Source organism: Trachypithecus francoisi, unplaced genomic scaffold (genome assembly GCF_009764315.1).
Source record: "Trachypithecus francoisi isolate TF-2019V2 unplaced genomic scaffold, Tfra_2.0 Lachesis_group12, whole genome shotgun sequence".
In the NCBI taxonomy this organism is placed as follows: domain Eukaryota; kingdom Metazoa; phylum Chordata; class Mammalia; order Primates; family Cercopithecidae; genus Trachypithecus; species Trachypithecus francoisi.
In genome coordinates, this window is record NW_022681457.1 from 20,155,696 (window position 1) to 20,299,874 (window position 144,179).

The 144,179-nt window shown below is 40.1% G+C and overlaps 1 protein-coding gene across 6 annotated transcripts; it reads right to left on the reverse strand.

Moving 5' to 3' along the window:
* Positions 1-46,584: 46,584 nt before the first annotated feature.
* Positions 46,585-90,057, reverse strand: MYSM1 (Myb like, SWIRM and MPN domains 1). Of its 6 annotated transcripts, none has more exons than XM_033225059.1 (20): positions 89,950-90,057; positions 85,689-85,767; positions 83,729-83,799; positions 81,513-81,590; positions 81,399-81,422; positions 80,188-80,266; positions 76,379-76,477; positions 73,638-74,398; positions 69,039-69,169; positions 67,572-67,675; positions 65,944-66,021; positions 64,253-64,341; positions 61,072-61,126; positions 60,728-60,778; positions 59,944-60,018; positions 59,131-59,319; positions 57,600-57,732; positions 53,566-53,671; positions 53,330-53,384; positions 46,585-49,357 (listed from the first exon to the last, which is right to left on the reverse strand). In XM_033225059.1, the coding sequence occupies exons 1-20, from the start codon at positions 90,015-90,017 to the stop codon at positions 49,310-49,312; spliced, it is 2,373 nt and encodes a 790-aa protein (XP_033080950.1). In that variant the 5' UTR covers positions 90,018-90,057; the 3' UTR covers positions 46,585-49,309. The 6 variants fall into 6 exon arrangements, 5 of the variants coding, with proteins under 5 accessions (XP_033080950.1, XP_033080949.1, XP_033080947.1 ...); XM_033225058.1 differs by having other exon boundaries at positions 53,330-53,387; XM_033225056.1 differs by lacking the exon at positions 46,585-49,357 and adding an exon at positions 51,345-52,319.
* Between the last annotated feature and the right edge of the window lie 54,122 nt (positions 90,058-144,179).

The window sequence follows — 144,179 nt, forward strand, 5'->3', positions numbered from 1 at the left end:
AAGCTCCTAAAAGTGTCTATGTTTTGTGTTTGGCTACCAAGGTGAGTAGGGAAATACCATCAGGTGGGGACAGGGTTAGACAGGTCTGCGCTCAGATTCTCCTTGGGTAAGGTTTGCTACTACCCAATGCCACTGTGGTGGGTGGGTGGTGGTTCTCAGGCCAATGGGACTATGTTCCAGAGGGGATTATGGCTGCCTGTACTGTGTCCAAGGAAGTGGTGGATAGCTGGTAGTGATAGGCTTCCTCCAGCCCCCATGCACTTGGAGATGTTGATTTTCCACTACAGTGCCCTGCTCAGACCTTGCCCCAGGCCATGAGCTACCCTGCTGAGAATAAGCACAGCTTCCAGACCTCACTCCTCCCCATCTGCCCAATCCCTTGGTGGCAGCTCCTGTGCTCACTTATACCCACAGCAGCACCTGATCATCCCCCAGACCCCAATCAAGAAAATCTGTGCCTAATTGAAACCACTACCAATTTCAGTTGGCACGTTTCTTCATCCCATGACACCTTCCCAATTCCACTGACTGCCTTCCCCAAGGGCCCCAGTGAGATATAGTCAGGGATGGCTTCCCTGGGCTCAAGGTGGAGACTGGGAATACATGCAAAGTACTTCCCACTGCCACTTCCACTTTTATATTTCATGCAACCCCCTAAATCTGTTTCATCTCTAGGTAAGGTTAAATCCTCGTCCTGTGATCTGGATTTTCAGATTCCCCAGTGGGGATATGTGTTTGGAGGTAGATTTTCATCCTCTCACACTTTGGGAACCACAGTTTTTTGCCTGTTTCATGGAATTTGCTACAGTGTGCAACTTCTTTCAAAAAATTCTGTGAATTCTTTTGGTTTTCCCAGTATGTTCCTGTGGTAGTTGTTGAAGCAAAAGATCCTGGTGTGAGTTTGCACACACTGTTCTGTCCATCCATGTGGGAGCTGCACATTATCCCTGTCTCCTCTTCACCATTTTCCCCTGGTCTTGTCCTGATTATCCAATTTTGAGTGCTGTTGAGGTTGATCTGTGGGTTCAGGTGTTTCGGCCTTACTGATGCATTATAAAGTTTCTCATCAATTTTTCACCTAATGATTTTTTTGCAGTCACTGATGATTGCTGGCTAGATCCACTATTTCATTAAAGATTTGCAAAATAGTGATTTTCTAATTCTACCCTTCATTCTGCACCTGTTAGCTGGGTTTCTTCAATAAAGAAGAACTTTCCCTCATCAACCAAAAAGCTTCTTTCAAGGTTTTCTTTTCATTTTACTGTGGGTTCATTAAGATGTGACAGATACGACTAGATGCAGGGACTTCAGAATGCTTTCCACTGTTGCTCCCTCACATATATACTGTTGTCATAATGTACTTTTATTCTACATATTATTGTTGTTGTTTTCATTTCAATGTTTCACTCCAATGTTCATTTATACAATCAGTGAAAAATATTCCTCATAAATTAATCTTTCTTTCTTTCTTTCTTTCTTTCTTTCTTCCTTCCTTCCTTCCTTTTCTTTTTTCTTTTTTCTTTTTCTTTTTTTTTTTTTTTTTGAGACAGGGTCTCACTCTGCCATCCAGGCTGGAGTGCAGTGGCACACTCATGACTCAACGCAGCCTTGATCTTCTGGGTTCAAGCGATCTTCCCACTTCTCACCTCAGCCTCCACAATTATCTTGGACCAGAGGTGCATGCTACCATGTTTGGCTAATTTTTTTTATTTTCTGCAGAAATGGTGTCTCCCTGTATTGCCCATGCCCTGTATTACCTCAGACTCTTGGGCTCAAGTGATACTCCCACCTAGGCCTCCCAAAGTGCTGGGATTACAGGCATGAGTCACTGTGCCTGGCCAAATCAATCTTTTTCTTTTCCGTGTCTCTTCATTCTTCTCTGCATTTCTGACTTCCAATCTGGAATCTGGTTTCCAGCCCTAAATTTCCTGGCTTTAGCATTGGCAAATTCTATTTTCCCAGAGAGGGCAAAATAAGTACCTGACTAGGCCCAAAGGCTTCATTTATTTTCTTCATTATTTTATTTGACTCTGTAGGGGCTTTTCCCAAGTCACCCTCAATGGGATTTCCTTTACTCTATCTTTTGTAATAGCCAGAGCACATCAAAAACATAGAAGCTGGCATTCTAGGCCATAGTAGTTGTTCAGTAGATACTTTATCTTATTTACTTTGTTTGAATAGATTTTCTTATCAAACTTTCTCTGATATCTCAGTCTCAGATACAAGTCTCCATGCCTTTAACCATTGTATCAGTTAGGACTTGCATTAACTGCAAACAAGTAAAAACTCAACCACATTTTACAGTTAGGCATTACACATATGCACACATGTATGTATACACACACAGGGAGAAGGGGAGAGAGAGAGAGAGAGAGTGAGAGAGAGAAGTCTAGAACTTCTAGTCTCATGGGTTAAAAGTGTCAGGACCATTGACTCCACAATTTTCCAGGCACCTTCCTAATGCCTGTGAGTCAGCTAGTATTGCTCCAGCCATGACATCTGTATTCCAGACAAGAAGTAGAAGGAAGAAGAAGAGAGGAAATGTTTCTACCTGTATCATGTGTATCAATCAGACTGAGAAATCTCCACTAGTCCTTTGCTTACATCTCACTGGTCACAACTCAGTCAAATGGCTATCTCAATCTGAATGGGAGGCTAGAAAATGTGTATATAGTTGTGTCTTAAAAAAATAAAATGTGTCTTAGTTGTGCACTTTGCTACCCTAAATAAAACTGCAGTTCTGGTAAGGAAACATTTACTTTGGGTTGACAATCAACAATCAACAGTTTGCCCTCTCCCTACTCTTCCCTTGGCATGGGATGGACTTCCCTCCTCCCCACCTACTGAAATCATATTAGAATGTCACCTCTTCCAGGAAGTCTTTTCAGGTTATCTCAGTAGGAATTTTCTTTTAATTCTTCAGTTTAATAAGCAATATCTTGTTTGCCTAGTAACGACAAGGCACTACTAAGATACTATAGATGGAGATAAGTAAAATAGCGTTGCTGTCCTGATGGAGCTCAGTTTACTTTTAGTGTCTAAAAATCAGACTCCAATTATTAATTAATGATTACAGAGTTTCTATTTGAGGTGATGAAAAGGTTTTGGAAGCAGATCATGAGGATGGTAGCTCAACAGTGTGAATGTACAACTGACCTTTGAGCAACATGGGTTTGAATTCCATGGGTCCATTTATAGAAAGATTTTTTTCCCAACCAAATGCAGATTGAAAACACAGTATTTGCAGGATGTGAACCCCAGTGTAAAGAGGGCCAACTTTTCATGTAAATAGGTTCCACAGGGCTGACTACAGGACTTGAGTATACAGGATTTGGATATATGTCAGGGGCAGAGGAGTTCTAGAATTAATCCCACTTGTATATTGAGGGATGTCTATAATTAACACCACTGAATTGTACACTTCAAAATGATTACAATAGCAAATTCTGTGTTATATATATTTTATCACAGACATGCAAATTGAACTCTGAATCCAAAAATGTCAGCATGATGTGAAAATACAGAGGGATGGGTTAATACTTTCAGTATTAATCACTAGGCCAGTTTGCTCTCTGACCTGCTTCCTCATAGTTGTTTAGTGCCTATTGCCTCAGAATCACGTAGACCCTGTTACAGGTTATAGTTCCCCTTAACTGCTCTATACATAACAACTTGAACATTATACAATGTTACATTTTCTATATGAGATCATCTTTTAAGTCCTGCATGCCAGTGAAACTATGGACATCAGCTAGTCTGAAGGACTCCACAAGAAGCTGACTCAGTGCAATTTCTACATCCTTATGATTTTATACCCCTTATTCCAACCACTCCCCAATTTTCCAGTCTCCCACCCTCCATGATCCCCTTGTGGATCCAGAACTCCTTGTGGAGATATATTTGAGAGTCTCCTTCCATCTCCTTGCTCAGCTTCCTGAGATCATTAAACTCTTTCTCTGCTGCAAACCTTGCTGTCACAGTGTATTGGACTATTACTGTGCCATGGCACTACAAACCTGTTGGTCCAGTAAAAAATTTTGGTGAGTCAAGCTTGGAGCCCCTTGTGGGCATTTGTCCATGGCTCAGTGCCCCCGCACCATTAGGACAGGACCAGAGACAAGCCCACATAGCTACTAGGTTCTATCGTACTAGGGGCTGTTGACAGGGCAGTACCAACATTCAGCATATAAATTGCTTGCACCAAAGAAACAGTTTCCAGTTTTGAAAGGCATCTTTAGTGAGTTTTCTCTGTGCAATTGGCACATTTAATTGGCTGAAAGTCTTTTGGCTCTAAGTCCCTTGGCCATAGGGTCCTACTGAGGGACAAGATGGACCCAAGGCAGGTAGCCATACCACTTTGGCAACGACATGGGACAGAATAAGAGCTTGGCCATCAATGCAGCTTGTGGCATATCTTGACCCAAAAAAGGGAATGTAAAGTAAAAATAAAATTCTAAGCCCCTACCAACTGGACAGACTCTGCTTGTAGCCAACATAAACCCAGAAAGACCTTAAACCTGAGTTCCTAGCCATGATGGGATGGGTTGTCAGACATGTCTCATTATACTGTCTCCCTCTTAGCATCTAGACACAGCAACTGACCAGCATTAATGTTAAAATAGAGATCATAACACTGACAGAACAGACTTGTTGTATCAGTAAGATCTCGTGGGTATTCCAGGGTTTTCAGTCTTATTTTGCAAGGACTTTTGAAATTTGAGCTCACAGCTCTGATAATAATTTAATTGCACACCAGATTATAACATAATAATTTATAGATAAATATAAGTTTATCTATAAATATACATTTATCTAAAACTTATAGATAATTGAATTATCTATAATTTATATGCATTGAACTATCAGCTGTTTAGGCTTCTGTATACCTGTCTTTGATTTAAAGGTCTGAATTAATTTTATCCCTTGAAACTGGCCCTTACAATTTTATGTACCCACATCTTTTGTCATGGTCCCTGGGCCTAGAGAGAGGATGCTTGATATTGCATAACTTTAGCAGCAGTGCATTGGCAATGGAAAACAGATTGACCCAGTGAGATTGAATAGTTTCAAATTCTGTCCCTGTGTTTCATGAAATATTATCAGAGACTATAAGATAAATTATTATCTTATAGTTTTATAGTCTGGTGTGCAATTAAATACTGTGCTAAGACAGTGGATTAGAGCACTAATGTGTTTGTACTGCACCCCTGAGTTCCCCACCTGAGCACTTGTAAATACCTGCAGGTTACTCCAATGCAGTTTCATTCCTCTAATCCTGACTCTTACCTCAACTGTGCCCCTTGCCAATAGGAAGAAGCTAGGGTCATCTTCCCCCAAATCCCACCATATTAGCTCTCACTTCAGGATTGAGGTATGACCAAGCCCACAGAGGGACAGAAACCATCCTTATAAATAGTATAAAATTAATCAAGGAAGAAGGGAGGAGGTGAAATAAAAATAAGCCAATCTTGCAGAACATTCAGCATTAATCACTAGGTCAGCTTGCTCTCTGACCTGCTTTCTCATGGCTGTTTGGTGCCTGTTGCCTCACAATCACGTAGACGCTGTTACAGGTTATAGTTCCCCTTAACTTCTCCTTAACAACTTAACTTCTCCCCTTAACAACTTGAATATTATACAATGTTACATTTTCTATTTGAGATCATCTTTCAAGTGCTGCATGCCAATGAAACTATGGACATCAGTTGGTCTGAAGGACCCCATGAGAGGTGACTTACAAAAGAATACAATTTCAACATCTTTATGATTTTATACCCCTCACTCTAAGCAATCAATGACCCCAATTTTCCAGCCCGTCACCCTCCACAATCCCCTTAAAAACCCCAGCCAAGAGCTTCCTGGGGAGAATTTGAGGGTTTCTTTCCATCTCATTGTGGTTGCCCTGTGATCATTAAGCTCTTTACTGCAAACCCTGCTATCTCAGTGCATTGGACTATTACTGTGCAGCGGGCATTCGGACCTGTCCATTCTGTAACAGTCACCTGGATGAGTACACCATCTTGCCTGATTGGTTTCCCATGGCCTTATTTTGCTTCCTCTCTCATATCCTATTTCCTTATTCTTCTAATCCATCTTCCAAAATGGCCACAAATCATTTTTCCAGAACCCCAATCTGTTCATGTCAATTGAATACTTGTTTCTTTAAAATCTTTCGGTTGCTTCCATTGCACTCAGAATAAATCCTAACTTTCTCAGCTTAGAGCTCTTTCTTGGCTAGGCTTTTCAGGTTCAGCCTCCAGCTTGCCTTTCTACAGATTTTTCTATGATCTCTAGTGTGAACTTCACAGGAAAATCATATCGGACTATTTGTATGTTTCTCAATGCTTCCAGTTCTCTCGTGCCTTGCCACCGCAATGGCTTCAAGGAATCCTCAGACTCAGAATAAAATCCAGACTCCTAATGTCATGGCCTGCAAGGCTCTGTCTAAACTGGATACCACTTCAACCTCATTCCCTACCTCTCTTTCCCTCCCTCCCTGCTGCAGTCATTGACTTCCTAGATATTCCTTCTCTTTTCTTTTTCTTTTCTTTCTTTCTCTTTTCCCTTTCTTTCTTCTTCTTTTCTTTCCTTCCTCCCTCCCTCCCTCCCTTCCTCCCTTCTTTCTTTCTTTCTTTCTTCTTCTTTCTTTCTTTCTCTCTCTCTCTCTCTCTTCTTTCTTTCTTCTTCTTTCTTTCTTTCTTTCTCTCTCTCTCTCTCTCTCCTCTCTCTCTCTCTCTCTCTCTTCTCTTTTACAGAGTCTCACTCTGTCACCCAGGCTGGAGTGCAGTGGCATGATCTCAGCTAACTGCAACCTCTGCCTCCTGGGTTCAAGCAGTTCTCCTGCCTCAGTCTCCCGAGTAGCTGGGACCACAGGTGCGCACCACCACGCCCGGCTAAATTTTTTGTATTTTTAGTAGAGATGGGGTTTTTCATGTTGGTCAGGCTGGTCTCAAACTCCTCATATCAAGTGATTCGCCTACTTGGGCCTCCCAAACTGCTGGAATTGTAGGCACGAGCCACCACACCTGGCCTTCTTTTTTCTTTTGACTTAATTTTTTTAGGGCAGTTTTAGGTTCACAGTAAAATTGGAAAGAAAGTATCAAAATTGCCCATATACTCCCTGCCTAACACCTGCGCAACCTCCCGTATTACCAATATCTCCTGTCAGAGTGGTATATTTGTTACAACTGATGAACCTATATTGACACATCTATCACCCAAAGTCCATATTTTACATTAGGGTTTACTCTTGGTGTTGTATTTTCTATGGGCTTGGACAAATGTAAAATGACATGTATCCACCATTACAGTATCATACAGATTATTGTAAGAATAATCCTAAAAATTATCTATGCTCCATCCTAGCTGTTTCTTGAACTTGCCAAAAAAATTCCAGACTCAGAGATTTTACACTTGAGGTTCCCTTTATCTTGAATGCTGTTCCTCTAGATGGTCAAGTGTGTTAGTCTATCATTTCAAATGAATTTCCACTTAAATCTTGCCTCATCAGCACCTCCCCTCTCCACTCTATGCACAATCAACCCTGGCCCCTTTCCTACCTCCCCCTATTGTCTCCTGTATCTCCTTCGTCAACTTCATTGCGCTTTTCCCTATCTGATGTTTTATTACATATTTCTTCTGTTGTTTGCTTACTCTCTCTCTCCTCATTCTAGAATATAAAATGCACAAAGGCAGAGATTTTTGTTTTGTTCACTGCTGTATCCCCATTGCTTATATCAATTTCTGTATTTATTTATAGGTTATTTATTTATTTATGTATTTATAGTAGGTATCCAACAAATATTAGTTAAATGAATTAATGAATGAATAAATGCAGGAATAAATGCCACCACTTCTGTCTTTTTCCACTTGGTTAAGTGGTTAACTCCTACTCATCCTAAAGACTCAGGGTAGACACCAACTCCTCCAGCAAGTCTTCCCTGACTGTCTACCCAGGCTGGGATGAGGACCCTTTGTTTTTCCTCTGGCCTCTCTCAGCCACCTGGGATGGCAACTCTATTGCAACACTTCTTGTGCCTCCTAACCCAATCTCTAAGCTTCTCTAGGGCAGACAAATCTTATGTATCTCCCCCTCTCTCCAGTGCCTGGAAGAAAGTAAGCGCTCTGTAAATGTTTGTGAAATGAATGGAAGAGTGAATAAGTGAAAGAAGTATAGCAGAATTTAAAATGTGCAAACTCTAATGTGCAAAATAACACAATTTTCTTTGTCATTAACTTATCTACTTTGCTCTTGCATCTCCGTTCCTACTGATGGTGAAAAATAATTCTTAAATTTACCAATTAAAGACAATTCAGTTTGCTTCGCATTTATGCAGTCTGCAACTAATTTAGTCATGTTGGAGTTGATCATTGAAAAAATATCAATACCGTTTCTACCCTCATTCAAAAGACTCCCCTTTTTCTTCTTTCCCAAGATTGTATCTGGGTACAAATGTGTATTTCTGCATCTCCATGGTTAAGAAGGTGGCAGGGAAGAGAGTACAGGTGAAGGTGGAACCCCTGGTCTGAGTTCCCTTAGTTCTCAGTGAATTCCAGAGGGTTGGCAGGTTTAACATGGTCCCTGGGCACTCTGAGTGGATGTCTACCGAGAGATTCATAATACCTGTGGTATTCTGGGTGTCATCCATCTATCCATAACCCCTGATGCTGAAGATTTCTCCCTACTTTACCCTCTAGTTGTGAGGTTCCTGCTGTCTGTGGCTTCTAGCTCCTGTTCCTAGGCCTGGAGCTTGCAGGAATGTTCTGTTTCTCTGCCCAAACTAGTGTGCAGCCTTTGCGCTATTGCCTCTAAGCACCTCCTTACTATGTCTGTGCTGTGTTGGATATGGTGCCATGTTGAACCTGGGAGTTGGAATTTTTTCAGAGCTTGACCCTAAGAAACAAGAAACAGATGATTCTGCCCTGTTATCCCCACATCTCTCTCATAAAACCTTCTGCTTCAGAGAGTTCAGCCCTCAGGTTGGGCTTACTTCTCCCTCTGTCTCCACTGCCCTAAACCCCAGTATATGTGTCTTTGTAGTAGAGTAATTTAGACTTGGAATCAACACAAATGTCCATCTGTGACAGACTGGATTAAGAAAATGTGGCACATATACACCATGGAATACTATGCAGCCATCAAAAAGGATGAGTTTGCGTCCTTTGTAGGGACATGGATGCAGCTGGAAACCATCATTCTTAGCAAACTATCACAAGAAGAGAAAACCAAACACCGCATGTTCTCACTCATAGGTGGGAACTGAACAATGAGATCACTTGGACTCGGGAAGGGGAACATTACACACTGGGGCCTATCAGGGGGAGGGGGGAGGAGGGAGGGATTGCATTGGGGAGTTATACATGATATAAACGTTATGCACATGTACCCTAGAACTTAAAGTATAATAAAAAAATAAATAAATACAAAAAAAAACCCAGTATAAAAGGAGCTTTCTGTTACCCATTTCTGTCTGATAGAAGCCCCTTTATTTCTTTTTTTTTTTTTTTTTTTTTTGAGGCGGAGTCTTGCTTTGTCACCCGGACTGGAGTGCAGTGGCCGGATCTCAGCTCACTGCAAGCTCCACCTCCCGGGTTTACGCCATTCTCCTGCCTCAGCCTCCCAAGTAGCTGGGACTACAGGCGCCCGCCACCTCGCCCGGCTAGTTTTTGTATTTTTAGTAGCGACGGGGTTTCACCATGCTAGCCAGGATGGTCTCGATCTCCTGACCTCGTGATCCGCCCGTCTCGGCCTCCCAAAGTGCTGGGATTACAGGCTTGAGCCACCGCGCCCGGCCGCCCCTTTATTTCTTACCTTCCTTCTTTTGTGCTCTATAGATTTCTGTGTTCCAGGTAGTTTCCTCTGCTATCACACTTGGGCAATAAATACCATATGGTGTAGAGATGCTAGAGATTCAAGAAAAAGGAAACTACCCTGGAGATAGTCTATTCAGATGAGAAGCAGGTGGATGGATGGATGGATGGTTATTAGATGACTTGTCCCATATCTTCAGGTCCTTATGTAAAGAGCCCAGGACTCCCAGCCAGATCTTCTGATCATTCTTTCCATCGTATCTTTTGGATTGAAAATCCAGTTCTCCAACTTCCCAACTTTCCCAAATGCCATTCATCCTGGAAAGTTTTCTCAGAGGGTAATTATGTGCTTGAGGACTCTGAGCTGTTCAGATGTGAGGACATGCGTCCCAAGGTACACAGAGCAGTAATTTGCCTTGTGGGTTTCCCAGTGCCTGGTGCTCTGCAGAGCCAGCTAATTAAAGGCCATATCACAATTATGGAAAATCACAAGGCAGCAGTGTAATCAGATTTTCATATGGAACTCCATTTCGTTCCCCTCATTTTTGCCCAAGATGTCTGGAAGCAGAATTGAGTTTAATGGCCATTAAAGTAGGGTTTGTTTTTATATTTCATTTCCTCTCCCCTGAAATCTTGATGCCTGAACCCTAAATGCCCAAGCAACGCTTAGATGTCTACTCAGCATTTCAAACTTAGTGTCCAAAATGAACTGATTTCAACCCTGTCTCTGTTCCTTCCCTATATTCCCCATCTGGCAACACATTCTACTAAATCTTGGAATTAACTCTCCTCTTTTTCTCATTCCTCACATTCATTCCATCAGACTTCATCACTTGTCTCTTTGCAATATTTTCAGAGCCTGAGTTTCTCATCACCTCCAAAGCTACTACCTTTTTCCAAGCCACCATCATCTTTGCCTGCACTATTTCAAAAACTTCTGACTGGTTCCTCTGCTGCCACTTTTGTCCACAGAATTAATGAGTCTGTGTGTGCCTGTGAGTGCACACATACAGCTTAGTCACTCTAACAGGGACCCAAATAAACAGTGGCTTAAAGAAGACAGGAATTTGTTTCTCACTCATGTAGCAACCTGCGTGGAAGCAGTCCAGGTCTTGTGTGTCAGGCACCCTGTTTTCATGGTTCCACCCTCCTTAGGGTATTTCCCTTGCTCATATGATCCAGTATTACTCACCTCCATGTCTGCTTTCTGTCCAGTAGGGAGGAAGCCCTGGGAAAGAGGAAGGTATGCCCACTTCCTTTAACTGCCTGGCTCACAAATTGTGCCCACCACTTCCATTTGTCTGCCAGTGGTCAGAATTTTGGCTAATAGCCACATCTAGCTATCTGGGAGGCTGGAAAATGCAGGCTATTTCTGGGCATCTAGGAGTCCAGCTAAGAAACACAGCTCTGTTGCTACAGAAAATGTGTTCAATGGATATTGAGGTTTCTGCCCTACTCATTCCCCCTGGTCTGTTTTCCTTACAGTGGCCAAAGAGAATAGCATAGAGATGAGGACATGTCACTCAGTAAATGACAGGATGGCACTCAACAAATATTTTTCTAGTGCCCCGTTTAATAAATTCCAAGTCACGAGAATCAGGCCTCAATTCTAGTCTGCACTAACTGGAAGAGACCCGGGAGAATATTTAGTGCATGGTTTTCAAAATTATTTTAGGCTATACATGTATATGTATTTAGAGAAACTTTAATAAGGAAGCCTACTATGTTAAATGGGGAACAAGCTGGCTGCTGTTTTTGAAATCAAGGGCAACATGGATTCATTTGCTTTTTCTTTTCTTCTTTAACTCAAAGCTGGTTTAGATTCAAAGTCCCATTCCCAGCGGTCTTTGGACCACAAATTGAAACAATGAGCTCCAGCAGAACATCTTCATTTTCCCAATGGGGAAACTGATGCCCAGGGAACAACAGGAGTTGCAGCTTACTGAGCTCAGTGCCTCACATGCTTGAGCTAACTTTCCCAAAGCGGGGATCCTGGCCATGGAAGAAAGCCTGCCTCATGACTGGCCACTCTCCCAGAAGCACCAGGCTATGTGCCCACCAGAGGGAATCCCAGCAGATTGATTCCTGCAATAACTTCATGCTCTCTGGGAAAAAAAAAAAAAAAAAAAAGTACATACTCATGTTTCAGTACCTCCAAACTGGCAGTGGGGTTGCCTTTGTGGGGGAGGGGCAAGGAAGGAAACACTGGGAGGAGCCCTTCACTTGAACTAAACCAGCTCCGAAAACTTGGCCAAGTCTCTCATTTACTTTGATAATGATATCTGCTTGGAAGTGTTGCTGTAAAGATCAGAAAGAGATGAGGTCTGCAGGCAGCAATAGAGAGATGTAAGGGATTATTTTTTCTGTGTGGGCCGCACACTATCCCACACTCTCATACCCTTGAGGGGCTCACCAGCTGGAGTGGGGACAAGACAAGAAGGGAAGCCAAGAATCTCAGGTGCCTGGCACAGAATCAGAGGAGCAGTGGGAATTGTGCGTGCTGCAGGAGGGACCAGGGCTGAAGTGGCGAGGACAGGGACACGCCCTCCAGTGCTGGGTGGAAGAGAACCTGAGGGATAACACAGAGGTGGTGAAGGACAGGGCTCCCTACCTGGGGATCTTGTTAAAATGAAGGTTCTGGCCAAGAGGACTGGGGAGAGGCCTGAGATTACTCATTTTTAACAAACTTTCTGGGGATGCTGAAGCCGCTGCTCCTGGTAACACCTTAAGTAACAACATAGAAAAAGAGACCCCACTGGTGCAGGGATCAGGCCAGCCCGAATTCCAGCCTCTTCTCTACCACCCACCAGTTGTGGACCTCAGGCAGCCTCGGGTCTTTTACCTTATAAGTGGGCACACTATTAGCAACTTTACACCGGAACCGCCAACTTTCAGAATCCACTTCTCCCCTGTGCAGACAGAGGTGCGGACACATCTAGTGTAGAATGGGGCCACCTGCAGAGTGGAAGGGGGTGACTCCCTCACTCTGTTTCTAGTCTTCCGCCAGCCCTCAATCCTACACACTTCCTCCCACCACCTGTTTGTTTTGTTTTGTTTGATTTCATTATCTTCGCTTCTCTGAGACACAGAGATAATACTGGCCTTTCAGGTTTGTTGGGAGGATTAGGTGAGCACTTGTGTTCTGAGAAACAAATAGACCCGCCCCCAACCGCTCCCATTGCCCTGCCCCTCCCCAGCCTAAGGTTTGCCCTTCACTTTCTATCACAGGACCCCAGTGTCATCCCTAAGGCAGGGACCCTCTGCATCCTTTCCAGTCTTAGACATGGACAAGACACTGGGGAGCAGCCTTGCTGGACCAAAACTAACACCCCGAGAGGAACCCACTCTCCAAGGGAACAAGAGGATCTCTTGCTTCCTGCCTGAGACTCTGAGACCTGAGAGGTCACCTCACCAAATCCTTTAACCTCTTCAAGTGGTGTTTGTGTTTGTTTGTTTTTTGAAGCGGAGTCTCACTCTGTCACCCAGGCTGGAGTGCAGTGGCACGATCACAGCTCACTGCAATCTCCACCTCCTGAGTAGTTGGGATTACAGGCATGTGCCACCACGCCCGGCTAATTTTTGTATTTTTAGTAGAGACGGGGTCTCACCATGTTGGCCAGGCTGGTCTCAAACTCCTGACCTCAGGTGACCTACCTACCTCAGCCTCCCAAAGTGTTGGGATTACAGGCATGAGCCACCACGCCCAGCTTCGTCAAGAGGTTTTTAGTGAAGAAGCACATTCGCTGGTCTTCCTGTCAGTCATTCTCTGTGAGGGAATCATTATTTCCCCTTGGTAGGTGAGTAAACAGAGGACTCACTTTTCTGAATTCCACAGCTGACAAGTGGCAAGATTCAAGCCTAGGCTTTGGAGATTTTATCTCTGTTCTAGAAATGAGCTTTTTGTCTTAGAGGATCCAAAGATGTCCAGTAGTTGGGCGTAGTTTGTTCATTTGCTGACACTTTAGCCAAGGCAGGGGATTAAGAGAGTCAGGAGGCAAGGGGTAGGTGTTTGAAAATCAAGGCTGTGGAGAGGATAGATCCTGGGTTGAGTCTCAGCCCTGAGCTGTGTGAGCTTGGCCTAAATTGCCCCATCTCCAAAATGAAATAATAATAACCACGACCTACCTCATAGGGTTGCTGTGAGGATGAAATGTGGTAATGTTATCCCCATGTCTAGCACATAGTAAGCACCTAAATACATCTCAACCGTAGTTATTTCCCCCACCCCCCACACTACAATCCTTGGCTTAGGATTAGCTTTAATTATTAATAACACAACTGAACCAGGCTCTACCACTTCCTCAATTTGTAATCTCAGAAAAGTTCCTTACTGGCTTCCTCTTCTGTAGAATGGGAATGATACCCACCTTTCTCTCTGCTTTGGGAAAGATAAAGCAATCTGATACGGAGTCTAGCACAGTGCTTGGCACAATACAGTCAATAATAGGGAACATTTCTTGCTGATGCCTGATGTTTCTGTTCCGTGAAGGAAACATCTTGCTCTTGGGAGTAAGCCTGCCCGTGGGGAGCGTACGCTCTGCTGATTCTCCCTCCCAGTGTCGCCTCACCTGGGTGGGCATCTGCCTAATGCCCTGATTCCCTGGCAGACCCATTTGGCCTTCAAACTAAGCTACATCCTCCGACATAGCATCTATCAGTAGTAAAAGTGCTATCTGGCTTGCGTCTTCATAGACTTATTTCTCAAACTATTCAGAAGTGTTATTCATGGGGACCCTCCTTGGAAGGACTTAATAAAGAAAATGTATTCAAATGGTCTTTTATTTAGCTTTTATTTAATCCACTGTGTACTAGGAACCAAGCTAGGGATTAAGGCATAAATAAGACAATCCTGCCCCTCAGGGGCCCACCATTTACTGCGGGGAAGACAGGCATGTAAACAGGTGGTAATGCAGTATGCAGGGTGTTCTGGGAGAGACATGTCAAGATGTGAATGGAATACACAGGAGGATATGTAGCCCAGCCTGGAGAATCTGGAGAGACGTACTGGAGGGAGGTGACATGTAAATTGAATTTAAAAAATGATTATTCAAGTCTGTAAAATGTATAATGCAGCATCACAGTTTAGTGTCATGTCCACCTGTTCCCTGCTTTGAGCCAAGTGCCTGATCCATAGTAGGCACTTAATAAATCATGAGATTACAAATAGGAGAGGGTATGGAGTAAAAGGCGCAAGAAGAGAGAGCTGGAGAGTAATTGCAGGGAATGGGCGCTGCCATGGGGTCAGAGTCTGGGACTGCTGCTCCCACCCCTGCTGCAAGTTCCCAAGAGATATGGAAGGTGGATTAAGAGATATATGGCAAGGGGGTGTTGTGATCTTTCCAGGCCCAGGACAGAATAGAGGTTGAAGAGAGAGCTGCAGGTATCAGAGGAATTCATGACATTGGTATGGTGAGAGGGCGGAAGACATGATGGAATCTCCAAAGGGAGCACAAATCGTTGAGGAGGCAGCTGAGGATGAGCCCCTTGACAGCAGGGCATGATGGGTCTCCTCCTCACCCTTATCCAGCCTCTACAAGAGGAGAGCTTTGCACTTGATATGACATCAAAGTTGAACATCAATAGGATTTCTCTCATTTTGTTCATGTTTGAAAATTCCATTAAATTTTCTTAACAAAAAGTTAAAACTCTTTTGGAAAAAAGATTTTTTTTTTCTTTTTTTTTGAGACAGAGTCTCGCTCTGTCACCCAGTCTAGAGTGCAGTGGCCGATCTCGGCTCACTGCAACCTCTGCCTCCCAAGTTCAAGTAATTCTCCTGCCTCAGCCTCCAGAGTAGCTGGGATTACAGGTGCTTGCCACCATGCCTGGCTAATTTTCGTGTTTTTAGTAGAGGTGGGGTTTCACCATGTTGGCCAGGCTGGTCTTGAACTCCTGACCTCAGGTGATCTGCCTTCCTTGGCCTCCCAAAGTGTTGGGATTACAGGCGTGAGCCACTGTGCCCAGCAGGAAAAGTATTCTTTTAAATAAACAAAATTGAGGTTTTAAAAATAATTAGATTATACTATAAACTAAAAATTGTTGAAAATTAAGTATTCTAGCCAAGATGCCATTAAGGGAGCACTACCCAGTGGGAGAAGAGCATCAAAACAGCATAGTTTGGAAGCAACTCCTAGGGGAAAAAATCATGTTATACCCAAGGAATGGGACTCCCCCTAAAACAGTTACACATTGAGTTTCTATGAGATGAGAAATAAAGAAGCAAAGAAAAAAGATTGGTAAATAGAAATATAAAATAAGATGTTAGAAAGAAGTCCAAATACCTCAGTATTCACAAGAAATGTAATAGATTTAAATACTCTGTTAAAAGGAGTAGCACTTGGCACAGTATTATAAAATGCTTTCTTTTCTTGGCTCTCGGCTCCCTACCCTCTCCTGGTTTTCTCCCACCTCACTGGCCGCTCCTCCTCAATCTCCTTCTCTGGTTGTGTCTCCTCTTCCAGGAGGAACTACAATCATTAGAAGAGGATGCATCTCTTCTTCCAGGAGGAACTACAGTCATTAGAAGAAGAAGACGCACAACCCCTCCTAATGATTGTAGCTCCCCTGTGTCTCAATCCTCTCATGTCTTCTCACCATACCCTCTCCAGCCCTATGGGTTTAAATAACATTTGATAACTCCAAATGCACATCTTCAGCCTGCAGCTTCTTCCTTGAGCTTCGGGCTACGTCTTACTTGATGTCTGCACTAGCTTATCTAATAAGCCCATCAAAATCGGTGGAAACAGAACTCTTAAAACTGTGCATCCTGTTCCCATTCTTCCGGAACCTTCTCCACCCAATAGACGGCACCACCATTTTGTTAATTGTTCAGTCCAAAATGCATGTCATCCTTAGTATCTTCTTTTTCTCATATAATCTTGTCACAGGCCTACATTTTAAACTCCTCTCCTCGGATTCTTCGCCTTGCTCAACCTGTTTTAGTCACATTGGTCTTTGTTTATTATTCCTAGAACACACCAAGGTTGTCAGGACCTTGGCATCTGCATTTCCCTCTGTTAAAATGTTATTCTGCCTGGTCTTCCCCCTTGTTTCATCAATTCCTACTAGAATAGTTCCCCTCAAAGGCTTCTTGCCTGACCCCCTGACCCCCACCTTAAAAAAATAGAGCTCTCCCTCCAGGCCACCCTCTATTCCTTTACCCAATTTCATTTCTCTGAATAGCACTTTCTACTGCCTCAGATTATATTTCCTATGTGTTTGTTAGCCAGTTTTTTAGTCATCTCCCCCAAATACAACATAAGTTTTATAAAAGCAGGGATGTTGTCTTGTTCACCACCACATCCCCCATCACTAGAAGTATACCTGGTGCAGAGGATATTTTATTAAATGATTTTCAGACTGACAAATGAATGAATGCATGAACATATTAATGAATAAGAGGAGGTAGACCTCTTAGGGTCTGAAGAAATAGTCCAGGTGATAAATAATGAAAGACTGAACTAGATGTCATGGTTAATTTAATGTGTCAACTTGGCTAGGCCACAGTGCCCAGACATTTGGTTAAACATTATTCTAGATGTTTCTGTAACAGGACTGTTGGATGAGATTTACATTTACATTGGTAGACTTTGAATAAAGCAGATTGACCTCCATAATTTGGGTGAGCCTCATTTGATCAGTTGAAGTCCTGAGTAGAACCAAAGACTGACCTTCCCCGAGCAAGGGAGAATTCTCCAGCATGTAGCCTTTGAACTTGAACTGATATATTAGCTTTCCTCTGTGTCTCCAGCATACCGGCCCACTCTGCAGATTTTGAGCTTGCCAGCCACTGTAATCATGAATCAATTCCTTAAATAAATCTCTCTGTGTATATACATCCTATTGGTTTTGTTTCTCTAGAGAACCCCAACTGGTACACTAGGCCAGGTAGAAGGGATGGAAAAGTGAAAGAAGATATGGGAAAATAAGAAGACCTGGGAGGAATCATCAAATTAAGGCATTTGGCTTGGGAGACTGGGAACCTGTGGATGCCATGCACCAACACAGAAAAGGCAAAAAACAGGTATCCCCAGCAATGATCTTGCAAAGCAGGTGGATTAATTCATTTGTTTGTTTGGAGGAATCATCAGATTAAGGTATCTTAATTATCTTAGTCTCTCCTATGCTTGAGAGACTAAGAACTTGTGGGTGCCATGCCCCAAGACAAAAAACAAGTGTACCCAGCAATGGTCTTGCAAGCAATTGTGTTCATTCACTTACTTGTTTATATATTCATCCAGTCCAAGTACCTGTTCCACATGTAAGGTTCCTAAAAGCCAGGGAGATTACAGGATTTTCACAGATTGCACAAGTTTCTTTGGTTTGAGAGTTCTTTTTATTATTATTATTACATCTCTGATAGGGAGTCCTCTTTTCTTGATTTTGTGATTGCCCATAATAATTGAGGGAGTTTTATAATGATCCAGCATGGGAAAATCAGAGTTAAGAAACTACCCAGAGGTTCCCTGCAATTCCTGGTTGTGGCCTTTCATTGTTACTGTTCAGAGATTCAATCCTTGTCATCCTGCTGGAAGTGGGGCCACCCCTTCTCCCTCAGTGTTTGCTGCTGCTGCCTGAGCTGTTTCCTCCCCAGCAGCCAAATGGGCTAGTGAGGCTGTGGGTATGGTATGACGCAGATCTAAGTAATGATGGCCCAGAACTTTAAAAAAGCAAAGAGCTTAGTGAATTATTATTATTAGTCCTTCTTCAGAAGTACAGGGAAAGGGATCCTATCTCATTGGAGAAGTGTGGGCTGTAGCAGTTAGATGATCAGAAATGATGAGGCAAGCCCTATATGGAAGAGATCATTAACGAATAAAAATTCTAACATTTCTTTAATATGAAGTTTATGAAGTGTTTTAAGATGTATTGTGCATTGGAGCTTCACAGCAGTACTTTGAAGCAGATATTTTTATTATTCCAAATTTCCAAAAATAGAAATGGGTATCAGAGATATTAAATGACTTTCCAAAATTCCACACTTAGTAATTTACAAAGTAGAATTCAAGCCCATGTCTTTTGATTTCCAATCTTGGGAATTTTTCTGGAAATTAGCTGGTTTTAGGCATCAGAGGTGAGCTAACTAAATAGGAATGAATCACTTGTGCAGTTTGTTAAAAATGCAGATTTCTGGGCTCCACCCCCAACAGGTTCTGATTCAATAAGTTTTGAAGCCCCTAAATCTATATATTTATAAAATGCACTATAAAAATCTCCTGTGCAGCCAGGATGTTAACTAAGCTCCTGCTATGCTTAGTAAAATATGCTCAATATAAAAGCTCTAACAAAGGACAAAATAATAGTTTTTATCTTATCAGTCAACAAAATGACATAGTTTCTATCCTTATAGAAATTTTAGTTTCTTAGGTGAGATAAACCTATACAATGATCATACAAATAAATAGATATTTTAAAATAGATAAACAGAGAAGGAGTAAGAGGGGATGATTTGAAATTTAAAGTATCTGATTTAGATAGGGGCAACAGGGAAACTTAAGCAGAGACCTGAAAGAATGAGATGGGTTAGCAAGACCAAGGAGGAGGCTGGGGTTGTTCAAGGCAGAGAGAAGAGCATGCACCCGTGGCCTGAGGTAGGAAGAACTTAGTGTGTTCCAGAAATTGAGGAAGGTGCATGTCACTGAAGGCTGATGAGCAAAGAGGATGAAACAAGGCAATTATGATGGGTGGAGGCCTGGTGATCCGGGGCCTATGGACCATGGCAGGAGATTTAGATTTTAAGTATAACAGGTATCCTCTTTCATGAAAGAGGATTTCATGGGGGAAAAAAAAAAAAGTCAATGAGATTTGCATTTTTTAAAAGATTTAGATGAAGAACCAGAAAGGGATGAAGAGTGATAGGGGATTCAGGGAGACTTGTCAGGTGGTTATAGCACAAATTGAGATGAGAGATGGTGGTTTAGACCAGTGTGGTTAAAGTGGAGGTAGAAGGAAGTGGATAAAATTAAGAAGTATTTTGATGGGAGAATGAATGTGGTTTGGGCAAGAAATTAGGAGGAATTCTCAAAAATAGCCCTGAGTTTCTGTCATAAATAATCGCAGTACCTGAGTGAAATAAGAGACATTTGTTGAGCTGAGTCAGTGTGGAGAAAGAATTTATTTAGGGACATAAAAAGATTAAGAGTTTAGTTGCTGACATACTAACTTTGAGATGTCCATTAGACATTCAAGTAATGTGTCAGGTCTCGGCTGGAGATAAAATTTTTGGAATTTTCAGCATAGCTACAGAAGTGGATGAGATTCCTTGAGAAGAGAGTACATGTTGATAACAGGAGCACTATGAGAAAGCCCTGAGGAATGGGACTGATGCATGAGGTCAGTAAGTGGCTCCTCAGATTGGGGTGCATTACTTCTTGATCTATAAGAGGTCACTGTAAAGAGAAGAGCAGTTGTCACCCTGTAGGTAGGTATTTGCTTATTTGTCTTAATTGCTCAATGGGTTGTAAGTCCTTCAAAGGTGAAGGATAAGAGTGTAGCTCAATCATCCTGAAAACCACAACACCTAACACACTGGACATCTAAATGAATCATGCACACTGTTAAAAGTTTTACATTTATCACATAATGTAATGCTCCAAAATTATATTATTCTCATTTTACAGAAGAGGAAACTTAAATTCAGAGATGTTAAATTATTTGACCAAGGTCACATATTTAGTAAATGGCAAGGTTACATTTAGAATCAAAGTCTATCAGATTGACAAATATGGCTTTCAAATTCCAGTGGATAAGAAATTTTTGACAATATCCTATGATAGATAAGTGTTGCTATGGTTTGTATGTGTTCCCTTGAAAGTTCATCTGTTGGAAACTTAATCCTTAAAGCAATAGTGGTGTGTGTGTGTGTGTGTGCTGGGGGGAGGGAGGGGCACTACTAAAAGGTGATTGGGTCATGAGGGCAGAGCCTTCTTGAGTGGATTGATTTTGTTACTGTGGGAGTGGCTTAGTTATCATGAGCAAGTTGTTATAAAGCAAGTCCTAATCCTTGTGCCTCCCTTTCAGTCTTGTGTTCTCACTTCCACCTTTGTTCTTCTCACCATGGGATGACTCTTGCCAAATGTTGGTGCTATGCTCTTGGACTTGCCAGCCTCCAGAACCATGAGCTAAATAAATTTCTGTTCATTATAAATTACTCAATCTCAGTTATCCTTTTGTAGCAACACGCAATGAATCAAGAGAGGCAATGTGTACCACGAAGGGGGGTTGTTGCTATAAAAATATCTGAAATTGTGAAAGCAGCTTGGTACTGGGTAATTGGTAGAGATTGAAAGAATTTGGAAGAGCAGGTTAGTAAAAGATTGTATTGCTATAAACAGAGCATTGAGGGTGATTCTGGTGAGGGCTCAGAAGAGCTGATTTGGGAAAGTCTGACTCTTCCTAGAAATTACTTAAGCAGGCCAGGTGCAATGGCTCACGCCTGTAATTCCAGGACTTTGGGAGGCCGAAGTGGGCAGATCATGAAGTCAGGAGATCGAGACCATCCTGGCTAACACGGGGAAACCCTGTCTCTACTAAAAACACAAAAAATTAGCCGGGCGTAGTGGCGGGCACCTGTAGTTGTAGCTACTTGGGAGGCTGAGGCAGGAGAATGGCGTGAACCCGGAAGGCGGAACTTGCAGTGAGCCGAGATCACACCACTGCACTCCAGCCTGGGCAACAAAACGAGACTCCGTCTCAAAAAAAAAAAAAAAGAAATCACTTAAGCAGTTGTGACCAAAATGTTGATGCAACTGTGGATAGTAAAGACCATTCTGATGAGGTCTCCAATGGAACTGAGGAACAAGGTATTGGAAACTAGATCAAAGGCCATCCTTGTTATACAGTAGCAAAGACCTTGCCTGAACTGTGTCTATGCCCAAGGGCTTTATGGAAGGTGACATTTAAGAATGATGAATTAGATCATTTGGCAGAAGAAATATCTAAACAGCAAAGCACTCAGGCTACTGCCCAGCTACTTTTAACCACTTACAGTAAGATACTACAAGAAATGAATGGTTTAAAGACAGAATTTATCATTAAAAGGGAAGCAGAGCAGAAAGATTTGGAAAATTTACAGCCTGGTCATGTAAAGAACAAAAAAAGTGTGCAAGGGTGAAATCAAACAACCTTTTGCTAAAGAGAATTAGCATGGATAGAAGGAAGACAGGTCTGTTCATCAAGACAATGGTAGAAAAACCCAGAAGGCATTTTAGAAATCTTCAAGGGTTCCTCTCCCATCACAAGCCAAGAGCTCTAGGAAGGCAGAATGGTTCTAGGGGATGGGCCCAGGGTTCCCTTCATGGGCTCACCGCCCATGGCTGCCGTGGGTCTCTGTTTCCTGCATCTTGCTTGGGCAGTGCTCGTGGCTGCCCCAGCTATGGCTCAAACAACTACAGGTGTGGCTTGACCCATAGCTCTGGAAGGTAGAAGTGACAAATCCTGGCAAGATCCACATAGTGCTAGGTCTGGAGGCATGCAGAACGCAAGAGTGGTGGGGGCATGTCTTCCTACACCAAGATGTTAAAGTATATCACAGAGAACGGGGGCCCAGAGAAGGACTTGTCACAGTGATGGAGCTACTATAGAAGAGCCCCCACTAGGACAAGCTGAATGGAGCCATGGAAGCAAAGCCACCACAGAGTCGCCACTAGGGTAATGCCTCGTGAAGCCATGGGTGCAGGACTACCTGAGAATTGTAGAGCTACCAGTGTAAGCCCAGAAATGCCATGGGGCAGGGGCTGCCATAGGTTTTGGGGGTTTAACCCCTACGCTAGTGTGCCTAAGATGCAGGACCTGAAGTCAAAGGATATTATTCTCCATCTTTAAGCCTTAATGTTATTTCAGGTTGGGTTTTGGACTTACTTGGGGACTTTTGCTTTTTTGTTCTTGCCTATTTTACCCTTTTAGAATGGGAATATCTGTTCTATGCCTGTCCCGTCATTATAGTTTGGAAACAGATAATTTGTTTAATTGCACAGGCAAACAGCTGGAAGGAATTAACCTCAAGGTGAATCGTGCCTTGAGTTTCACCCATATCTAATTCAGATGAGACTTTGGACTTTTGAGTTGATGATGGAATGAGTTAAGGCTTTTGAGATCATGGGGATGGAATGAATGTATTTTTCATTCTGAGAATATAAATGTGTGTGGGGGGAGGGGTGGAATGCTCTGGTGTGATGTATCCCCTAAAAGTTCATATGTTGGAAAAAATCCATAATGCCACAGTGCTGGGAGGTGGGAACTTATAAGAGGTGGTGGGGTCATAAATGGTTTAATGTTGTCATCGTGGGAGCAGGTTAATTATCATGAGACTGGGTTGTTATAAAGCGAGTCTGGCCCCTGGTGCCTCTCTCTCAGTCCTTTGTGCTCACTTGTACCTTCTGCCCTTCCACCATGGGATGACCCTTGCCAGAGGCTGGCACTATGCTCTTGAACTTCCCAGCCTCCCAAACTGTGAGCTAAATAAATTTTTATTAAAAATTACGCAGTGTCAAGTATTCTGTTATAGTAACAGAAAATGGACTAAAACAAGTATCTTTGATGTCTTGTACCAAATTTTGCATTTGATAGTTTCATTTTATCAATCTTTATGATTTATGCATTATGTCCTATTTTAGTAATATTTTCCTAATCATAAATATATTGTCTTCAAAAAGTTTTAAAGGTTATTTTCTTTACTCTATTTTGAATTTATTTTTACAAATGAGGTAAACTAGAGAATTAATTTTGTTTATTTACTTGTATGTGTATGAATAATACACTGTCCTAGGACCATTTATTAATGTTTTTCCCCCACTGATCTATAATACCACGTCTGACCTTCATTCATTCAATAACTATGTATTAAAGAGTCAACTGTATGCCAAGCTCTGTTCGAGTCACTGGAGAAAGTATTGATACTCAGAAGGCTGGGAAGATCTAGGCACAGTTGCTGGCCCTGAAAAGACTTTCTTATGTGATAAGCATTTTGCAACATCTTAGATTCATGTTGTAACAAGATAATACATAAATAAATAAATAAGCAGTCTCATTCTTTGGGCCCAACTTAGGCAGTCACAATTCTAGGAAGTCTTCTAAGAGCTCCTCAAGCTAAATCCTTTTTTCTGGGGCTCTTTCATTATCTTATAAAGTTTTCACTATAATATTGACCACATTATATCATTGCCTGTTTACATATTTTTTCCCGGCAACAACAAATATCTTGAGAACAGAGACTCTCCCTTATTTATTTCAGATTCTTGTACAGGGCCTTGGTTCCAGTCATATTTGATAAATAAATAAATTAGTATGTAACACTTTGGTTATAACTGTTTGACTTCAGGAGTGTGAAGTATATTACCAAGAAGAAAGCAATCTTGCTGTTGGCCAATTGCAAACATATATGAAATCCAGAAGATAATGTGAACAGAAAACACACACACACACACACACACACACACACACAATGATATGGTTTGACTCTGTGTCCCCACCCAAATCTCATCTGAAATTGGACTCCCATAATTCCCATGTGTTGTGTGAAGGACCTGGTGGGAGATAATTTGAATCATGGGGGCAGTTTCCCCCATACTGTTCTCCTAGTAGTGAATAATTCTCCCAAGATCTGATGGTTTTATCAGGGGTTTCTGCTTTTGCATCCTTCTCATTTCCTCTTGCCTTCACCATGTAAGAAGTGCCTTTTGCCTCCCGCCATGATTCTGAGGCCTCCCCAGCCATGTGGAGCTGTAAGTCCAATTAAACCTCTTTATCTTCCCAGTCTCGGGCGTGTCTTTATCAGCAGCATGAAAATGGACTAATATAGTAAATTGGTACCGGTAGAGTGGGGCATTGCTGAAAAGATACCTAAAAATGTGGAAGTGACTTTGGAACTGGGTAACAGGCAGAGATTAGAACAGTTTGAAGGGCTCAGAAGAAGGCAGGAAAAGGTGGGAAAATTTGGAACTTCCTAGAGACTTGCTGAGTTGACTTTACCTAAAATGCTGATAGCAATATGAATAAGGTCCAGGCTGAGGTGGTCTCAAATGGAGATGAGGAACTTGTTGGGAACTGGAACAAAGGTGACATTTGTTATGTTTTAGCAAAAAGACTGACTGGCGGCATTTTGTACCTGACTTAGAGATTTGTGGAACTTCGAACTTGAGAGAGATGATTTAGGGTATTTGGTGGAAGAAATTTCTAAGCATCAAAGCATTCAAGAGGTGACTTGGGTGCTGTTAAAGGCATTTAGTTTTATAAGGGAAGCAGGGCATAAAAGTTTGGAAAATTTGCAAGCTGACTATGCAATAGAAAAGAAAACCCGATTCTCTGGGGAGAAATACAAGTCGGCTACAGAAACTTCCATAAGTAGCAAGAAGCCTAATGTTAATCCCCAAGACCATGGGGAAAATGTCTCCAGGCCATGTCAGAGACCTTCATGGCAGCCCCTCCCATCACAGGTCTGGAGGCCCAGGAGGGAAAATGTGGTTTTGTGGGACAGGCCCAGGGTCCCCATGCTGTGCGCAGTCTAAGAGCTTGGTGCCCTGTGTCCCAGATGCTCCAGCCATGGTTGAAAGGGGCCAATGTACAGCTCGGGCTATGACTTCAGAGGGTGCAAGCTGCAAACCTTGGCGGCTTCCACATGGTGTTGAGCCTGAGAGTGCACAGAAGTCGACAATTGAGGTTTGGGAACCTCTGCCTAGATTTCAGAAGATGTATGAAAATGCCTGGATGCCCAGGCAAAAGTTTGCTGCAGGGGTGGGGCCCTCATAGAGAACATCTGCTAGGGCAGTGCTGAAGGGAAATATGGGGTCAGAGCCCCCACACAGAGTCCCTACTGGGGCACTGCCTAGTAGAGTTGTGAGAAGAGGACTACTGTCCTCTAGACCCCAGAAAGGTAGATCCACTGACAGCTTTCACCATGCACCTGGAAAAGCCACAGACACTCCAATGCCAGCCCATGAAAGCAGCCAGCAGGGGGCTATACCCTGCAAAGCCACAGGGGTGGAACTGCCCCAAGACTATGGGAACCTACCTCTTGCATCAGCATGACTCCAATGTGAAACATGGAGTCAAAGGAGATCATTTTGGAGCTTTAAAATTTGACTGCCCCTCTGGATTTTGGACTTGCATGGGCCCTATAACCCCTTTGTTTTGGACAATTTCTCCCCTTTGGAATGGCTGTGTTTACCCAATACCTGTACCCCTATTATATCTAGAAAGTAACTAGCTTGATTTTGATTTTACAGGCTCATAGGCAGAAAGGACTTGCCTTGTTTCAGATGAGACTTTGGACTGTGGACTTTTGGGTTAATGCTAAAATGAATTAAGACTTTGGGGGACTGTTTGGAAGGTATGATTGGTTTTGAAATGTGAGGACATAAATTTGGAGGGGCCGGGGTGGAGTGATATGGTTTGGCTCTGTGTCCCCACCCAAATCTCATCTTGAGTTGTACTCCCATAATTCTCATGTGTTGTGGGAGGGAACCAGTGAGAGATAATTTGAATCCTGATAGCAGTTTCCCTCCATACCGTTCTCGTGGTAGTGAAAAAGTCTCATGAGATCTGATGGTTTTTAGCAGGGGTTTCCACTTTTGCATTCTTCTCATGTTCTCTTGCCACCACCATGTAAGAAGTGCCTTTTGCCTCCTGCCATGATTCTGAGGTCTCCCCAGCCATGTGGAGCTGTAAGTCCAATTAAACCTCTTTATCTTCCCAGTCTCGGGCGTGTCTTTATCAGCAGCATGAAAATGGACTAATATAGTAAATTGGTACCGGTAGAGTGGGGCATTGCTGAAAAGATACCTAAAAATGTGGAAGTGACTTTGGAACTGGGTAACAGGCAGAGATTAGAACAGTTTGAAGGGCTCAGAAGAAGGCAGGAAAAGGTGGGAAAATTTGGAACTTCCTAGAGACTTGCTGAGTTGACTTTACCTAAAATGCTGATAGCAATATGAATAAGGTCCAGGCTGAGGTGGTCTCAAATGGAGATGAGGAACTTGTTGGGAACTGGAACAAAGGTGACATTTGTTATGTTTTAGCAAAAAGACTGACTGGCGGCATTTTGTACCTGACTTAGAGATTTGTGGAACTTCGAACTTGAGAGAGATGATTTAGGGTATTTGGTGGAAGAAATTTCTAAGCATCAAAGCATTCAAGAGGTGACTTGGGTGCTGTTAAAGGCATTTAGTTTTATAAGGGAAGCAGGGCATAAAAGTTTGGAAAATTTGCAAGCTGACTATGCAATAGAAAAGAAAACCCGATTCTCTGGGGAGAAATACAAGTCGGCTACAGAAACTTCCATAAGTAGCAAGAAGCCTAATGTTAATCCCCAAGACCATGGGGAAAATGTCTCCAGGCCATGTCAGAGACCTTCATGGCAGCCCCTCCCATCACAGGTCTGGAGGCCCAGGAGGGAAAATGTGGTTTTGTGGGACAGGCCCAGGGTCCCCATGCTGTGCGCAGTCTAAGAGCTTGGTGCCCTGTGTCCCAGATGCTCCAGCCATGGTTGAAAGGGGCCAATGTACAGCTCGGGCTATGACTTCAGAGGGTGCAAGCTGCAAACCTTGGCGGCTTCCACATGGTGTTGAGCCTGAGAGTACACAGAAGTCGACAATTGAGGTTTGGGAACCTCTGCCTAGATTTCAGAAGATGTATGAAAATGCCTGGATGCCCAGGCAAAAGTTTGCTGCAGGGGTGGGGCCCTCATAGAGAACATCTGCTAGGGCAGTGCTGAAGGGAAATATGGGGTCAGAGCCCCCACACAGAGTCCCTACTGGGGCACTGCCTAGTAGAGTTGTGAGAAGAGGACCACTGTCCTCTAGACCCCAGAAAGGTAGATCCACTGACAGCTTTCACCATGCACCTGGAAAAGCCACAGACACTCCAATGCCAGCCCATGAAAGCAGCCAGCAAGGGGCTATACCCTGCAAAGCCACAGGGGTGGAACTGCCCCAAGACTATGGGAACCTACCTCTTGCATCAGCATGACTCCAATGTGAAACATGGAGTCAAAGGAGATCATTTTGGAGCTTTAAAATTTGACTGCCCCTCTGGATTTTGGACTTGCATGGGCCCTATAACCCCTTTGTTTTGGACAATTTCTCCCCTTTGGAATGGCTGTGTTTACCCAATACCTGTACCCCTATTATATCTAGAAAGTAACTAGCTTGATTTTGATTTTACAGGCTCATAGGCAGAAAGGACTTGCCTTGTTTCAGATGAGACTTTGGACTGTGGACTTTTGGGTTAATGCTAAAATGAATTAAGACTTTGGGGGACTGTTTGGAAGGTATGATTGGTTTTGAAATGTGAGGACATAAATTTGGAGGGGCCGGGGTGGAGTGATATGGTTTGGCTCTGTGTCCCCACCCAAATCTCATCTTGAGTTGTACTCCCATAATTCTCATGTGTTGTGGGAGGGAACCAGTGAGAGATAATTTGAATCCTGATAGCAGTTCCCTCCATACCGTTCTCGTGGTAGTGAAAAAGTCTCATGAGATCTGATGGTTTTTAGCAGGGGTTTCCACTTTTGCATTCTTCTCATGTTCTCTTGCCACCACCATGTAAGAAGTGCCTTTTGCCTCCTGCCATGATTCTGAGGTCTCCCCAGCCATGTGGAACTGTAAGTCCAATTAAACCTCTTTGTCTTCCCAGCCTTGGGGATGTATTTATCAGCAGCATGAAAATGGACTAACACATACTCCAATCTTCTTTTTAAAGGGTATACTCCAGCAAAACTAGGGACAGAAAAAGACATGAGATCCAGGCAATAGAGGATCCTACCCAGGAGGGTAACAAAGAGAATTTCCCAGATGGCAGCTGTGCAATAGGCATAGAGAGCAGCCTGTCTAGTCTACAGCAGGAGGACAGAGCTCCTGGAGAGATGTCTCCATGTTGAAACAAAAAGAGAAGGTAATGAGATAAATAAAGAGTCTGATATGAGAGTTTTGGAAAACAATAATCAAAGCATAGTAGATGGCAGATCTGATGAGCTGTCTCAGCAAAATTAAAGAACTATATTTACATAGTCAGTATAATATAAACTAATTTCCAATTAAATTTTAAAACTGATATGGGACAGGTGGGGGTAGGAGATTGTATAAGAATGCTAAAGGCATGGATCATCATAGAAGTATAATAGATGACATCTAATTTTGACAGACTAGGAAATATTAAAAGAAGCACATTTGTTTAGAAATATGAGATAACTGGTGAGAAAGCTCAAGGAGTGAACTGAGGTTTCCTTTAGAGTGTGGAACTGGGTTTCATTATAAGTATCATGACTTTTTTTTAACTATGTGCATGTATCAGCTGATGAAAAAACTGTTTTAAGTTCAGCGGTACTAATGCAGGTTTGTTACACAGGTAAACTTGTGTCATGGAGGTTTGTTGTAAAGAATATTTCATCACCCAGGTATTAAGCCTTGTACCCATTGGTTATTTTTCCTGATCCTTGCCCTTTTCCCACTCTCTGAAAGGCCCCAATGTGTGTTTTTCCCCTCTGTGTGTCCATGTGTTCTCATCATTTAGCTTCTACTTATAAGTAAGAACATGTGGTATTTGGTTTTCTGTTCCTGTGTTAATTTGCTAAGGATAATGGCCTCCAGCACCATCCATGTCCTTGCAAAGGATATGATCTCATTCTTTTTTATGGCTGCATAGTATTCCATCATGTATATGTACATTTTCTTTATCCACTCTATCACTGATGGGCATTTAGGTTGATTCTATATCTTTGCTGTTGTGAATAGTGCTACAATGAACATATGTGTGCATGTGTCTGTAAAACAGAATGATTTATATTCCTTTGAATATATCTCCAGTAATGGGATTGCTTGGTGGAATGGTTCTGTCTTTAGGTGTTTGAGTAATTACCACACTGTCTTCCATAATGGCTGAACTAATTTATACTCTCACCAACACTGTTCTTTTTCCCTACAACCTTGCCAGTATCTGTTATTTTTTGACTTTGTATAATGAAAAATGTTAAAAAAACTAAGTGAACCACTGTTTTGCCAGGAGTTCTAGGTGAATTGACTGCTCCTCTATCTATGTGGAAGCATACAGAAATCTTGCTCATTTGGAGAGTTGATTCATCCTGGAGTGTTCGTGTTGAGCCAGGGAAGCTGTTCTTCTGACTCCTTGCTCCTTGTTGGGAAGGGGAAGAAATGCCGAGTGGCCTCCTAGGGTTAATGACGGTATCCCCTGTGAACATGTGTCAGAAGCAATCATATCTAATCTTGACAGCAGTCTTTAAAGTGATTATCATGCCCCATTTAAAAGATAAAGAAACTGAGATTCAGAGACATTGACTTGCCCAAGCTGCTCCACTAAATGGAGCTATTATATATTTAGTGCTGGAGCAGGGATCTGAACTCAGATATGCTGACACCAGAACACAAGTGAGCCTGGATAGCAAATTATCTCTAAAGTCCTGCCCAGACTTGTTTTCTGTACTGCCATGCACTGCTCACATCTGCTGCAACCCCTTCTATGCCCATCTTCTCCCATCTGACAAGCCTAGTTCCAGCCCTACCTCTACTCCAGCTCTGCCTGCCTCTCCAGCCCCCCAGCTAACTCCTGCACCCATAGTCAACACTCTGGTTTATGTCTTTCCATTTATCTTTTTATATAGATACAAATAGATCTCTTTTAAAGATAAATGGCATCATAGGATACATAGTGTTGTATTCCTCATTTTTGTCATATGTCTTGTCTTTCCACATCAGTTCAGGTTGTTCAAGATCTTTTTTTTTCCATACATGATCTGTACTATTCTGCAGTATATATTTTCTTAATTCATTTTATCTCCTTTATTTTTCTCTAGGGTCATTCGTCAATATTTTATCATTCTGACCCTCCTAGCAACCCTTTTGACAGAGGTATTATTATTCTAGCATATAAAGATGGAGAGTGGAGGCTTAGACAGTTAATTCTTTGGCACTAACTAACAACGCTACAAGAAAGGCTTGACAGGGACTATCCACCATCCAGAAACAACTCTAAAGACTTCAAAACGTGCTCCTTACCAGGCACTGCCTTTGGTCAGAGGGAGCTGTCTCACTCTCTCCCAGCAACTGCGAGGGATCACCACCTGGCTGATGCCTGGATATAAAGTGCCTGCTGTTTCTGCCTCAATTTGGATAGCTTTGAAGGATCCTTTCAACTGCAGGGCCCACTGTAGGATGGGTTGAGGGCTCAGTTGCAATTATATTGCAGTTCAGCTTCTCCCTCTGTCCAATCCTGCTGTCTTCACTTCCTTAGAATTAAATATCCTGAGAGCACCTCCCAACAAACGTGCATGCAATCTCAGGCTCACAGCGTGTCTCAAGGAATGTAGTCTAAGATATTTAGTTATATAACTATATATCTATTCTTTTTTTTTTTTTTTTTTTTTTGAGCCTGAGTCTCGCTCTGTCACCCAGGCTGGAGTTCAGTGGCATGATCTTGGCTCACCGCAACCTCTGCCTCCCAGATTTAGGCAATTCTCCTGCCTCAGCCTCCAGAGTAGCTGGGATTACAGGCATGCACCACCATGCCCGGCTAATCTTTGTATTTTTAGTAGACACAGGGTTTCACCATGTTGACCAGGCTGGTCTCAAACTGACCTCAGGTGATCCGCCTGCCTCGACCTCCCAAAATGCTGGGATTACAGGCATGAGCCACCGCACCCGGCCTACATATCTATTCTTTAAATAGTGCTGTCATACTTTCTACCTTTGTTCATAGCACTTTCCAGTACCTGATACATGATAAGTTTATTGGTTTATTTATTATTCATTTTCCTGTCTTCAGAATGTATGCTCCGTGCAAACAGGGACTTTATTTTATTCTCTATTGTATCCCCAGCACCTAAAATAGTGCCTGACACTAATTAACAATAAGAACATTGTTAAACTGATTGGATAAATGAACCCTTTGAAAATTGTGGTGGCAGCATAGACAAGTGGATAAAATCATGCTCGTTGATAGCAGACAGGCCTGAGATGGAGTTCTAGTTCAGCCCTATTCCCAGGGGTGAGCAAGTTTCTTAATCAGTTTGAGCCTCAGTATCCTCACCTATAGAATAAAGTAAATAATAGGACCTACCTCATGGGGGTTTTGTGATAACTAAAGGAGGTAATGCATACAAAACCTTCAGAATAGCGCATAACCATTGTAAGCTCTCAAAACTGTTAAATGATGATGATGTAATTCTGAACAGATTCCTTGAAAAAGGTAATTATAAAAATTACAATTTGAAATTATTTTTCTAAACCATTGGGTTAAAATACTGGGGAAAATACAATTAGACAGTGATTATCTCTTCAACCTGCTGCAGGAATATTTTCTCTAATTGCAATGAAGATTTCATTAGCTGGGTCTGCAACATGCAGTCCAGGACACAAAAAGCCTGCTCGACAAATTACCTCCTGTACTCACTGGGCACGAGCCTTCCATCTGAGCAACTGGGGCTCTAGGGCATGTCGCTATTACCTGTAGCAGCCTGCAATGGCAGGTGTAATTTGGTAAACTAGGGAGGTTGGAGAACTGATTTTATAAACTGGGGAGGTTGGAGAACTGATTTTACAGCTAGATGATACAGAATTAAGAATATGTAAAGAAGGCTTGCCTCTGGGTCCTTGTCTCTCCATCTGCTGGCCATGGCATCCTAAACAGATCACCCATCAATCCATCCATGTATCCATCCATCTATCCATATATCCATTTATTCATCCATCCATCCATCCATCCATCCATCCATCCATCCATCCATCCAACATTTACTATGCACTTACTATATGTCAGATGCTGTGCCAGATCCTGGAGATAGAGATGAGTCATTTCAGCCCTCAAGGAGCACCCCCTCTTGTGAAAAAGAGAGGAAACAATTTCATATTTAAGAAGTAAGCAGTGGCGACAAGTCCAGTGTTGTTGGGGCTCAGTCTGTGTTGGGAAATGAGAAGTCAGAGGAAACTTGTTGGAGAAGTTGGTGCTAAGTCAGTCAGAGCAGGGAAGACAGAGCAGGGATAAAATTCCAGGCAGAGCCAACAACACATAAATAGTGCCATGCTTTTCATATTTCTATGATTTCAGTTGAGTTTGCAGTTTAAAGTGACCCCTGAACAGAGGCTGAAGTGCTGTCTAGTATTCCTAAATACAAGAAGGCTGTGATGTGCCTTATGGAAAAAATAGGCGTGTTAAATACGTTTTGTGAAAGCATGAGTTATATTACTGTTGACCATGAGTTTAATGTTAATGAATTAACAATATATATTAAATAACGTGCCTTTAAACAAAAGCACACATAAGATTAGGTTATGTATTGATAGATTGAGGAAAAAGTTGTGACTACAGGCTCACAGGAGCCTAATTCTGTACATCCTGTAGGAGCAAATGTTCATAATTCTGTGTTCATAGTGATTTTATAGAATGGAAGTACTGTGAATAATGAGAATCACCTATATCTGTTATCTTCCACAAGACATAAACCAAGTCCCGTTCCTCAATTTCTTTCCCTGGAGAGAAGCTCTCACATGTGAGGCAGTGTATGTTTTCCCAGATTCCCTGAAGGTCTAGGTGAACCAAAATACACACAGATTTCTTGCCTTTTAAATAGGGGCCTCATCCGTATTTCCCTAAACCTCCCTCTGTGTTGCCCCCTTGTCTACTTCACACTAGACAAAGTTTATAGTGTTTTGCACAAGTATTGAGACTCTATGACACCAGGGAGTTTTGCCTCCTAAGATTGCCACCTCCACATCTCTACTCTCCATTCCTGATCTACTTTGCTCCATGCTCCAAGTAAGATAGAATGAGAGGTTCTCACCATATGCGTGGGAGCACATGCCTGTCCTCTGCCCCACAAAGCCCATCTACATTAGAGTATGTACTTGAATTTCCTCCTATGGACATTAGGCTCATTTTATAAATCACCTCCATTCCCTTTGCCCCATTCCCCTTAGGGGATGCCTAGCTGCTTCTTCCTGATGTCTAGATGCTTCTCTCTCCTGGCTGAGTCTGGTGTCTTTATAGGTACAGGATGGGAGCAGGGCAGTCTGTAGTTAGTTTTGGAAAAGGCACCGTTTGATTGGTAAGAAGACGTTATTCAGAAAGAACAAATCGGGAGAGGGTGGGCACATAGGGATGGAAGTTCTCACTTTGGGCTGTAGGTTTCAGGTGAAACTTTAGTCCCTAAAGTTTTCCCTAAAGTTGTGATTCTAAAATTAACATGATTTATTAGAAGGCCAAGGTTAGCAAAGACAATTTTGAAAAAAAAAAAAAAAAAAAAGAGGAGGACTTGCTGCCTCATCTATCAGGACTTAGCATAAAGCTCTAGAAACTAAAGTGGTGATGAATTGTCATAGAAATTGACAGACTAAGGGAACAGAATAGTGAGCCCCAAACAGTCAGGTATTTATTGGAATCTAACACTTGCTAGAGGTGGTATTAAAAATCAGTAAAAAAAAGGATAGGCTATTCAACAAATGAAATGAGACAATTAGTACACACATGCAGAAAAAATAAATAAAAATAACATTATGGCCCTTAGTATAGGAAATTAGACCTTCCCACCCAAAATCCCGTATGTCATAATGTAGATAATAAAAATATTTTCAGCTCTCTCAAAATTTAAAAGTTATATATGTGAAATGAAGTCTAAGAAAATTAACAGAGAAGCTGCAGACAGGGAGATAATTTTGCAATGCATAGGAACAACCAAAGATCTCTAACTCAAATATAAAAAACTGCTGCAAATCAATGAGAAAAGCCCAACAACCTAATATAATGAGCAAAAAAAAAAAAAAAAGAAAAGAAAAATGAACAAGGAACAAGTAATTCCCAGGAGAAGAATACACCATTATCCTCCACAAAAATGAAAGATGCCCAAGCTCCCTAATCACCAAAGAAGTTAGAATTAAAACAATAATCGAATATCACTTCCCTCCTATCAGTCTGGCAAGCATTTAAAAGTCCGATGATACCAAGTGACACTCTGATGCAAGGGTAACAGGAGTGTCTATGGATAATACAACTTCAAAGAGAAATTTGGCAATCTCTGTAAACTTGAAGTTGCAGATACCTTTTGACTCTGCAGTTCCATCTCTAGGTATACATCTCAGAGAAACTCTCACACATGCTCACAGAGAGATGCAAAAAGCTATTAACAGCAGCACTGTTTGTGACATCACACATACTGGAAATGACCTACATTTTCATCAAAAGGGAATAATAACTAAACTCTAGTATGTTTATACAATGGGATGCCATTAAGATGAATGAAACAAATTGACACATATCGCTATGGAAAAATCTATAAACCATCAACAGTAGAGTTTCATAGTTCAGGTTCCCAGACATACGCTGATACTCTGGTGGGATCTGCATGCAAGAGTTTGATTGGGAAGTACTCTTGGCAACAACACTTGTACGGGGTGAGGGAAGCAGGATTGTTTGGACACAGGAAATGCTGAACAGAGGCCACAGCCCATCCCATGAGCATCTTTGGAGCTGGTGTGTCTCTACTGAGTTGTCCTATTGAGGCAAGGACTCCAGGTATTTGTACTTCTATAGTTACCAGTCATTGGATACAGGCTGCCTCCAGGGAAGTGGTGTAACCTTGGGCAAAGTGGCTTCTTTCTGCAGAGGTACAAGACTCAGCTGTCTCAGCAGCTGGAGAGACCAGCCCCCCAACCCTGAAGGGCAATCTGGCCATGCACCTCAGTATCCACCACAGACAGAAAATCAGGCAATGTATCAAGAAGAGACATTACTAAGAGGGTTAAGATATTAATAGAGGTGAAATGCTCTTTTGACAGAAGATACAGCATGTACAACACACCAGTCTATGGAAAAGCATGTAGGTGACCTGCTGCCGTTGAATGTTTCAAACGTGTTGTCTTTAAGGGGCTCTTTATATATTACAGATTTTAATTGTTTAACTGCAAATATATTTTTTCAACCTGTTGTTTGTATTTTTATCATATAAAAGTTTAGCTTTATATATGGTTAAATGTGTCAATATTTTTTCCTTTGTAGCTTGTGATTTTTGTGCATTGGTTGAAAAGCAAGCATTATAAGAATATTCTCCAGCATATTCTTAAGTGATATATTTCTACTCACGACATAGGCCCAACTCCATAGTGAAGGCCAAGACAGCTATTAGAGTCCCCTCTATGTTGTTATCTAGATCTAAGAGACCCTTGCCTTCCCCCAGAGAACCTAAATCTTGGAACGATTCCTCCTTCAGGCACTCCACTGTCCTGTCTACAGAGGGTATGCCTTCCACCTAGCAGGACCTTCGCGTGCAGCTGCCTCCTTTGGGTTGTGTGGATCGACTCTCCACCTGTATTCCAGTTCCTTCCTCTAGCTGGAATGGTTAGAAAACAAACAATTTCAAGTCCCAGAATATCAGAGTTCTGCATGCTGATTGGGTTCTGCCATTTAGATGTTCAGGGGATGTAAAAGGGGAGCGAGGGGGATGCTAGCAAGTGGGACCACGGAGATGTGAGTTTTCTGGAGAACTGCTTTGTAGGGCTCCTTCACTCACTGGTGGTAAGGGCTGCTAGCTTGGCTTCCTGATCCCTGGGTGGTCTTAGCCACAGCTTCCCCGTGTTCCGAGGCAGCAGAAACAGTAGTGGTCACTGCAGCAGTGGTAAATTCTTCATTCCAGCAGGCCCTAGTGGTGGCCTCAGAGGTTCTAGTTCCCTCAGTTGGACAGTAAGAATCATCTGGTGGTCATTTCGGGCAGCCTTGAGTAGAACCCAGAGCTGCACCCCTTTCCAATGGTTTTTTAAGCATCCAATTTCCTGTATTAAATCCTCTCTTGCATAAAATATTTACATGGTTTCTATTTACCACACTGAAACTTTGCTGATATGATATCCAAATAAGAAGAGTGGCTGAGCGCGGTGGCTCATGTCTGTAATCCCAGCACTTTGGAAGGCCAAAGCAGGCAGATCATTTGAGGTCAGGAGTTCGAGAGCAGCCTGGCCAACATGGCAAAAACCCTGAATCTACTAAAAATACAAAAATTAGCCAAGCATGGTAGCACGGGTCTGTAATTCCAGCTACTTGGGAGGCTGAGGCATGAGAATTGCTTGAGCCCAGGAGGCAGAGGTTGCAATGAACTGAAATCATGCCACTGCACTTACTCCAGCCTGGGTGACAGAATAAGACTCTATCTCTAAAAAATAATAATAAATAAATAAATAAGAACACAAACAACACCACTAGTAATAATAATAATAAACGCAACACTAATAATAGCTAACATTTGTTGAGTACTTGCTCCTTTCCAGGCACTGTTCTATATATTTGCATGTATGAACTCATTTAATCCTTACAACAACATTGCAAGTTAGGTACTATTAGTAACCCCGTATACAGATGAGGAAACTGAGAAACAAAAAGATTTCCCATGGTCACACACCTAGCAGTTGCAGAAGTGGATTAAACCCGGGCAATTCTGACATAAATACCATAAGAATAACAATGGCCAGGAAGGTGTCTTTCTTACATGTCTTCTATGTTTCTCCCAGTAGACTCAGGACTCCCTAGCCCCTCATAGCTTTAACATTATAAAAGTGCTTTATTAAGTACTCATACAGAACCAATATAGGCGGGGTGCAGTGTCTCACACCTGTAATATCAGCACTCTGAGAGGCCGAGGCCGGAAGATCCCTTCAGCCCAGGAGTTCGAGACCAGCCTGGGCAACATGACAAAACCCTGTCTTTACAGAAAGTGCAAAAATTAGCCGGGCATGGTGGCATATGCCTGTAGTCCCAGCTACTTTGGGGTGCTAAGGCAGGAGGATCACTTGAGCCCAGGAGGTCGAGGCTGCAGTGAGCCATGATTGTGCCATTGTACTCCAGCCTGAGGGACAGAGGGACAACCTGTCTCAAAAACAAAACAAAACAAAGAAAATCTGATTAGAGAAAATGCAATCTTATTTATTATGACTGATATTCAATCTCTTCTCAGCATCTACATTGCAAAACCAGCTCGGCAAGCTCTAGACAATGCCTTCCCTAAATCAGATCTAAATTGGTGACAGAAAACTGTATCTATTGATATAAGGAAGAAATCATCAGGCTTTTATGTGCTCCAGAGAGCTCCAGAAAGACAGGTCAGATCTGGGCTTACCCTTGGGGCTGAAATTCATTTGGGGGTAATTCTGGAACAGTCATCTCCAGTAAGAAATGTTTCCTTCTCTTACCCCTGAGTCATCAGCCCAGGTCTTCCGGGGTGAAGCGAAGATGATGTTGGCTATTCTAACTGCCTTTGTTGATCATGAATGTGCCTGGATAAAGCAGGACTTGGCTCTGGATGCGCAGGGCTCTGGAGAAACTTGACAAGGCCTGTTAGAGAGGATTGGCAACAGGTCACAGGGAAGAGCTTGGGTTCTGGCTTAGATTTTAGGTCCTGGTGGGAGGCCCCGGGGGCAGGAAACACCATGTGGACTTAGAGGTGTGTCGGGTAGACAGGTGCTAGAATTGGTGTTTAAGGTGGGGCCTTATCCACCAGATGGTTATTAGGATTGGGGTGGGAGTTCTAGAACAGTGGTCCCCAACCCTTTTGGCACTAGGGACTGGTTTTATGGAAGATAATTTTTCTGTGGACCGGGGATTAGGGGACAGTTTTCGGTTGAAACTGTTCTACCTTAGATCATCAGGCGTTAGATTCTCACAAGGAGCACACAACCTTGCATGCACACTTCACAATAGTGTTTGCGCTCCTTTGAGAATCTGATGCCAGCACTGATGTGAGAGGAGGTGGAACTCAGGCAGTAATGCTCACTGCTGCTCACTTCCCGCTGTGTGGCCCAGCTCCTAACAGGCCACGGACTGGTACTAGTCCACAGCCTGGCGTTTGGGAAAACTCCTGTTCTAGAGGAATCTGTGGCTGGGGTGACTAGATACTAAAGACTCCAGAACCCAAGATGTTCTGTGTCTCACTCCTTTCCTACTAAAGTCAAAACGGATCCCAGAATATCCAGAAGGGCTGAGTCTGAGTAGGAGGGTGAAAGGTGCCAAGCAGTTCCAGTTTTCAAGGCCGGTGGGCATTTGGTTATTGGGTTAGGCCCTCACTTATACTGCATGCCCACTTGGACGCTCTGGAAAGTTGGTCTTTCCCCACATGCCCTGTGGTCATGGCTTGAAGACAAATCCCTTCTCCAAAGAGCAGAGCAGAGCAACTTCCACTCTGGCTGATCACTCTCTGGCCTGTTTCTGGAATCTGACTCTACATCTCTTCCAACAGCACCTCATCTGCCATCTTTCTGAGTCTTGTCAATTCCTGCCTGGCCCTTGCTCCGGCTTGCAGGCAGCCTCCAGGGTCCTTCCAATCCACCTCCAAAATCTCCATCTGTCTCCCTCTCATTGCTTTTTCTTTTCTGATTATAAAAATAATGTGGCCAGCCACAGTGGCTGATGCCTATAATCTCAACACTTTGGGAGGCTGAGGGGAGACAATCACTTTAGGAATTCAAGACCAGTCTGGGCCAAATAATGACACCCTGTCCTATAAAAAATTTAAAAATTAGCCAGGAATGGTGGTGCACACCTTTAGTCGCTGCTACTTGGGAGGCTGAGGTGGGAGGACTGCTTGAGCCCAGGACTTCAAGGCTATGGTGAACTATGGTAACACCATTGCACTGCAGCCTGGGCAAGAGAGTGAGACCCTGTCTCTTAAAAAAAAAACAACAATATATGCTAATCAAAGGGAATGTAGAAAATATAGAAAAGCATGCTGGATTTGGGTTAGAGATAAAGGATTGGTCATGCACAATGAAATTCCATGCCCTCCTGAAACATCACTCAAGCACAGCAGGGTAGTAGTGGGGCTTTGTTTTAAGAGACGTGACAATAACGAATCAATGCATGGGGTCTGACTTAGCAGGTCTGGAGAGTGGGAGAAGCAGACCCCCAAGAAGTGACCTGATTTACCTTGTGGAACCCTCAAAGCTCAAGAATTTGTATCACCAGGGACCTCTGGAATTCAGGATGCCAGTGGGGATAGAATGATGACAGCTGGTAGACAGTGGGTTTAAGGCTAGGCATGGTGGCTCACTCCTGTAATCCCACCACTTTCGGAGGCTGAGGGGGGCGGATCACTTGAAGTCAGGAGTTCGAGACCAGCCTGGCCAACATGGTGAAATCCCATCTCTACTAAAAATACAAAAATTAGCCAGGCATGGTGGTGCATGCCTGTAATTCCAGCTACTCAGGAGGCTGAGGCAGGAGAATCGCTTGAACCCAGGAGGCGGAGGCTGCGGTGAGCCAAGATCACACCACTGCACACCAGCCTGGGTGGCACAGTGAGACTCTGTCTCAAACACACATGCACACACACACAAACACACACACACAGAGAGAGAGAGAGAGAGAGAGAAACAGAGAGAGAGAGAGAGAGAAAGTGGGTGTAAGATGTAGTTATCCCTTAGTGGCTTCCTGCTTCCTTAGCAGGCTACTGACCCTCCCACCCCCAAGATGGCAGTCGCTGCCTGGTCAGTCTCTAGAGAAAGTGAAGCAGAACCTTTCTGGAGTGGGGGAAAATGAGAGGATTAGGTAAAAGTTTACATGCTCAATTTTGAGGTGTCTGTATCTTTTCTCCTACTTGGCTCCCCAGGGATCTGGAAGCCAAGCTTAAAACTTGGGTGAGAGATTGGACAGACATTGGAAATAAACAGGGCCAGCCATAAGGGCCACTGTACTTCCCAGTGCCTCCTCCTTTCAGTCAAATCGGCTCTGCTTTGTTCCTTCCTTCCTTCCCTCTCTTCCTCCCTCTGTCTGTTTCTCTCTCTCTCTCTTTCTAGATGTAATTTATAGACCATCAAGTTCACCATTTTTAAGTGTGGTTTTTAGTGTCTGGAGTGGTTTTTAGTATATTCACAAGGTTGTACAACTGACACTGTCACCACTAATTCCAGAACATGTCATCACCCCAAATAGACATCCTGTATCCATTAGCAGTCACTCCCCAATCCCTCCTTCCCACCTGAGACTCTGGCAACTTCGAATCTACTTTTACTATCTATGATTTGCTTATTCTGGATGTTTTCTAGAAATGGAATAATACAATATGTGGTCATTTATGTCTGGCTTCTTCACTAAGCATAATGTTTTCAAGGCTCATTAATGTTGTAAAATATGTCAGTGCTTTATTTCTCCTTGCGGCTGAATATTCCATTGTATGGATAGACCGCATTTAATTTATCCATTTATCAGTTGATATCCAATTGGGTTTTTTCTATTTTTTGGTTATTACTTGTTTTGTACGCTTGGTTTTAATGCAAGATTTGTTTTCAACAGTGATTTCTAGCTAAATAAAAGTCTGAATACTACTGGCTTAGAGAAACTTTTTCATTTTAGGATTTGAAGATGTTGGCTGTTGACTGCCTGAATCTCTTTTCATGAGGAATATGAATACACCCCTCTCTAAAATAGCATCGGACACCCTGGGGGACCTGACCCCATGTCCACATCCCATTCTGTGACCCCTGACTCCTAGCCACACACAATACACACCAGCCCCATGGAAATCTACACTTCTTGGCACTGTGCCACTGCTTGCGGGGTACCTTCTGCCTTAAGTGCCTCTTCTCTCTTATCTTCCTGTCCAGATCTGGCTATTTCACCAAGAAAGCTTTTGACCAGAAATCCAGGGCTCCTATTGTACAGCCCTGCCTCTCTGCAAAACCAGAAGGAACTTCATGCCACATGGAGCCCTGCAGGCCCCACAGCTTGTCCCGGGTCCCTGGATCAGGAGTGAGGGCTGTTGAACGCATAAACCCCAGGGGCATGGCAAAATCCTTTCCTTCTCCTTTTGCAGCAACAACAGCAAAAGGCCCCCAGGCGCTCCAAAGGTCTGCTTTTTGGCGTTGCTATTTTGGTTCTATTGTTGTTCTCCCTCCTAAGGAGGTGGGGGTAACTAACTGCATTCTGGGTCTGCTCAGAGTATGACATATTGTCCTCCACTAGGCCCTGGGCCGAGAAGCTGGGCTGCATTGGTTTCCTGGGTGAAAAGAAGTGTAATTCACAGGCATCTTTCAAAGTGGAGAAAGGGCTTGAGTATAGGCTGGAGCTGGACCAGTCTCTCCTGGCTCCCCTCAGCCAGGACTGCGGATGGTGCACCTAGTCCTGTTTGTCTGACAGAAAAATCGCTTGCCCAGAGAATGCAGAACCCATCCCACTGCTGGACCTCAAATCCAGCATGACTAAGCCACCTTAGTCATCTTTAAATGAATTCTACCCCTTTGCCTGTTTTGTTTTTGTTTTTTGTTTTCCGTTTTCATTTTGTTTTCTCCATGTATAAACCCCACAGAAGAGAACACAAGGTGATGGATGAAAATGTTTGAGCAGTTACTACTCCCCCCAACCCAGCTCATAGGGATAAAAATACTCAGGAAATAAAGTGGTAACACCGCTGACGCCTCATAATTACCCAAGTTTTGTTGCACTTTTGATTAGAAAATGCAATTATGTTTATAGTGTTATAACCTCACCTGTTTTTGAGAAAATTGCAAGAGAATACATCTCCTGGAGTAGGCTGCCCTTGCTAATCAGTTGATTCACGTCTCTTGAAGTGCTCATTGCACTTAAGCTAATGAAGAGATGTGGTTCCTCCAGGGCTCTCAGCTCCCACCTAGACTTTGGGGCTTGTTTTTCAGAACAGGCAGCTTTGTCTCAGTTATTTTCTACTCCTCACAGGAAATCGAGCATCTGATTGTCATAGAACTAATTTTTCCCCAAGAATCTGCCTTCCATTCTTTCTTTTTGCTTTCTTTCACTTATTCAATTATTTATCCATTCATCAAGCTGCCATCAGTTGAATGCCTTCCTAATCTATGCTAGGTATTCACTAGGCACTGGGGATATGAAGTGTGAGAAGGCAGGGTCCAAGCCCTTCAGAAGCTCTGTCTCATAGAAGTAGTAGGAAAGAAAACAAACAAGCAGAAGGCAGTGTGACTGGGGCTGAGAGAGATGAGAACAGGGTGTGAGAGAGGCCCAGTCAACTCCATCTGGAGTGAATGAAGACCCAAGGCAAGCAGGTTTCCAGGTGGAAGTGATGTTTAAGCTGAATTTTGAAGAAGGTTGGGACCAGGAAGGTGTGTTGTCCAAGCATGGGGAAAGGGGTGAGCCTGCAGGGGTGAAGCTGCTCATCTTGGATTTGTCTAATCCAAGATGGGCAGCTGAAATGGGCTGAGTGGCTGGGGTGAAAAGCACAGGCAGGAGGAGTGTGTATTTGAAGGCAGGAGTGGCAGGTTAGACTAGAGAGGGGTATATCGTAAGGGTCTTCTGTGCTTCCGTGTCGGGAGTGGTGCAGAAAGCTTGCCAAGTCATTAAAAAGCTTTAAGCAGCTGGGCACGGTGGCTCACGCCTATAATCCCAGCACTTTGGAAGTCCAAGGCGGGTGGATCAAGAGGTCAGGGGTTCAAGACCAGCCTGGCCAACACGGTAAAACCCAATCTCTACTCAAAATACAAAAATTAGCTGGGCATGGTGGCACATGGCTGTAATCCCTGCTACTCAGGAGGCTGAAGCAGGAGAATGGCTTGAACCCGGGAGGCGGAGGTTGTGGTGAGCCGAGATCACACTACTGCACTCCAGCCTGGGCAATAGAGTGAGACTCAATCTCAAGAAAAAAAGAAAAAAAGCTTTAAGCACAGACGTGATGTGCTCAGATTTATGCTTCATAAAGAAAATAAAATCCCTCTGGCTTCAGTGTAGAGGATGGAGTGGGGCCTGTTGGAAGAAGGAAGATTAATTCCCTTTGACAATGCAAGAGGTTCTTATGAATAGAGAATAGAGAACCATGTCAGAGCAAAATTTCTATCCATAAGGTCCATTTCTTCTGTTGTCTGGGTAACAGACAATCCCTTGGTATCATCTACCATGTTTGGGTAAGGCGTGACACAGGACCTATGCGCGCAGGGTTTCTTTTGTTGCTCAGAGAAGGCGAGGATTGCCATGAGGCGTGGGCCAAGACCACAGAAGAAATGCACACACTTTGGCTTCCCAATTTGGCTTTGACTGGGTCTGTGACTTGGACTTGGGTATCAGTTCTCCCATCTCAAGGTGAGGAGACTGAACTAAATTGTTCCTTAAGTTTCTTCCAGCTCTGAAATCAATAACATAATAGCTTAATGAGCTGGCTTTAGAATTATATATGAATCTGAATTCTCTCTGCCACTGCTGGCTGCATGACGTTGGGCAAGTTACTTAAACACTCTCTATGGCTAAGTTTAAAATGGGGGTGGTAAGATTCTTCCTGCAAGGTTGTGGTGGAAACTAAATGTGACACTGTATGTAAAGCATTTTCAGCACTGTATCTACGTATAATATATGGATGTTACATGTATCAATGGATGGCTGTTACTATTATAAACAAAAGTGAAGATAGTTAACCTGGAGATACCATGAAACAAGGAAACTCATCCCTAGATCATACAACGTCAAGGAACTAGAAAAGTGAATGCCTTAGTGCTTACAAATTCCGCTACACGTGCGGTCTTTTCTGTCTCTTAGGCTAGACACAGTACTGGGCTGAGATGGTAGTGCTGATACACTGTGACAGAGCACCCTCTAGTGGCCACAGACATTAACATTTTCATTAAGATTATTGAAGAACATGGCTTTGTGGACATGCATGTAAACGTTGAGGATTTGGGTTTGTTACTCTTAGATAATGCCAATAGAGCTAATCTTTGATAAAGCTACTAAAGTCTCACTAATTATATCACTTCTAATAGTAATTCCTTAGTCAACTGTTCCACAAAAGTCATGTTCTGGGCATTGATAAGATCTTGCAGTTCTAGAAGAGACCATTACATTTTAAATTAAAACATATATTAATATTTGAATCTCACATAAAATACTGAGTAGTTCTTTATGAGACTGAAAAATAATGTGAAATCACTCAAAAGGATGGTGCAAGAGCACTTGGGTTAGGTGGCAGAGCTGGGGTCTTTCTAGGGGTGATCTTGATAGGAACTTGGCTATCACTCTGGGCAACTTCCTTCATTTTTGGGAACCTGTTTCCTATAGAACTGTAAGCCTGAACAATACTTTTTCCAGCTTTAAAATTCTCTGAATTAAGGGGGATAAGTTATCCATTTTAATATTAGAGCTCTGGTTTCAAAGAAATTTGATGTCGGCCGGGCGCGGTGGCTCAAGCCTGTAATCCCAGCACTGTGGGAGGCCGAGACGGGCGAATCACGAGGTCAGGAGATCGAGACCATCCTGGCTAACACGGTGAAACCCCGTCTCTACTAAAAAATACAAAAAACTAGCCGGGCGAGGTGGCGGGCGCCTATAGTCCCAGCTACTCGGGAGGCTGAGGCAGGAGAATGGCGGAGAAGCTCAGGAGGCGGAGCTTGCAGTGAGCCGAGATCCGGCCACTGCACTCCAGCCCGGGCGACAGAGCAAGACTCCGTCTCAAAAAAAAAAAAAAAAAAAGAAATTTGATGTCAACTTTTCTTTATGAACATGGGGTCTCAAGTACAGTAGTTTAAAGGCCATGTAAAGATGAGTTTATAATATTTTAGAAAATCAACCCAAGCCATCTGTAGCAGACATAGCTAGTCACTAACAAAGATTCATATTTCCTTTCCATTTAGCGGCTCCCTTTGCATTCAGGTGGCACTGTATGTTTAGTTCTTGCCAAAGGAACAGCAAAAACCATGTGTATTTCCAATCCAAAGTATTTCCAAAGTAGTTAAGTAGCAGGTGCGTGACCTTCCACTCTTCCTCGTTCCCCTTGTCCTCCAATGGATAACACTAATGTGAAAGGAACCTACTGAAGACAAGCAGCCCGGGAGGGCGACCCAATCAGAAATACCTGCATTGGATTTACTATTTCTTGTACTTTGCCACCTAAATTATTATCATTTAGGTGCCTGAGTTCAAACTGGTTCTATAACAAGATGGAATATGCCTGTACTACTGCAAGGAAAATTAGCTTATAGGAATTAAAAATTTTTCTGCAGATACTAACAAAATTTAAAGGGTACATATTTGATCTAGGAACTAAGGTTCTAGGACTCTTCTGAGAAGTATTAACTGTGTAAAAGAAAAAAATCAACCTGAAGTTCAACTGAAAACAGATCAAATAAATTAAGATAAATATATACTGCAGGATACTATGTACTTACTGTAAAGGATGAATAGACTTTAGGCACCAACATGGAAAGATGTCCTCAATGAGAATTACAGAAGTTAAAGATACACAGTATGGTTCTGTTGGGTTTTTTAAAAAATTTATAGGTTTTGCACAGACTGGAAAATTGAAGATCAATAAATGAGTGAATACTGCTTTTAAGGTAGATTTTCACTTCCTTTACACCTTCTATAGCCTTTAGTTGACAGAATGTGTGTTGCTTTCATAACAAACATCTTCATATACTCTACCGTTTAACCAAAACTCTCACCATTTTCATTCCTTACCTCCACACCTATGCTAAACACTTCTCTCTGGAGCATCCTCCCACAAATGCTATTTAACCAAATCTGATTAGGCGGTTTCTCTTCCTCAGAAATTGATCTCACTGCTCATATTCCAGAGAATTTTCTCATTTGTTTAACCATCCATTACCCTGGAAGTCTTTTTGCATCCTAGTGTCTTAGCTATTCATGTTGGGCTTTATCTGTTTTCCCACTTACTAGATAAGGCTTCTTGTGGGAAGAAACCAAGATTTCCTCATCTTTGCTTCCCCTACAGTGTTCTGTATAATAGATGCTCATCTCCGATAAATTAAAATGTGGCATTTTTTTGCAATTCAATGTGTATACTGCTAATAATTTAGAAAGAATCTAAATGATCACTTTATTTTCAAAATTTTATTTTTCTGGAATCTTCAGCATGTTTAAACTTAATCTTTAGAACAAGATAAAATCCAAAAGCTTAAAATCAGATATTTTATAATGTGTTACAATTAAGTATGGAGAGTTGTCATTTTTGAAGAAAATCTTTCATAATTCTAAAAATGCAGATATTTACAATATTTTTAAATACAGACATATACAACATGGCATATTTAAATGTACAAATTGTTGAAATTACATTTTATTACAGAACATTCCAAAATTCAAACTAATTTTAAAAAGTCCACAAACACTGATAGCATTTGGAAAAAACAAGCAACAAGTTTATCAATAACCATGCAGTATGTTTAGTAACTTATACACAACACATAATTTACATGTCAAATCCACAAACCTAAAGATATATGATTGATCTATTTAACTCATGCTAGAATCTAAATACTATTTTATAATTCGTAGGTTTAAACACGTTTTACAGTAATCTATGAAATAGGAATATAAACTATGAAAAATATTTAACTGACTTCTTAAGAGACGAGGAAACATCAAAAAGAGCAAATCAGGCATTTTTTCCCTGAAATTGAAGTTCTTATGGATGCCTTCATAAACATCAAAGGAAGAAAATAAAAACAACTCAGATATTATAACTTAATTTTACCTTCTCAAACTTCTGTTTAGAGCTCTTGGCATAATCACAGCTTCCCTGGGATATTTTTATTTTCTCCTGATTTAGTGGAGACAACATATTTATTCCCTCTCTTGTTCCAGGAAAAATGTAAGGTGGCTTAGAAGATAGATTCAGAATATACTAGAAAGTATAATTATAGGTTAAATAAAAAAGAAAATAGAGAAAGCAGAATTTGGGGGAATAGCACATAAAGCCATTTAAGAAAAGGTCAGGAAATATATCCTAAATTACATTATTCTCCCACACTGATTTTCTGAAAATATTGCAAAATATATTAATGTGTAAGAAAACTAATATTAAAGTACTGGTAAACTAGAGCTGCTGATCAAAATTCTTTTTAAATTATTTACCCTGATGAAGCAGATGATCATAAAAATGTATGTGCTTTTCTTTGTGCTTAGATAAAATAAGGTTTCCTAAATACCATATAAGTGACTCTATATTTAGACCAATCTAGCTATTGGTAGAGTATAGGTGGAAAAAAAAAAAAAATGTGGGCACCCTTACTGAATTTCTACTGAGAATTCCATCAACTGCTGTCTGTTGACTTGCGACTGGATGGCTTCAACTCAGGTGGTCACGTGTTACATGGCTCTTTTGTGAGCACAAAACAGAGCAGCATCAATTCCAGGGCACCCTGACTATTAGTTCCTCCAGCTCAACTCATCAGAACCCAGCAAGAGAAATGGGAGGAAGGTCATGCAGAGGAGGAGACCTGCTCAGGTTGGCATGTTGGGGCCACAGTCTCCTCTGCTGTGTTTAGAGCCGCAGATTCTGACTGTGCTTACAGTCTGCATGTCACAGACCTCAACCCCACTCCTGAGGCAGGGAAGGAATGGTACGGACAGAAGACTGGGAGCAGCATTAAATAGCTTCAGGGAAACACGAATGGTCTGTTCATCTCTATTCTACAGGCCTAGCTCTCAACAAATAATAGAAAGAAGGGTCTTGTATCTATATGCTGAGAAGAATGGAGGGAGTGACAATGAAGGAAAGGGTTTGTGGGAAATGCAGAGAAAAAGGTAGTAGGATGTTTCCCTTTCAAGTGTGGCACGAGTTTCAAAACTACAGATTAGGGACCGACCAGAAAAAAATATCTGAAGACTAAAAGAAACCACTGCCTCCTATCTTTTCTGAAGATGAATGGTCCCAAGTAACCCTCGTGAGTTTTGGTTAGGTTGGGAAGGAAGGAAGTTCAAGTCTATAGATCTATAACCGTGGAAACTATAGTGCTCTTGGATGGGATGGCAAAGGCTTCCCCAAGAACTGTGCTGGTGGGAGAAGGGGACAGAATAATGCCTGCTATTTTTCCAGTGATGCCCTTCAGATTATAGGCAGCGCCAACTTATCCATTAGGCACAGTACCTAAGGCCCACAGTTTTTTAGAAGCCCACAAAAATATTTTAATTTTTTTTAGCCTCATAAGAAAACACTGAACTTCTAGACTAAACAAAACGTTTTAATCTAAAATATTAATACATTCATTTCATACAAACACAATTGTAAAATATCACTTTAAATTTTGTATGGAAGAAGGGGTCTAAGAAGGCAAAACTACCTAGGGCCCACAACAATCATATTGCAGCTCTGAATACAGGGTCAAACAAATTGTAACTGAAGCCATGCAATTTGAACAAGCAACTGAAGATAATTTAAAAGGATTAGAGAAGAATGGTCAAGGCTAAAATAATGGAGATGGAGAGTCTGAGCTTACTGATCCTGTTCCACTGGTTTTTCTTTCCTTGAATGTTACTTTGGAATTAGGTAAGTCTAATATTGGGGAAGTGCTAGCGTCAATTTCCATTAGCCAACCCAGAAAAAAAAAAAATTAAGCTCATTATTTTATAGCCATTGTGCAATAATAAAGACAGAATCAGGATGAAGACACCTGCATGTCTTTAAGTCCCTTAGTCCTTTCTCCACTTCTGTAAACATTAGAGGCAGGTGTTCCTTTGAGACCCTGCGTCCTGAACTTCCTGTGTCATAGGCCCCCTCAGTTCTAGACTTCCTCTGTGCTTCTCCAAGGCCCTGGCTCCATTATCCTCGGTAGCAGCCCAAGGCTGGCAGTGACAGCAATGTGGGTACCTGTGGTTGCAAAATTGTTTTAAGAATATGACAAAAGAAAAAGGAAGCAGGGAAAATGATGGAAGAAGAGATAAAAAAGTAACCAATTTTAACATACTAAAATTATACTGTTAAAAAGATGGGGAAGGATTTATACACTAATTGCGTTTTCTAAATAGTAGCACTGAGATATTTGTACTTCACACTTCTCTGTAATTTTAAAACATATTTTACAAGACAAATGAACTCTATAGTCAGAAAATGCTAAATATTATTTTGAAAATTGTGCTCTCAAGGCCCCAAACTCTTGACAAGTATCATCCTTGAGATCCTCACAATATGGCTTAGATTAGCAAATACAGTTAAACATTGGCACACAGGACAGGGAAACTCAGATTTGAGAGCAGTACTTTTAACAACTTCCATTACTTTCCATCACCCAAATTCATCAGTATTATAGGGAAATGTCAATCAAGAAAGCTAATATAAAACACTTTTTGTATTTGTTCACCAATATATCACAAGGAAACAGGTCAAAAGGAAGATGAATACAAAGGAATCAAGAACTGCCTTTCACAGAATCATGCAACTTCTGAGCTTGGAAGGGAATACTAAGCCATCAAATTCAGGCCCTTGATTGACTGGTGAGCATGGGGTCCAGGTTATGTGTTTTGATTAAGGTCACACAGCAAAGTTGGTCACAGAGTTAGGGTAAGAGCTCAGGTTTCCTGACTTTTGGTATAGTTACTCTTACACTCTCAGCCCTCAAACGAATTGTTTTATAAGCTATACTTCATTGTTTATCCTAAGTGCACACAGAGAAATGGAAAAATTTCTCTGTTTTTTTTAATGTATGTTAATTTGGAAACTGTATTAACTGAAACTGTTTTTTTAAATGTATGTGAATTTGGAAACTGTATTAACTGAAAATATAAACTTCACATGAGTAGTCCAACAATTACAATGAACAAATACAATTTTGGTTCTGGAAGGACATTAAGAAGTTAAGTTAGACTTCAGTTACACAAGAATTAAGGCTCAGGGAAAGTAAACTGTGTCGACATCCCCAAATCACAAAGTTGAGACAAGAACCAGGTCACCTAAACCTGGCTCACTGCTTCTTCCAATACTCCTTATTCTTCATTGGCTATCGATTACAAACAAAGCAAAAATATAGAATCAATCTGGTTTAGATATAAGGAAACATTAGTAAGAATGCTTGGTGAATAGGTATAAATCAATTCTCTGACTACTAAGAAATAAACTAAAATCTATTGAATTTCAATAAATGAGGCAGCATGACTGCTTATTTTATTTTAAAATGGGCTTAAATGCAGATCATAATTCTGAGTTTTGGTGTCATTTAAAGATGATGTAAGGCTTAACAAATGTAAAACAAAATTCTAATGTTTAAAATTTTCTAAATCAGGAGTTGGAGAATAATAGCCAGCAACCTATGTTTTATGAGGCCTGTGAGTTAACAATGGTTATAGTTTTAAAGGGCTGAAAAAAAAAGACAAAGAAGAATGTCTTATAGAGAGCACATGCAGCCTGAAAAGCCAAAATGATTTACAAACTGGCCCTTTACATTAAAAAAGTTCACTGACCTCCATTATAGATTCAGAAAGCATATGAAACTGGGCTGAATATGTAGTACGTCCTGAAAGGTTTGTTTTAAGAATTAAATCTCTGCCGGGCGCGGTGGCTCAAGCCTGTAATCCCAGCACTTTGGGAGGCCGAGGCGGGTGGATCACGAGGTCAGGAGATCGAGACCCTCCTGGCTAACACGGTGAAACCCCGTCTCTACTAAAAATACAAAAAACTAGCCGGGCGCGGTGGCGGGCGCCTGTAGTCCCAGCTACTCGGAGGCTGAGGCGGGAGAATGGCGGGAACCCGGGAGGCGGAGCTTGCAGTGAGCCGAGATTGTGCCACTGCACTCCAGCCTGGGCGACAGAGCGAAACTCCGTCTCAAAAAAAAAAAAAAAAAAAAAAAAAGAATTAAATCTCTGATTTATTCCAGCTTTATTATCATTTGCCTCTTTCTCCTAATAGTAGGCAGTAGAAAAAAACAGTTTGAGAGTTATGATTACCTATGTTTCAGTTAAATGAGGTTTTATCACACCTACTAATGTAAGTGGACACACAATTGAAGCTAATTATTTTATGCGTGTAAAATTAGTTAAAATTTTTCAGATAGCTGAGAAAATGGCATTTGCTATACAATGAAATGGAAGCAAGTATCTGTGATTAAAAACTGGTAATTTCTCCTTTGGGTTTTTCCTGTTTTTAAGATTTTCTTGTCATGCCTCTCCTGGCCTCCTCTTGTTAGATTTATTAATCAGTAGTTCTAAACCATATTAATTATCTCAGTGACTACCCATCCATATCTCATTTATAACCATCAACAAATCTCACCAGAACATATGGAAAGAATCGAAGTGCTTCTAAATGAAATATGAAATACTACAATAGAACATAAATGACTAGTTCAGGGAAGAAATGACTTAGAGACATAGTCCAAATCGCAAGCTGAACACAACAGTAAAGCCGACCAGGCGCCTAAGTTTCACAGCCTACAGCATCGCTCAGTAAAGGACTAGAACACCGTGGTGGACCCTGGTTTGCAGAACACTCTGATCATCACTGTATAAGAACAAATCTGTATCTCTTCCTTTTCACATGATTTATGTGGCAAAGTTTGAATTTTGTGAAATAGAGAAAAAATACCAAAGCTGTGCCAATGTTAACCACAATCATTTCAAGGTTATAACTTTGAAAGTAAGATCTACTGTGTCAAGATTAAAATGTCTTAACTTTAAAATAATCACATTAACAATTCCTTTGTACAGTTCTCTTCGGTTACTCCATTCTCTTGGTTGCTTTTATAATTGGAAAGGAACAAATTTTCTATTTCAGTCAAGAATTCTTCAGCCATAAAGCAATTGGTCACTTTGCTCAGAGTCTTCCTCATACACTCCAAAAGCTAGTTGAAAAGAAAAGTTTTATATTTAAATATAGAAAAAGTATGAGGGTTTGCATTACTATCACTATTTTTTCCCTTTCCAGACCTCACATTTCCTAATGCTCAAATGAGAAACACTCTCCTTAAAAATGGCTGAAGATTAATTTGTGTTTAATAGTCATAGAGCTGGAATGTAGGAAATTGCTGCTGAGGAACACCTTTATGATTTTACATAAGGAGACAAACCTGAGATTGTTTATGTGACACTTTCTACTTTGGACATATTTGTGACTTTTCTCCATTTGTAGTTACACTTACAAAGCAAAATAATCCTGAGCATACACACACACAAAACTCTATGAACATAAAAACATAGGATTCTACCATTTCAAAATGAGGATGCTAGTTAGAGTCTATTTCCTTGGAAATGTGCATATACTTTTTCAACAACACAGAAAAAAGTGGATATAACAGAGGAGAAAAAAATATTAAAAAGAAACTTAATGTTTAAATTTTCTATCCCCAAATGCTATTAAAAAAAAAAAAGACAAATGTTACAAATCTACTAGCCTTCAGTCATTACAGAAGCAAAACCTAGAAGTGAACTGATAGAATTCAAAACTCTTATTTCCTACTAGAAAGTTAAATAAAATGACTATTTAAATGTAATTGTTAGAGTTATACCATCAGTCTTAAAAATGATCAATTGTTAAGGCTAAAATGGAAACACAGCACTTTCAAATTTAATAAAATGAGAAAAATGTTCTCCATTGTGTACAATAATAATCTGCTAAGAAATTTATCAGCCGACACTGACAAATTTATTCTAAAATAGTATTTTTTTCTATGTGCAAGCTTGGGCAACAAAACACTTTACTAATTATCTCCTAGAAATTAATTTTCCAAAGGAAAAAGTAATAAAATATACAGAAAATTATCCACAAAGTATCAGGCATCATGGGAAAACACATTGAGATGAATAGCTTTAGAATCTGTGAACAATGGAACCAATTAAAATGAAGGCAGCTTACTTTCTGCAAACAAGTCAGGTCAGAATCCCGGCGAAAGATTTTATCCATGGGGACACTGCTGTAGGAAGAAATATGAAAACAAACTGATGAAACGAATACTATAAACTAATCAGTTTCATAATAAACTATCACGGATGCCATACATCACAATTTTATATTTAACTTGGGTTTTCTCTGAAACATAATTTAATGAGCAACACTGCAGATGTGCAACCATCTCAAATCACAGTACATACCTATGGGAGAGCCTGTATTTTTCTATTATCCACCTTGTCTTTTCAAATACTAATCCCCACTGAGGTTCTTCTAACATCTGCTGTACTTCAAATTTGTAAGGTAAGCCTAGAAAAGCATAAAGAAGCACATTTTCATCAACTATTTCTTAACTCGCCAATCTCCTTTTAATTATAATTAAAATTCCCTTCAGTGTTTTTACAACCACAGCTTCGTAGATCAGCTAAACAGCACTTTAAACATAGTGGGCATTCATTAAATATTTATTGCCTGACTGTACTTGGTCCACTAAGCATATGAATGCCAAGCTATTAATAATAATAAAGAAGAGTAGAAGTGCCATTTACATGACAGTTCTATGCATGGCACTATGATAGGATGATCATGTAATTTATCACCTAAACCGAGAGACTTTTTGAATGAAAGAAGGTACTATGAATAATTATACCTGAACCACAGGTTTAAATTGGGATTATCCTAGACAAACTAAGACACATTGCCATCCAAGTGATAATTTAAAAAATACATATATACAGGTTATTAAGCTTACAACAATGCCGTATCTTTTTTTTTTTTTTTTTACAAGTGAGAAAACTAAAGCTGAGATACATTAAAAAACATATTTAGGCTAGCAAAGTGGCAGGACATAGATGTTAAAACCCAGCAGGTTCGCCTCACTTCTGAGCCCAAACTCATTCCACCTCCCTAGAAGAGCTAATCTAAGACAAGACAAGAGGATAGGATGAACTCTAGGGAGGCGGCAACTGCTTTGAGTCAAAGTTGTTACACTAAACTCTGGAGGAAAGAAAGAAGCCCAAGGGGTGGACATCATATATTCAGCTAGAAAGGAAAAAATATGAAAAATGAGCTATCTTAGCAATTTTTCACATATCCTTTAAGAGCCCCATGCAAATGTATCTGTAGCATTTTTTTTTAAAGCTCCGCTTACAATGTGTACTATGTGCCACCTAAAACTTTATGTGAAATCACTTAAATGAAGTAGCTGCCATTATTCCTGCCCACTCCCCCCCGCCTTTTTTTTGGATGAGGATACTACATCATAGAAAGGTTAGCCTGCTCATGATCAGATATAAAAGGCATAGGCAGGATTTGAACCCAGGCAGTAAGACTCGAGAGTTCTGCTTTTAACTTTTACATAATACTGCCTCTCAACTGGGTTTCTACCATGATAAGGCTTTTTAAATAAATAAAATGCCAGCAAATCAGAAGTCATGGGAAAAAAAAAAAGGGAAAAATACAACTGTTTCCTCACAATGAAAGAAAGCATAGCTTAACTGTCAATATGCTCTAAAAAGGTATTTTTTCAGGTGTTTGGAAGAAGAACAGGGGACAGGAAGCCTGATGATGATGACTGATCTTTTTTATTTAATTGCTCAATTTTCCTCTTCTCCAAAAACTTAAGAGTGACACATTATAGTACACGGAGTATTAAGCAAACTCCTTTTGGTGGTAACAATCATTTACTTGACATGCTTTGATTACTTACTAAACACGGACACCAGCTATATAATCCTAACTATCCATTGAAAACCTATTATTTCTAAGCACTTTACATATATTACTGACACACCTTACAACCATATACCTACTGTAAGCAAGGTAGTAATTTTTTCTCATTTTACAGATGTGGCAAAGGAGAATGAGAGAGTAAACTGCCCAAGGTAAAATAAGCAATAAATGTCAGAGCTGGGATCTGATTCCAGTAGAGTGACTCCTGCTCTCAGTGAAAGTTGAAAATGAAAATAAAGAAAGGTAAATAATGCATTTTCAATCTATGCTGATGCAAAAACATGAAAACACATACACAAATCATATACAGGTCTATCTGGTATTTTTAGAATATTTTTTAAGTTAAAAAAAGGTACTTTTGAAGTCAATAAAAGTTTCCTTTTATAGAGAATATTTTTATCCACTAAAATATCAGAAGAAAACTAATCACTACATGTATTTCCTCCCTGTCACAAGTAAAGAAAACATTAAACCATTAGAGATATTATAAAGATATGACCTGAGTTAAAAGTACTGTAGCACAAGGTATCCCATGGCTTCTAGAAAACCTTAATTCTTGCACCAGAGGATTTCTAAGGGCAAAGCAAAAGACCCAGGATTAAGATCTAATATGCAGTGTTAAGCATGGACAAGTCATTTACAAGACAGCTGTGTCCAATGGTAGCTCATGGGAGCATCATGGATAGTTCCCTCTAATGCTTTCAAGTGGTTCTTTCCCATCTGGGCTAGTTTCTTCACATGCATGTGCTGATCTGTATTTTGCTAAATACTCCAGGGATACCCTTCTACAAATCTTCAGAGTTCACTCTCCATTCTGTTTTCTGTTCTCTTGGGGCTCTGTCTCACAAACTCAGCTGTCTTGGTCTCCTTATCTCCATCACCTTAACTGAGTCTGCCTGACTCTGGGTGGGTTTCTCCTTCTTGTGCCATATCTGAAAACCCTCTTGAACAGTAAGCTAGGGTAATTTCGGGCTCTTTTCATTTGTTTCCCATATCTTAGCAACTGTATTCCTTTGCTGCTCAACGTTGTGTTTAAATACCATTATTTTACATACTTTGTCCAGTTTTTTGGTAGTTTCAGACAAGTTCTTGTTACTTCATTTGGCCAGAGTAGAATTCCATGAACTAAATTTTAAGTTTCATGTAATTCTAATCAACATACATTTAAAGTCACATGTACTGCTATTGTATTGGACAGCACCAGAATTGAGGTTCATTACCAAAACCTAGCAGTCTGTGAGATTATAAAATGATTTAGAGAGAACAACTGCCGATTCTTTTTATAAAACTGTACTGAGCTTAAGAATAATATGTATTATGTGCTATGCTCAAAATGGACATTCCAGACTAAAGCTAATACCAATATTATTAACTCAATAAAAACCCACATAGTGTTGACCACCTCCTAGATGTAAAGCAATTTATTAGGTGCTACTGGAGAAAAAGACAAATAAGACATAGTCCCTGCTCTTTGGGCATACAATTTATTAGGACTTGCTAAATAGATAAATTGCATTAAAAGACAAAGTGACCATGAAGGCAGGAATAAAGTGTTGCAGATACATAAAAAATAGAGCAACTAATACTAAATAACATGGGGGCAGTGCTGGTAAGTCTTTATAAAATATAGGGTATCCAAGTAAGATCATTAAGAATGAAGAGAACTTAATTATTAAACAAATATTCATTTAGTATCTACTTTATGCCAGGCCTTGTGCTAGAAACTGGATAGAAAAATGGGTACAATACAGTATTTATTCTCAAAGAGCTCATGATCTAATGGGAAAGAGTACAATGTGGGGTAACTGTAGTGGCAGTCTCCAGGGGACCTGACCTAGAGCAGTGGTAGTAATGACAGAATAAATATCCTAGAGTTATTTAGCCTATTGTTTCCTCCGATTATTTGCTTTCTAGCCACACTCCCTTCCTTTTCCTAGTCTGCTATACTAATTCCCTATCCACCCAGAAATGATTGGACTACAAGTGGATATAAACTTCGGAGGAATCAAGTCAAATGATGGTCTATGCCAATCAAATTCTTTCCTGAGATACAACGGGAACAAAGAAATATACAAATTGAGTTAGTCATTGTTAACCCCTAAACTGGGAGGTGACAGAATTGGTGGTCATTTTATTTTTCATTTGCATACCATCACAGAGAAAGCCAGTCTGCATTTATAAAAAAATTTTCTTGAGAACAGAGACTGTTTTGTTTACTGCAGCATCTCCAGTGCCTAGCATACACACTGCCTGGCCATAACTTTTCCCCATATTTCAATCCTTTTGCCCAGTGGCCATGGTAACAAAAGTGGGGACTTGAATATAGCAGGAGATTAAGAAAGGGAAGAGGGTGGCTGCACTAGGGTGGCACCCAAATAATGATTCCCTAGTTGAGGGCACAAACTCTTGCATTAAATACTTTTGCACAGTTGCAAATCTTTTGATTTGTATGAGTCAAATAAATGAGAGTAGAAATAGGATAAAGTTATTTTTGTTGAAAACTTACGATAAGAGCCATCTGGGCTAATTTCCTCACTTATAACCAGGCAGGTAATCTGAGAATATGGTAAGGGATTATTTCGATTATAGGGACTAACAATCATTCCAATGAACTTTGCACCTCCTCTGGAGAAGTAACTCTACAATTACAAGAAAAATATAATTAGTTTCAACTGCATAAATTCAAAAGCCAGTATTTATCCATACTAACATTTTAAACATCTAATGGGGAAAAGCAGGAACAAAAAGGTGCATTAAAAAGTTCACATCTGGCCCGGAGCGGTGGCTCACACCTGTAATCCCAGAACTTTGGGAGACTGAAGGCAGGCGGATTGCCTGAGGTCAGGTCAGCTTGATCAGGCTTGAGACCAGCCTGGCCAACACGGTGAAACCCCATCTCTACTAAAAATACAAAAATTAGCCGTGTGTGGTGGCACGTTCCTGTAACCCCAGCTACTCAGAAGGCTAAGGAAGGAGAATCCCTTAAACCTGGGAGGTGGAGGTTGCAGTGAGTTGAGATTGCACCACCTGCACTCCAGCCTGGGTGACAGAGTAAGACTCTGTCTCCAAAACAAAACAAAAAGTTCACATCCAAACTGCAACTAAATCAAATGACTTAAATATTCATTTCACATTGTACATTTTTCAGGCAAAAATCCAAAATGACCCTTAAAAATTAAAAAATGGCCTACACAATCTGTATTTGCCATGAATATATTTACTAATTATATTCACCACCCTGCATCTGTAATTCTTATCAATACAGTAATAAGTTACAAATACCCTACAGCAAACCCAGTCACATATCAAATGTAAAATCCCAGATTAAAATAAAGCTTTTTCTCCAGCTATTAAAAAATACATTATGTCTCTTATTATTTCAGTTATATTTAGTACCTGTCCTAGTTGTTCCCATCAGTTTTTAAAGGCTCTGGGAGTATTTACTGTAACATTCATGGCTTGCCTGTACTTAATAAAATAACTGACTTTCTAAATGTTTTCATAAACAACTATCAATCTCACAATCAGAAAAAAAAAACGCACATTCTTTTAAAAGCCCCAGTATATATAAATTTTTCTTTTTTTGGCTGGGTGTGGTGGCTCACGCCTATAATCCCGGCACTTCGGGAGGCTGAGGCGGGCAGATCACCTGAGTCAGGAGTTTGAGACCAGCGTGGCTAACATGGTAAAACCCCATTTGTACTAAAAATACAAAAAATAAGCTGGGTGTGGTGGCACACGCCTGTAATCCCAGCTACTTGGGAGGCTGAGACACAAGAATCGCTTGAACCTGGGAGGCAGAGGTTGCAGTGAGCCGAGATTGCGCCATTGCACTCCAGCTTGGGCAACAAGAGCGAAACTCTGTCTCAAAAAAAAAAACAAAAAACAAAAAGAAAAATAAATAAATAGATAAAACCCCCACTATAAAGAAAATTAGAAATGAAATACAAAAAATGTTTAAAGTTTATTTATTTAAAAGGGAGCACCTCATGAGGGGGTGTGCAACCATTTACAGAATATAAATATACAGGTAATACCTGGTATTTAGCTTGTGTGTCAATATCGCGTAAGGAAGGATTAGGATCAAAAGCAGGATGAGAATGATACCATCCAATAACACTGTAGCCTCTAACAGCCAGGGTTTCTGAGGCCTGTGTTTGTGATACAGGATCCATCTCACACTGTAGTCCTGTACTCAGACTGTTACATGGTTCTGCTGCACAGACCTATAAACGATTGATCCTCAAATGATTATACTAAAATCCTGTTAATTCTATTACTCTAATGTTATAATTCTTTCAGAGATACAGAAACTTTTCAAGGCCAAGACTTTTATTTGACAATATCATAGGCGCCTTTAACTTGCAAATGACTTATACTCCAAAAGTCTGATTATATGCTAGGAACTTAGCATGCATTTTTCTACTCAAACAAGGTCATAATAATGGCTAGTTTTGCAGGTCAGCCCACATAATACCCATACAAAGGTATTCTTTCAATGACTCCTGTTACTTATGACAATAATTTCAATAGAATGATACATACAAACTTTCAACTACAAGTGTTAGTATATATTTCTGGCCTCTTAAAGGTTGTAGTTTTTTGCTAACAAAGGTAATGAGGACCCAAGGCCTGGCAATGTTCTCTCTTGGTGGTAAAAAAGAAAAAGGTGCTCGGCATATGGAATGTTAAGTCACTTCTGGGAATAGGTAACTTGCTACATTTCCATATTCTCATATATATCATAGGTAAACTCTGTATTTTAATTATATTCACTGAATTCTATAAAAATATTTGGTATGGTAGTAGGACTAAATAACTAAAACATTTTTTTAAAAGAGAGAACTTACTTCAACTACTTTATCAACTTCTGAGTATCTTCCTCCTAACAGACCAATCACTTCTGCCATAGAAACATGAGCATGCTAAAAGAAATACAAGACAGACTTAGCCCAAACGCACAAACCCACCTGACAAAAAAAAATAACAAAACTCACTTATCGTAAGAAAGTCATTTGTAAGTATAGTCATCATGCTTTTACAAAATAAAGTAGCACAGGAGAGGAACTAGATGCTAGGATCAGTGCACAGAAACTAAGATTTCAGGTCTATCTTCACTGCTGGCTGAGAAGCTTTCAACCAAACACTTAAAAATTCTCAGACTCTACTTTTGCAACTGCAAAATGAAGATACACTCTTCCTATTCAAGGAAGGTATTATGTAAGGATACAAAGTAAAAATCACTCTAAATCCTTCTACACAAAGACACCACAAACACAAAAACTGTTGGAGGTACTGGTAGTTTAGTATAAACAAAAAACCCTCCAAATTACAGGAGTTGTGCTTTGTTTCAGTGATCTAAAAGGTGGCAGACACAGATATTAGAAAATTAAAATAGGGTTAATGATGGTAAACAGTCTGCAAAAACTCACATTAATTTATTTTCTCTAAAATATGGAAACATGCAATTGTTTGGCTTTTCTCCAAAAGAAAAGACTTATTTTTAGATTCCTTGTAAAAGAGGATAGTTAAGATCCAAAATACACGTCTTCCATACTCTGTCTTACGCCTGCAATAAAAATACACAAGAGTAGAAATCAGAATAACTAAGTAGACACAATAGATTATCCTTACCAAATCCATTATTAAAAGTGCTTCTGAAGCCACTTTCACCTGAAATGGCTCCTGAAATATAAAAAACAAAACAAAACGGGGGACCATAAAAATAGAGATTTTGTTCTCCCCACCTGGAATGCCCACCCTGTTCTCCTTCATCCACCCCACCAAGTTCTCAGCACTAACCAAAGCTCAGCATAAACTAGACTTTTAAAAAACATTATGATTTAAAACCCCAGCAGGGAGAAATTCTCTCTCATTTTCAGTCATGCCTTGCACATATGGAAAAAGAGTAAGTATTTTCTGTTTGACAGGGGGAAGTGGGGATTGTCTATGGTCATTCATTAATGCATAAATAGTACCTGCTTTTCTTCGCTAAAAAAATTACAAGGTATCAGTTGGAAGGGATCAAATGAGCTGAAAAAGAAAAAAAATTATTTTCAATATCAACAAGATTAGGAAAATAACATTTGCAAATTTGAAAGTGTATATCAATAATCTGAACCCAAATTCTAAATGAGAAAAGTATTAAACTAGGAGTTTCGTAGGAGATTCCATAAACCCTTTCGAAAGAAGCACTTTTTTAGATTTAACATGAACAAAAAAACCCCAAGAACTCTGAGATAAAGTTACTCCGTTGTCTGAATTTCCTATAACACTCAAAGAGGACACTATAAACTATCAGACATATGTCCCACACTAAAAGGAGATTTCAAAAAGTTCAATGAAAATATAATTATCTGTCATGAGACCCCAAAAAAAGTTCAAGAAAGATGGAAGTTTATCAAAAACACTTGTCAGTTCAATAATGTGCCCACTATAGAGTAGGAACTTAAAACATTTTTTGAATGAATGAATGACAAACGGTTCTGGTAAAGATATTAATGTATTAGTCCTATGATACACTCTTATATTAAAGTGAAAAAGTGGCCAGGTGCTGTGGCCCACATCTGTAATCCCAACATTTCGGGAGGCCGAGGTGGGTGGACTCCTTGAGCCTAGGAGTTCACAACCAGCCTGGACAACATGGTGAAACCCCATCTCTACAAAAAAATTTAAAAATTAGCTGAGCGTGGTGGCGTGTGCCTGTAGTCCCAGCCACTCGGGAGGCTGAGGTGAGAGGATCACTTAAGCCCAGGAGGTGGAGGCTGCAGTGAGCCATGATTTCACCATTCTACTCTACTCCATTCCAGCCTTGGTGACAGGGTGAGACCCTGTCTCCAAAAAACAAACAGTGAAAAAGTAAAAAGAGGTGAAAAAGGGAGAACCTAAGCGAAGTCAAAAGCACACATAAATCTGAGAAATATCAGAAAGTCTTTGACCAGTAAAGAATTGAGGCTTGAGAACTATATTAAAAACAATAAAAAGGTTTTTTAGGCTATCTTCAGGGAAAGAAAAGCACACAGAAATACGTTCGCATTAACACAACTGGAAGAGAGCTGGGCAATTCCGTTCCCATTCAACCACAGATGGTTAGCTTCAAGAGAACATTTTGTTTTGCTTAATAATGTATCCCAAGTGATCAGAACTGTGCCTGACATATACCATAGACATTCAAAGACACTTATTGGATAAAGAAAGACCTTTAAATTAGAAAGTGTTTAATCAACACAAAAAGAAACTGAAGGCCAAGACAGATGAGAAAATAGCACAGAAAGAACATCCTGGAGTACTTAAGAAACACGGATATGGACGGGCGCGGTGGCTCAAGCCTGTAATCCCAGCACTTGGGGAGGCCTAGACGGGCGGATCACGAGGTCAGGAGATCGAGACCATCCTGGCTAACACGGTGAAACCCCGTCTCTACTAAAAAAATACAAAAATCTAGCCGGGCGAGGTGGCGGGCGCCTGTAGTCCCAGCTACTCGGGAGGCTGAGGCAGGAGAATGGCGTAAACCCGGGAGGCGGAGCTTGCAGTGAGCTGAGATCCGGCCACTGCACTCCAGCCCGGGCGACAAAGCGAGACTCCGTCTCAAAAAAAAAAAAAAAAAAAAGAAAGACGGATATGGAATCGCTGTCAATGTTTGTTGAGGAACTGCAGAGAATGGGAAAGCTATTGAAGGACTAGAAATGGACAATTATTGAGCTTGTTTCACAATACAAAAAAGCAGACTGCAGAAAAGGACGAATTAGATGTTGAATAGTAGTAAAATTCTGGAAAAAATTATGAAACAGCTGATTTGTGATCCTTAACCAAGAGAAGAGGTGGCTAAGCAAAATAATGAGTTCATGAAAAGTCATGATAAGTAGACCTTATTATAGACACTATTCATAGGAATGATCTGTTAGAAACTAAAGACTTAAATATATTTTATCTGAAATTAAACAAGACATCTGTTATGATTATCCTTCTGCATAAGATAAAGATATATGGGTTAATTGTGGTAATCTATATAGCTGATTGAAGAATGAATGTCTTCATTTTTTAAATATATACAATGAGGTTTACATTTCCAATTAAACGTTTCAATCAGTGATTAATGGCAGGAAAGGCAAGCTTATTGAAATGTTAATGATGCAGTGCTACAAAGGCTAAAATGAGAAAAGTGGATCTGGACTCAAAAAGATCCTGAAGACCTTGGACAGTGACTTGAAAATCACAATAAATATAAGTCTCACATATAGAGGCAGAAAATCAATTATCTGGATACTGGATGAGGAGTCCCAGCTTATGGATGACTGTTTTTCACATGGCTTATCTAATTTAGTCTCAGGACAACTGTGTAAGTTAAAATTTTTATTTTAGAGAAGTAATATATAATGTAATGACTAGGGGTATGAATTCTTAAGCTTAACACGGGTTTAAAATCAACAGCTCCACTACTCAACAGCGTGAGCAAGTTATTAAACCTCTCTACGCCTCTCAGTTTCCTCACCTATAAAATGGGAGTGAGAATATTAACTAATGCACAGGGTTGTCATGAAGATTATATGAGCTAATAAAGTGCTTAAAACACAGCTTACAGTGTTATTTTAATTATTGTTTTATAAATGAGAACCTAAGGTTTACCCAAGGACATTTATCAGGCAAAAATATGATCTAGTGGCATTCCTGGGTAAAGGTACACTGATAAAACTACAGTCTATTCAATGGCGCATCTGCAGGAAGAGGGAACAGAAAATTGGGGCATTTAACTTATTTGGTGACCCTTAATTTTAAAAGGTTCAAATTTTAGATTATACATGCATTAGAAAACAACAACCATGCCAACAACTTGCTAACAATTAGTACCACCCAAAGAAAACTCAGTCATTTCATGAAGTTTCCTGTCCATAGTGCCTAGAGTTGAATGACCAACCTGTTCTAAACAAGGCCCCTTTACAACATATGCTGGATCATATGTTCAATGAATCTGAACAAATTTAAAATGTTTGTTCAAGGTCTCCCAAATTCATAATCAGTGAAACAAAAAAATCTAAAAAATTGTAGCAGTATTTTTTTAATTTAACATGAACAATATAATGCAGCTAGTGAATATTTTTTCATACATTATCTAGCCATTTGTGACAAATTTTTAAAAACCACATTTATATAACACTACACCTTTTTGTTGGTCTTGGCACTTTTAAAGATTTAACAGGTCTGCTTTTTTCCTCTTCTCTTCTTTGTGCCAACTCCTCAGCAGAGAGATGCTAAAACAAAATGCCAACTGATTAAGGAGTCCATCAACTACTAAGAGGCAGAATAAAAATAGTCCTTTAAAACCAAATTTAAGGGCATGTGAGGACACGAGAGACTAAACTGATATAGATGGGTTTCCTTTTTGCTACCAACATGTAGACAGGCTGAACAGTATTTTTTAAAAATCGTTTCAGAAGATAACGGCCATCCCAAACTGAAAATTTACTCCTCTTGATTTGCCCATTTCAATCAAAGGTACCAGTCACCCAGGTTCAAAAACCTCAGAATCACCTGAGTCTTTCATTTCCCATTTATACTTACCATATTCTACTGTGTTGAGTTTTCTTTCACAACTGAGAGTGCAGAGTAATGATTAAGAACAGATTGTGTATCTAGAATGTCTGGCTCAGTTATTTACTAGCTTGGTGATCCTAGGCAAATTCTAAAGCTTTCATGCTTCAGCTACCTCATCTTTAAAAATGGGAACAACAAAAGTAATAATAAAAAGTAAACAATAATACCACTATCACGGTATTATTTTGAAGATTGAGTTAATGTTTATAAAATACTGACAGTGTCTGACACATATGAAGCCCTTTATGAGTGTTTACAAAATAAAGTAAATCTCTATTTATTCCATTTCTATGATCAACCTTACATCCTAGTCCAAATGAACTACACACCTTTTCCAGAATATATCTAGTATTTTCCCATGTCTCCAGCTTTGTTCCCTCAGCCTAAAGTGTTTTCATCTCCATTTTGAGATTCTTCTGCAGATCCTTCAGATCAGATTATACCCCACATACTCTACGAAACCTGCCCTGATCACACCCTTTGGGAGAAACTTATAATTCTTGGGACCAACCCTATTGAACTTACCATAGGTTTTGTCTTTCCTATTAGAAATACAAGCCCCTTATAGGAAGGATAATTAGTAATTACTGTGCCTAGAATAGTACTCAGGTGAGAAATTGGGGACAGGAAATGCGGAGGAAAGACAGACAACTCAAGTTTGTGGAGCACGTTGTGCACACAAGGCTTACTGAATACCTAGTACTAGGACCTTTATATAGTCTACCTCATTTCTTTCTGACAACAATCCTTTGAGGGAGGTATTATTATTACTCAAAATTCGTAAGTTAAAAAAGCATGAGATTCTGTGAGGTTAAGTAGTTGCTCAAAGTAACAAAGCCAGTATGTACACATTCACACATTCTATCCACTCTACTGCACTAGCTGTTATAATGCTTAGAACAATATTTTAATTGGTATATCAGAACCTCTTCCAATAAATGTTTAATGAAACGAATTGGGCATACCAACTTCTTGACACTCTTATCTTGAGTTAGAGACAAGAATACAGAGACAGAGAACCAAAGTTCTGAAATGAGTTAAACTCCTAGTTAACTGTACCACCAATGCCTTCTACTTTGGTGTTTACTGGTGACTTCCAGACAAATTAACATGAGAATGAAGGCATACATGTTAATGTATGAAACAAGTACAACACATATGACATTAAGATGTATAAATATATATTTATTTATATATATAAATTTATATATATAAAAAACCAGTTTTCATCGATGAGCCATTTGAAAGGTCAAAGTTACCTCAAACGTTTGTCCTTCTAAGTCCTTTGCGTCACACCAGTTTCCCCATGGGTCTCGGACTCTACGTCTCCTTGTACGCTGCGATGAGATTAAAGTAAAGCAAAAGGTAGCAACATTAATATAGAGAAATCACAGCACATTAACACACAAAATGAAAACAATAATTATCTAAAAGTCAATTAATCTATCAATTTAAATAGTGTAATCTCTGGCTATGCCTGACTAAATTTTATTAATTTATGTTCAGTAGTTAGCACTCTGGTTACAAATATAATAAATCAGTGATGGCGAGGTAAGGGCAGGAGCACCAGTACCAGGTGGGCAGGGTGTGGGCCGGGTGTTGGCAGCAAAGGGCTATTTAAAAAATAAAATCAGTAATGATTTTCTATATTTTGCTAGCATTTCTTCTTAGCTTTTATATTTCCTTTCATCATGTAGGAGCTAAAACACTATGACAAATTTTTTTTTTTTTTGAGACAGAGTCTCACTCTGTCATCCAGGCTGGAGTGCAGCGGTGTGATCTCGGCTCACCGCAGCCTCCACCTCCCAGGCTTGAGTGATTCTCCTGCCTCAGACTCCCGAGTAGGAACAAAAATATTTTTAAGATCAAAAAGAACCACCAAGAAAATGGCTTCCTTTTCAACCACTTCTGGTAGAAAATCTGCAAGAACACGCAGCAAGAGGTGTAATACTGAAAACTAGAAGCAAAATAATTCTATCTCCAGCTTTAGAAAGGAGATGGCCTAGTTGATCATATAATGAAAAATTACAAGGTTGGGCCGGGCATGGTGGCTCACGCCCGTAATCCCAGAACTTTGGGAGGCTGAGGCAGTTGGATCACGAGGTCAGGAGATAGAGACCATCCTGGCTAACACGGTGAAACCCCGTCTCTACTAAAAATACAAAAAATTAGCTGGGGCGTGGTGGCGGGCGCCTGTAGTCCTAGCTACTCGGGAGGCTGAGGCAGGAGAATGGCTGAGGCAGGAGAATGGCATGAACTCAGGAGGCAGACCTTGCAGTGAGCCGAGATCACGCCACTGCACTCCAGCCTGGGCGACAGAGCCACACGCCGTCTCAAAAAAAAAAAAAAAAAAAAAAAAGAGTGCTGGATCACATTTTTATCTGTTTTTTCTCACAAGATGTTTCTTTGTCTCCTAGCAGGTCACTTTATTTTTAACGTATGATTTACAAATTTTAAAATACTATAAAACTGACTCCAAGAATTACAAAAAAAAAAAGGCTAGTTATTCCAAAAAGGTGATTCTTAAGGTTAAGAATTTTAAAAGAAGAAAAATAAATGAGAGGAAAAAATACCTAAACTATATACTTTTAAAAGACACATTAGATTTATAAATTAAAACAAAGCATCCCAAGACCACTTTAGGAAAACATGCTTCTGCATCAAGTTTGCTAGCACGTTTTAAGGGTTTTTAGGTTTGTTTTTGCCTTAGAAAGCAACATGAAATTGAATGAAACAAAGAAAAGCAAATTGCTAAGGTGAAATACAAGAGGAAACATGTTTTTCTACTAAATGGCCATTTATTAAACAGCTCAAGAGAAGTAGGTAAACCGCACTAAATAGAGTAAGCAGCAATGTGGAGCGATCACTGAGAGAGATGACTGCTTACCATAGACTGCAGACGCTGGGCAAGTTGGTATGCTTCTACTGCATCTTTTCTGTCTCTGATTCGTATTTTGTCAACTGTTTGTGGCCTATTATACACAGCCTGTTCTATTGGAATTCAGGAAAGACAAAACCATCTATTATTTTGTGAAACTCATTTGTTAATTAGAAAGACACATGTACACTGACTATGGTGGAGCTTCTATGACTCTTATTTCACAATCATATATTTGATGTGCTACTGAGCAGCCCTCAAATTAAAAGTAATGCTGCTATAAGAAAATCTCAATAACATGGAATATTTAGAAAATGGGTAATTTATTTAATTTTTACTAACTTTGGCAGTCCAATACAGAAAACATGATTTAATTTTTCTTTTGGTGGCTGAGGAAGCAAAAATCCTTTAGTTTTCCTGAAAAGCTAGTCTCAATATTCAAGGCTTTGGGAAAACAAAGACACTAAAATGAAGGACAGATTCCAGGCCAAATTAAATTCTATCTAGCTCAATATAAAAGAAAATCGTATCTGACAGAAAATTTTCTGATTAGTGGTCTCACTTCCATAGACAAACACAGAATATATTCTTCTTAAACCATGGGTTACAAGGTTTTATGTACCTTATAACTTTGTAGCTATGAATGGTTGTGTCATGTTAATTTAAGAAAAGAGTAGAGGTCAGGCACGGTGGTTCACATCTGTGATCCCAGCACTTTGGGAGGCTGAGGCAGGTGAATCACGACGTCAGGAGTTCGAGACCAGCCTGGCCAATATGGTGAAACCCCATCTCTACTAATTATACAAAAATTAGCCAGGCGTGGCGGCACACGCCTGTAGTCCCAGCTACCCTGGAGACTGAAGCAAAAGAATCACTTGAACCCGGGAGGTGGAGGTTGCAGTGAGCAGAGACTGCACCACTGCACTCCAGCCTGGGCAACAGAGCAAGACTCTGTCTCAAACAAACAAAAAAAGAGTAGAATATATTTTAAAATATGTATATTCATTAACTTTCAATTTCAAAAAACTAAGGTACAAGAAATTGTCTTCCATGAACATTATTTTGACGCTTTTATTACATTTAAGTGTAGAGGCTCACAAATTATTTCCTTTATTTAAACATTGCTAGGCAGCATTTCCAGCATGAATACAGTATTTGCAAATTAAATGGGCTATTATTAGACTTTTCATAAAATAATTTTACTTTTATCTGCTAAAGAACTGTATTCTTAAATTATTTCTATTACTTAGATTGAATATTTTAGCTTTAAAATTACACTCTCAATTTTCATTGTAGGTCAAATGAAAGCACAGTTTAACCAACAGTAAAATCTTAGTAAAACATTTATTTCATAATGTTAAAGCATCTCTGAATTCTATATACCTAGAACTACTTGAATTCTAACCATCACAGAAATGAATAGGTGCTGTAAGGATAAAAAATATCAAGTAAAAGATGTTGGGTTTTTATTTTTACCACATCCAAAATTGATTGCTCCTATCAATTCGAGGTATGTATGAATCCGTCCAATACAATTAACATCCCCACAGTTCTTCAGGCCAGGACGTACTGAGGTCTTATTTAAGTATTTCGGTTTGCATATCTCCCTAATTAAGAGATGGAAGTACAATTATTTCGGATAAATAAAAACGTGAAAAAAGATTTCTGGGGAAAAGTTTAAATATTGAAATATCTTTTTACCTTTTAACCCCTTTCAATGTATAAATGTGTAACAAATACAATACTAATACATAATACCCATGTACTTTTTTCTGAAATAAAATATCCTTAAATAATACAGTAACTTATTAGTGTAATTTTTTACAAACAATATTTCTTCCCCAATGTTAAATTCATAGATTCCAGTTATCCCAGGACCTTGAAGTCAGAAATTTATTTATGGACAGTTACAAACTGAATCTTTAAATACAAAGAACATTTTGATAATATACAGAAAATATTTAGTATTAGATGTTTCCAATTTGTAATACATTACTTAGGTTCATCTACTCTTATTTTGCTTAACAGTGTCTTTCAATTATCAGCTATCTTATAAATGTTTAAACGTTTTATATTTGTTTTTAATTACGATGACAACAAATATTAAGTGCTTACTCTCAGCGGAAAACAGAAACAGACACTATAAGGGATTCCAAAGCGGAATCAAGAAACTCCCAAAGATTATGAAAGAAACAAGAGGTTTATATAATAAAACATGTATTTATTGAATATACTTAATGTACCTTGCTAGATGGTACAATATAAAATTAGAGTAATAAAAAACTTCGTAGAAACGAATTACTGAGTGCTTATGCCAGATTACTGTGCTGAGTTACACATCCTTAATCTTTACTACTACACAAGGTAGATTTTATTAATATTATTTTCATTTTGGAAATAAGGAAACAAGAGGGTCAGAGTAAAGCACTTACTTAAGGAAGGGAAAGAATCAGGATTCAAGTATAGATACTATAAATTTAGGTATTCAGATATCTCATATAACATGGGTATTTCTCAGGTGATCATTATTTTATTCCATAAATATATTGTTCTAAGCACCAGAGATACACAGATAAACAATGTAAAATTTCTAACCTTACAGATCTTACATTCTAAAGGGAGGGACTGTCAATAATCAATGAACAATATATATTACACTTTCAGGTAGCAACAGGGCTAAGTAAGATGGTCAAGGGGACAGACTGGGACAAACAGGCATAGACTACTTTAGATAGATAGGGTGTTTAGGGTAGGCCTCACTAAGCAGAATAGAGGGTAAAAATAATTTGTGATGTGGGAGTGTATCACAACTTCATAGAAACGTTGAGATTTCAGTGTGTCCTGCAAGAAAAGGAAACAAAATTGTACAAATGAAGGCAATAAAGCAGGCAAGAGTATGGCTACCAAGAAACCAAAGGAGTCTGAAAAAAACTAGACTGAGCTAACTGAAGACTACTCAAAGTAAAAGGCTTTAAACAGAACTCAGTAATCTAGCAGTGCTGAACAAATGGTAAGGACTCTAAAAATATCTGTTCATGGAATAATGATGGTTCATATGTTCAATCTTTTCCCCCTAACAAATAAGAGTACCTTCTATATTCTGAGCATTGTTTAAGAACTAGATTCAACAACAAACAAAACAGATAAATATCTGCCCTCATGTTGCCTGCATTATCATGGGGGTTGAGGGGAGAAGAGACAGTACACAAATAAAAATGTAATATTTTTGGTAGTAATAAGTTCTATGAAGAAAATAAAATACAGAGCAAGAGAATGAAATGGAGGAGATATGTGAGATATTTTAGATAAGCCTCTAATTTCCCTTGTCCACACTTCAACGAGACAAGAAAGCAACACTTGCCAAAATATGGGGGAAGAACATCCAAGGCAGAGTGAAAAGTCAGGGTCAAGGCCAGGAGATGGAAGTGTGAAAATAATGAGTCAAGACTGCAGACTCTAACATCCCCTTTACCTAGTGTGACCTGGAACAAGTTTTTTTATCCTCTGTGAACCTCATTTTTCTTATCTATAAAGTGAGAACGAGGTTGTCAAAAAGATTGGAGATGATTTAAATATAGTACATGGTATTCGGGAGGCATTCAGTAATGGTACTGGTTACTATTTTAATAAAAATATTCCCCTAACCAGGGAATCAACTGCATCTGCTTTTATGAAAAGGATCTTTATCTATAAACAAATCTGGCAGGCTTCTTCTTATTTTAAAACTTTAACTCTTGTATTTTTTTTTAAACACCACCTCCAGTGCCTAACCACTCACTCTCTTCTATTTCTGAACAAATGTGAGTTCCTGTTCAAAACATTTTTTGCTTTCACAATGTTCTGCTAAATAACCATAATGAAGCAGCAATACCTAACCAGTTTCATGAACCAAGGCAAAAGACTTAGGAAACTACTGCCATATAATTTATAGTACCTATATAAATTAATCTGCCTCATCTGGAATTCAAAATTCAAAGTAACAAATATAGAATTTGATTAAAGTAACAAGAATACAGTGATCATTCATATGGACATTTTTAAGAGACAGGATCTTGCTCTGTTGCCCAGGCTAGTGTACACTGGCATGATCCCAGCTCAATGCAGCCTCGACCTCCTGGGCTCAAGTGATTCTTCTGCTTCAGCCTCCTGAGCAGCTAGGACTACAGGCACACAACACCACGCCTAAGTTTTTTAAAACTTTTTGTAGAGACAGGGTCTTGCTATGTTGCCCAAACTAGTCTCGAACTCCTGGCCTCAAGTAATCCTCCTGTCTCAGCCTCCAAAAGTACGTGGATGAAAGTTGTGAGTCACTGCTTCTGGCCAATATGGACATTTTTGAGTTAGTTATTATTTCAAGGTCCTTAAATTTTGGCCATTTGCCCTCTTATTTCCAAAAACAAAAGTAGATGCCAATAGCAATCTAATTTAACTAATCTTTGTCAATAGTGTGAATTAGGCCATGTAAAATAAAAGAGTGATTTACAGACACATGAAGACTGAAGTCCTTCATGTGTCAATAACTGGTTGTATAATCAAAGTCAGGTCCCTAAACCTCTCCTGATCTCAGAATCATTCTCTAGCAAATAAACATAATGCCATCTGCATATTTTACAGAATTGTTTCAAAAAATCAAGTAAGATGATGTAGGAAAGCTCTTTAAAAACTGTAAAGCACTATGTAAAGTCAGGAGTTGTTCCTTACAAGTATTCTTTATACTATGATGCCACACTGACCCACATGTTGTGCTTTCAGCACCTCCACCATCTGTAAGATAACTAAGAGTCAAGAAAAAGAACAAACCTCCTCCTTTTAGAACACAGCCCTCTTTAAACACCAAAGACTTATATTGTGTGGGTAAAATGAAGGTTACTGATTTATTATAGCAAGCTGTTCTCCTTTAGTAACCCTTCTAGGTTACAGCAGAAACTTACTGCAGTAGGACAGGAAGGCTTTTGATACAAAAGAGAACAAGGGACAAAGCAGAATCCCTGCTCAAGGAACTAGGAAGCTCTCTGTAAAGATGGCCCTATACAATCTGATAGCTTCTGAAACAGTATTAGCAATTATGATTTTTTTTTTTTGAGATGAAGTCTCGCTCTGTCGCCCAGGCTGGAGTGCAGTGGCACGATCTTGGCTCACTGTAACCTCTGCCTCCCAGGTTCAAGAGATTCTCCTGTCTCAGCATCCTGAGTAACTGGGATTACAGGCACCTGCCACGATGCCCGGCACATATACATACATACATATATGTGTATATATATATATTTTTTTTTTTTTAATTTTTTTCATTTTTTTTAGAAGAGACAGGGTTTCACCACGTTGGCCAGGCTGGTCTCAAACTCCTGACCTCAAGTGATCTGCCTACCTCAGCCTCCCAAACTGCTGGAATTACAGGAATGAGCCACCGTGCCCAGCCAGCAATTATAAATGTTTAATGATGGTTTAATTAAGCTATTTTTAAAAATTCAAATTAGGCTAATAAGGTGGGAAATTTTGGGGTTTGTTCCCTACCCCTCATTAAATAATTCAAATAAATAGTACTGACAACATAGAGAATAAGCTTCAACTATCAGAAAACTGTATCCTGATACAGCTGGATGAAGAAATTAATAGCACATTATTGTCACCAGTTCAACGTTAAAAGCACTTAAGATCACTCTTTAGGAGAAATGTTTCTGCAATCTGGCCACATTTAATACTATTGCTGTCATCAAATTTTTCCTTTTTTGTACTCAAAGCACATGATAAACCTGAAAGAATTATTTCCCTTTTCCCATGCAGTGGTGTTCTCTCTATATCTTCCTAACACTGTCCTAGGAGACTGCTTCAAAAAGCAATCATCTATCCCTTTTATTCCAGGCCCACAATCTAATGAATAGGCAAAAAGATGGGTTATAAGAGTTATAGGTGATAATGTTTACCAAAGCTTTTTGTTCATTACGAGAAATCTTAAATCTTCCCTACTGTAGTGATCTCTAGATTTACTAGCAAAATTCTAAATTCTGTATAGGCCTAATTAAAATACTTCAGAATATCAGGTTTTAAAACAACATATAAAATGTAATTCTTTCTTACCATTGATCCAAAATGTAATTTCTAATTTTCAAATAGCGTTCTGGTGTTTTAGCTTGGCGCCCCTCAAAAAACTCAGGAATTGCTTGTTTTTCTTCTTCTTGAATGATACTTCTATCTATTTCTATTTCCTGTTCTGGTGGCTTAAGCTCTTCTTCCTCATGGCTTTCCTCTACCATTTGGCAAGAAGAATGAAAAAGCATTCCATTATCATTCAAATCTTTCTGAATTTCACAAGGCTCTGGAGAAGGCAACTGCCTGGCATCAACTATTATTCCCCTTCCATCTCGCTTGTTGCAGTTTTTAATCAATTCATTAAATTTCTGGTCATTTAATTCGATTGACTGTTTGTCACTGTTGCTCTGTTTCTCAGTCCACAGTGTAATTTCTGAGCTTGAAAGTGTTTCATTTTGCTTTTCATTTTGAAGACAGTCCCTGGAAGGCTTGGAAAAGAGAGCTTCCTGGCTGTCAGAAGCAATAAATTCTTGATTGGTTTCATGCATTTTACTATTAGGAAAGTCTAACAAGAGATCACTGCTAGAATTATTTTGGGGTGTTTGAGAAGACAACTCGTCCGCCTCATCTGTGATGTCTACTTCTTCATCATCAGATAACTTTTCAATTTTTACAGCATTCAAATTGGGATCAGCACGTCCCCTTAAACATGATGGTGTCCATGCCTTTGTCCCTTTATCTTCATTTTTAACTTGAAGATTATGGCCGTTCTTCTGATTGGGTGTTTCTTTCTCCAGACCGCATTTGACCTTATTAAATATCAAAATAAAATCCCCATAATATTAAGATTTAAAAATTTAATCACTGGCACACACATTAAAAGGATAAATACAGTGTTATTAAACTGAGTACGTGTAAATGGTACATTATACCTTTAATGTGCTTTTCTTTAAAGGGTTTACAACTGCATTTTAGACAAGATCAGGTGTATTCAGGGTGGTATGACTGGAGACTATAACTGCATTTCAAATGTAAAGGATCACCATTTAAAATTTCTATAACTATATAACTAATTCATGGGTCTGGTGATTTGTATTAATCAAATAATCATGACCTATATTTAACTACTACTTATTTTTCAATATTAAGTTGAAAAAAGCAGCCTGGCTCAGATCAACCATATGGAATAAACCAACTAACTATCATACTAAGGTATTGTACAATATATTGAAATATTTTTAAAGGCTTATTTCTTAGAATATCTGATACCATAGCTGATTGTTTCTTACAATGCTAAAATAATCCTTAATCTGACATCTTCACTGAGTACATTAAAACTACCTTTCATTTAAACAAGGGACAACAGAAACAAACTGTCTTTTGCAGGCTTATTTAATGAGCTTATAATATAGAGATGATATTTTAATGTGATACTTGAAAAAAAAAGAGAGATTATATTTTAAGCCATAAAATTATCTCCCGTACCTGCTATTACAGATATAAATATCTGGTAATGTAACAACAACAAAAAAAGATAATGAAAGTGAATGAGCAAATATAACATGAAATAAAATCCTTATATACAAAGTTTTTACAAAGTCTTATAAATGACTAACATACATAAGGGATATGACAGCTCTCAGAAAGTGGTTATTTATAGATCCTGTAGCGCAACGGAATTCCAGGATTAAATATTTGAGGTTAACTGGCTTATTATGTAGAGAATAAAAGGGTACCAGGAGGGAAAAAGAGATTTGGACATATTGCCTGAAACAGCTTTTCACATCCCTGCTGTTTAAGTATCCTGTCTATAATTTTAAAAATTCAGATGAAATTTTGCACTGATTTCATAATACACTAATCTCTGTTACAACATGAAAGATGTATCCTTCTACCCCAGGTCTTTGAGTGAAACTGGCACTCCAAGATACACAGCATGTATCTTGGAAGCCTAAGAGTAAGAATAACCAAGTTAAGCTTTATTCTGTTCTGAGGTATTAACTAAACCTTGGTGAGCTGCCTTGAAAATGCTTCTGTCTTGTTGAAAAATGGAGCATACAATCGATGTATGATGAATCCATTCCATTAGTTACCACCTATGTCTAGATAATACTGAAACAAATCTTATATACGGGGTAGAACTCATTATCTACATGAAGAGATAATATCAAATTTCACTCAAAACACTCACCAATTTTATATAATTATGTTCCTAGGCTTCAAAGAGGATATATTAAAAACATAAATATCAAAACGACATGGTTGCATATAGCACAAATTACTTGAAACATTAAGGAACCAGATCACAAACCTTTCTTAACACTGCAGTTTATTAAAGTTTCAGACAATTCTTCATAACAACTGTAAAAATTTCATTGCTATTTAACAGATTTTAGAATCAGATAGCATTTACTTCCTCTAAGCTCTAATAATTCCTATAAGTTTCTACAATGCAAATATTTCAAAAGGAAAAGTTATTTTCTAGAGGAAACATTAAGATCTCTAAGGTTTTCTCTTTGAAATACAATTTGCTTTATAGGATATTTTTGAGTAATTACTATTTTGTCCATTTAACTTTATAAAATTAAATAGAGTAACATGATATCTATTTAATTGCAATACTCAAAACACTGAGATATGTTCTGAGGTTTTGTATAGTACTATGTGGGTATAAAATACTTTTAAAACTTTTAACAGTAAGACCTTAATGCCTGAATGAAAGAAATACTTCTGCTTACTTTGTTTTTTCTAAATATTATCATTAACTAGGATATTGATATTCTGCTTACCTTATTTTTAAAATACTGTCTTGCATAGCTCTTCACTTGTAAAACAGTGCGGCTTCCAATTAGCTTTGAAATTTTGGTCCATCTTCGGCCAAATTTAGCCTGTATTATTAAAATTGAAAAAAAATTGCTTTTGATTTACTTATGAATAGTCCAAGCACCTACCACATTAAAAAATAAAAATTAAAAAACATACATCTTTATTTTCTGAAGCACATAATAAAGTCTTCTATATAGACTATGCTCTTAAAATCAAAGCCTACATTCTTCTTTTGGAATCTGAACTACTGAAAACTGATGGAAATGATTTAGAAACTACTTTTTAAAAAGAACACCTATCTAAATGAAGATATCACCTAACTGTATGAATTCATATTATAAGTTATGATGTTCCAAATCTAAAATAACTTTTTAAAATAAATAAGTGCCTGAAAGGGGGATAGGTTACATTTTCCATTTATATGATCGACTGAACATGTTCTGTGCTAATTTCAACACTTTTTTTTTTAACCCAGATTCCCTATTTTGCAATATCCATTAGGTGTCTTGCAGCAGATTTTACTCTGTCAGGTATCACAGTGAACTGACCTAAAAGACTAAATCACAAATGAGGAAGTTCTGCAACAAATGTCTTCTTTGTTAAGATGCTATAAGCCCCAAAGTTCTAACTACCCGTTTCATTACTCATCAGAGTTTCTCTTGCATGTGTATATGTTGCACACATTAATAAATTCTGGTTTTCCCTGTTAATGTCTTTGTCGGTTTTTATTTCATTTTTGAGACAGGGTCTCACTCTGTTGCCCAGGCTGAGTGCAGTGGTGTGATCACGACTCATGCAGCCTCAACCTCCTGGGCTTAAGCAATCCTCCCACCTCAGCCTTTCCAGTAGCTGGGACTACAGGTATGCACCACCTTGCCTGGCTAATTTTTTATTTTTTGTAGAGATGGGGTCTCACTATGTTGCCTACCCTCCAACTAATGTCTTCTGACACCTCCCACACCTTGGTGTCAAAGGCTGTGTACCTCGTAACACTGAAGCTATGGAGTGAAAAAAACGAGAATGTGAGGGAGCTCCTGAGTGTTCTCAAGTACAGAAAGCAACACATAATTTGACAGCTAAAAGGGATTGTTGGGTATCAAGTCTAACTATAATTTAATACGTAAAGCCTCTTTGCTATATCCCCAACTTAAGATATTCTCTACTTCCTAAGGTAGCTCAATAATTCTAAATTTTTAGAATTCTTAAAACTATGAAAAACAAAAAACTAGCCACAACTTAGGAAAGTTGACCCTAGGGTCAGATTTACAGCCCAGGCAGTCATGCCTTACAGCAGCAAATCATTTTCAAAGATCTGACCCAAATGATAAACCTTAATTTAAGTAAATTTCTGATATTCATTAGAAAACATGACATTTGGACAATTTCTTAAAGAACTTCTGAAAATTATTAGTAAATATAAAGTAATTATTTAAGATTGCTCTTAACACCTAGCTGAGATCAATTTACTGAAGAACTACTTATCTTTATTGTGGGATGAAGACAAATAGATAACACTGGTAGGTAGCATGGAGATTTGTGGAGACAGGACAGATCTGGATTAAGGTATGATTAGTAGAAGAGTAGGGACTTGGGTACTAGAAAAATTAGGGAAAGAACACGAACAAGAGGAGCAAACAAGCCAGGCACAGTGGCCCGTGTCTGTGGTCCTAGCTACTTAGGAGACTGAGGCAAGAGGATCACCTGAACTCAGGAGTTCAAAGCCTGGGCAGCATAGCGAGACCCTGTTTCTTTAAAAAAAAAAAAAAAAAAAAGGTAAAAAAAGAAGGAGCAAAGAAAAATTCACCAGTTTCAAAATAGAGCAAAGGGAGAGTCCCATGCCCAAAAAAGGGAAGGAAAAAAGCCTTTCTTCATCATTCAGTACCACCCAATTCCCTACTCCCAAGCCTGAGAGAATTCAGTCTGTAAACAAACTTTATCAATGTGTTAAAAAAAAAGCTGAGAATACAACCAATAATTCCATGCTTGTTGTGTAAGCAAACATTCCAAGTTTAAAATCTCCCTTAATGTAAATAGACAGAGGTCTCTATATCGCTATATAAATAAATACATATTTACTTATATACGGACAAATATCTCTGAAAGAAAACACGAAGAAGACACTGTTTACCCCAGGCAAAGAGAACTGAAGGCTAAGATGAGTGTGAGAAGACTTAATACCCTATAACTTTAGGAACCTTTTGAATTCTAAACCATGCAAATGTAGTCCCCATAAGTACCACCAACATAAAAAACAACAACCTAAAAATGAACCTTAAATTGAATCTGTTTGCATATGTATGTATGTATGTGTTAGCACAAACTGCACCATGTTGTAAGCTCCCTGCTATTTTGCAGACCTTTGTCAAAGTGAAACATTTCACAGGTGTTCAGGCCATGAGAAATATCCTGCCTAACCACCTGACCACAAGACAAACAAAGGCCCAACTAAAGAAACGTCCCTATCCTATCTTGCTCGACAAAGGTCCAAAAAACACCCGAAACACCATGATGACATCCTGCCGGAACAAGGGCCAGAACTGCCTCATGACAGGAATATCTTATCAATATCCTGCTGCCCAGACCTCTTCTGCCCATACCTATAAATCGCCCCAGGCTGTAAGCAGCAGCGGGCTCTGGCATTAGGTTGGTCCACCACTTCTGTAGGTTTTATGCTGGACATAAAGCCTGTATTTGCTGTTGAGCTGCCCTCCTTCTGTGTGTGTGTGTCCTACTTTAACCCTCACCTTCCCTTTAAAACCTAACATTATGTATCTGCTCTTTGATAAGAGGCAAAACACCAAAGTTGTCAGGAATCTTAAATAAATGATTAATTAAAGTTAGATCATATAAATGATAATCACACAACAGACTGAAATATCAATATAAAAAAATAATCGGTATAGGAAAAAGTCTTGAAGAGATAAAAACCTCAAGATCGTTTATATATTTATATAAGAATATCATACAGTATATAGACGTCATGGTGTTGACTAAAATACAAATACAAACATTTTATTCTTATCATCTGTAGAAATGTTAATGATACTTCAATTAGCATACATAAATTTAATATATACAAATATTCTATATATGTAATGTATAAATACACATAATTTCAAAATTACTTAGAACACTACTACGTAACATGCACCTTAAAGGAAAAGATATAAACTAATCTCGACAGTATTTTTTTTTAAGTTTCTTCATATTAAGGGGTATTTTCAGAATTAGAAACCAGAATACATATCTTTTGCATTATGCAACTTGTGAACATTTAAATAGATTTCAATGTAATAGACATTCACACACAAAAAAGTTTCTGGTCTTCATTTACAGTCGCTGAAATATTTAGACAGTGTATACAATGCCGAATTTGACTAAAAACTCAGCTGATCACCCCCAACAGTGTCAAATATACAAGTTTTTGTTTTGTTTCAAAAAAAGAGACTACTAAATAATTCTGCCTTTTAATCCAGGTAGTTGGTGTCATGTATACAGATACACCTCAATTTCTTGGATTTTGATCATACCAAAAGAATGAAAACTACAGATCTAAATCTATTTTAGTATTTTAGTATCTTAGATCTAAGTTAAAAGGAATTCTCTTGCACTACACTATAAACATCATTACTCTAACTACAGAAGAACTAAAGGTGTTAAAACTGTAATTAAAAAGAAAATTCAGGTCTCTATAAATTAATTTAACCTTATAACTTTACCAATATTTGCTTCTAGAATTATTTTACTAAAAATTTAAAATTGCTCTATTTACCAGCCCTTGTTCAAACAGCTCTTTTTCTTCTATCGTCCACTTTACTGAGTAACTGGCTGGTTTTGTAGGAGAATGTACCCTGAGGGGAAAAAAAGGAATTGCAAAAAAAATTTCTGAAATGGAACATTCCATATTTATGTAACTAAAGGTTATAGATTGCCATGGGCTAAATTCAATACTTTGAGTCTAGGAATTAAAAATAAACAAACAAAACAAGAAGGCTACAACCTCTACCTGGGGGCAGAGATTTACCCTGTCACGTGTCTCTAGCTCAGGATGATGGGAGCCCCAAAAGACATAATCCTTGGGTTTGAGTGAGGATAACACTAAAAGACATTAAAGGAAGTCAATGTGATAACAAACAAATAGGCTCCCTTAGACTGGATACAAAGCAGCAGGTGTTAATACATTCCCAAATCCTGAAAGGCATGTAAGAGTTTAAATCGGTTTCACAAATACTCTCTTTAGTTCTTTCATGTAAATCCATGTAAATATTAAGATAGGAAAGAAGTCAAAAACTACAGCATTATATTTATTGTTTTTAAAATTCATTATCTCAAGGAATTGAAAATAAAACTGATGAAGCTCACTCATTTAATTTAAGCAAGCCATTAATCCTTTTGTTAATTTCATTTCGTTGTTTATTCGCAAAATACAAAAGCAAAAGGCTGCTCAGTACTCAACCTCTTGGGCAATTGCAAATATGTAAACCCACCCTTTAAGGGACCATAAACTTCCAAATTCATAAATGCTAAATAACATTTTTTCAATTATAGGGAAAGGATATTTTTTAAATAGTAATTTCTTCAGATAATTTTTGAAAGTCACAAATCCAAATGAAAATTTTGTTGAAAATAAGTGAAAATTAACTGACAGAATAAAAGAAATCAAGTCAATTCCAATATATTACATAATAGCTTCTCAAAGTTTCCCCATAAATCCCTAGACAACCATATTTTTCACAATATGATAGAACTGCCTATGTAGGGCCATAAAAGAAATTCTGGCAAATAAATAACATGATAAAATTATACCTGTGCCATTCCAACGTCTTTATAAAAAAACCTGTTTTTATATCTACTTTATGTTTTTGTAAAACCCAAGGTCAAGAGGGCTTTTCCACAGGCCAACTATAATTAAAAAAAAAAAAATTCTTCCATAATTTTTAACTAATGAAAACAGATTTAGAAATATAAAATGTAAGTACATACATGATTTTTGCTGTTTTCTGCAGACTGCATCACATGAAAAAAGAAAATAAGGAAGCGTGTGAGGTTTCTAAAAATACCATCCAGACTTTTAGAAATAATATAAATTGATTTTACCTCTTCATGTATTTTTTATCATCTCCCTTTTGATCAAGCCAGACTTTTTCCGGTAGTGATTTTTTAGATAAATAATATCTGTGTAATTATTAAGGAAACTTTTTAAACAATATTACAGTCATGTAATTTTTACATCACTTATACAAAAGGTATGCTACATAAATGTTATTAATAGTTCCTTTGTCTTCCCAATTAGAAGTGACTACAAGAAGAAACAGCCTCCACATTTGAATCAAGTTTGTCCAACCCTCTGCCTGCAGGCTACATGTGGCCCAGAACAGAATCTTCTAATGTGGCCCAACAGAAATTCGTAAACTTTCTTTAAATATTATGAGATTATTTTGCGATTTTTTTTTTTTTAGCTCATCAGCTATCGCTAGTGTACTTTATGTTGGGCCCAAGAAAATTCTTCTTCCAGTGTGGTTCAGGGAAGCCAAAAGATTGGACACCCTGGTTTAAATATTTTCTTCCAAAACATATGGAGAATGTAAAAGATAAATTTGGTTGGCTGTCCAAGGCAATTTTGGAATAATTTTTCACATTTCTAAAGCCTACAGAAAAGAATCTAAGGATCTTCTCTACCTTAATAAAAATAGTAAACATTTAGATCAAATCTACCAGGGAACTTCCCTCTTAAAGCTCTTAAAACTAGTCTGATGAAATACTTTTAAGATTAGCCTGAGATATTCTTCACTTAACAAGTATTTAATGGCTGTATACTGTATATGTCAGGTACTATGCTAGGAATAGTGCTGAGAACAAAGATACTCTCATTATTTGTTTCTATATCTAGAAGTGAACCACTGACTACTTAAGTGTTTTATCTAGACTTGCACAGTGGCCACCAATCACATGTGTGACTTCTGAGCAAATAGTAGAAACACTATTTGCATGAACCAGGATGTACTCTAAGTATAAAACACAGTGGATTTTGGCTGGGCGCTAAGGCTCATGCCTGTAATCCCAGCACTTTGGGAGGCCGACGCAGGTGGATCACGAGGTCAGGAATTCGAGACCAGCCTGGCCAACATGGTGAAACCCCATCTCTACTAAAGATACAAAAAATAGCCAGATGTGGTGGTGTGCGCCCGTAATCCCAGCTACTCAGGAGGCTGAGGCAGGAGAATCGCTTGAACCACGGAGGCAGAGGTTCAGTAAGCCAAGATCGCGCCATTGCACTCCAGCCTGGGTTACAGGGCGAGACTCTGTCTCAAAAAAAAAAACAAACAAAACAAAACAAAAACATGGTGTATTTCAAAGACTTAGCACAAAACAAAGAATGTAAAATTATCTCATGTTTTTATCTTAAATGTTAAAATGAGAATATTTAAAATATTTTAGGTTATATAATATATATTATTAAAATTAATTTCCTTTGTGTTAAATGAGGATATTGGAAAATTTTAAATTATATGTGACTTTCTCTGAAGAGCAATAATCTAGGCTACAACTGCAATGTCGAGGGAGAATTAGAGAATAAGAAAGTCTAAATGGGGTTAAACCTATGATAATTAAAGGTACAGAGACACTCTAAAATCAACATGGCAGTAAGTGGAAATAGTGGGAGCAGAGAAATTCTCACTTAGTGAGAAGAAATCCATAAAATGAAGATGAAAGAGGTTAATAAACCACTACTTATTAGACTATGACTAGCTATCTTTACAAATCATAAAATCAGAAATCATTTTGTTCAATCCTCTCCTTTTATGTGTATGAAAACTGAGCTATAAGGATCCACAAATGTAGGGAAAAAAAATCTTCATTCTATAGTATTTGTTTTGTGCTTTTTATTTAGATTCCTCCCACGTAACACCTGTAAATTATGAAGTGAGAAGAACTTTTACATGTACCAACTCTGTGTCCTTGGACAAATTAACATCTCTGGGTTTCGGTTTATATAACTTTAAAAATGCAAGCTTGGACTTAAGGTTCAAAGTGACTTAAATATTCTATCATTTCTACTCAATATTCATGTATCATAAACAGTTGGCTAGTGACAGAAACTCAAAATATGCAATCAGATCTCAGATGTAGCAGTAAAACAGAACCCAAGGAATAAAATGCTGCTTTTTGCATACACAGGCAACATGGTATTATATAATAGCAGTCTGGGGCTGAATAAAATCCATCTAGTAAAAAGTGGCCTCTTGTAATTTTTGCATTTATAGATTTTTCACCCTGAAACCTGTACTTTCCTCATCATCATTAAAGGATACTCTTCTTCCAACAACATTTTCTCAATAACAGCTCTGTTCTCTTCACTGATGGTGTTATCCAAAGTCCAAGGCTATTAAAAAGGAGAATATATTTTTCTTTTTATTTATTGCTTTTTGAAATTATCTTCTGTTTTGTTAAAGAAAAATACATGATATAATGATTACAAATGACAGCCACCATTTACTGAGCACACAGACATATTTTTGATTACCACAGTAACACTGAGATAGGCATTAATACTTTATCGGAGCGACCATAGCACTACTCGCATTTTAAGTGGAAGAGCAGAGACTTTACACCCGAGTCTGCTGGATTCCCAGACTCATGCTCCTGCCCAGGATGAGGTAATAATCGCCATCCAAAAAAGGAATCATTTGTTAGGCATCAGATGCTCTGTTAGACACTTAACCTCTTTCCAAAACTCGCCACTAACTCTCCTTTTTCCTCAGTTACAATCTCCATGATCCTACTCATTTTCAATGCTCTAGGTTAAATATTTTCAGCTCATATCTCTTCTTCAACCTCTAGACCATAATATCCAACAGCCCATCCAATATTTCTACTTGGATATCTAACTGGCTTCTAGAACTCAACATATCTAAAACAGAACTCACCATCACTTATCTCCACCTGCTTCTCCCTCTGCATTCCCAACTCTATAAAAGGCACTGTTGTTCACTAAGTTATTCCATGTAGAAATTCAGGAATCACTGTGTATTCTTTCCTTTTCCTTTGGTGCCCATATCCAATCTATCAACCAGTTCTACCTCCAAAATATAATTCAAATCCATCTATTCTATCTCTTCTGCTACTACCTCAGGCCAAGTCCCAATCATCAAATCTTGCTTCAATTACTGTGAATGTTTCCTAACTAGTCCCTTTAACTCCACTCTTACTTCCCTCCAGTCTTTACCACAGTACCCAAAATTAATTTTATAAAAATATATTGCTAATCTCTATTAAATCTATATGAAATGTTTCAATATCCCAGTTCCTTTAAAACAAAACATAAACCCTTTAGCATAAGCCAACTCATAAGTCCTGCATGACAGAACTCTAGCCTGCCTCTCCAACTTTGCCACATGCTGCCACTCCTCCCTTTCCCACCATATTCTAGACACTGGCCTTCAACCAGAGCTTCTGTAGTTGCTGTTTCTTCTGCCTAGAATTTTTTATTTTAACTGTTCACATATCTACCCTTTTTCCCATCAATTTCTACTTAAATCTCACCTCCTCTGAGATTCCCGCACTGACAGTTAAATCTAAACTAGGTTTCCCACTGTGGTACTCTCAGTCAGCATCTTGCTTATTTCCTTCAAAATCTATTACTAGTCTGTCTGCCTGTTTATTATCTAACTCCCTTTCAGAATATAAGCTTCTTGGGAGCAGGAACATGTCTGTCTTCATTATAGTCATATTCTCCAAGCCTGACCTACTGACTGGCACACAATAAGTACTCAATAAGTAATTACTACATGAAGAAATAAGCCCTGTGATAATCCCTTTTTTTTTTTTCTCTTTGAGACCGGGTCTCACTCTGTTGCCGAGGTTGGAGAGCAGGGGCACAATCAGAGTTCAGTGCAATCTCAAACTCCTGGGCTCAAGGAATTCTCCTGCCTTGGTTTCTCAAAGCACTGGGATTATAGGCAGGAGCCACCTTGCCCACCTACCACTTTTTTAGGTGTTAAGAAACTGAAGTTCACAAATTTGAGAAGTGGTACAGCAAGGATCTATACCTAAATCTAGCGGGCTCCAAACCTGTTCCTCAACAGGCCATTTTTCAATGCCAAAAGAAGAGGTTTCTATTTCTAAAGTAAGAAAAATTCTAAATTTCTATAAAAGAAAAATATTACATCTGTGATAGTTGAGAACTAGCACTAAGTTAAAAAAAAAAAAAAAGCAGCACTCTAGGCAATAAATAACAGCTTAATGCACCTGATATTTTTGTAAAATACTTACAATAAGGCCATTCTCTGTTCTCCAAGATGAATCAAGATAGTGATCTTTTTGTAAAACTGATGCTGTATTTTTGTCACTTCTGTAATAATTAAGAAAATGAGTATGTAAGTGAAAATCATACTGGTTAATGAATGTAACTCACACAGCACAGAAGCTGGCAGGTAGTAAGGGAACTAAGCAAATGCTTAACAAACAGTTTTAACATCGTGGAAATGCCTGCTCTACCTCTTTGGCCTGTGAAATACATGGTAGTGCTAAGCTACCCCATCTCAATTGTGAAACATCAAGTCTGACTGCTCACTTCTTTTGGTTCTCAAGAATAAACAATCTCATGAGGAAAACAATACCCCAAAGCAGCAATCGCAACATGCTCTGTGACGATGAACCAACAATGCAGTTTCAGTTGATTAGTACCAGTACCCATGTGTATACAGGAATTCAACTTTGTGATTAAACCTTTTAGTTGTATCTAAATTATAAAAACCACCATCAGTAGCACCACCCATAAAATGGAAAAAAAAAACAAAAACTAGATGACAGAAACAAAACAGAAAATACTCAAAGGACAGTACAGTGAATAGATAAGAAAAATGTGGTTTTAATAACAACTCATACAATTTAAAAAATTAATTTGATTTGGAGGCTTTTCAATGTCCACGAGAGATCAAACTTTGTTAATTATCTCACTCTTTTCATTAAGCTCATAAGAACTCTTTAAAGTTACATTGTTTACCCCATATTTGAAAAGGCTGAATAAGTTTTAGGGGGCTCAATCCATGATATAAATTTAATTATTTTGCTCATTGACTTTTTCTAGACCTAGTCTAGTGGTAAGAATTTTCCATCTCTAAGACTGCAAAAACCTTTCAACAGGCTTATAAATTTGACTCTTTAATTAGGCAGTAGTTATAATAAATTGTGGGGCTAATGAACTATTCTCTAAAAGCAATCATTTCTCTCAACTGTTGATGGCAAATAGGCTTAATCTTAAATGCCAACTATGACCTGGAAGAGACTACCAGCAAGGCTAAATAAAGGATTCTGAGACTTGTATTAGCTCAAGGAAATCTTTGCTCAAATAACTAGGTCTGCCAAGAGTTCAGAAAGTAGAACCACTATCATTTCAAGTTCACTGTAGAAATCTTTTTATTCCTCAATAAGAAGAATCAGCAACACTCATACTCTGGTAGCTACTTCTGGATATCTGCCTGATTACCACATATTAGCATGTTTAAAGCTTGAAATCACCTTTCCTCCCAAATCTGCTACTCTTCCACTGTTCACCATCTCACTCAGTGGCACTACCATCTCCCTAGTTATCCAAGCCAGAAATCCAAGCCTGCTCTTTTTTCTTCACAAACCCCATTTAATCTGCCCCAATTCTGTTGTTTCTCCCACTTTCCAAATCCAGTCCTTCTAGTGTATTCATACTGCCTCTGAGGTCCTGTAGCTTCCAATCTTATATAATTTTCCTGGATAAATGTAAAAGATAAAGCTGTCAAACCATTCACCTCCCCTCCTTTATCTTTCTCCACCCATCTCCATCTGACATACGTTTAATTAAGACTGCTGTTTATGTCATCTAACAAGAATGTTAGCTCTATGACAGCACAGACTTAGTTCTGATACACTGTTATATATCAGTGCATGGCATTTAGAAAGTACTCAATCAATATTTGTTGGACTGAATGAACAAGGTAGGTGGGGCATGGATCAGTCAGATCTCTGGAAGTTAAAAAATGAGGATTTTTATCAAAAAACCAACTGGGGAGTGAAGAGAATAACATGATCTGATTTGGATGTAAGAAAGATTACTCTAACTTCAGAATATAACAGAAGGGGGGTAAGGAGACAAGGAGCAGTTAAGAGGGAGAGATCATAAAAATACTAGAGAAAGGTAACAATAACTTGCAGCTATGGGACAGTGAGAACAGGAAGAAGTGAATACAGTTGAGAAGATATTTAGACAGAATCAACAGCCCTAAATAACTGATAGGGTAGAGGAGTAGAAGGAGGGAAGTAAGGAATGATGAAGTTTAGGTCTGTGCTTTGGGTGACTGGGTGTGTGTAGGTGACATTTACTAAACCAGGGTACATACAGTGAAGAGGCAGATTTGGTGGGGAAAACTTATAAGGTGAAACTGAGATGCCTGTGGGACATCCAAGTATAGATAGATTCAGAGAACTGGATAAATGGATCTGTCACTTAAGAGAGAGATCTGGGTTGGTAACAGATTTGGGAAACATAAGCTGCCAAGTCAAAAATGGTTGAACACTGGTAAAACTTCATGTCGTTCAACCTAACAAAGAGAAGTTGAAGTCTTGAGAAGGACTGTGTGGTCAGTGAATAAAAGTCCGATGAGAAAACTCCTTGCAACACCAGGATGTAAAGAACATTAAGAAAAGAGGGATGAGAAAGAATGGTAGAAGTAGAAGAGAAACCAAAAAGTTTCAATGCCACCTTCTAACTTTGACATCTAGCACTTACCAAGTGCTTACAAGTGTCTATTAAATTAATCCTCAAGGGTTTCACAGATGCTATTATCAACTGTAACTACATACTTCAGAGAGTACTATTACACTAAATTCCATATGGTTGGAGCTCCAACACCACTGGGCACTATTTACCAAAATATAATATTAATGATACTCCTTGGGGTTGTGTAAGACAATGGTTGTAACCATCACCAGGAACCAATAACCTTTGTAATCGTGCTTGTTACCATGAGTGCTACTGGTGAGTAGACCTAGGCCTCAACCAAAATAAGAAGAAAAAGAAAAGGGGGAAAAATTAAACACAATCAGAAAAATTAAGATAAATCTATGGAAGAAGCATACAGCCAATGCCCTCAGGTGATCAATCTTTAGTGTTTCCAAGGCCAGCCCATTTCTTTCTAGACTGCAGATAAGTATCCCTGCCAACCTGTTTCATTAACTTGTTGTGAAAAGTAAATTAAATCAAGCATGCAAAAGCACTTGGTGAAGATTTAAACACTACATGAATGTCAACAAGTATTGTTATTAAGGGCTCCTTACTTATCTGCAAAGCTCTGAGGGACAATGACCATATGAGTTTAATTACCCCTCATGTCTTTATAGGGCTTTAGAGTTAATGATACACTTCTAAACACACTATGTTAGTACCTCAAGCGCTGGGTTAGTACTTCTCCCCAGTTCACAGAGGCCCTGATATTAAGCTGAACTACATGAAATTGCCACTTTATAGAACAAAAATGGTCTAAATATTGGCAATTTCATATGGTTCAAGCTAATACAGTTCTAAGGAAATTGTACAAAATTACAGACATAGCTGGTTGACTTTAGAACTCAGGTCTTCTGATTCCTGGCTAGTATAGTCATGGCTAGACTAAATGACTTGGACTCCATGGCTAGACTCCATGACTAAAAGGAGACTCATTTTTCATTCAGAAAGCAAGGAGTCAAAGGAGGTTCCGTGTCAAATCACACTAGGTTGTTTGTTCTGCTGGAAGAGGTATTGTAAAAAAATGTGATCCCTCACTGGATTCTCACACTACTGTCCCCGAGGGTAACAGGATGGTAAAGAATACATTTAGAGGGCACCTACCGTATGCTTAAGCATATCTCACAATTATTTGATTTGATCTTCACAATTTCATGAGGCACATATCATGAATCTCAGTTTAAATATGAGCAGTCTGAGGCTCAGACAAGTTAATTATCTTGCCCAAGGTCACATTGCTATTAACTGGTAGGGCGAGCAAATGCAGAAGGAAAACCCACAACTGTCCAACTCTAAAACCTAGCCCCTTTAAGTGAAGCTGCCTCTCAGAAGTTTTACAACTATCCCCATGTGGAAGGGATGAAACGACTCGCCCAAGGTCACACGGCTAGCTAGCCACAGAGTAAGAGTCCCTGTGCTCAGGTCTCGTCCGTAGCCGCTCTTGTTCTAGTTACAGTCGAAGAGATCCTGAAAAGGAGGGAACGGAAGAAGGAATCTAAATGTAAAACAAACGCAATGTGGTAGGCGAAATCGGTGCCCTCACAGCATCCGGCAAAAGGTGAAAGCGACACAGGAGTACCTGAGCTCCCCGTAACCCCCCTGCCCGCTGGGCTCGGGACAAGCCGGCGGGCGCGGCGCCTCCCAGGCCCACAGGAGACCCTGGCCCAGGCGATAGTCTTCTGTTCCCTTTTCGCTTGCCGGACCTGCAGTTTTCCCAGGGCCCTCTCCTTGAATGCAGTCCCCTTTCCGCCCCAGAGAGACCCGGTCTGTAAGCCTCACCCTGGCTGTGACCCCGCCGCCGCTACCACGTCCCCTTCGATATCCACATCAGCCTCTTCAGCCGCCATGATGGGACCTGACCCCGTCTATCCTCCCGAGAGATCCCGCGAGACGAAGATGGTCCGAGGGCAGGGCCTAACGCGTCACGGGGCGGGGTTGAAGTGTCGTCCAGCCCCTCCCGTGCCGGGAGGCGGGGTTTCCAGAGCAAAGGCGCCCCCAGAGGCCTGGGGCTTCGTCTTTTCTAATTTGTTGACTTGTAGAGACCTTGGGAAGTGGCCTACGCCTGAGCTTTTTTGTTTTTTTTTTTTGAGACAGAGTTTCACTCTTTTTGCCCAGGCTGGGGTGCAGTGGCGCGATCTCGGCTCACTGCAACCTCCGCCTCCCGGGTTCAAGCGATTCTCCTGCCTCAGCCTCCCAAGTAGCTGGGATTACGGGCCACCACGCCCGGCTAATTTTTGTATTTTTAGTAGATACGGGGTTACACCATGTTGCCCAGCTGATCTCGTACTCCCGACCTCAGGTGATCCGCCCGCCTCGGCCTCCCAAAATGCTGGGATTACAGGCATGAGCCACCGCGCCCGGGCCCGCCTGGGCTTTTAAGAGCTTCCGCTCTTGCACAAATTCTTTGGGATCTCACTGCTCTCATTGATAAAATGGCAATAACAGCAACATCATTCTGGGCTGATGAAAAAGTCAGGCCAGACCTGCTTTGTGAACTGTGAAGGTTGCATACCTGCTGGTTATTTAAGTCTCTGTCTGTTTTTTAAAGAAAAGGGTCGTGCAGCCCTTATGTGAAGTCGTTCAGCATTTCACCTAAGTGCTGAACAACTTTTATTTTAAAATTCAACAAATATTTAAGAATATAACTTATGATTGTGTAATTTATTTTGTAGATGTCTTTGCAATTTAAAAATCACGCTCATGACCATTAATCCTTACAGTATTCCAGTGAGGTAGGCAGAGCTAATATCACCAATTATACTTTACAGGTGAGGTAACTGAGGCCTGGAAAGCTGAAATGACTGCCCAAGGACATGTAGCTTCAAAGACAGCTAGGAACAGAATCCAGGCTTTGTTGACTCTACTGAGTGCTCACCATGTGGAAATCACGTTGTTAGAAATTGGAGGATAAACCCCACTTCTGTCTAGTTTAAAGTTTCTCAAGAAAGTAGATACTGACGGCCAGATGCGGTGGCTCACGCCTGTAATCCCAGCACTTTGGGAGGCCGGGGAGGGCGGATCACAAGGTCAGGAGTTCGAGACCATCCTGACCAACATGGTGAAAACCCGTTTCTACTAAAAATACAAAAATTAGCTGGGCGTGGTGGCGGGCGCCTGTAGTCCCAGATACTCAGAAGGCTAATGCATGAGAATCGCTTGAACTGGGGAGGTGGAGGAGGTTGCAGTGAGCTGAGATCACGCCATTGCATGCCAGCCTGGGTGACAGAGCGAGACTCCGTCTCAAAAAAAAGAAAAAAAAAGAAATTAGATTCTGCCCGTCTGCATTCCCCTGCCTTAGCATCTATCACTCACACCTTGTAATTTTTCATTCATCTGCCTCCTGCCCTGGACTGTGAATTCCTTAAGGACAAAGACCACGTCTGCTAGTCCTTCCGCTACCAATATTCAGCATAGTGTATGACACATAGCAGATGCTCAATAAATATTGAACAGAGGAATGAATGAATGAATGAATGAATGAATTAAATGACCTCACTTCTCACACTTTTCCTAATTTGTCCCATCTCACCTTTGTTCTCAGGCTGTACTCTGAATATGATGGCAAAAGATGGAGAGAAAGAATTGTTAAGAGGGAGTGCCCACTTCAGAAACCAAACACTGCTAGGGCCCATTCTCAGGCCACCATGGGTGTGTTACTTCTGTTATCAGTGGGCTTATCCAGTAACCAGTCCGTCTGGTAACACCATGCCTGGCACAGAGTAGGCACTTGAAGATGTCTGTTAAATTTAACTTAGAGCAGGGTTAGGGTTTCTTAAAAAGACGTAATGGGCTAAATCATCAAAACAAATGTAAAGTGGATATGCTTTTCACTGATTTTACATAGCAGGCAGGGATGGGGACCCTGGCAGGGCTGTCTGGATATACATCATATCAAATGAGAATGGTGCTTTCTAGAGCATAATGCAGAATACCATGTGAACAGCATCTCTGGCAATGCAGAAGCAAAGATATTTCTGGTCCAGTGCCAGGTATCAGTAGGCATTAAAATACATGTGGAAGGAAAGCCCTGTACAGAATTCAGATTTGTCCAATTCGTCTCAAAACCCACCTGAACAGAGACACTGGCATAAAGCTTTCCCGTACACACCCCACACCATGCACTGGGTCCACTGGTTTTATGTGAAAATGGCTCGTAAGAGTCTAGGTATAACTCTTTCCAACAGGATAGAGCTATGAGCTCACATGCAGATGAACTCCAGAGGCCTGGTCTACTGTTTAAAATTCCCCATAACCCTGCAACCCTAGGACTTGTCGAAAGACTCATTTCTCACCAAGGAGTCTGAAAGCAGAATGAATAATTCAGAATTAGTGTTTCATTAAACTTGTAGCATTCCTACTCTGCTTGGTACTGATGCACTGAATGAGATTGACTCAGTCTTTGCCCTCATAAAATCAATCAAATGTGCAATTTCAGGCTGGGCACTGTGGCTTATTCCTACAATCTCAACACTTTGGAAGGCTGATGTGGGAGGATTGCTTGAGCTCAGGAATTTAAGACCAGCCTGAGCAGCATAGTGAGACCCTGTTTCTACAAACAAAATGAAGTAAAACAGATCACTTGAGCCTGAGAAGTACTGCTCTCTAGCACGGGCAAGAGTGAAACCCTGTCTTAAAAAAAAAAAAAAAAAACCAATTCCACAACAATGTAACAAGCTCCATGTCTGTCTGCTACAGATGTCTGCTAAAATAGTAATAATCATAATAATAAGCTTCATGATGGAGCACCTACAAACTGCTGTGGGATCTTGGAAGAGGGGCACTTAGCTCAGAATGGACCCTTTCCTTTATTGTACTTCTGAGGAAAACATGGGTCAGTCAAAATTTGAAAGTACCACTTTAGACCTTGGGGAATACAAAATAAAAACCCCTGTTTCTAACTTAAAGAAAGAAGCAATGGAAAAATACTAGAGGGCATAGTGCAATGCTGGGCACTCACACAGAGCCAGGAATAGTATCTATTCCCACTGGCCAGACTGAAAAATCCTCATGATTCAGGTAGACAATCTGAAGGGTATGAAAGGAAAATAAACCTCAGGACCCCAAAATCACTAAGCCCAGGGAAAAGTCAAGCTGGGAACTATGTCAGGCAAACCTGCTTCCCACTTTATTCCTAAATAAGATAGCTGCAAATATTAGAGAAAAAAAAAAGCTACATATCTCCTTCACAACCACAAGGAAATTCCTTGTGGACCTCAAGATCTTTATCCAAAACAGTTCTGTTGAATTTCACCTTGGCAATGTAAATTGATAGCTCATCTTCACAAGTGGGACGGAAAGTCACCCTCTGCTCACCTGAGACAAATGCATATCTGACTGCTTCCTCTGCTCTATTGTTAATGTAAAAATGCAGGTTCACTGAGCCAGTCTATTTAAAAATGCAGATTCGCTGAGCCAGTCTAAATTGTGTATTCAGTGAGAGGCTGAGCTCATTTAAAAGTGGGAATTGAGCTCATTCAAAAGAACGCAACATTTTATTTCTTATCTACCTAAGACCTGGAAGCCCTCTACCCCACCACCGCTGTCCCAACTTTCAGACACATGTTGATTGATGTCTTCTGTCTCCCTAAATGTATAAAAGCAAGCTGTACCCCAACCACCTTGGACACATGTTGTCAGGACATCCTGAGGCTGTGTCATGGGTGCATCCTTAAACTCAGCAATATAAATCTTCTAAATTGATTGAGACTTGTCTCAGGTATGTTGAGTTCACAAAGGTATCGCCCAAGTAGTGGAGAATGCTTAGCTCTGGGTGAAGCACTGTTCTGGCACTGCCGAACAAATCTTAAAGGCAAGACCTAAAAGGATCAAATTGTTTCCTGGTAACTTCACTTACCAGGTGCATACACCTCTTCTCCTAAAAGTACAAGGATATTTATAGGAATACAAAAATAGCTAGCACTAAACAAGGTAAAATTCACAATGCCTGGCATCCCATTACCAGACATGCAAAGAAGTGGGAAAATATGACCCATAATGAGGGGAAAAAAATCCACTGAAACCCACCCAGTAGTGGCACAGATGTTAGAATTACTACACTGGGACATTAAGACAGTTTTTGTTGTTGTTGTTGTTGTTTTTTAGATGGAGTCTCACTCTGTCGCCCAGGCTGGAGTGCAGCGGCGTGATCTTGGCTCACTGTAACCTCTGATTCCGAGATTCAAGCAATTCTCCTACCTCAGCCTCCTGAGTAGCTGTGATTACAGGTGCCTGCCACCACGCCCAGCTAATTTTTATACTTTTAGTAGAGGTGGGTTTCACTGGTCTTGAACTCCTGACCTCAGGTGATCGCCTGCCTCAGGCTCCCAAAGTGCTGGGATTACAGGCATAAACCACCTCACCTAGCCTAAAATACTTACTATAACTGTATTCTATATGTTCAAAAAGTTAAATAGAGACATGGAAAATACAAAAAGAATGAAATTGTTCTTCTAGACATGAAAACTACAATGCCTGAGATGAAAATACACTGGATGGGATTAATGGCAGGTTAGACATTGTAGAAGAAAGGATTCGTGAACTTGAACACATAACAAAATTAGCAAGCCAAAATTAAACACATGGAGAAATAAAGAATATTAAAAATAAACAGAGAATCACTGAGCTGTAGGATAAATTCAGGCTTCCTAGTATATAGGCAGTTGGAGTCTCTGAAAACCAGAGGGTGGGGAGGTCAGGAAATATGTTTGAAGAAATGACTGAAAAAAATTTCAAATTTGAGGAAAACTATAAATTCACAGATCCTGGAACCTTAAGGAACCCCAAGCAGGAAAAAAATAAAAACAAAGAAAACTATGTTTTCTTTGGCCTATCATAATCAAATTCTCAAAACCAGTAACAAAGAGAAAACCTTACCAGAGAAAAAAAGGTAACCGGGCACTGTGGCTCACGCCTGCAATCCCAGCACTTTGGGAGGCCAAGGCTGGCGGATCACGAGGTCAAGAGATCGAGACCATCCTGGTCAATATGGTGAAACCCTGTCTCTACTAAAAATACAAAAATTAGCTGGGCATGGTGGTGCGTGCCTGTAGTCCCAGCTACTTGGGAGGCTGAGGCAGGAGAATCACTTGAACCCGAGGTTGCAGGGAACCAAGATCATGCCACTGCACTCCAGCCTGGGTGACAGAGCCAGTTTCCATCTCAAAAAAAAAGAAAAAAGAAAAAAAAGAAAGAAAGGCACATTACTCACAGAGAGAAAAAGATAAGAGTGACAGCAAATTTCAGGTTGAGAAGAATGGAAGGAAGAAGAGGGTAAAGCAATGTCTTTAAAGTACTGAAAGGAAAAAAAAAATCAGCCAACTGAGAATTCTATACCTCATTAAAAATACCTTTCAAAAATGAAGACAAAGTAAGGGCTTCTTAAAGATATGCAACATCTGAAAGAATTCGTTCTCAATCTACCTATACTACAAGAAATGTTGAAGGACATCTTTCAGGCAGAAGGAAATGATATGAGATGGAAATCCAGATCTACATAAAAGAAAGAAGAGAATAGGGAATTAGGTAACTACATGAGTACATATGTAAGATTCTTTTCCTAACATTTAAATCTCTTTAAAAGAGAATTGTCTGTTTAAACAAAAATAACATAGTGTGAGATTTATAACATATATATGTCATATATATATACTCATATGGACTGTTCATACTGATGTGAGCTTTGTGGCAGTTAAGATTCTAAAAGCAAGGAACAATTTGACTACATGCAACAGTAATGTAAGGTCCAGGAGGGAAGAAATTGCAAGGAAGAAATTACAATGCTATATTGTAAAGTTCATATACTATACAAGTAGTGATATAATATCACTTGAAAGTGCTATTACTGTTATATGTTAAAAATATGTAGTATAGCCAGACACAGTGGCTCATGCCTGTAATCCCAGCACTTTGGGAGGCCGAGGTGGACGAATCACGAGGTCAGGAGATCAAGACTATCCTGGCTAACACGGTGAAACCCTGGCTCTACTAAAAATACAAAAATTTAGCCAGTGGTGGTGGCGGGCGCCTGTAGTCCCAGCTACTCAGGAGGCTGAGTCAGGAGAATGGCGTGAACCCGGGAGGCGGAGCTTGCAGTGAGCCGAGACTGCGCCACTGCACTCCAGCCTGGGAGACAGAGCAAGACTCCATCTCAAAACAAAACAAAAAAAATGTAGTATAAACCCTAATACAATCAGTAAAATAAAACAAAGTTTGAATGTTAACCGTAAAAACATATTAATATATTACTTCTATTATTATTTTTTAAAGCAATAAAAAGGGGTTGTGAGGGGTTGCTAACTTGCTGAAGGACATAGAACTAGGAATTAATGGAGCAGGAATTCAAACCAAAGCCAATTTCAAAGCTAATGTTATTTTTTCTCACACCAGACTGTCATGTGTGTGTGTGTGTGTGTGTGTGTGTGTGTGTGTATAAACAATGTTTCAGCTCTTGGGTCTATAGAGAGTTGACCCTCAGAACTTGTGAATAAAAAACAACAGATTGTCTTCAGAGTTAAAAGGTGAGATCGCCTCATCAGAGCAGAGCTATCCAAGTAAACAAATAAATGTAAAGACATTCAGGCCCAAATGAATTCACACACCTAAGTTCACAGTAGTAAATGCTGTCAACGCACTTCCAAGCAATGTCCAAGGAATAGGAAGCTATAGTGTTACAAATTTCTGGTTCTAGTGTGGAGGAAGATTCTAATATTTTCCATCCCATTAGCCAGACCACCTATATTATGACAAGATAAACTCTGTGAAAGGATGGACTTTGTTTTGTTTATTACTTCATTCCTACGGCCCACAGCAGTGCTGGCTGTATAGTGGGCACTCAATAAATATTTTTTGAATAAATGGTTCCAGAAGGCCATGACTAATGGCATGAATCCATTACACTGGAAGCATTTCTAACTCTCCTTGTTCTGATTCTACACTCAAAAAGCAACCTTCAGATTTTGTGATTTATTTTCTCACAAAACAAGAGAATGGCCAGGCTTGGTGGCTCACACCTGTAATCCCAGCACTTTGGGAGGCCGTGGTGGGCAGATCATCTGAGGTCAGGAGTTTGAGACCAGCCTGACCAACATGGCGAAACCCCATCTCTACTAAAAATACAAAAACTAGCTGGGCATGGTGGTGGGTGCCTGTAATCCCAACTACTTGGGAGGCTGAGGCAGGAGAATCACTTGAACCAGGGAGGTGGAGGTTGCAGTGAGCCGAGATCTTGCCATTGCACTCCAGCCTGGGCGACAGAGCGAGACTCTGTCTCAAAAAATAAATAAATAAATAAAACAAGAGAATGGACTGTTCATACTGATGTGAGCTTTATAGACATGTGGCAGTTAAGATTCTAAAAGCAAGGAAAAATTTGACAAGCTGGTGCCTACATCAGTCTTGCAAGCATTTTAGGTAGTGTGAGTCAGCCTCCTGACATCTGACCACTTTGTACATTGAGAGAATAAGCCATGCTTTTTTTCAATTAAAAAAGTATTGATACATAATATTTGGACCTATTTATGGGGACATGTAATATTTTGTTACCTGCATAGAATGTGTGATGATTAGGTTAGGGTGTTTAGGCTATCCATTACCTTGAGTATTCACTATTTCTATGTGCTGGGAACTTTTCAAGTCCTTTCTTCCAGCTATTTTGAAATAAACATTATTGTTAACTATAGCTACCTACTCTGCTATTGAACATTAGAGTTTATTCCCTTTGTCTAACTGGATGTTTGAACCTATTGACCAACCTCTCTTCATCTCCCTGCCCCACACATCTGTCTATAGGCTTTTTAAGTATGCTCCAGGCAACCTTTCTACTTTATACGTAGTCACATCACTTTTTACTAATTTTGTACACAGAACCAAGGGCCAAATGCCAAATCCAAGTGAGGTATCTCCACAGTTTAACATTATGTTAAAAGGAACGTTTTCAGATGATCATACATTTTCTCATCAAAATGAACTTTTTATTCCTAGTCCCCTTAAAAAGAGAATTGTATATTTAAAAATACATAACACTTACATAGGAAAGAACATTTTTTATGCATTATGGTACTCTGCTTTCCTGCAAACTGAATTAATGTCAGAACAATTTTAGACTGGAAGAGGAGGAAGAAGAGTTATAAACAGAAAGGGTGGGTCAGGACTAATATAATCACCTGTCATATCCCAGATACTGTGTAAGGCAGAATCTTCCTTGGACCTCCCAGGAATCCTGCCAAGTAAGTAGTATTGCCCCCATTTTAGAGGTGAGGATAACAAGATTCAGAGAGCCACCACAGCTGGTAACTATCAGAGCTGGGACTCCTACCCAAGTCTTTCTGACTCTACATTTACTGTATTATATTTTCATATTACAATGGAAAGAATGTGGTATTTTGCAATATCATGTGAGCTGGTATTTTCTCATTTTGTTTAAGAATAAATTATAAGTAGGCAATTTTCTGATTCGTTCAAGGCGCTTCATCTAGAAATAAGTAGAAAGTATATTTTAAAGGTTGGAACTTTGTCTTCAGTTTTACAAGTTCCTTTTCTGCCAACATCAATACCTTCTATTTCCTTTGTTGATCCTAAAACAAAATTAACAGGAGATGCCACACCTGTAAATCCTCACGGATGTTGTTAGAGGAACATTCAGTCAATAAAGGGTCTGTCTCATATTTCTACTACATTGTGTTTGAATCCATTGGGAAGGCCGCTTATTTATTTCTTGTTTTCTCCCATTTTGAGTAAAAAAAAAAAAAAAAAAAAAAGCACTGTATTTTTATTGAAAAAGCAAAGTATAATTGCAATATTAATCCATAAAAAGCTGGCATGTTAGCATTCATGCTAATTAGCTCAGATTTGTAACATGCTTTCAAAGCAGGAAGTGTCATACAACTGCTCCTAATGTTATTATTATGTTATGATCCAAACTGTCAGCTACATGATTGCCAGGGATTCAAAAGCATTTCCATTTTAAAAATACAATAGCTAGTGGGCAGGGAGGAAAACCACTTTATCTATATAGAGGTGAGATAATAGATGGATACAGACATAAACTTATGGGTTACACTTGGCAGGCATTGGGTATGGCTTGAATTGTTCCAGGAAAGCAAACTGCATTTTATTTTCTTTTCCCTCCCCAATTCCCTGAAATCACATAAGGTAGCTACTGAAAAAGCTGTTCTCAATATGTTGTAAGGAAAGTCTGCCAATGCGCTTCTTACATTTTAATTACAGTAATGCTATATCCATCTGACATTATCTGGAAGGGAAAGAAAGAATGCCAGCATTAATGAGCTCCTACTGTGTGCCAGGCATTTTACATACATTATTTCTTTCCAGCCAGACAACAACTCTTTGAAGTAGGTATTGTTATTTCCGTTTACAGATGTGGTAACCAAGGCTCAGAATAGTTAAGCAATTTACCCAAGGTAATGTAACTTATCATCTTTTCATTTACATCATGCTGTCTTAGATTGGGTACCAACAGCATCATTCAGACTTAATCTTTTCTTCTCAGCAACTCCCATGGAAAAATTATACCTCTTTCCCAATAGCTCCAGGTGGATGGGTATGGTTGACCAGGCCTGGATCTCATGCCATTCCTGATGCCAGATGGACTCAGTCCCACCAGGGCCACATGAAAAAAGAAGGAACTGTAGCCCCCTAAGCAAAATAAGAGTGCTATTTTCAGAGAGGAGAAAAGGATGTCAAGCAGGCAGAATGACAGAAGCCCACTATACTGTTCTGTGTTGTATAATTACCCTGTGTTCCCCGAAGCCTTTAGTACAATCTGTTAACCACTGCAGACTCATGTTAGTGTTACATCGGGCAAATTACTCAGCCTTTTTAGACTTCTGATGGTTAAATGACCTATAAAATGATCTCTTCCAGGAGTAAAATTCTTTGATCATGTTTTTATTCATTTCACAGACATTTATTGAACATTGTTATAAGCAAAACAGAAGAATGGGTCTGTTGGAATGCATATGGGTTTATATATGGTTGGCTGGTTAGTTAAGCATGTACCACCATCAAAATATACCCACTGCCTGACATCCCTACCACTTCCCCTACTCACAGCCCGTCCCCATTCACGGGGCTTCCTCTCTCCTGCTAAAAGCGCTGGTTCTGACTCAGCTCTGGCCTACTGTTGCCATTCTGGAACTCTGGCTCAGAGTTGCTGGATCTTCTGAGTTTTTTAAGAGAAGTCAGAAATAAAAATTAATTTGTGAAAACCAATTTAAATTTTTTTAAGACACTGTCGAATCGAACAAACACTTACATGGGCTACATCTGACCTGCAGTTTGTGCCGATTGGTGTGTGTCCTTCGGAGGAGGAGCCGCAGACAAAACTCCTCAGACACTGAGTTAAAGAAGGAAGGGGTTTATTCGGCCCGGGGCATTGGCAAGACGACTGTCTCAAGTGCCGAGCTCTCCAAGTGGGCCATTCCTGTCCCTTTTAAGGGCTCACAACTCTAAGCGGGTGCATGTGAGAGGGTCGTGATTGATGGAGCAAGCAGGGGGTACGTGACTGGGGGCTGCATGCACCAGTAATTAGATTGGAACAAAACAAGATAGGGATTTTCACAGTGCATTTCTATACAATGTCTGTAATCTATAGAAAACATAACCAATTAGATCAGGGGTCGATCTTTAACTACCAGGCCCAGGGTGCGGCACCGGACTGTCTGCCTGTGGATTTCATTTCTGCCTTTTAGTTTTCACTTCTTTCGCTGGAGGCAGAAATTGGGCACAAGACGATATGAAGGGTGGTCTCCTCCCTTAGTTCCACGGGTAATGCTTCTGTGTTCTTATTTTCTGATAGATCTGTCTGGCCCCAGTTACCAGCTTCTTTCTTTCTTTCTTTCTTCTTTTCTTTCTTTCTTTCTTTCTTTTCTTTCTTTCTTTCTTTCTTTCTTTCTTTCTTTTTTTTTTTGACAGTTTCACTCTGTCGCTCAGGCTGGAGTACAGTGGTGCAATCTAGGCTCACTGCAACACTGCAACCTCTGCCTCCCGCATTCAAGTGATTCTTCCTGTCTTAGCCTCCCAAGTGGCTGGGATTACAGGTGTCTGCCATCACACCTAGCTAATTTTGGTAGTTTTAGTAGAGGCAGAGTTTCACCATGTTGGTTAGGCTGGTCTTGAACTCCTGATCTCAGGTGATCCACCTGCCTCAGCCTCCCAAAGTGCTGGGATTACAGGTGTGAGCCACCACACCCAGCCATGAGCTTCTTTTTTTTTTTTTTTTTTGAGACGGAGTCTTGCTTTGTCGCCGGGACTGGAGTGCAGTGGCCAGATCTCAGCTCACTGCAAGCTCCGCCTCCCGGGTTTACGCCATTCTCCTGCCTCAGCCTCCCGAGTAGCTGGGACTACAGGCACCCGCCACCTCGCCCGGCTAGTTTTTTGTATTTTTTAGTAGAGACGGGGTTTCACTGTGTTAGCCAGGATGGTCTCGATCTCCTGACCTCGTGATCCGCCCGTCTCGGCCTCCCAAAGTGCTGGGATTACAGGCTTGAGCCACCGCGCCCGGCCTGCCATGAGCTTCTTAAGGGCAGGGAACACACCTCTGTTCATTGTATCCACAGCACCTAGCACGACACACAGTAGTCACTTAATAGTTGTTTGTTGAATGAGTGAAGGAATCAACTGGAAAGAATAAGGCCAGGATTTTAAAAATTAAAAACAGAAACTTTATTTTATAAACAGACAATCAATGGATAATTTAAATGAGAAAAACTATGGATAGATAAGATTTTAAAAGCAACTGACAGCTTATACCCATTAGGATGGCTACTCTCAAAAAAACAAAACATAGCAAGTGTTGGATAGACTCTGAAGAGATTACAACTTTTGTGCATTAGTGGCAATGTAAAATAATGCAGCTGCTATGGAAAATAGTATCGTGGTTCCTCAAAAAAATTAAAAATAGAATTACCTTATAATCCAGCAATTCCACTTCTGGGTATATGTCCAAAAAATGGAAAGCAAGAACTTAAAGAGATATTTGTGCACCAGTGTTCACAGCAGCATTATTCACAATAGCCAAAAGGTGGAAGCAATCCAATTACCTCTTAATGGATGAAAGGATAAACAAAATGTGGCATATACATACAATTGAATATTATTTGGTCTTGAAAGGGAATTCTGACATACGCTTCGACGTGAATAAACCCTGAGAACACTGTGCTAAGTGAAACAGCGTAGTCACAAAAGGACAAGTAACGTGTGGTTCCACTTATATAAGGTACCTAGTGTTGTCAAACTCCTAGAGACAGAAAATAGAATTATAGTTCAGAGGGTGGAGTAGAGAGAAATGGGGAGTTAGTTTTAATGGTTACAGAGCTTCAGTTTTGTAAGATGAAAAGAGTCCTGTGGATGGTGGTCATGGTAACACAACAATGTAAATGTGCTTAATGCCACTGAACTGTATACTTAAAATGGATAAAGTTGATACATTTTATGTTATGAGTATTTTACTACAATTTTTAAAAAAACAAGTAAAAATAAAGACAAGAGGGCCGGGCGCGGTGGCTCAAGCCTGTAATCCCAGCACTTTGGGAGGCTGAGGCTGGCGGATCACGAGGTCAGGAGATCGAGACCATCCTGGCTAACACGGTGAAACCCTGTCTCTACTAATAAATACAAAAAACTAGTCAGGCGACGTGGCGGGCGCCTGTAGTCCCAGCTACTCGGGAGGCTGAGGCAGGAGAATGGCGTGAACCCAGGAGGCAGAGCTTGCAGTGAGCTGAGATCCGGCCACTGCACTCCAGCCTGGGTGACAGTGAGACTCCGTCTCAAAAAAAATAAAAAAATAAAAAAATAAAGACAAGAAATTGGGGCCGGGCGCGGTGGCTCAAGCCTGTAATCCCAGCACTTTGGGAGGCCGAGACGGGCGGATCACGAGGTCAGGAGATCGAGACCATCCTGGCTAATACGGTGAAACCCTGTCTCTACTTAAAAATACAAAAAACTAGCCGGGCGAGGTGGCGGGCGCCTGTAGTCCCAGCTACTCGGGAGGCTGAGGCAGGAGAATGGCATAAACCCGGGAGGCGGAGCTTGCAGTGAGCTGAGATCCGGCCACTGCACTCCAGCCTGGGTGGCAGAGCAAGACTCCGTCTCAAAAAAAAAAAAAAAAAAAAAGAAATTGGAGCATGATTTTGATAAAAATACAAAACCTGACGGAGAAGGGGAAAATTGTTAATATAAATAGAGTCCCAAAGCCCCTTCCCATTGATGAGGGAGAGATCTCTGAAGTTCTAGTGCCTATTTAGAGCCTATACTTTTAGGGGAAATGAAGGGAGACAGAAGGCAAATAACTAAGCTTAGGAAAACAGCTCATTCTGTATTGATTCTAAAGGACTTTTGAAGAATGTAAACCTGTGCTGTCTCCCATTTCTATAGCTCATGCATAGTAGAATATATGTATATACACACACAAAAAGAATACATGAGCACAAAACCTACTCTAGCCCTTCTCTTTATTGTCTAGGTAGCTCCCTTTCTTCAGGAAAAGTCAGCTTTGGAGTAGTTTCCTCACTTAATATCTTTCTAACCATGCATACCCCTCCCTCCTCTGTGACCCTACAGCCACTGTGCATGCTTGTGTCAGAGTGCTCATCGCTCTGAACTGTAATAATCTGTGGCCCTGCCTGTGTCCACACTTGCCTGGGAGCTCCTTGAAAACAAAGACTGTGTCTAAGTTATTCATGCTGGCCCTTTGTAGCTGCCCAGTCAGTGTTTGGGGAATGGATGACTGACACACCCTTTACATTATGAAGCACATTGTTACCTCCGGAGCTTCAAGATACGCAATTCAATGTCATAAGTGTTTATTGAGCACCCGCTCTGTGCCAGACACTGCTCTGGATGTTTGGGATACACCAATGAACAAATGAATAAAAATGACAAAGTTTCCTACCCTGGTGGAAACACACATTCCTAGTAGAGGGGAAAGAAAATAAAAAAGAGACATAAAAACATTAATTATACATTTATTAGAGGTGATTGAGTGCCAGGAAAAAAGAAAAAAAGAAAAAGAACAGGCTAAAGAGAGGAGGAGTTCGGTGTGGTGGTTGAGGGCTATAGGTTCTAAATAGGGGATTCAGGGTAGGCCTTATTGGAAAGGTGACATAAGGTCAGTCTTGAAAAGGTGAAGGAGTGGCCGGGCACAGTGGCTCATGCTGTAATCCCAGCACTTTGGCAGGCTGAGGCTGGTGGATCACTTGAGGTCAGGAGTTTGTGACCAGCCTGGCCAACATGGTCACAAACAGTAGACACGGTGAAACCCCGTGTCTACTATAAATACACAAATAAGGCCGGGCGCGGTGGCTCAAGCCTGTAATCTCAGCACTTTGGGAGGCCGAGACGGGCAGATCACGAGGTCAGGAGATTGAGACCATCCTGGCTAACACGGTGAAACCCCGTCTCTACTAAAAAATACAAAAAACTAGCTGGGTGAGGTGGCAGGCGCCTGTAGTCCCAGCTACTCGGGAGGCTGAGGCAGGAGAATGGCGTAAACCCAGGAGGCGGCGGTTGCAGTGAGCTGAGATCCGGCCACTGCACTCCAGCCTGGGTGACAGAGTGAGACTCTGTCTCAAAAAAAAAAAACAAAACAAAAATTAGCTGGGTATGGTGGCACGCACCTGTAGTCCCAGCTACTTGGGAGGCTGAGGCAGGAGAATTGCTTGAACTCAGGAGGCGGAGGTCGCAGTGAGCCAAGATTCCACCACTGCACTCCAGCCTGGACAACGTAGTGAGATTCTGTCACAAAAAAGAAAAGAAAAGATGAAGAAGTTTGCCAAGCCAATGGAGTGAAATTTGTCTCAAAAAAAAAAGAAAAAAAGAAAAAAAAGAAAAAGAAAAGGAAAGGAAAGGAAAGAAAAGAACAGAAAAGAAAAGAAAAGAAAAGAAAAGATGAAGGAGTTTGCCAAGCTGATAATGGAAGAAAGAGCTCCAAGTGAAAAAAAAAAAAAAACAGCCAGTGCAAAGACTGTAAGCTGGAATGTGCCTATTGGAGGCCAGGGAAGTGCAGAGAAGTGTGCAACAGCAGGGGCAGTAGTACAGGAAGACAGACAGGTAACAGGGTCATATATGGTGGGGCTTTACTGTCATTGTAAAGACATTAGCTTTTGTTCTGAGTGAATCGGGGAGTTATTGTAGGTATCTACTGAGATTAAATATAGATTTTAGCAATATGAGTTCACTGAAATTTACTTAGGATTACTGTATATATGGAGAGGTCAGTAATATGTATGTGATTTTGAGGGGAGGTCTGGTTTTTAAGAAAAAAATCCCACCAACTACAACCGATAATTTTATTAAAATAGTTCCTTTTCCGCATGATCACAAATGATCACATCTTTATCAATGTCAACTGTTTTCAGCTGTCTGACTTACTTTCTTTTTATTTGCACTGCATTCCTTTCTAGTATAAGGTTTCATTTGAACAGTCAATCAACTGCTTGAGAAATAGACTCACTGCTATAACATTACCCATTCATTTAAAACTTGAATTTTCATTCCATTGAGAGATCCTAAGACTATAGCTGTGTGTTAGTTACTATGCCACTGAGGTGAACAAGACCCTGTCATCAGTGCTAAGGAGTTCATACTCAATATATAAACTATTTGTCATCAATGCAACAAGACAAATGCTGTGTGAGAGAGGTCTGTACTTGGCAGCATGGAGGTCTTATGGGGCACAGTTAACTCTGTGCATGGTAGGAGTGACCTCTTGTGCACTGCCTCTCATCATCTCAGCACACCTTTTACTGTAGCTATTGCTATGGCAACAAGCTTTACACAAGTGCAAACTGACAGCAGTGTGCATCTCTCCCTTTCTGCATTAGGACTCCTCAGGCTCATGCACAACCTGGAAAAACGAAGGTGTGAATGTTCCATGAGGCAACTGATGACCAATGGGGAGCAGGAACTGGTGAATGAATGTTCCCTTCATCTATCCTGCAGGTAACAATTCTGAAGTCCATCCTTTGCAGATCCTCAAGTGGTCCCTATTGGGTGGAGCTCCAGTGGCCCACAGAAGGGAACAAAACAGTAATTTTATTTTATATTGACTCTCTCCCCTTTACCGTTTCACTGTTTTCCACTTCCTCCATAAGCCTTGCGATCATTTCCTAAATAAATCATGATCTTCAAGCCTTATCTTAGGTTCTGTTTTCCTGGGGAGGTCCCAAGCTAAGACCGTAATGTTTGACCTGAGTTTTGAAAGTTGAGCACGAGTTTTTTAAGTGGAGAAATAGAGACAGAGAAACAACATTCCAGGTAAAGGGAGAAATATGAGCAAAGGTCAGTGGGTGTGAATGGTACAGAATGTGTTTAGGGATTAACAGTAATCTACTGTGGCTGAAGCATGGGGTATATGGAGAGCCCGAGGGGGAGATTACTGGTAGGAAGGTTTGTTGGTTGAAAAATACCTATCAGATATACTGAGCTAAGAATACTGGAAAAATGTTCACCCAAAATTATGTTTGTTGTTTGCTTTCCTCTCAAGCTTCTACATTGTTCTTCATCTCTGGGAAATCAGTGACCCATGACAATAACTTTGAGCCATGTAGTCAAAATAAAATGGAATATTTAAGTGAGAGATCAGGTTCTGGAAAATAAAACTGCTCGTAGCTGCATATTATCTACTGGTGAGTAAAACGAATTTACTACCACCATCTTAGTGTGACTAAAAGAGGGGGATCCAAAAAATTTCAAGGAAATAAAGAAAAGTAAATGGAAATGGATTGTGTAATATTCATTATTATTGATTAAATTTATAAAATGACTGTCCATTTTTATTGTTTTATTATTGTGAACAAAAAATTTTATAAGAGCTTTTGTATAATCATTCCTCACTTCACTACCTTATTTACTTATAAGGACTTAACTACAGATACTCTCACAAGGAGCATGGTGCTTTTAGGTTTGAAAGGGAATTTCAAACCTCTTTATTTTAGCATTGTCTGTCTCCTATCTTATGTAATAACCACCATATTTAATCAAACCTAAATTCCATTGTAATGGATTGTAAGTTATTCCATTATTTTATGTGCCCCTGAAAGAGAAAAAAGCTCTGCCAATTACATTTTGACACAGTGTCAATTGTAAGATGCATCCTGGTTTCAGAGATATGAGAAAATATGTAGCTTAAAGTTATTTCTCCCACCTGATTATGGGTTCTCAAGGCAGGGATCCGACTTATTCAACTTTGGCTCTAACACTTGGTACAATTCTTCATACATATATGATTCATATGTGTTCAACAAATATTTGTTGAATTAAACTGAACAGGTCTGTATTAGTCTGCTCTTGCATTGTAATAAAGAGCTACTTGACACTGGATAACATATGAAGAAAAGCCATTTAATTGGCTCGCATTTCCACAGGCAGTATAGGAAGCATGGATGGGGAGGCCTCAGGAAACTTACAATCATGGTGGAAAGTGAAAGGGAAGCAGGCACGTCTTACATGACTGCAGTAGGAGGAAGGTGGGGGTGGGAAGGTGTTGCACACTTTTAAACAACCAGATCTCTTGAGAATTCAGTCAACAGCCTGAGAACAGCACCCGGGGGATGGTGTTAAGCCATTAAAAACTGCCCCCATGATCCAGTCACCTCCCACCAGGCCTCACCTCCAACACTGAGGATTACAATTGAACATGAGATTTTGGTGGGGACACAGACCACATCCAAGCCACATCAAGGTCTCTATCTTTACCTATTTTGGCACAGCTTCTAATATCCTACCTCATACATAGGACATTTCATAGGATGAGAATTTCATTATCTATTTTAGAACTCTGCATAATATACTAAAATAGATCTACTAAGAGCATCAACAAAAATCTCATATTGCCATCTTTTTGTTTATTCCAACTTGAGGACTTAAAAGTGTAGAAGATCTTCCACAATGTGTTTTACGTATAAACTCCATGCCACGTATTGTTTTCTATCACATTTATGACAAAGCCAAGAAATCTTTTTAGAAAGTCATTGTTTAGGTAAATATGATAGTAAAAATAATTTTGAAAGTGCAGATATTGTGTTAATTATTTACATATGAGGGTGTGTTTTGAACACCACATGCTGTCCCTAACTGTTCTAACCCTTTGAAGGGATTTACTTTGGAAGAAAGAATTGGACATCAAGGAATTATTTATATACATTTTCTGTGGTTTTCATTTAAGAAGGGAAGGGATTTTTCAAGGTTTTCCATGCTTTCATTTGATTTAATTTCATGCTCACTAAAGCCATTTCCATCACAGTCACCAACACCTTGAACTTGCTGTGATTTTCCCCTGTTAAGCAGCCCAGATGATATTCAGTAAGATTCTTGGCTTCTAAGCCCCATGTCTTAGAAACAGACCTCACTGCATCAGTGAAGATTCCAGGGCATTCTTCTTACTGATCTGGCTAAGCCTTTGAAAATATAATATGACCACTAGGATTCTTCAGCATTAGCTTGAATCTGGCATAAAAGGAGCCAGAGACCTTGGAAGGCTCCGTCGCCTGGGGTGCAGTGGTTATACCTCATTAGCCCCAGAGCAAGTGCCCCTTTCCCCTTATCCCTTGGACCTCTGCATCTTCCCATCCTGACCTGGGGCTGAGACTACCCGGGCCTGGTAAGGCAGCACAGAGTCATCTGAGGCCCTTCCCAGGAGAGCCTGTAGACCCACACCCACGCTCACACTCCACAGCAGGGATTTCATCTTTATTTAAATTTTGTCTGATCACGGCTTGTTCTAACTTAAGAACTTAGGTGGATTCTCAGAAGGAAAAAGGTGATGGTCCCTGGCATGAACAGTGAATGCTGGAGTGGAAAGTGAACTGGCAGTTCTGGCTGTGCCATTTATTAGCAGTGTGCCTTTAGAAGGTCCTCATCTTCCCTAGCCTCAGTTTCACTATCTGTAATGGTAGGTAAGAAGCTCTACTTCAAAAGGCTGTTGGAAAGATGAAATGGTATGAGACAAAATGAAATAATGACATCCTACGTGGAAAGGGCTTCCCAGGGGTCTGGTGCATGGTGGGCACTTAACAAATGTCACTGCCTTGGGTAAGTCTTTCTCAGCAGTGCTGCATACAAACCTCCTTTGGCTTTGACTTTAACAGCCATTGTAGGTCCGTGTTCATAGCAGCCCCCACTCAAGTGAGGGTCCAGCTCTGCAGTGAGTTGTGCCTAAGAGGGTCACAGGGGACCAGCCCATGCTGTGTAGCCCAGGGAGGAGGGCTCTGTCATTTCTGGCCATCATGGCCCTTTGCAGTCAGCCTCAGCCTGAGATAAATATCACACTCTTGCGTCTCACTTTATATCTGAGATCATCTGGCCCTGCCCACATCCTCCCCTGCTACATGAGTAGAACAGACGGACTCTAAAGCTGCAGAATGATTTTAAAAATAAATAAAACCAAATAACAACTTGAGTCTAATGATTTCCCTTCAGGTTGTGCAAGCAGTAAAGTTTAAAATCCCATAAGAATGACTTGAGGGAAAAAAACACCCCTTTCTGCTCCTGATAAACACAACCAGCTTTGCTGGTCTGGGTTTTTTAAATGATCTGCATTTACAGAAGTATCCATGACCCAGAGAGAGTATCAGTGTCAGGAATCTGCCAGTGGGAAAGTGATTTGAAGCAGCTCTGGAGTTCAAATGGCCACGGTGCAAGTGCCTGCGCTGGTGTGCTTTGCCTCTGGAAAGAGGCCAAGTCTTTGAGAACCTTTGCTATATCAGCCATGCTATACCCTGAGGAGTTGGAGGTGAGGAAATCCTGTGTGCACTTGTTTTCTTCCCTTCAAATGATATATCCCAGAAAAATGGCAAGCTCTCTGCTTACTCTTTTCTTTTTCTTTATTTCCCTTTAGCTTTCTCTCTCTTTTCTTCCATCTTTCTCTTGCCTCCTTTCATTTTTGGTAAAATCCAAAGCAAAGTGTCAACTCAGAGGACATAGCTGTTTGTCTTCATCACTTACAAACTGTATTTCCTGGATCAAGCCGCTTAACTCCATTGAACTGGTTTTAGCATCCTGAAAATTGAGAACCATACTTTCCACTTATCCAAGCATTTGTTCACTCTTTTATTAATCACGTAACACCTTTGAATGCCAGGCCCTGAACTGAAGATATGGTCCTGACACACTGGGTGGTCACAGGAGAGTGGAGAATAATGCTTCATTTACAATGTTGCTTCAAGAATTAAGTAAAATAAGGCAGTTAAAAATATTTTGTGAACCAAATCGTACATGGATTAATATGAAAAGATATTAACACTTCTTACTTTCTTATAGCAATTTCTAAATGATTTAATTTCTGCCATCAAAATATTCCCCTTGTGTTGATCTAGACCATCAGATTGTAAGACAAAGCCCTGATGTAACTGATGAGATGAAGAACACTGTATGGCCATTATTTTAGGTATGATAAACATTTGACTTACCTTACAGAGACCTAAAGAAAATGACTTAAATAGGGTAGAAGTGTCTTTCTCACGTAACAAGCCATGCATTAGCAGACCAGGGCTAGTGTGACAGTTCCTCTGTGGGTCACTGGGTGGCTCCTTAAAGTGTTGCCCTCCTTGGCATGATCCAGGATGGCTGCCAGTGTAACAGCTGAATGTCAACCAGCAAGACAGAGGTGAGGGGTGGGGTGGAGGGCATACCTCTTCTCTCTGAGGAATGGCCCACCTACTTCTGTTTATGTCCCATGAGCCAAAATTTAGAATTAGGTGTCCCCACCTAGCTTCAGGGAGGCTTGGGAACTGAAGTCTTTATCCTGGGCATTCTAGCACACCCCACATCCAATCTGTCAAAGATGCATTTAGAATCCAGCCCCTTCTCACCACCTTTACTTCTTTAATGGTGGTCCAAGCCACCTTCACTGGCTGACAGTAGTAGCCACTTAACTGGCTTCTCTGCTTCTTCTCTTGCCCTCCACTGAAATATTTGCTCAACACAGCTTGGATAATGACTCTTTTAGGATGTAAGCCAGATTTTTCAACTCCTCTGCTCAAACCCCTACAATGGCTTGCTAGGTCCTGTGAGATTGGGCCTTTGCTACCTGTCCCTTCCTTCCATCCTCCCTCCTCCCTTGCTCACTCCACTCCAGCCACACCTGCTCCCTTCCTGTCCTTAAGAAGGCAGACATGCTCTTGGGTAGGGCTTTTCACTGGTCGTTCCTTCGGCCTGAAGATTGTCCATTTCAGATATTCATTCCCTTGCCTCCTTCAAATCTTTCCTCAAGTGTCACCTTCTCATAGAGGTCTATCATGACTTCTCTACTTAAAAATGGCAAGCCCTTCTCCCCAACTTTTGGCACTCCCCATCTGCCTTATCTTGTTATATATATTTTTTCACAGTAGGGACATTTTCTAATATAGGTTTATACTTTACTTATTTACTATCTTTTGTGTGTGTGTGCGTGTGTGCGCCTCTTCCCTTCCTAGAATGACAGCTCCCTGAAGTCAAGGATTTTTTTTTTCTTCCCTAATGTATCCCCAGTACCTAAAAGAATGCCTGGTATATAATAGACAATAAATGTTTCTTGAATATAAGCTTGCATGAAGAGATGGAGCCAAATCCAGTTCTGATGACATCATTTGAGCTCTGGGTCCATGTGTCTAAAGCAAGAATTCTACACTTTTCAGTTCCATAGGTCAATAAATTTCCTTTTGTTTATTTATTTAATTAAAAGACTATTATTTAACTAAATCAATTAGAGTTGGGTTTCTGACATCTGCAAGAGAAGAGCCCTGGCCTTCACATGGAGCTAATGTAAAGTCATAGAAGACCTCTTTGAGGAAGAAACATTTAAGCTGATGCCTGGAGGAGGAATGGGAACTAGTCATAGCAAGATTGTGGGGGCGGGTGGCAAGATAGGACAGTGCAGGGAGAATATTCCAGGATGGTATCGTGGGAGCCCCAAGGCAGGCAGACATTGAAAGCTGGCCACCAAGGCTAAAATACAATGAATGAGCTGGAGAGTGGTGTGAAATGAAGCCAGGAGGTAGGCTGAGGCCGGAACACAGGAGCCCTAGGAATCACCAGGGAGGATTTTTAATGATATTTTCAGTGCAATGGAAAGCTATTTATGGGGCTTTAAGCAGAAAAGTGGCATATCTAGTGTACTTTTCTCAAAGATCACTGCGGGTATGGGATGGCTAATAGACTATGGGGTGTGTGTGTTTTGGGGAGACTTGTGAAAGTGGGGAGAGCAAGGGTCCAGATGGGAAACAACAATGTTGGGATATGGGTAGTGGCAATGGAGAGAACTAGATGAAATTGAGATATATTTTGGAGGTATTATCAACAGGCTTTGGTGACAGATTGGCTGTGGGGGTGAGGAAGAGGGAGGCAACAGGAATAACTCCTAGGTTTTCAGCTTGAGCAGTGCGAGGGATGCAGGTGCCGTCTGCTGAGATATGGAAGATTGGAGCAGGAGGAACCTGGGGAAGAAGCCTCTGGTCAGATGCAGCCTGGCCTGGCACAAGGTGCTTCTTGGCAGAGCATTGGTGACACTTTCTGCCATAGTTAGACACTGACTTATCTTGAATGTGTTGGACAAGCAACTTGTTGAAGCACATTAACATTCCTTTTCCATGAGGGAAAAGTAAGGACAACACTCTATTTGCTCTATTTTTCTCTGCAGATAATTTGGTGGTAGTAAATTCTCTCAAAGTGAGAACACAGATGCAGCCAACAGCTGGGCCATGCTGGGATCATGGCGTTGAGGGCAGCTCTTGCTCATGGAGCTGTATTTCAGTAATCATTAGGGTGTTCCTTGTTGAGAGGGGTGGGGTTTCAGGATGTACCATCACTCTGGGAACTGGACTTGATGGCTTTTGAGGTCTTACCAGTCTTGGGGTTCTGTGATTCAACAGTTCAGTCATTGAGAAGGTTTTATTTTCTTTTCTCTCCTCTTTTCTTTTCTTTTCTTTTCTGTTTGAGGCCGAGTCTTGCTCTGTCACCCAGACTGGGGTGCAATGGTACAATCTCAGCTCACTGCAACCTCTGCCTCCTGGGTTCAAGCAATTCTCCTGCCTCAGCCTCCTGAGTAGCTGGGATTACAGCCACCATTAGCAGCCACCATGCCCAGCTAACTTTTGTATTTTTAGTAGAGATGGGGTTTCACAAGGTTGGCCAGGCTGGTCTCAAACTCCTCACCTCAGGTGATCCACCTGCCTGAGCCTCCCAAAGTGCTGGGATTACAGGCATGAGCCACCACGCCCGGCCGAGAAGTTGTTTTTAAAATAAACTAAGGTTGATGATCGTGGGTTAGCAGAACTTACTAACATTAGTATCACTAAAGTTGGTATACAGCCCCCACCCACTGCGAAATTTGACTGGCTTTTAAAAGAAAAATAAAATAAAATAAAATAAAATAAATAAAATAAAATAAACAAAGCTGGAAAGGATGAAGGAGGCCCTTGGATAAAACAAGTTACTAAGTGGGCTTTAATAATCCATTCATGTTCCCAAAGTGACAATTTACTCTTAGGCCAGCCTAAGCTTTTGAGCCACCCCGGTAGACTTTTTCTCCTCCCTTCAGTATCAAAATTTGAATACACAAATAACAGTTAAGATTTTGCCATAGCATAACGTTTTTGGAGTGTAAATTTGGGGCGAGGGGAAGGAAGAATATAAAGTTTGTTGCTGTTGGCACTTGAAAAATGCAAGTTGTAGAGTCCGACAGACTGAAGTCTGAATATATAAGCTGTCGTGTGTAGCTGTGCGATCTTTAACAAATTACTTAGCCTCTCTGGGTCTCACTTTTCCCTTATGTAAAATACAGGCATGTAGAGTTCCTGCCTCATAGGATAGTTGTGAGGACCAATTGAGATCCTGGTGTGGAGGAAGAGGCCAGTCAACATGAGCTACTATTCAGTGTTTTACAAGCACTTTAAAGACAGAAGTTAAAAAAAGTATTTTGATCACTTAGAGAGAACAATGTTAACATTTTGAGCCTTTTTTAGACGTATTTTTTTTGTCCTGTATATTTGTATTACATTGTTATGGTTATACTGAATTTTGTGTCCTGCTGTTAGAGTCAGCTCAGGCTGCTATGACAAGATACCACAGACTGGGTGCCTTAAACAACAGACTTACTTCTCACAGTTCTGAACACTGGAATGTCCGAGATCAAGGTGCTGGCAGATTCACTGTCTGGTGAGAGCCTGCTTCCTGGCTCATAGATGGTGCCTGCTTGCGGTGTCCTCACATGGCCTTTCCTCAGTGTGTGCTTGTGGAGAGAGAGGTGTCGCCTTCTTGCCCTTCTTATAAAGGCACTAATCCCATCACAAGGGGCCCAGTCTCATGAGGGGCCCAGTCTCATGACTTAGTTTAAACCCAATCACCTTCCAAAGGCCCCATCTCCTAATACCATCACACTGGGGAACTTCAACATAGGAATGTAGGTAGGGAGGATGCAGACATTCAGTTCACAACACCTATTTTTTGTCTTTTACTGTTATTAGGCCATCAACATTCTCCCTATTCTTTCAGTTATGTCCCAAATAAAGGTCTTATTTTTTCATCACAACTTTAATATATAATTCATATACCATAACTTTCATCCTTTAAGGCATACAATTCAACTTTAAAAAAATTATATTCACAGAGTTTTTGGTGCCCAAAAAGAAGCCTCATCAGCTGTCACTCCCTTCTTTCCTTCCTCTCAACCTCCAGCAACCGCTAATGAACTTTCTGTCTTCCTAGATTTTCCTATTCTGGATAGTTAATGTAAATGGAATCATATAATATGTAGTGCTTTGTAACTTCTTTCACTTAGTATCATGTTTTCAAGGTTCATCCATGTTGAGTACTTCATTCCTTTTTGTTGCCAAATAATACTCAATTGTATTACATTTTGTTTACCCATTCTTCAGTTGATGGACATTTGGGTTGTTTTCATTTTTAGGCTAGTATGAATAACGCTGTTATTATTTTAAATTCTGCATTTAAAATTTACTGGGTGGATGAATAAATAAAGGAAACACAATTATCATACAAAATAGGTAGAAAATGCCGTCTCTGTAACCTGAACAGAATTTTCCTTCTCTTTTTTGTCCTGAACAGCAAGAATAATTGGAATTAGCACAGCAGTAACTGAAAGAAATAATAAAGGCCCAACAGAATTCAATAAAGCAGATGCACATTGTCGGCTTCAGGCTGACCAGGGAAATCAGAAGTGTGTTTGAGTTTTGTATAGGATATGATGGCAGTCTCTGGGGCTTTGTTTACCAACTTGGCTTTGGTGGAAAGTTTTTGTCTTACTCTTTGTAATGTACGTAATATAACCCATTCATTGAAAGTGTAAAGAGAAAACCAGCAAACTTACTAACCATGATTCTAATTCTTTTAGGTCATTTGTAAATTTGAGGAAATTAAATACATTGTTAGCAATATGGGCAAGAATTGCATATAAACAAGGGCACAGGGCAAGCTAGGAATCGGCCTAACACTTGACCATATACGCGTCTGTATGTCAGAGCTGGAAGCTTGGAGGTCTCCCTGAGGTGCCAGTCTCAATACTCCCCGCTGGTTCTGAACCAGTTGAGTCAAAGAGAAGATAAACATACCAGATTTAGACTGACGAAGGTAGCCTCACCCTGAAGCAAAATTGGCATCTTCATACTTAGCCTCCTAGCCACAGGTAGGATCAGCTGGGCAAGCAGCCCTTCCCCAAGAAACAACCACCTGCCTCACAGAGCAGAAGGAAGAGAAAGCTCACAGGTCACAAAATGGGAAGGAAGGGTGGGCCACGTGGGAACACCAGTCTGAATACCTTAACTCTAGCTGATATGGGATTGTAGACTAATGGAGGCTAAACTATTGCCAAACCATCCATCACTAATTAGTTAGCAAGAGGCAGGAGGACCAAAAATTTTACTGTAGCAGAATGCCCTGGCATTCTACTGCTGCTTAACAAACCATCCTCAAACCAGTGACCATCCAGATAGAGTACAATTTTTTCTCACAGTTCTGTTTAGCTGGATGGTTCCCACTCAGGGTCTTTCATACAATTATAGTCAGAGATGGTGGCTATCTCTGGAGTCTTCGGAAGACTTCTTCACTTGTTCCTGGCATGTGGGCTGGGATGACTGGTGTACCTGGGCCTCTCTTCTCCCATTGGCCTCCCTACTTTTCTAGCTTGGGCTTCCTCACAGCATGAAAGACTTAGACTAATTAGACTTTTTTTTTTTTTTAATGTGGCAGTTGACTTCCCCCATAGCTAGTTTTTCTATAGGCCCAGATGAAAGCTACAAGGTTTCTTATCAGCTGGCTTTGTAAGTCCCAGAACATGATTTCTACTACATTCTATTGGTCAAGCAAGTCACTAAAATTAGCTCAGACTCAAGGGGTGGAGAATTAGACTCCACTAGTAAGTGACAGGAATAGCAAAAAACTTATAGCCATCTTTAATTTACTTAACAGAAATGCCTTCATGAAAATGTAAGGACAGGGGTAAGCAACTAACAATGATTGAAATACTATGTTAGGGACACATTGCATTATCATGTTCATTCTCACAAGAGCCCACAAGGTGAAGTGTCATTTTCCCCATTTTACAGGTGAAGAATCTGAGGACCAGAGGTTAAGTGACTTGCTGGTCAATAGGTGGTAGAGAAAAACAAAAAACAAAAACACTGTTATGTCTGATTCCAAAGCCTTTGTTATTTTTGCTATATTACACTATTATTTATCTATTATAAATCTCTCATTATATAGAAGAGAAAATTGCACCCCCTTAAATGCTTGTGAACTAGCAGACTTTGAAAATGGTAACTTTTATGACAGTTTCACTGGTTACATATTTGCTCTGGTCCAATATTTCATAAGTTAATTTTGAGCAAAATCCATACTCTATGATGTGGAGTTCCCTATTAGGTGGGAAAGGATGCTTTCAACCAGGACCTCACCAAGGGAGCTTTCCCGGAACCCAGAAGGAGAACCTATCACCTATCAGATTGTTGGAGGATGAGATTTCTTAGAAGCCCCTCTCACTTCATGCTCCCAGATTTTCCACTTAGAATGCTATGGCACTCTTGCTCCATCCTAGAATCAAATCCAAGCCCTTATGTTAAATAAAACTCTTCATTAGTGCTTGTCAACTCTATAACACCCACTTTTAGTGGGTATTACACATTTTATGTATCTCCTTTACACATTATATGTATCTTCTTTAAAAATCCTGAAATAGGCTGGGCGTGGTGGCTTATGCCTGTAATCCCAGCACTTTGGGAGGCCGAGGCTGGAGGATCACAAGGTCAGGAGGTCAAGACCATCCTGGCAAACATGGTGAAACCCCATCTCTCCTAAAAATACAAAAATTAGCTGAGTGTGGTGGCACATGCCTGGAATTCCAGCTACTCGGAGGCTGAGGCACGAGAATTGCTCGAACCCAGGAGGCAGAGGTTGCAGTGAGCTGAGGTCATGCCACTGCACTCCAGCCTGGTGACAGAGCGAGACTCCATCTCAAAAAAGAAAAAAAGAAAAAAATCCTGAAATAGAAATCATACTACTGATGCACCAAACTCAAAGACAACCATGAAGGATAAATCATGAAGAAGAAGCAAGAGGAAGGTATTTATAATAAAACAAAATACATTTTAATAAACCAATGCTGGAACATACCTATATTAGAAGAGATACATTACTAGTGGGTCCCAAATCATGATGAAGAACTAAAAAATTGTTTTTTGATCGGTTACAGTCCAATATATTTGTAAAATATAACAAAACTGCTATTGTAGAATGCAATGGCTACAAAGATTACTCTTACTTTCTGTAGGTAACTGGCAAGGGACGGGTAACAGTTTGTAGACCTGTTTCGGTCTTGGATCCTACTTTGAGTAGCAATGCATCAGATCAATTAATGTTCATAGTAACCCTACCAGGTAAGTGTTATTTGGACTCTCCATATGATAGATGAGGAAACTGGGGCACTGAGAGATGAAATAACTTGCCTAAAGCTCAGATTCAGACTCAAGCATTTTGACACATGGCTAATGCTGGACTTCATAAACATACCTGTTACAGATGCAAAGTAAGATTTGGTATCCTTGAGGTGTGCACAGTCTACTGGAAGAAACAAACAGAAAAATAATAGGTTAATAATTTTGAATTTTGACAAAATGTTTGTCATCAAGTAAAAATTCAGAAGCAAGGCCATCAATCCACTGAAATCTCCCAAGGCTCCAAAATCCCCCTCCAGGCAGCTTTTCAAGAATTCTCTCATTTTACCTCAATATGAATGCACAAATCTTTGAAACATTCAAATCTCCAGCTCTTCCTCTGACTCTCAGTGAACCCAAGTTTTGAAAAGTCCTGGGGAATGGGATAAATGATGCTCTTCATTCTCAAGTTTAGCATCTTTTTGAGAAAGAGTTGTGCCCTTTGCGAAGGAGTGTGGAGGAGATATGAGAAATTAATTGGCACATCTGTTCTCATGTCTGTTCATAAGCATCCTGTGATCACAAACAACTCATTTAGGGGCATCATCAGTCTCTCCCCAAGAGGTACCACCCCCATAACATTTGTGGACTGCACACTCTGGCAAGTGAATCACCTTTTAGAATGAGTGACTGTTGACTCACCACTTCGGAGAGCTTCCTATTGAGCCAGTATTTGCCCTAAAGCCTTGGAAAGAGAACAAAACAACTTTTGAAGGAAATGAATACCATTCCTTTGTCAACTGTGAGACTGTTACAGCCAAAAATGGGCTTCACTTCCCGTGAACAACAGTACCCAAGTTTCTGCAGGCTGCTGAGGCTTTGACCTACCACGCTGGATAGGCAACTTCCTGAATCTTTCCAGCAGGGCCACTCAGGGGACATTTATTGAGCACTTGCACTGTACAAAATAATTTACATATACTATTTCATTTTATTCTGAAAACAAATATAATATGAGGTAGATGTTATCATGATTTCTATTTTACAATTGATTTAAACTGAGGCACATAGTGGTTACGAACTTGTCAAAAGTCAGAGAGCTGGAAGGTAGAAGAGCCAAAGTATTTGACTCCAAAGTGCTTGCTCACAAATGCCAAGCCTTAATGAACATTAGACTCCAGGAAGGGGCCTCAAGAATCCAAGGGAGAGCTGGGCACAGTGGCTCAAGCCTGTAATCCCAGCACTTTGGGAGGTTGAGGCGGGCGGATCACGAGGTCAGGAGATCGAGACCATCCTGGCTAACACGGTGAAACCCCATGTCTACTAAAAAAATTAGCTGGGCGTGGTGGCGGGCGCCTGTAGTCCCAGCTACTCAGGAGGCTGAGGCAGGAGAATGGCGTGAACCCAGGAGGTAGAGCTTGCAGTCAGCTGAGATCGTGTCACTGCACTCCAGCCTGGGCGACAGAGCGAGACTCCATCTCAAAAAATAAAAAAAAAAAAGAATCCAAAGGAGCATTCTCCTATATTTCCTGAACAATTGTTTTGGCCTTGGTCCCTACACTACAATGCACAAATACGATGCAAAGCGTATGGCACCACATGTAGTCCAAGGTCCTTGGACTTTCATCATCCTGTGATGGGGATTCAGTGTCTCCTTACAGAGTTTGGGGAAGGAGCCAAGAAATACTGTATGAAAAGCACCTCACTTAAGCCTGGTCTGTGGCAGATACTCAATGTACGTTATTCATCCATCGTCTCCCATAACACTCATAAAAAACATAAGGAATGTGTAGTTGCACAAAGGAGATAGACACACATTCTATAAGCACAGTACTGAGGGAGGAAACAATGTAAAAAGTAGAGTTTTTGAGGCATACTTACAGATACCAACAAGATATTGAGCATCTACTGTGTGCCACATATATATATGTATATATAGTGTGTGTATTATATACATAATAGAATATATTGTTATATATGTAATAACAAACTATATGTAATAACAAACTATATGTAGTATACATAATATTAATTATGTATATATACTTATTTTATGTATAATTATATTATGTATCATATATACAATAATATTTCATATACAATAAAATATTATATATGTAATATATATGTACAATAATATATTATGTATATATACATAATATATAATATATACAATAATAGATTATATATGCAATATATAACTATTACATATTATATACATATTATATGTTATATGATCATTAAATATTATACTACATAATGTAACACATGTAATTACATATAATATATGATATATAATATATAATACATAACTATTTAATATGTTGTGCACCATAATATATAATATATTATATAATCTAAATTACATGCTATATGTAATATATAATCTAAATTACATATATTAAGATATTATGTATTTCACATAAAATGATATATTAATAAATAATGATATAATATAAAATATAATATTGCATATATTATATAGTATCATATAGTATATATCACATATAATATGTATATACACTATATAATATATTACATGTAATATGTATACATACTATATAATGTATTACATATAATATGTATACATAGTATAAATGTATTACATATAATGTGTATGTATACTATATATTATAGATTACATATACATGCAATAGATAAACAAAATTGCATATATAATACATATTATTGTATCTATACTATACAGTATATATCATACATATATACATATATAATATAACTGTATAATATATACATTTGTATATATGTATATACAAATGCATAAAAATGTATATACACATGTATAATATAAATGTATAATATATAATAAATATATAACATATAAATATATTCATATATAATATAGTATATATGATTATGTTGTATATGCAAATATATAATGTATGTTATACATATTTACATATCAAATGTAATATATACAGTATGCATACATATATGTGCAATATATGATATAAAGTATAGATACATATTATGTGTGATATGTACTATATAGTATATATACAATATGTTATATATGTAATTTTATACAATAAATTATTACATATATAATATATAATTATGTAATATATATTTTTACATATATTATGTTATAATATATCATATATTGTTACATATATAATATAATTTAGTATATATATTATGTTATGTATAATATATAATTATATATCAATAATCATATAATCATTATATATCAATTATACAATCATACATATATAGTATCATAACATATAATACAATAATGTGTTTTTATAGTATATACTAATAAATGTTATATATGGAAGATATATAATATGTTAATCCACCTATACTGTACATATATAGTGTATATGTCACATATATGTACAATATGTTATATATTATCATATATAACATATAACATTATATATTTATATATTATCATAGCATATAACATATATATTAATATTATCATAACATATAACATTATATATTGATATATATTATCATAACATATAACATATATTAATATAATCATAGCATGTAACATTATATATTAATATATATTATCATAGCATATAACATTATATATTTATATATTACCATAACATATAACATATATGTAATATTAAATAGTATAACATATATTATTATATATGATATAGTATATATAATAGACTGTGTTATATATGTAATAATATATAGTGTATGTAATATATAGACTATACATAATATATTACACATACAGATTATACATCATATATTACATATATTATATATCATATAGATTATATCACATATATTATTATATGTAATAATCTTTATTATATAACATATGTAATAATCTATTACAAATAATGCATTATATAATCTATTATATATATTAACATACTCTCTTAAAGTCTCAGCATGGGTATTCTCCACATGTGATACCAAAGAAACTGAAACAGAGAGTTTAGGAAACTTGCCTAAGGAATGAAATCTAGTATTTCTCAAAAATTACCTTTCAGTTAAAGGATGGTCTTGTTTGTGTTGAATGTACAATGTGATAGCTGAATTGTATAAAAATAGGTTTGGTATTACCTTGGAGTTTGTTTCAAAATGCCTATAATTTCATGCCCTTTAGGTACATTTTATTTTGTCTAGACCTCTTAATATATAATGACAAAAGTAGAATTCAAGTATTTCTGTGTTACTTCTGGAAAACAGGCTTGAGAGAGAAGGTGACAGCTGAGCATATCTATGAATTCAACGGCCACGGTGTTGACAATGGATGAAATGCATCATGAACCTGGTGCGTCAACAAGGTGGATTAGGGTGCAAGCTGAAAAGGTAGGTTTAGTGGAAGGATGAGGGGCTCCACCCTTCCAATTGGTTTCCCACAGTCTTGCCATGAATGCCTCACTGAACTTGCCCAGTTTTGGTCAACCCCAAACTTAAAGTACGGATGCCTCCAGCACAGCAATACCCAAGCTTAATCAACATGTTTGATCTGGTTGAAATCCAGAAGTTGAATGAAGTGAAAGTTCTGGTGCATTCAGTTATAGTTGAGATTTTTGTGCCATCAGATATGTTTGCTGTTCAACTCATGGCCATGTTTCTACTTGGCAGCAATTTAAGACATTCAGCAAAGCCAAATATGAGGCTTGGTCTATTACTAGGTTGGACTGCCTGCAGAAATATGATTCACAGCCGTGGAAAATGATGACTGGATTTGGTAAAACAGTTTTTTCTTGTTTTACGTATCACTTAATAAACCAAAAGTTAACAGAAAGAACTCTTGGGACCGCTTCCCATTGTATGTGTGAGAGCCTGGATGTGAACCTAAGTCTTTGCAACTCTAATGCCTATGTTCATTTTACATAGTTACACTCTTCTCTAACAATATATGTCAGAACTGAGTTACGACAAGTGAGTAGACATTTTCCAGATGGGTTATGAGACAAAAGGGCATTTTAAACAGAGACAACAGCATAAGCACAATGCCTTGCATTATGGCAGAAGGACCAAGATGAGGTGAAGTTGCACAGATAATGTAAGGGAAGACTTTCCATAAGAAGTGTCTGAATGCATTGAAATACGTGACTCGTCATTCATTACTTTGGTAGTTCAACAATTATTTATTGAGTGCCGTTACATGTCAGGTAACATGTTACAAAACTGGAATTGGAAATTACTCAAATCCTTTGTCAAAATATCACTGCATAGGCTGGGCTCAGTGGCTCGTGCTTGTAATCCCAGCACTTTGGGAGGCCAAGGCAGGTGGATCACTTAAGGTCAGGAGTTCGAAAGTAGTCTGGTCAACATGGTGAAACCCCGTCTCTCCTAAAAATACAAAAATTAACCAGGGGCAGTAGCACGTGCCCATAATTCCAGCTACTTGGGAGGCAGGAGAGTCACTTGGACCTGGGAGGCAGAGGTTGCAGTGAGCCGAGATTGTGCCACTGTACTCCGGCCTGGGTGACAGAGCGAGACACCATCTCAAAAAAAAAAGAAAGAAAAGAAAAAAAAATCACTGCTTATATCTAGAACTTCCTCTCTTCCTCTAAAACAAAGAAGTCTGTACAATTTTGTCTCATTGGGAAAACTAGCAGCTAAAGTCCCCTTAGCTGGCTTTTGAGTGAAATAAACTATGAATATTTATAATAGAGTAAGAGGCAAGCATAAGGGACAGTAAAGATAAGCAGAGAAAAATGACAATATCTTTGGGCTGGGGAGGATCTTGCCTGTCATATGGTTCAACCTGTTTATTCTGCTGAGTTCCAGAGTGAAGGGACTTGCCCAAGCTCTCTTCATTCCCTGTATTGGTTCCTTTCTTCTCACACTCCCTGCTAGCGTCTGCCTTCAGTGTCTCATCCTGTTTCACTTGGATTGTTATAGTAGCCTTCAAACAAATCTCTCTGCTTTTACGCAGCAGCACTGAGATAATTCAGAAAAGCAACTTCTTGATTTTACTTTGCTCCTCAAAGCCGTTCAATATCTTCATGTTGTCTCAGGCTGTGCTTCCCAAACTGTGGTAAGTGACCAGGTCCCAGACAGTACCCAAGCCATAAGCTAAACATAACATCACTTTAGAATGCTAATTTTACTTGATGGCTAGTAACTAAAAACATCATTTTACATGAAAACAAATGAATATATTATAGCCAAGATGAAAAATTTGGAAGAGCTGAAATATTTCAAGGAATTTTTTTTTTATTTGTACCAGTTGGTATCAGAACCCTTATGTATTAGTCCATACTCATATTGCTATAAAAAATGCCTGAGACTGGGTAATTTATAAGAAAAGAGGTTTAATTGGCTTATAGTTCTGCAGGCTGTACTGGAAGCATGGTGGCATCTGCTTCCGGGGAGGCCTCAGGGAGATTTTCATCATGGCAGAAGGCAAAGAGGGAGCAGGCACTTCACATGGCGAAAGCAGGAGCAAGAGAGAGGGAAGGGGGAGGTGCCACACACTTGGACACCACCAGATCTCATGAGAATTCACTCACCATCCTGAGGACAGTACCAAGGGGACAGTACTAAAACATTCATGAGAAATTGTTCCCATGATCCAATCACCTCCCACCAGGCTCCACCTCCAATATTGGGGATCACAGCTCAACACGAGATTTGCAGGGGGAACACAGATCTAAACATATCACCTTAGCGGCACAAGTTTGCTCTTTCCGCCATAAGAGCATTTCAGTGGGAAAGTTTATAATGTCTTGACCCATAGAATAAATTCCAGGTCATTAGTTCATATCCCAGTTTTTCCAAGATCTGTTCAGGCTTGCCTTGCCACCCTCTTCTCTTTAATAGATTCCTGGAGACTCCACTCATCAACCATCCCATACCACTTGTATTAGTTTGTTCTTGCATTGCTATAAAGAAATACCTAAGACTGGGTAATTTATTTAAAAAAGAGGATTTAATTGGCTCATGGTTTCACAGGCTGTAAAGGAAGCATGATGCTGGCATCTGCTCAGTCTCCACGGAGGCCTCAGGAAACTTACAATCATGGTGGAAGATGAAAGGCAGGGATGTCTCACATGGTCAGAGAAGGAGCAAGAGAGAGAGAGGGGAGAGGTGCTACACACCATTAAACAACCAGATCTCATGATAACTCACTGCCTCACTACACAGTACCAAGGGAGGATGCTGCTAAACCATTCATGAGAATTTCACCCCCATGATCCAACCACCTCCAATACTGGGGATTGCTATTTAACATGAGATTTGGTCCGGAACAGAGATCCAAACCATAACACCACTTAAAATAATAACTACTGCCAGGCACGGTGGCTCACACCTGTAATCCCAGCAGTTTGGGAGGCTGAGGCGGGTGGATCACCTGAGGTCAGGAGTTCGAGACCAGCCTGGTCAACCTGGTGAAACCCCATCTCTACTAAAAATACAAAATTAGCAGTGGTGGCGCATGCTGGTAATCCTAGCTACTCGGGAGGCTGAGGCAGGAGAATTGTTTGAACCTGGGAGGCAGAGGTTGCGGTGCGGTGAGCTGAGATCCTGCTATTGCACTCCAGCCTGGGCAACAAGAATGAAACTCCATCTCAAAAAAAGAAAATAATAATAATAACTACTATAGTCTCCAAGGTTTGGTAAAAAATGAAAACCACTCTAGGTATCTCAAACAGGAATACATTTTATACAGGAAATTAGCTTACAAAGCCGTTAGAAGAACTGGCAGAACAAAGGTTAGGTGAGCCAACTGCCAGTGTTCAGGAAGTCATGAAGCACAGCCATGGCAGGAAGCTGCCGTTAATGCTTTGGGCTTTCTGCAGCAGCTAAATGGGTTATGTTCAAGAGCATGGCTGGAAGGTGCAGCTCCAGAAAAACTTTACATCTGCCACCAGCTGAAAACCAAAATACTGGCTTTTGAGTCTCTTCTGCCTTTCAAATATTGCATGTATGGCTTTAAGGCTGAAACTTTGCGATATGGGCTGAATGGTGTCCCCTCAAGTTCATACCCCCCAGTACCTCAGAATGTGATTGTATTTGCAGATTTACCTTAATCTTTTTAAAAAGAGATTAAGGTAAAATAGGTTATATGGGTGGGCCCTAATCTAATATGACTTACGTCTTTATAAAAAGAGAAGTTTAGGACATAGATAGGCACAGAGAGAAGACCACATGAAGACATGGAGATGACATGGCCATCCACAAGTCAAGGAGAGACTTCAGAAACCAGCGCTTTCAACACCCTGATCTTGGATTTTCAGCCTAGAAGACTGTGAGACAATACGTTTATGTTGTTTAAGCCACCCAGTTCGTGGCACTTTGTTATGGCAGCCCTAGCAAACTAATATATTCTGGGAATAGGGATTTTGCAAGACTTAGTTATTAGGTTTCTAAGGACAAAAATGATACTGCATTGCAAGAGGCAATCTGGCACAGCTGCCTTATGCTAGGCTCATGCTGAGGCCCGGTCATGGCACAAAGCACTTCACACATGTTATCTTGTTTAATTTAAGCCTCATATCATCCATCAGTAGTGGGAACTTGGATCAGATCTAGAAGCAGATCTCTTTGTGCTCTATTTGGTTGCATATGCACTTTCTTCTTTGGTCCACTCAGGGAACATCTATTGATCTTCAAATTGATGTCAATTCTTCACGCTCTTCACCCAATGCCAATCTTCTCCCTCCCCACAGAGCCATTTCCTCCTTTGTTTTCCCAAAACCATAGCCCATATGGATTTCTATAACAGTACTTGTGCAGATTCTATGCATTTTTACATCTATGCATTTGCCTTCTCCACTAAACTCTAGGTTTCTTAAGAGCAGAGACCACATCTTGTTTGCTTTTGCACTTCCAGAGCCCAACTTTGTGTCTGATACATGGTTTTCCTTCAGGATGTGTTGGAAGAAAGTGGGAGGAAGGATTCAAACCAGGAAAAGACCATGGTTCCTTTCACTGCATCACAGTGTCAGCATCTCATAAGAACACACTCAATTAATCCAGGACAGGAAGGAAGAATGCTTTTGCACACACACATGCATACAAATGTGAGAGACTTCTCTAGCCTGATGCTAGACCACTTCCCTTACAGAAATTGGCCAGTAGTGTGACAGTTAATTAACTTTCTAAGTAGCTAACCAAATATCTCATTTACTCAGTCAACAGAGTGATAATAGAGAAGTGTGGTGGAACAGAGAAAAGGGACCTTAGGGAGCTGTGAAGGAGGCTTTGCAAAGCAGATGACATTTGAGCTTGATCTTAAAGAATGAGTAAGTGTGTTATGAAGGGTAGTGGGTTGTGGGTATTCCAGAAAAGGGAATGGCATGGGCCATGTCTGGAGAGTTTGACTTGTTCAGCAAAGAGCAAGTAGTTAGGGGTGTATGTGCGTTTGTTATGTGCGGGGAATGGGGGAAGAGGAGAGACAATAGGAAACGAAAAACCACAACAAACGTCTTTGTACATAAATATTTCTTCACATTTCAGATAGTCATAGAATGTCTTAGATCTGGGCATGGTTTATAACATCAAAAATGGGAAATGGCCAATGGTAGGAGAATGGATAAATAAACTATGGTGTATTAACTCAAAACAATATTATGTAATAACATAATTACATAATTTATTAAAAGTATTAGCAAATACTTTACATAAATACATATTAAATAAAAGACTATTAAATGAACAAGTATTAAAAGTAATGGCAAATATCACAATTGCTTTTGCACCAACCTAATTATATAAGATTGTAACGAAGAACTTATCACTTTACAGGAAGATTTTGTGTGAATGATCCTAAGTGAAATAGTAGGATTTGGATTTGGTATGATCATATGCACTTAAAAAATAAAATAGGCTGGGTGCAGTGGCTCACGCCTGTAATCCCAGCACTTTGGGAGGCCGAAGCAGGTGGATCACGAGATCAGGAGTTTGAGACCAGCCTGGCCAATATGGTGAAATCCTGTCTCTACTAAAAATACAGAAATAAGCCGGGTGTGGGGCCATGCCTGTAATCCCAGCTACTCGGGAGGCTGAAGCAGGAGAATTGCTTGAATCCAGAAGGTGGCGGTTGCAGTGAGCTAAGATTGCGCCACTGCACTTCAGCCTGGGTGGCTGGCAGAGTGACAAGACTCTGTCTCAAAAAAAAAATAATAAAATAAATAAAATAAAATAAAATCCTAAACAGAAGGAAAAAAATAGAAGGAAATATTGTGGGCAGTTGTTATCTTTGGGTGATTTTCCCTTCTCATTTCTATTGATTAATTTTTGCACTTAATTTATTGATAATGAAGATGAATTTATTTATTTATTTTTGTATTTTTGAAAAATCCATGTCCTGTCCTAAAGATTTTTGCTGCCAATTCCTTTGGCACTTTGTTATGGCAGCCCTAGCAAACTAATATATTCTGGGAATAGGGATTTTGCAAGACTTAGTTATTAGGTTTCTAAGGGCAAAAATGGTACTGAGTTGCAAGAGACAATCTGGCACAGCTGCCCTATGCTAGGCTCATGTTGAGGCCCAGTCATGGCACAAAGCATGTTCTGTGGTTACGGGACACTATTTAGCTGTGACCAGAAGAGAAAAGGCCAAAGTTTCACCAAACCACCAAGAAGACAGAGGCTTAAGAAAGGAAACCAAAGACCAAGGGGCATTATGTCCTTGTGATTCCCAACTCAGAGTGAAAGCACAAGTCGCAGCTTCAGAGAGCCTTCCCAGAGTGGAGTGGGTTCTTTCAACAGTTCTGATGTGGCTCCTGGATCTGTTAGCACTTGTTTTTGGATATTGCCCAGCATATCCGTGTTAAATGTGGATTTCAGGAATCTACACAATAGTCCTTGTGTGGTGTGGGGTGCACAATTTGCAGGAACCATAAAGTCCCTCGTTTAGAACAACCTATTTTAATGAGGCAACTCAAGATCTTAAGAGCTATTGCCAAAGTCACTAATGGTTAAAAAATCTGGACTATATTTTTAGGGGTTGGGACCACTGCTATCAATCCCAGCAGCAGGGTATTCTTTCTTGACCATTAAAGACTCTGCCCAATATTGTGGAAAAGGCAAGGGTAAGGAGTCAAAAGACCTGGATATAGGCATTAGGATGATAGCAGTAGCTACTATGGAGTCCCAGGTTCACTCTGTGCTAAGTGTCTCACAAATATGTTCTCAGTTAACCCTTGTTGCAAATAGAGTACTGTTTTTTTATCAATGCTTTACAAATAGAGAAATTGAAGTTTGAAGAGGCTATGCAATTTACCTAAGCTTATTTCCGGCTTTTCATTGTGCAGGAATCTCCAAATGGTCACTCATACTCTCTGGGCTTCATTTATTTTATCTGTCAAATGGGGATAATAATAATGCCTGTCTTGGAGTGTGACTGGGAAGGTTTATTAAAAGGATGCAGTGAAAGTAACTATTAAAGCCTATACACTTGCAATACGTTATTATAAAGGCTCTGATTTTCCAGAACAAAGTCTGGAGACATAGATTTCAATTTCCTCTCTGTGTCTGTGTCTGCCATTCCAGATTGCTGTCAGTTGATGTAATAAATGTTTTCTTCCTTTCTCTAATCTTGGACATTTTTTAAAATAGATTGAGAGTAATTACTCCCAAATGGATACATGAAAGCCCAAGTTCTGCCTAACATACATCAAACCATTCATAAATATGCATTTCTATTTTATTTATTATTCTTCATTAATTCTACTTCAAGTGAAAACAAACAAATCCACTCTTTCCAAGTATTAAATTAACTCAACGCCAAAGGTGTTTTCCTGCAACGCTCTTCCAGCAGAGGGCACTATTTCTCTATAAAGAGGGTGCCTTAGTTTTCCAAACTACGATCCACAGATTTTGGGGTAATTTTCGCAGGAGCCTCATCAATAAATTCAGACCCAAGTATTAAGAATTATTAATTAGGACAATGCCATTTGGGCTTACTTCTTGAAAAGAATTTTCAGTGAGTGCAGAAATGCTGGTTTTTGCCCTCTGCCGTGTGAGGTCAGGTATTTCCATACTTAGAAATCACAGAATAAGAGTTAGGGCTTATAGATCACTTAGCCCGGGGATCACAAAGAAGCCGCCTGCAGGCCAAATTCAGCCCATATTCATATTTTGTTTGCCTTGCAGAAGTTTATTATTATTGTTATCAGACTAACATTAACCAGGAGGTTGCACATAACATATAGATTTCTTAGCATAACTTTAAAAAACAAATCTGAAGCTCTCACAATGCTGAGCCAAAACGCCTCCATGGTGATAACTGGCTGCGATTTAATAAATTTGCACCCTTGTGGACAGGACATATGCATGCTAGTTCCCCAACAGCGACCCCTCATCCAGGCTGCCACACTAGTATACATCAACTATCTGGACCTAAAAGCACTTGAGTTTATGATCTGTAGATTCTGGTCCAACTTCTTCATGTTACAGATGAAGACACTGGAGGCCAGAAATACGAAGGGCCTTGCTCAAGTTCACACCACAAGTTAAATGCTGAGACCAGGTCTCACTCCCAGGCCTCCCAACCCACAGGGTCACAGTCCTTTCCCACCTCTGGGGTTTCCTAAAATTAAGAATTGATCCTGACTCCTGCCTGTGCCTCTGTCAGAAAGCTTCAGTCCTTTCCTCCTTTCTCCCAAGAGGCCGGTGTTCCCAGGCAGGTGGGAGGGCCACAAAGAGGTCCCAGACAGAGTAAGATGCAAAGAGAGGCTTTGGTGGTTGTGGTGGTGGTGGTGGGGACCAGAAAGAAAGGGGAGAGGAGGGAAAAGAAGGGGAGAGGAGGGAAAAGAAGGGGAGAGGGGGCCCTCTACTAGTACTTCTAGGGCCTTGTTCTTGGCTACTCCTGCTTTTCTAGGCCTAGTTTTGCTTCTCAGATCCTGATTTCTCGGGCTGATGGACAGAACTTGGAGAGCATGAAGTCAGAGAGACTTCCTTTCTTAAAATTTCTGGGTCTTAGTTTCCTCATCTGTAAAGTGGAAATAGTATGACTTCGTGGATGTTGTGTAAAAATTTTCTATTTGATAAGAAAAGCATTTGTGATTCATTTGATTTATTGACTGCCTACTAGATGTAAAGTGTTTGGGGGTACAGCTATGCCTGAAACATTAGGATCCTCAAAAAATGGTAGCAATTATTGGGGAGAAAAAGGAGACAACCTTCTTGTTATCCTGCGGAGACTCTGTGCCTTTGACCCTGAGGCCTTCACATTTCAACAGCTCTCCACCTAAGCCTGTGCTGCGTATCTCGACTGCACGTTAGAATATCCTGGTCAGCGTTTAAAATCCTTGGTGCCCAGGCTCCCCCCAGACCAAGTAAATCGGAATCCCTAGGGGTGGGGTCTGGTCATTAGTACAGCACAGCTGGGAACCACTGTCATATACCCTCTCCCTACCCTGACACAGTCTCAAGCCGCTTGTTTCCCTGGGAACCACCTTGGCCACACGCTTCCTTTGCTGCAACCCCACTCTTGCCCTTTGACTCTGGACATATTAATGAAATTTCTCTGACATTCTATTTCTTTAGGGGTGTAGGGGAGACAGTTGGTAGCCTACCCGGCATCCATGAGCTCCTTTTTCCATCTAAGCAGAAGGCAGATTTTGGAAGCGGACTACCTCCTGGGGTGAATCTGGTTGGCCCAACAGTTAGTCAATCAATCCCCTTTTGTCAGTGATTGGTTTAGAAATGAGACTGTGGCCCCAACTCTGTTACGTAAGATGTGAGAGGAGGCCTCGGAAAAGTTTTCTTGTTCTTGAAAAAGACTCGGAAGAAGGCCATTGTGTGGTGTTTTGATTTGACATGTGGAACTGCTGCCGCCATCTTGTGACCAGCCTGAGGATGAAGGCGACACTGGGGCACAACATGTAAAGATGAGTGTTGGTTAATTGGAGTTTTTATTTAATAGAATATTGAAGTGGCAGGCACGATGAGTAGAAGATAACTAGAAGTGGCAAGCAGGATGAGTAGAAGATAACTAGAATTTACTGAGTCCCTATTATGTGCCAGACCCTCTGTTAAGTTTGGTATAACATGTGCCAGCTCTTGTAATTCTGACAACTGTGGTCTGGCATTAGAAAGTAATCAGACTCTATTGTTTTTTTTTTTTTTTTTTTTTTAAGATGGAGACTCTCTCTGTCTCCCAGGCTGGAGTGCAAAGGCGCGATCTAGGCTCACTGCAACCTCCTGCTCCCAGGTTCAAGCGATTCTCTTGCCTCAGCCTCCTGAGTAGCTGGGATTACAGGTGCCTACTGCCACGCCCAACTAATTTTTGTATTTTTAGTAGAGCCGGGGTTTCACCATGTTGGCCAGGCTGGTCTTGAATTCCTGACCTCAGGTGATCTACCCACCTTGGCCTACCAAAGTGCTGGGATTACAAGCGTGAGCCACCGTGCCTGGCTGACTCTGTTGATTTTTATTTTAGCTCTAACACTTAGGCAAATGTTTTCATCTCTCTAAACCTCAGTTTTCTCACCTGTGAGATAGAAATGATAGAAACTACGCATCATGTGGTTGTTAGAATAATTAAATGAAATAATGCATGTAAATAATCTAGTAAATAATTAGCACCCAGTAAAAACCAGGTATTACATATTTTTTTAAATCAACCTATAAGGCAGGTTATTAGTTTTATTATCATTGTTATTGTACTTTTTACATATGACTAGAATAAGAATTACAAGACCCTAGTGGACTTGCCTAAGATCTGACAGTGCGTAAGTGGCAGAGCTGGGATTTAAACTCAAGAATTCTTTTTTTTTTTGAGATGGAGTCTCATTCTGTCGCCCAGACTGGAGTGTAGTGGCACGATCTCGGCCTACTGTAACCTCCACCTCCCAGGTTCAAGCAATTCTCCTGGCTCAGCCTCCTGAGTAGCTGGAATTATAGGTGCCTGCCACCACGCCCAGCTAATTTATTTATTTATTTATTTATTTATTTATTTATTTGAGACAGAGTCTTGCTCTGTCGCCCAGGCTGGAGTGCAGTGGCACGATCTCAGCTCACTGCAAGCTCCGCCTCCCGGGTTCACGCCATTCTCCTGCCTCAGCCTCCCAAGTAGCTGGGATTACAGGCGCCCTCCACCATGTCCGGCTAACTGTTTGTATTTTTAGTAGGGATGGGGTTTCACCATGTTAGCCAGGATGGTCTTAATCTCCTGACCTCGTGATCCACCCACCTCGGCCTCCCAAAGTGCTGGGATTACAGGTGTGAGCCACCATTTCTGGCCAATTTTTTGTATTTTTAATAGAGATGGGGTTTTTCCATGTTGGCCAGGCTGGTCAAGAATTCTTAATACTAATCCACTGCTCATGCTTTTTCTCTCCTCTCCTGCTTGCCATATTCAATTGAGGAAATCCCAGTATTCTCCTGCATAAGTAGTCCATGGAGAATTCTTCCACAAACACAAGTTTTCAAGCAAACGAAATGAAAAGGAGAAGCTGAATCTGAGGCATGGGTGTGACCCAGAGGCTGAGAAAGCAAGAAACCCTCTTCGGCAGGACATACTTTAGGCTTGCAAAGAATAGAGGCTCATAGGACAATAGACTCTCAAGAGCCAAAGAACCTTTAGAGATCATACAAGTATAACCCAACCCCATCCCTGCTGAAATTCCTCTTTGCCTACCTCTTGAGATAGAGGCTTCCAATGCTCCAGAGTGGCACAATTCTGTTGAAAAGTTCTACCATTCCTTGAGATTACATTTTCATTTGCCTCCCTTGAACTTCCACCCATTGGTCCTAATTATAGCCTCCAGGGAAAGAAATAACAACCCTCACTCCTTTGCTACATGGCTGGCTGCCCTTTGGAAGGATGGTGATGACGGCTAACTTCACCCTGAATCTCTTTCTCACCTCCAAACTACTCCCTCACGCAGCTTTCTCAACTGATCTTCAAACAATACTGTTTCCAACTCCACCACCATCCTGACCCTTCTTTTGCTGTAGAGGGATAGAAATGGAATCAACACTTACAGAAGGGTTTCCTAACAATCAGAGCAGTTCCCCAACAGACCAAGTGGTCAGTTTGAAACATAATTGTTTATATGTAAATTATACTTTTAAGAAGTTGTAAGGGGGAAACTATTACCTAATGTAGTGGGCATTTGTTTTTGTTTGCCCGACATCCATGTCATTTCTTTTGGGATTAAGATGAAAACTCCCTTGGGTGAATAACCAAAGTCATTTGGATACAGTCTGGATGAGACAGTTAGCAAGGTGCCCTACTGTCCCGTAGCCATAGGCAGAAATATGGTCCTCACTGGGCTGGCCAGATCTTCCTTCCCTAACTGGACAGGAATTAGAGTGGATGGTTTGAACTCGCAGATTGTCAAAAGGGCAACTGGATCAGCCTGCTCATAGTTCCTGTGGAACCCCTAGAGCCACTTCTGTCCTCCTCCTGGCTTCCTAAGCTTGGCTGCTAGCTTTCCTTTTGAACTTTTGAATTCCTCTATATGTTCCCAACATGTTTCCTTTCTGGTATATATTGATCAGATGTAATTTCTGTTGCTTACAACTAAAGACCCTTGATTTATTTGGTAATAGGATAAAGGGCAAATAACATGATGGAATTTTAATAAAGCAGACTCAAAAACATAGGAAAAAATAAATATAGAATTTACTTAATCTCTATTATATTTATCTTATATGTTACAAATGTATGACGAATATTTTTATGTTAATAATATTTTGAAAAATTAACTTTTATTATAAAAAAGCATGTGCTCATTATAGAAAATTTGGAAAATATATAATAGAAAGTGATATATTACCTATATAAAATTATTACTTAACTGCCAAAATTCTGAGTCTATGCCCAGGGCAGAATTTATGCCACTCCATACTAGCCTGGCTTTTTGGTTACCTTTTGGTCTGTTTTTATTTCACTGGGAATGTGGGCCAGTGCTTATTTTCACAGCCAAATTAATTAATGAGAAAATCCTCAGAATTTCCATTTATCACTTCCAAACACCCACTTTTGATGAGTCAGTTGCCATTTGAACAATATAGGATAATTTTCAAATTCATTACAACAGGGCAACAATACAGCCCATTTCTTACTCATGTTATCTCCAAGGGATTCTGACTTCATTAATCTTTGGACCACCACTCTCAAACAGGGAAGGGACATTAATCACAGTTCTCCAGTGGGGGAGCAACAGGACCCAGAGAGAGCAAGTGGTTTGTCATTTATAGAGAAGTGCTGGAGTAATTGGAACTATATATCCAGCTTGGAGTCTTTCTCAAAAAAAATTTTTTTTGCTATTAGACAATCAACCATGTTTATATATTTAGTGGATACCTAATATATGCTATGAGTACTTAAATGTATGCAAAATACAAAAAACTGTGGGTTATAGCTCCTATCCCCTTACAGTCCAAGGAGCAAGGAAAGATGGGTCTGTTAGAAAAAACACAGTAGCACAGAGATGATATTGTGTTGTTCATTAAGTATAAAGCAGCTGTTGTTTTGTTCTTTGAACACAGTATAAAATCAAATTCCTTGGCTTTTATATCTTTTCTCTGCTTATGCAAATACTTGTATCTGTCATACACAAGGCTCTTTTTAACACACATCTCCTCTTTTTATGTTCACAATCACCCGGTGAAGGAGGCATTCCCATTTCATCCTACAGATGAGGGTGTGGCAGTGACATAGCAGGTATGCCCTCTCCCTTCTCTCTCCCCAGCTTTCCTGGCTCCTCTTGGGCATCCCCATGGCCTTATCACCACTGCGTTCATGTGTCCCACATCTCTCTCTTAGCCTGGCTCTTTCTCCCTCTGCTGAACCTGAGAGTCATAACCAAGTAACACTAGGCAACTCCACCTAGATTTCCTGCAGGCATATGAAACTCAATATGCCTTAGACCAAGGACATCTCTTTTCCTCCTCCAAACCTATTGCTCTTGTTTTGTTTTTAGTCCTGGCAAATGCTGTCATCCACTGACACTCTAGCCAGAATCCTAAGAATCAGCCTGGATGCCTCCCTCCCCAATGGACTCCTTTCCCATTCAGTCAGCTATGATTGCTACTTCCTTTGTGTACCTCAAAACCGCCCCCTTCTCTCCATGTCCACCAGAATGATCCTGGGCCAGTCTCTCACCCTTTATCTGCTGCTTGCTGCATCAGCCTTTCTCTTCTTGTCCACTATCCACCTCTCTGTAATTCATCCTTTATGCAATAGACAAAGGGATCTTCTATAAATGCAAATATGATCATGGCAGTCACCTATGCAATGGCTCCCCAGTGCCCTGGGTACAAAGACCAAACTTTTTTTTTTTTTTTTTTGAGACGGAGTCTCGCTCTGCCGCCCAGGCTGGAGTGCAGTGGCCGGATCTCAGCTCACTGCAAGCTCCGCCTCCTGGGTTTAGGCCATTCTCCTGCCTCAGCCTCCCGAGTAGCTGGGACTACAGGCGGCCGCCACGTCGCCCGGCTAGTTTTTTGTATTTTTTAGTAGAGACGGGGTTTCACCGGGTTAGCCAGGATGGCCTCGATCTCCTGACCTCATGATCTGCCCGTCTCGGCCTCCCAAAGTGCTGGGATTACAGGCTTGAGCCACCGCGCCCGGCCACAAAGACCAAACTTTTAAGCACGACATATAAAGTCCCTTAGGATTTATTTTCATTCTATCTCTAAACCTCTCACTTTCTTACTTTTGCCTATTTTTTTTTTTTTTTTCTGCCTGGAACTTTTTTCACTTTCTTCATCACCTAACGAACTCCCATTCATCTGTCAAGAGTCAGCTCAGGTGCCATCTCCTATAGGAAACCTTCCCTGGTCTCCAAGATGGAAAAAATCTTGGGAAGCAGGAGAGTGAAGTCAGGGTTTGATTCCCCTGACATCTTTGTATGGTCATCCCTGTCTGGCTTTGACCCTCAACTGTCAGTCACTCTTCCTCTTATGCTGATCTTCTTGACACTACTCTTCCCTTCTAGGTTCCTTGACAATTCCCTCTGTAATTCTTTTGAATGTTAGCACCACTGCTGCTAGCCCTGGGTTCCTGCACAGCCCTTATGAGTTGCCTGCATCCCACCCACATCCTTGTAAACACTCCCTTTGTAATAAACTTTCTTGGAATTTTCCTAATATGAGTGTTCCATTGGTTTCCTATCAGGACCCTGTCTGATCCACCAATATTTTGCAACTAGAATCATATAGTCTTCTGTTACCATTTCAAAGCTACATCATCTTCATTTCTGATTGATCTTTCATTGGCCTTGGTTTGTAACTCTTTAACCTAAAGTGAGGGCAAAATAGTTTTTCTATCCCATTTGCCAAGAGAATGAAAAAACTGTTAAAATACACTACCTTTATTTCCAAGACATAGATCTTATCACAAGAATCATGGCCAGGCACAGTGGCTCACACCTATAATCCCAACAGTCTGAGGTAGGAGAATTACTTGAGGCCAGGAATTGGAGACAGACCACCCGGCGCAACATAGCAAGACACTGTGTTTACAAGAAAATTAAAAAACAAAAATAAAAAATCATAAAAAACTACTAATAGATCTATCTGTTCCTTAGGCTATGTGCACCGTGAGGGTAGGAATTGTGTCTTTTTCACCATTTATTCCCAAAGCCCAGCCCTTGAATACAGTAGACACTCAGTAACAGTCAATTAATGAACAGATCATTAGTAAGCCTTTAAAATATTTGTAGAATAAATGAATGAATACCTGGGTGGAGAAAGAGTTGATACCCCAAACCTGAAAGTCTTAGGGACAGTGGTTGTTAACAAGTGAGCTCCCTTTTTTCTTTTGTTCCCATGCCAGGATCCTGAAGTGTTACTTTGGTAGAACTGGCAATTTTCTGAAAGAAGCTGAAAATATCTTTCTTGGGTTGCGCAAAGTGGCTCACCCGTATAATCCAAACACTATGGGAGGCTGAGGCAGGAGGATCACTTGAGGCCAAGAGTCGGAGAACAGCCTGGGAAATAGAGTGAGTCCCATCTCTACACAAATAAACTAGCCCCTGGCACCATAGCGGCTTGAGGGCGCCTGGGCCTGGTCCAGTGAAGCTAAACAGGGTCGGGACCGCTGGGAGCTTGGAAGGGGAGCCGCCTGGGCAGCCCAGGGACTGGAGGTTTTTCCTGGGCGAGGTGGCTCACGCCTGTAATCCTAGCACTTTGGGAGACAGAGGCAGGTGGATCACCTGAGGCTGGGAGTTAGAGATCAGCCTGACCAATATGGAGAAACCCCATCTCTACTAATACAAAATTAGCCTGGTGTGGTGGTGCATGCCTCCCAGCTACTCGGGAGGCTGAGGCAGGAGAATCGCTTGAACCCGGGAGGCGGAGCTTGCGGTGACCCGAGACTGTGCCATTGTACTCCAGCCTGGGCAACAAGAATGAGACTCTGTCTCAAAAATAAAAATAAAAATAAAAATAAATAAACTAGCTGGGCATGGTGGTTGGTGCCTGTAGTCCCAGTTACTCCTGCTGAGGCAGGAGTATTGCTTGAGCCCAAAAGTTAGAGGGTGCAGTGAGCTATGATCATGCAACTGCACTCCAGCCTGGGCAATGGAGCAAGACCTTGTCTCTAAAAAACAAGAAAGAAAAAGAAAAGATGTTTTCTACCCAAAGCATCTCTGGAACACATACTTGGAGAAAGAACACTGCTGGAGTAGAACCGCTAACCATGCTGTCACTCCCATCTTCTCCCTGACCCCCCTTGTCCCACCCCTTCAGATTTGACAACTCTGTAGGAAACCAATTTGCTGTTAATCACAAGGGAGTTTTATTTACTCTGCTGAAAGAATTGAAAAGCAGTCATTTTTATTAGCACCACAGCTGGTTCTTCCATCATGGAAGAAATACAATTATGCGTCTTCCTATGGCTGAATGCAGACAGCTACAACCTCATTATTCATTCTGGTAGGAAGCAGGCCTTTATAATGAGCAGAGGGAAAAATGCGCCCAACTCTCATTTGTAAAAGGAACAAATCTTAGTTCCTCGAATGACATTGCCACTGTCACCATAAAAAAAGGCTTTTTATTTGTTTGGTTATGTAATAGGGTGCAATCACTTTGGAGGCAGAACCAAAGGCAGTCATTATGATATAGTGGAAAGAGGGTAGGCTCTGGCATCAGGCCAGCCTGGGTTCAAATTCTGGCCCTGTTTCTTATCAGCTGTGAATAGGGAGCCCATTAGTTCTTCTGAACCTCCATTTTCTTATTTGTACATTGGAACAAGTAATAGAACAGCTTCGCAGGGTGGTGGCAAAGATTAGAGATTAAATTCCTACATGTGGCACCCAGCACCTCTGATAACATGATCTACCTATGCCCACCTCTCCAGTTTCATCTCCCACCCCTCAAAGCTGGCATTTCTGCTGCAGCCGAACCTGCCATACTTACCCATGCTCCCCTGACTTTGCACATGTTGCCCCCTCTGCCTGAGTTACATGCCCTTGTCATTTCCCTTGTTCCTCTGGCAAACTTCTTTTCTTAAAAGAAGTCTTCCTCTTAGTCCCTCCCCTAGACAGGCACTGGCACCCCCTTTCTGTTTTAGTCACCCTTTGGACACATCTCACTATAGGAAGTGGCTGTGCATTCCAATGGACTTGTCTGCTTACATATCTGTACCAACATCAGTCTGTAAGCTGCTTAAGAAGTGAGAACTGTGTCCCTGACTTGCATGTCTGCTGATGACACTGCCAGGCAGAACAGGTGGTCATGAAATGATTTATAGAATGAACAAATGAATGAATGAAGGCTTGGGTAAAGCACCTGCTGCCTGGTGTGAATCTAGTGGGCACTGTTGATTGTTAAACCACTGTCAACTCTCTCCCTTGAAAATTCTCACCAAAGAGGCACCCCAGCTGGTTAGGGAGGTGGAGAGCCTGGTTACCCAATTTAGGGCAATGAGTCATTGGAGGGAGTCTATTGAGGAGGTACTTGAGTTTCTGTTACTTGTCCTCAGACATCACAACTGGATCTTCTCAGAAATTCTAAAGGTGAAATTACTTTTATCCATCCTCATCTCTTGATGCAATTTTCAGAGTATGGCATCATTTGGAGTCAGACAAATAAGAGTTTGAACTTAATCTCAATTACCTTGTTTCCCACAACAAGAGATGATATGGTATGATGGTTTAGAATACTGTCCTGGGAGCCAGATGGCCTGGGCTTGAGTGTTGGCCCCATTTTGAAGTTGTTGAACCTTGGGCAAATAATTTGTAAAATCAGAATTGTAATTGTACCTGCCTTATAGGGTTAAACAGAATAATGAATATAAAGTACTTAGAATAAAGTCTGACACATAGTTAGGGCTGTATTAATGTCAGCACTATTTTTATTAATAATACCAGTTGTGTAACCATAGGCAATTTCATATGTTCTCTGAGATTTGGTTTGCACATCTAGAAAATGATGGTTAGAAATGCCTCTGTAGCAGGATTGTGGTGAGGGTGTTAATTCATGTGTGTGGAGCAGAGAGAACCACACTGGCATGCGGCCACAGCTGGGCAAAGAGGGAAGAAAGACCATGACAAATTTGGGACTTGGACAAACTGTGCTCTCACCTTTGCTCCTTGTGTACCCGCTTCCTGTCCTCCTGCTCAAGGTCAGTGGCAGCCCCTGAGGTCTGGACCCCTCCCCTCCTGCTTTATCAGGGACCTTGTACAATTAATTAAGCTGCTATCCCTTCAACCTTTTCCACTTAGCTTGCTTCTCCTCAAAAGCACTTAAATAGGCTCTGGTCTTTTCTAACTTAGAACATCACCTTCAAAAAAAATTAGTGCTTCCCCCACTGTCTCATTCTTTCTCTCTCAATCTTTTCCCAGCCAAACTCCTTGCAGTATTTGTCTACACAACCTGTCTCTACTTCCTCACCTCCCACTCAATCCTCCTGATGGTGCAGCCTTTAAAATACGTGTTGAATACTTGGAGTCTAGAAGACGCAAGGTAAAGAGGACAAAGGTTATTTTCACCCTGAAGAGAGAGCCTTTAGAGAAGTACAGCTGGGGAGTGATAGAATCCCCTAACAAAGACACTTTAGTGAACCAAGAATGGGATCGCCCTGACTAGAGTTGGTCTTCACTGCCAGATGTCCAATCTATCCTCACAGCATGTTGGGCAGAACCCACAGTTCACTCGTCTCGTGACATACATGCTATGCAGATCCCTCCTGAATTATGAGCCCTTTCCCTGGCAGCACCCGACTCCTGAACGAGCCTAGTCCAGAGCCAGAGCCAGTCTCTCTGTGTCCTTCCAATCAACAGCCTTCTCTGCAATAAGGAGGGGACCCATGGCTTCAGTGAGGCCCAAGCAATACCAAGAAGGGAAGAAGGTTATGAAGGTAAAACATCTACGCAGTTGCAACTTTCTAATTTTTTTTCTGTGTTTTTCTTTTCTCCTGCTTTATAATCATTTATAATGAGGAAAGGCCAGGACCAGATGCCATTAACTTCACTCTAATATTGTCCACCTGGGAGGTCACCCAGGAACACCTGAAATGCCATACCTAACAGCTCCAAAAGATGATAGGCAGTGTTTGAGAAGCAAATGCTACAAAGCTCTGCACATCCAAGAGCTCATTTGATTTTTTTTTTTTTTTTTTTAACAAATATATGAGGTAAGGGCCCTTGCCCACCCCATTTACAAATAAAGAGACTGAGGTTTAGGGTCAGCAGCATCTACCCTTTGCAGGGCCTACCGTATGTCAGGTACTGACCTAGCTGAATACTTTGAAAACAATCCTCACAGCCACAGCTTTATAGATAAGTGTTACTGCCCCTTCTTTGCAGATGAGGAGCATAGGATTGGGTACCAGACAAGGCTGGGCCCAGTACTTACTAATTAGATGGGTGACCTTGGGTGACCTTCTTGAGTTCACCCAAATGTATGAAGTTTACCATCTATAAAATATCAGGGCTAGGCCGGGCGTGGTGGCTTACGCCTGTAGTCCCAGCACTTTGGGAAGCCAAGGTGGGTGGATCACGTGGTCAGGGGTTGGCGACCAGCCTGGCTAATATGGTGGAACCCTGTCTCTACTAAAAATACAAAAATTAGCCAGGTGTAGTGGCATGCGCCTGTAATCCCAGCTACTCGGGAGGCTGAGGCAGAAGAATCACTTGAACCCAGGAGAACAGAGGTTGTAGTGAACCGAGATTGTGCCACTACACTCCAGCCTGGGCAACAGAGTGAGACTCCATCTCCAAAAATAAAATAAAATAAAATAAAATAAAATAAATCAGGGCTAGATTGAATGAGCTGAAAGGTCCATTCCGACAGAACTCTCTTCGACCTAATAATTGCTAAGTATCTCCTCATAACTCCCAAATGTTAGTGTCAGCTCTATATACTGGAGTCACAGAAAACAAGTTCTTTCAGTTTTAGGAGAGGAAATAAAGTGAGTGGAGAAAGAACTGGATGGTCTGTAGTTGCCATTCTGTTTCCTTTTCACTACGTTGTTCTTAGTGGACCCTTAACTTCCCAGATTCTTCTACTTTTTATTTTATTTTGAGGCAGGGTCTCACTCTGTTACCCAGACCGGAGTGCAGTGCACAATCTCAGCTCACTGCAACCTCTGCCTCCCAGGTTCAAGGAATTCTCGTGCCTCAGCCTTCCTAGTAGCTGGGATTACAGGCGTGTGCAACCACGCTTGGCTAATTTTTTTGTATTTTTAGTAGAGATGGTGTTTCACCATGTTGGGCCAGGCTGGTCTCAAACTCCTGGCCTCATGTGATCCACCCGCCTTGGCCTCCCAAAGTGCTGGGATTACTGGCATGAATCATCACGCATGGCCTAGATTCTTCTAAATTTTAAAACATGGGATGTTGCAATCAGATGGAAGACCAGATCCAGTATTGGTGGCAGCTTTTACTGGTTTTGTGACCTGAAGAAGCTAATCAACGTTTCTAAGCCTCAATTCCTTCCTCCGTAAAAGTGGGTACTCACAGTGTTGGTGAGAAGATTAAGCAGGGAAGAGTGTATGAAACTACCTTACACATAGCAAGGGCTCAATAAATGGTAGTAACTGTTCTTTGTTTTAAAAAACTTTTGCTTAATCCACTGCACAATAAAGTGACCCATGGAAGACCTTGGGAAATGTTTACAGGTTTCAAATTTGGTATTTGCCAAGTATTGCAAAACATCTACCCCTCCTCACTACACACTTGTACTCCTGTTAAAATACATTACCGTGCTTGAGGGTGTTCAGTCTTCTATTGTCTTGCACAATAGCACAGGCGAGCTCAGTGAAGGTAGGTGGAATCAGGGTGTGTTTTCAGCAACAAGTGAGCAGAGGAGCTGAGCGGGTGGTTCTGAGCAAACAGCCCGAGAAGTGACAGCAGAGGGGGAGTGATGCCGAAACGATAATATTAGAGTACACAGAGTAATGCACAGCTGCCAGGTCACGCAACTTGAGAACTGCTTCAGAACAGTCAACTCTTCCACACTGTTGCTAAGAGACAGGGGAGGTGGGGAGGCATTCATCCCTTGAACAAAAGGGAGGGGAAAAACATGAACAGACACGAACTCTAAATTTTGGAAATGATTTCATGGACTCCTATTTTCTGAACGTCAGTGCCGTTGGAGACATTTTCATGTGTTGAGTTCTTACTGTGTGCTATGTGTGGCTCAAGGCACTGGGGAGACAGCAGTAGACAAAGTCCCTGCTTTCATGGAGCTTCTATTGGATTTGGTCTTCTTCTTTGATATTGAGGGGACTGACAGAGGTCCTCAGAAGGGAAGAACTTGCTTAAGATCTCAAGGCAACCTGTTGGCAAAGAAGCTTTGAATTCAGGCCTCTTAAATCCAAGATCGAGACTTTTTCCATATACTACCTTTTACAAAAGAGATTCATCTGCAGCAGATTTTAATGTTAGCTGGAACTTAAGTATCTCAGCTAGGTCAAGGTCCATACACTGGAGATTTCTGGAAATAAGTCCCCAAAAAATGATGTTTCTTTGATTTCAAGTGTCCCACGGAGAAGTTTCGTATTTATTCAGAGTCCTTGTCTTCCATTATTACACCTAGTTGAACGAAACTGTAGAGTATGGAAGGAGGTAGAGAGAATAAAACCAAGGAAAAGATTTGGATATCTCATAACTGCTGAAAATTAGCAAGACATGGAAGTCAAGAGATCTGGGTGCAGAACCAGTTTCTACCTCTTCCTACCTGTAACCTTCACCTCTCTGGGCCTGTTTTCCCACCGTAACATGAGGGATTGGATTAGAATAATCTCAGCGTTCTTCTCCAGCTCTAAATTTATGA

Bases quoted from the DNA above. Each gene is read 5' to 3' on its own strand.
- MYSM1 (XM_033225055.1), bottom strand. From the start codon at position 90,017: ATGGCGGCTGAAGAGGCTGATGTGGATATCGAAGGGGACGTGGTAGCG. The intron at 81,423-81,512 runs GTAAAATCAATT...CATGTGATGCAG, and splicing joins GATAAAAAATACATGAAGAG to TCTGCAGAAAACAGCAAAAA. The intron at 53,672-57,599 runs GTAAGTTTTCAA...ATGCTTTTCTAG, and splicing joins TAGCCCAGATGGCTCTTATC to GCTTACCTTACAAATTTGAA.